The sequence below is a fragment of the Pantherophis guttatus genome, chromosome 15, assembly GCF_059756535.1.
Source record: "Pantherophis guttatus breed Tessera chromosome 15, ASM5975653v1, whole genome shotgun sequence".
In the NCBI taxonomy this organism is placed as follows: Eukaryota; Metazoa; Chordata; class Lepidosauria; order Squamata; family Colubridae; genus Pantherophis; species Pantherophis guttatus.
The window spans coordinates 16,899,885-17,021,780 of NC_142077.1; the positions used below are offsets into that span (position 1 = coordinate 16,899,885).

At 43.2% G+C, this 121,896-nt stretch overlaps 1 protein-coding gene and 3 long non-coding RNA genes across 5 annotated transcripts; 1 reads left to right on the forward strand and 3 right to left on the reverse strand.

The window, feature by feature from the left end:
- Positions 1-39,344: 39,344 nt before the first annotated feature.
- Positions 39,345-46,969, forward strand: LOC148112006 (uncharacterized). Its single transcript, XR_015730021.1, has 3 exons — positions 39,345-39,947; positions 41,915-42,028; positions 43,772-46,969. It is a non-coding gene; the product is annotated as an uncharacterized LOC148112006 (long non-coding RNA).
- Positions 41,814-44,859, reverse strand: LOC148112007 (uncharacterized). The gene is made up of 2 exons (XR_015730018.1): positions 44,734-44,859; positions 41,814-44,401 (listed from the first exon to the last, which is right to left on the reverse strand). It is a non-coding gene; the product is annotated as an uncharacterized LOC148112007 (long non-coding RNA).
- Positions 46,970-56,106: 9,137 nt separating the features above from the next.
- On the reverse strand, positions 56,107-70,608 carry LOC148112008 (uncharacterized). Its single transcript, XM_087879208.1, has 4 exons — positions 66,833-70,608; positions 66,121-66,397; positions 62,658-63,452; positions 56,107-56,881 (listed from the first exon to the last, which is right to left on the reverse strand). The coding sequence occupies exons 1-4, from the start codon at positions 67,054-67,056 to the stop codon at positions 56,597-56,599; spliced, it is 1,581 nt and encodes a 526-aa protein (XP_087735334.1). The 5' UTR covers positions 67,057-70,608; the 3' UTR covers positions 56,107-56,596.
- A 2,827-nt stretch (positions 70,609-73,435) lies between these two features.
- LOC148112009 (uncharacterized) lies at positions 73,436-121,607 on the reverse strand. 2 transcript variants are annotated; one of them, XR_015730019.1, is made up of 3 exons: positions 120,661-121,607; positions 79,357-80,009; positions 73,436-76,605 (listed from the first exon to the last, which is right to left on the reverse strand). It is a non-coding gene; the product is annotated as an uncharacterized LOC148112009 (long non-coding RNA). The 2 variants fall into 2 exon arrangements; XR_015730020.1 differs by lacking the exon at positions 120,661-121,607 and adding an exon at positions 87,146-88,991.
- Between the last annotated feature and the right edge of the window lie 289 nt (positions 121,608-121,896).

The window sequence follows — 121,896 nt, forward strand, 5'->3', positions numbered from 1 at the left end:
GCCACATAAAGGCATCATAGGAGCTTCTGTCAGACCACAGTCTGTGTCTGAGTGTCTCTTGTGGCTGGAAAGGTTTGTGGTTCCTTCCGTCCCAATTCTCAGCCGCCCTGGCCCTGCTGTGAGCGCAGCCGAGCGATGTCTGGAGGTATCCAGGAACTGATGGGGAATTTGTCTTTGAGGAGTGGGACCCTCTGTTGAAGAATGGAGACTGACCCGGAGGCTTGGTTCAAACTTCCTTTTTCCTGTTGTCTGAATGAATTCAGCTGATCCCAGGCAGGGAGGGAAGTGGATGATGGGGCTCAGGCGGACTCTGATTGGGGAAGGAATCTTTCCCAAAGAAACAGGGAAACCCGCTGTGTCCCAGGGCTGGGAGGGGGTCTGATGCCCCCAAAACTGCAAAAAAAGGGAGTGAGTAAAATTGGAAGAGATGATTTAAAAAAACCTCTTCCTCCTTGTGAGAAGAGAAATTCCTGTATCTGCACAAGGCTGTGACAGAATCCATGCAAACAGAAGCAGGAAAGCCGGTTTTTATTTTTGTTAGATTTTTCCTCAGTGTTTTATTATTTTTACAAATAACTAAAGGAGGTGACCATGTCCAACTCTTCTTCTTCCTCCTCTTTTCCCCACAACAATCACCCTGTGAGGTGGGCTTGTCTGAAAGAGAGTGTCTGTCCCGAGGTCACCCAGCTGGCTTTCAGGGCTAAGGCAGGACTTGAACTCAGGATCTCTTGCTTCCTAGCCTGCTGCCTTAACCATTGTCAATGTTAAGGCAGGGCAGATTTTGGGCAAAAGCAAAGCAGGAAGCCCCAAGTCCCCCCCTCTTCCCGGTCTTTCTGGGGTAGAGCAGCCCCATCCGAGAGCAAAGGAGAGAAACTCCTGGACACAGAGAGCCCCTCCCCCATCATAGCCCCTCCCTCTTGCCAGGGTTCAGTAAGACTCACTGCCTGTAGGGGGCAGCATAGAGTCTGGCCCTGAAGTCCTAGCTGGGCCCTGGGAATTGAAATCGGGGCCTCCTGGTGATTGGGTGAAAGCCAGTGGTGGGATTCAGTTGGTTCGCCCAAACCGGTAGCTAACCAAGCCCAGCCACTCCCCTTGTCCCTCCCAGCCACTCGCCTCGGATGAGGCTGATATGTCTGAGAATGGCTTTGCCATGTTGCCCCCAAGGTCAGCCTTTGGCCGAACGAGCAGGTCTAGAGCGGGTCTCCCTCCTGTGCATTTAATTTTGGAGCCACCCCCAACCCCACCCTGAGCGATGATCCCTGCCACCATGTGCAAGCCATCCAGCCAGCCCAGCCCAAACCCGCCATCCGCCCGGTCAGGTTTTGGGAGAGCCTGGCCTCCCAGCTATCCCCCCCCCCCCTCTGGAAGGGCAGCAGCAGCAGCAGCTCCGTCGTCCCAGCAACGCTGCGCAGCCTCTGCGGCCTCCTGTTGGGCTTCCCGGCTGCCTGGGGAGCGAGGGGGAAGGAAGGGGCCAGCCGGCTCTTCGGAAGCACCGCTGGCTCTGCCCTCCTGCCTCCGCTCTTGCACAGGGGGAGGCGGCGCCTTCTCTCCCGGTCAGCAGAGGCTCCTGGGGGGGAAAGGCGGCCGGGGCCGGTCCGAGCTTGGCTGGGAACCTCACGTAACGCCCGGAAGGAATCCTGGTGCTGCAGCCGCCACTCTGGGCGCTAGCCAGGCAGGAGACTGCGAGCTCCGGGGTCTTCCGAGGAGCCCGGCCGAAGGTTCCCCCGCGGAGGCTCCGGGACTCCCGATGACGGGACGGGTCCTTGGGGCCCCCAGGAGCTCCAGCCCAGCCTCCGCCGCAGCCAGTGGCGCAAGAAAGTCCGGCGGGGCTCCTGGAGAGGCAGAGGTGGCAGGAGGCCGATCCGGGGCTGCGTGTAGCACGAAGGTTCCTCCGGGGCTTTGAGGCTCCTGGCTGCAATGGGCAGCAAAGCTGATGCAGCAGCTGGGAAAGGGGGGGAGAGAGAAAGGGTCCCAAGGTACGTGCGGGTCGGAGGGGGAAGAAATGCAAACTTTGGGCTCCCGGTGCAGCACGGGGCTTTGGGCAAAGGCTGGAGGGAAGGGAGGAAGCCACGCTCCCCGGACAGCCGGACCAAAGGACGCAAAGAGCCCCCACCGGCTCCTCCGACAGCGGCCTCGCACAAGGCACCGGGGCTCCGCCTGCAGGCAAGCTGGACTGGGGAGGGGGGAGCCCGAGCGAGCCCTGCGGAGGGAAGGCAGGCAAAGGGCGAGCGGGGGCAGCCGCAGCATCCTGGAGCCCCTGCAATTCCCTCCGATCGGCTCCCCCGCCTCTCCTCTCCCCCCATCAGCCAGCCTGCCAGCCGGAGGTGAGTCGGGGGGCTTCACTGCGCTCCAGGCGTTTCCCACCCGAAGGGCAGGCCGCCTTTGCCATGGGGGGAGGGGTTTGGGGAAGGCGGGGGGGGAATGGGGGGGGCAGAGGAGCCGCTTTCAAGCCATTGGTTTTTGCGGGGTGGAGAGTCTCCCCCCAGGCAGAGGCACCCTGCCCATTTCGGTAGCCCCCCCCCCCCTTTCCTAGGGAAAATATTTTTTTAAAAAAAAAATCCCTGCAAATGGTTTGTAGAAAACGAGGAGCGTTGCCTCCGCTGGGCGGTAGAGCTGCATCTCTCCTGAGTGCGGAGAGGCTGAGGAGAAGGCTTGGCTGCCTGCCAGGAAGTCTCTCCGGGAGCCTCACCTGTGGCAGAGATGAGACCCTCACCTGGCTCCAGCCCCCGATTCCCCTTCAGCCTTGCCACATGAGGAGCAGCCCTGGCAGACTCTCCAAGCCTGAAGCAGAAGGGAAGGAGGGTGGGAGAGGGAGACCCAATCCAACCTCTCTCTGTGTGTGTGTGTGAGGGAGAGGGAGGGGGAGGGGGGGAGGGAGAGGGAGGGGGAGGGGGAGGGAGAGGGAGAGGGAGGGAGAAAGAGGGAGGGGGAGAGGGAGAGGGGGGGAGGGGGAGGGGGAGAAAGGGGGAGGGGGAGAGGGAGGGGGAGGGAGAGGGAGGGAGAAAGGGGGAGGGGGAGGGGGCTTCCTGGGGGTGCATTTTGGAGAAGCGTCAAGAGAAATGCCAAAAGGAGAATCAGTTTGGGATTAAAGTCCAAATGAAATGGGGTCTTCAGGGAAAGGAGACATGAAGAACTTTCAACTGCAGGATTCTAAAACTCTCCTTGAGAGGAACGTCTGGAGGCAGCTCTCGAACTCCTCAGTCCGGAGGGAGCAAAAGAGGGAGGGTCCCAGTGAGGGTCTCAGCCAGTGGTGGGTTCCAACCGCTATTACCACCGGTTCCCTTCGTCCATGCGCTTTGCCTGCCATCTCCCTGAACTGGGGAGAACCGGGAGCAACCCACCTCTGGTCTCAGCTATTTAGCTTAGGAATAAGAGAATAACAGAGCTTAAAGGGACTTTGGAGGCCTTGTAGTCCAGGGGCCCCCAAACTTGGCAGCTTTAAGACTTGTGGACTTCAACTCCCAGAATTCTCCAGCCAGCCATGCTTGAAGTCCACAAGTCTTAAAGCTGCCAGGAGAATTCTGGGAGTTGAATTCTTCTCTGTGGGGGCGGAGCCCAAATTGAAATGTCGCCCCTTGGATCTGGAATGAAAGGTCCAGAGAGTCCAGGTTTTCCTCTCCAGGCCCAGATGATGAAGGGGAGCTGAGAGGGAAACACCACAAAAGATTAAATATTATTCGTATCCAAAAGGCCTTGTGAAAATGTACCTAAAGGAACACAGGGGTCTTTGCCAGCTTTAGGTGTCCTCCTCGCTGCCTGCAGAGGCCAAGTATGGCTTAAAAGGCCAGAGTATAGGCTGCCCCCTACAGGCAGTGAGAGGGACCGCTAACTCATGGAAGGACCCGGTGGAGGAAGGACCCTGAGTGCTGACTGGAATTCTGGGAGTTGAAGTCCACACCTCTTCAGGTTGCTAAGGCTGAGAAAGACGCTCTAGTAAACCCTTCACTGGGCAGTTGGAGGGATGACCTCTGAGGTCTCTTTCGACTCCATTTGTCCATTATTCTAACTCCTCCCCTCTTTACGGAGGGCAAAAGAATCCTCTCCAAAAAGGGAAGTAGGTGACCAAATGGAGGATGCGGGGTCTTTTCCAGCTTTAGCTGTCCCTCTCACTGCCTGCGGAGGCCAGGTGTGGCTTAAAGGCCAGAGTATAGACTGCCCCCTACAGGCAGTGAGAGGGACAGCTAAAGCGCAGCCTCCTCCATTTTGTGGCGGGAACCTCTAGTAGAAAGAGGGAAAGGAGGAAACTGGATGTAGCTAGAATTCTCTTCGTGGCTTTTTTCATCCCTTTTCAAATTCTGTTCTGTGTGTGGAACTTAATCTCTTCTTTTGGCTGCTTGAATAAAGTCCACCTTGGTTGAAGCCCCGGAGTTTCCTCAGGGCCTCCCTGTCTCCCCCTCAGGCCGGCTGAGCCCCTGAGTCCCAAGGCCAGAGCTTCTCCCCTCGATCCCCTCCTGGCTCCCCAGAATTAGAATATTATGAATTACCCTCAGAGAAGCAAATAGCGCTGCTGTTTTCAGATGCACAAAAGGCGTTTGACAACGTGAATTATGGCAATTTATAATAAAACAGTTGAAAATGATGGATTTTGGAGACAGATTCATAAATAGGATCCAAACTATATAAAGAGACCAAGCGGGCAAAGGTGAAATGACAAAGAAAATAGATATCAGAAAAGGAACAAGACAAGGATCCCCTTTATCTCCGTTATTATTTATATTGACATTAGAGGTTTTAAATAGAAAAGTGGACAGGAAAAGGAAATAAAAGGAATGAGAATCAAAAAAAGAAGAATATAAACTACAAGCATTTGCGGATGATTTGGTGTTTATCATGGAAGCTCCAATAGAGACAGTGCCAAACCTATTAGACCAAATAGAAGAATATGGGAAAGTAGCAGGACTGAAAATCAACAAAGATAAGACAAAAATATTAGTTAAAAATATGAGAGAAAATCAAAAGAAGGAGATGACGGAGAAACTGGACATCCAAATTGTGAAGAAAGTGAAATATTTGGGCATCCATCTGACATCAAGATGTGCAACGCTCAAGGAAGACAATTATTATAAACTGAAAAAACAAATCAAAACAGGCCTGGAGAAATGGAGAAACTTGCAGTTATCACTAATGGGAAGAATAGCATTAATAAAAATGAATGTATTACCAAAAATATTATTTTTATTTCAAACTATACCAATAAAACTGGAGAAAAAAATACTTTGAAGAGCTGAAAAAAATAACGTGGAAATATGTGTGGCAAGGAAAGAGAGCAAGAATTAACTTAAAAATGCTACCAGAGTTGGCTTTGCTTGGTGGGCGTGGCAGGGGAAAGTTACTGCAAAAATCCCCATTTCCTCCCAATCAGCTGGGACTCCAGAGGGAGAGAATAAATGGAGGTGGCACCAGTCAGAGGTGCAATTTTCTGGTTCCCCAAACTACTCAAAATTTCCGCTACCGGTTCTCCAGAAATGGTCAGAACCTGCTGAAACCCACCTCTGTTCCAGTCCTGCCTTAGTACTTTTTGATTGGGGGTGTGAAACTTGGAAAAATATTCTCAGATTGATGTGGGATATCAGAATTGGGGATTCCTAGAATGTGAGATGGCTGAGTGTCCAATATTGTGTGGTGTGATGGAGGAAAGTGAAATTGTGGGAAAACGCCACTTCCATGTTGGGCAAAGCCAGAAGTCTCTCTGCCTTCTGCTTGTGAGAGAACCAGAGGAATTTGTGTGGTCACTGTGAATCTTAGACTGATCTTGGTCTGATCCATCAGAGCTTTTCTTATCTCCTTAGAATGGAATTTGCAAAGGGATCCTGTTTGCAATTAGGAGCCATTATAAGACATAAAAATTGATTCCCAATTGATCAGCAATTTGTGTGGTTGGAGAGCAGAACAGCTTCCATGGGTGCCTCTTCCTAGAAACCAGGAAGTCCCCCCCCCCTCTATTCATCCCCTTCTTGGACCTGGATGAATATTATGCAGCATTGAAGGTTTGTGACCTGGTCAATGATGCAGCTGCCTTTAGACAGGATCCCCTCAACCTCTTCCTGGGGAGAGTCTCAAGGTCCCCTTTCTCTGGACATCTTTTCCAGCCCTTCACAGACAAGACAATCTTGGAAGAGGAGCAGAGAAATTGCTTTAGGTAGAAATTATAATTTCTGCTAAAACTGCTATTTTGTTTGTTTGTTTGTTTGTTTGTTTTATTAGATTTTTTTTTATTGCAAAAGTTTTACAATTACATTTTCACCCCTTCCCCCCCCCCTCTACCCACCCCGAACTTCCCATCCTCCCTAACCCTCCCTAACCCTCCCCTCCCCCCGGACTTCCACACAATATACTTATATCAGGTAAAAAAAAACCCTTAATATAAAACTTATATAAAACTTGAACCCCTCCCTCCTCCTTATAATTTTTTCATCTTCATTACACTGAAATATTTCTTTCTTAAAATATCATTTTCAAATAAAAGCTATTTGGTACTTCCTAGTTTGATATTTGTTCTGAACATAATCTATCCACTTTTTCCATTCCCATTCATAAGTCTCTTGTGAACAGTCTTTTAAAAATGCTGAAATCTTCGCCATCTCTGCAAAACTGGCCATCTTCAAAGTTCATTCCTCAATCGTGGGCAAAACTTCATTCTTCCAATATTTACCTATCAATAATCTCGCAGCTGTTATCATATACAATATCAATTTTGTTTCACCCGTAGTAAAACCCTTAACTATACCCAATAAAAACAATTGTCTGCATGACCCACCAAATTTTTATCCAAAAAGCCTTAACTTTCCTACAAGTCCACCAAACATGATAATATGTAGCATCTAAACAGTCACATCTCCAACATTTTGGCTGAACATTAGGGTACATACATGACAATTTTTTGGGGTCTAAATGCCATCTATAAAACATTTTATAGAAATTTTCCCCCAGATTCTGCGACTGTGTAAATTTAACATTCTGAACCCAATTTTTTTCCCATGTTTCCAACATCACTGGCTCCTCAAAATTTTGTGCCCACTTAATCATACAATCTTTAACCAATTCAGTTTCTGAATCCCTTTCCAACAAAACATTATAAAGCCTTTTAATATGCATTGGACCTTTCTCTTTTATATGTCTAACCAATTCTTCCTCATGCAACATAATACCAGTTTTTTGGTCTTCTCTCCATCTCAATTGTAATTGATTATATTGTAACCAAGTTAAGTTAATCCCTTCGTCCAACAGTGTCTGTAGTGTCTTCAACTGCCATCTGCCCGCATCTGTAAAAAGAACCTCTTTGTATAACCCCCCCCCCCGAGTGACATTATATTTGTATTCCACATAATATGACCAAGATCATAGAAGCAAACCCAACAGAAGCAAACCCAACAGGATCAAGTTACACCTCAGCAAAACCAAATAGTTGATACACAATCTACAGAAAGGAGTTTAGGATGGAGATCCAACCCACAAGAAGTTAAGAAAAGAAGAAGTAGGTCTCACAAACATAAAAACTTTTAAACTAAACAACAGCGTAATGCCAGTTACTTATGAAAGGACTGAATATATGAAAAGATAATGGGCAAAGTATTGGCTTATTTTATCCTGAGGAGAGTGGCAGATCTCTGCAGTGCTGTATTATTGGATGTGAAAAAGGCCTTAAATCAAATGGTTGGAAATATCTTGTTTGTCTTTTGGAGTTCCGGATAAATATGTGTATGCTGAGCTATATGGCAAGAGACTTATTGGATTGGGGCACGCAGAAGATCTGGTTGTTACCCTATTACGATGGTTGGAACCAATTATCTGGATCAAAGACACCTCCATAAACATTATATGGAATATAATTACAAAGTCACTCGGGTGGTTGTCGGGGTTTTTTCTTTTCCAATATGAAGATATTTGTTGCTGATGGGGGCAGATGGTAACTGAAGATATTGAAAATACTGTTGGAATAAGGATGCGATGTTACCCTAATATGGGTGGAGTTCATCATCCAGTTGAAAGATATTACAGAAGATGCTATATGGATCTTAAGTTTAAAGTTTTTTTTTTTCTTTTAGGATCTTATTTACATAAGGGAATATTTTTCTAGGGGATTGGGTAGAAGAATAAAGATATTAAGAATAATTATGGTAATTTTGTAAGAAATTGGGTGGAGATAGGTTAGGTTATGGATTGTTTATTTTAAAGAAAAGGGATATTATGTTTAGATGTGATATTTGTAATGAAGGAGGGAACCGAAATGGCTAGTGGAACTGAATAAGTGTTAAATTAGGATTTTTTGAATACTTAGAATAGAAGTATGTTTTGAAATGTTATATTGTTTGGGGGGTAGCAAAAGGGTAGACTATGAGTAGAAATTGTTATAATGGGAGATATAATAATATTATTATTTTAAATGAGGAATTCTTAGACAATGTTATAATAGAATGCCACTTTGAAATGCTTATTATAGCATAGTATAAGGGGTGTATGATAATCTTATTAAAATGAAAGGGTCAGTATATGGAGATTGAGTATGTGGATAGTAAAGTATGATATAATCTGTTATGAACTAGGGTTTTACTATGAGGAAGTCAAGGGGAGGGGGGGTGGGGCGGGGGGGAGGAGGGGGGGAAAAAGGGGGAAAAATCTGTATTTGAAAAACTTTTTCAATAAAAAAAAAAAAAATATGACCAAGATCCAGCCATAGTGGTATTTTATAATCCCATTTGAGTCGGTGCTTCTTCCAAACTCTCATCAAAGAGTCTCTAAGTATATGGCTTTTAAATACTTTATCCACTTTGTTATCATAAAATAAGTAAGCATGCCATCCAAATTCAAGATCAAAACTTTCTATATTCAGTATTCCAGTCTTTTTCCTTCCAAACCAATCACTTGCTGAAGTCAAAGCTGCTGCTTCATAATATAACTGTAGGTTTGGAAGTTTAAGACCTCCCCTTTCTGGAACATCTTGCATAATTTTCAATATCACTCTCGGTTTTTTCTCGTTCCAGACAAACTTGTTCACTCCAGTTTGCCAGACTTTCAGTTGCTTATCACTTTTGAGCACCGGAATCATTTGAAACAAAAACAGAAATCTTGGCAAAATATTCATCTTAACTGCTGCTATTCTTCCAAGTAAAGACAGCTGCAGTTTTTTCCAAGTCTCCATATCTTTCTGCACCTCTCGCCACAAAACCTCATAATTATTTTGAAACAATTTCATGTTTGATTCTGCAACCTGAACTCCTAGATATTTTGTTTGTTTTATTAGATTTATATACCGCCCTACTCCTGAAGGACTCAGGACGGTGAACAGGCACAAAATAAAATACATAAATACAAAAGTTAAAAGACATAATTAAAACCAGATTAAATAATTTAGCCTGAGACAATTAAAAAATCCCAATAATTTAAAACGGATTAAAATTTCGATTTAAAAGAATTTTAAAAGGGGGGAGAAAATTAGGCCAGGCTGGCTTGCTGGGATAGGAGAATCTTAAGAGCACGGCGGAAAGTGCGTAGATCTGGGATCCTTCGTATCTCTGGGGGGAGCTCGTTCCAGATAGTGGGTGCCCCCAGAGAGAAGGCCCTCCCCCTGGGGGCCGCCAGTCGACATTGTTTAGCTATGAGAGCGTACCGGCCGGTGGGAGGCTGCTTGTGGTAGTAGGCGGTCCCGTAAATAACCAGGTCCTAAGCCATGGAGCGCTCTAAAGATGGTGACCAAAACCTTGAAGCGCACCTGGAAGACCACCGGGAGCCAGTGCAGCTGGTGCAGGAGAGGTGTCACACGGGAGCGCCATGTTGCTCCCATAACCACCTGCGCGGCCGCACTCTGCGCCAGTTGGAGCCTCCGGGTGCTCCTCAAGGGGAGCCCCATGTAGAGAGCATTGCAGTAGTCCAGGCGGGAAGTGACGAGGGCATGAGTGACTGTGTGTAGGGAGTCCCGATCCAGAAAGGGACGCAACTGGCGAATCAGGCGAACCTGATGAAAAATCCTCCCGGTCACGGCCGTCAAGTGCTCTTCTAAAGACAGTCGTGAATCCAGGAGGACACCCAAGTTGCGAGCCCTCTCCGTGGGGGCCAGCGATTCGCCCCCAATAGTCAGCGATGGCATCAACTGACTATATCGGGATGTCGGAAACCACAGCCACTCGGTCTTGGATGGGTTGAGCCTGAGCCTGTTCCTCCCCATCCAGATCCGCACGGCCTCCAGACACCGGGACATCACTTCAAGGGCATCGTTGGGGTGGTCCGGGGTGGAGATGTACAGCTGAGTGTCATCAGCGTACTGGTGGTACTTCACCCCGAAACCACGGATGATCTCGCCCAGCGGCTTTACATAATTCTACGGTTGATGAAAGAAAAAAAATACAGTAGCAATTTCTTAATACACTTCAATATTCATTTATTATTTTGGTGTGAAGCACATACAAAAAAAAAAAAAAAAAAAAAGCCCAAACCAATCCCAAACTGAAATCCCAGACAGCTGTTCTGCTGAACACTTTCTGAAAAGGAGGTTTTAATCAGCAAATCAACAAAGAATTATATAAGAGGGATGAAGATTTCCCTCCCCAGCTGAGAGCCGGTCAAACATGGCATTTCACATCATTCCGGCATTCTGACGGAGGTGATCAGGAAACCAGGCGGGTGCTTGGTTCCCGCAGCTTCCTCCTGGCCTCTTTTCCTGCTCTCTCTCTCACACACTTTTAGCTGTAGGAACAAGTGCCCTAATTATTTTTTATAAGGTGTCACATTCAGAAGCTGTTGCTGAACAGCAAATTTCGCTGAATGACTCTTACAGAGTTCTCTTTATTGAGCTGAAAGGGAAGAAAGCTAGAAGAATTCCAGTCATTCAACAATTTCCCATTTTGAAACATAGAGATATGATTTTCTTTTCCTGCATACTATCTAAATGGAAAGAATATCTCCTTTCAAATAAAAGAAACTTTAATAATTCTTCCAATATCACAATGGTGTTATATCTCATATTTTTACATTTGTTCTGCCTGTGAGCTGCTCCTTTGTGTTGAGGTCTGGCCTCAGAAGGATAATGTAGCACTTGGGGATGAAGATGCAGCCCAGCAGACCAGCACTGGAGGCCAGGATGGAGAAGACCTGCACAGCCACCATGGATTTCCCTTTGGTGCTCAGGTAGGTGGGCACAAAAGTCACCCAGACACTGCAGAAGACCAGCATGCTGAAGGTGATCAGCTTGGCTTCGTTGAAGGCCCCAGGCAGGTTCCTGGCCAGGAAAGCCACCGTGAAGCAGATGGCAGCCAGGAAGCCCATGTAGCTGAGGGTGACGTAGAACATGACAACGGCCCCTTCGTTGCATTGCAGGATGATCTCTCCAGGCTGGGAGTGGAGGTCAGAGTCAGGGAAGGGGGAAGAAACTCCCATCCAGGTGGAGCAGATGATAATTTGGACAGCAGAACAAGAAAGGATGATGGAGTTGGCCAAGCTCTTCCCCAACCATCTCTTCACTCGGTTTCCTGGTTTTGTGGCCAAGAAGGCCAGCACCACCGTGATGGTTTTGGCCAAGAGAGAAGAAACGGCAACTGAGAAGATGATGCTGAAAACCGTTTGTCGGAGAAGGCAGGTGGCTTTCCTTGGTTGACCAATAAAGAGAGAAGGAGACAAGAAGCAAAGCAGGAGGGAGACCAGGAGGATGTAGGAGAGGTCCCGGTTGTTGGCTTTGACAATGGGAGTTTCTTGATATCTAATAAAGATGATTAAAACAAGGCCTGTCGTTAGGAAGAAGAGTAGAGCAAAAGAGACCAGGATGATGCCCAGATGTTCTTCATAAGACAGGAAGGTTATAACTTTGAGGAAACACTGAACTCGGTCCTTATTTGGGTATTTATAATCTGGGCACTTGGTGCATTTTTCAGTATCTGAGAAAGCAAAAAAAGCAATATTTCTTTAATATTCTGTCCTTTTATCTTACAGAAAATACCTTCTTTGGATAACAGCTGATACCCCAGGCATTTTCCAAGAAGTATTTCTTAACGATTTCATTAAACAATCACTCCTTTGAAATGGCATAAGGTCTCCTGCTTGATCAGGGGGTAGGACCAAAAGACCTCCAAGCTCCTTTCCAGCTCTGTTCTGATTGATTGATCTACATGACTGGCAGACTATTTGTGTAATGAATTCCACCCAATAACTAACCACAGCACCAGATTATGGACCAGTGACACCTTCTCAGTGATCCTCAAGGGGAGGATCCAATATACAGTGGATTGAAAGGTCTTTCAGAAGGTGGACCTGAAACAATTCATCAAGTTTCAAAGAATTCAGATGTTCCTAAGTCCAAACTAAAAAGCAGGAGAGATATTTCATCTGCTATTAGTAAAGCTTGCCCAGTCTGCCACACCCTCCTCCCATCTCTTCGCAACCCCTCCAGAGTGGAGATGGTCCCCTCCAGACAAGGAACGCAGTCCTAGCAGCAAACCGACACAATGACAATTTTCCTCCATTTAGACTCAGGCAGGGACTAAACAGAAAAAAGGGAATGCCAAAGAAAAGATGTTAAGACTCTCCATCCATGGAAAATGGAGGTAGAAATGGATGGAGACAAGGGTTCCAAAAAGAAATGGGGTTCTTTTTTTGGCCTTTTTTTTTTTGGACAGATAACCAAACTTCCAAAACTATGGATGGATTTGAGAAGACTGTGCTTGTTTATTGTATAGTCTTTAAAATTTGTGAAGATCCAGACTCTCCCTTCAATGGGTCTTGGCAAACACCTAAGTGTTAAATGGAAAGGAAGAATTCTGGTCCAAGGGGAAACATGTTCTATGAGAAGAACAAAGACATTGACTTGTCTCCATTTAGAGATGGCATCCCTGAGGGGGGCTGTATGTTCAGATGGTGAAAATTGTTGTGATATATCAAGACAAATTCCATTCCTGTCAAGTACAGGAAGGAAAGTCCTCATGAAATTCTCTCCCTCTTCTGTGTCTGAAGCAAAGAGGCCAATCAAGGTCCATCTGAAATGGAGCAGTTGGACAATTGCTGGGTACTGGAATCCTTCTTTGGGACACATCTGATGGAAAAAGTGGAATTGTAACATCTGGAAGCAACCTGGAATTAAGGAGAAACTTCCTAGCAGTGAGAACAATTAACCAGTGGAACAGCTGGCCTCCAGAAGTTGTGGGGGCTTCAACATTGGAGGTTTTTAAGAAGAGACTGAATAGTCACTTGTCTGAAATGGTATAGGGTCTCCTGCTTGAGCAGGGGGTAGGACTAAGAGACCTTCAAGGTCCCTTCTAGCTCAATTCTGATTGATTGATTGATTGATTGATCTCCATCAGGGATGTCAAACTCAAGGCCACGCAGCCCTCCCAAGCTCTGTCTTCGCTGGCAGAGCACTCAGGCCACCACAGGCATCCTCGACACGAGTGATATCGAGTTAGCCCCCCCAGCCACACCCACCTTGGGCCCCCAAGGACAAACTTAATCCTGATGAGGCCCTCAATGAAATTGAGTTTGACACCCCTGATCTACATGACTGGCAGACTCTTTGTGTAATGAGTTTCCCCCATAACTATCCACAGCACCACATTATGGACCAGTGAGACCTTCTCAGTGATCCTCAAGGGGAGGCCAATATACAGATTACAGATTAACAGAGTTGGAGGGGACTTTATAGGTCATCTAGTCCACTCCTCCCTGCCTAAGCAGAGACCCTACATCATTTCCGACAAATGGCAGTCTTCTTGAAAGCCTCCAGTGATGAAGCTCCCACAACTTCTGAAGGCCTTTCAGAAGGTGGACATATAACAATTCATCAAGTTTCAAAGATGTTCCTAGAAAGATAAATTTAGCAGCACATATCCAAACTAAAAAGCAGAAGAGATATTTCCTCTGCTGTTAGTAAAGCTTGCCCAGTCTGCCACCCCCTCCTCCCATCTCTTTCCCAGCCCCTCCTTCCAAGTCTTTTTGATTTACTTCCATTTAGATAAGAAATTGTGCAGGTTAAAAATAAAAAACCCATGTGAGCTTCAATCTGTTTTTTAATTTGGATCCAGTTCCAAAAAGCCTCCCATTTTCCTCAGTGTGACCCACCTTCCTGAGTGGAGAAAGTCCCCTCCGGACAAGGAACGCAGTCATAGCAGCAAACTGGCTCTCCTTCTCGAGCCCTCTTGACAAATCCAGGATGACAACTTTCCACACATTTGGACTGAGGCAGAGACTGAGCAGAAAAACAAGGAATGCCAAAGAAAAGGTGTTAGGACTCAAATGGAGGGAGAAATGGATGGAGATAAGTAGCCTCTGGTTTTCATTGGGGTAAATTTAAAACCTCTGACTACTTCTAAACAGATGCAGGAGGTAAAACAACTGGCAGATTCTTCCTTTATTTCCTCCCTTTCGCTTCTGGCATTTAACACTGCAATAAAGGACTTATCTATTTAATGTAGTATAGAGGTATGGAAGTGAAAAAAGATTTATGTATGATTATATATTCATCTTAAAACTGAGAACAAAGTTTACTGTAAAAGATTTAGGAAACTTTTATTCCATTAGATTTTTTAATATGAAATTAAACTGTGATGAAGAAACCTCTGACCAGTAAGATCTTGAAAGGTTTCCATAAAACATGGCAAAGCCACTCCACTTAGGTCCCGTCTCTTGAAGAGCTTCCATGAGATGACACCACCTGGCATGGGAGGCCAACCACCCTGGAGACTCCAGGCTTTGCCCCAGTGGTGAAATGTAAAAATTGTTGTTACAGGTTCTGTGGGCGTGGCTTGGTGGGCGTGGCTTGGTGGGGTCATGTGACTTTGTGAGCTTGGCCAACTTTTTTTAAAAAACTTTTTTAAAGCATTTGTTTTACTACCGGTTTGGGCAAATAGGTAGTAAAAAAATGCTTTAAAAAGTAAAAAAAAAAAAAGGTTCCGATGATCACAGCTATGCTGTGCGATCGTTGGAACCTTTTTTTTTTACCTATTAGAAGTATTTTTTACTACCAGTTTGCCCAAACCAGAGTGAAACAGTAGCATTTCACCCCTGCTTTGCCCACTTAAAATGGGACCTCAGACTTTGGAAAACAGAAAAGACACCAAAATTTCTCCCACCTTATTGAGTAACTTTATCTGTGAAAGAACATCTTGGTTGATAGTAAATCTCTGTCTTTCAAAATACGCCAGAATCTCTCTCCTGACATCCCCCTTGGGGAAAACCAAGAAGCCGTGAATGCCCAGATCTGCTGTTATCTCTCCATTTTGGTCCAAGTACAGTTTCCTCTCAGAAATATTGAAAAATTCATTCTTCTTCAGAAAGGGATGAAACTAGATTGGGAACATCCAGGGATTTGAAAAGTAGAAAACTTTGTTTCTTATCCCACATTGAATCTTTCTTCTACAATTGTCTGATCTGCAAATATGCTTAATTAGGATACAAATATTATCATTATTTTTAAAAGTGAATGAAAAACTTGAGAAAAAAATTGTCCATCATATACTGACAAAGCATAGAGAAAATATAATTGATACAATTGATCAATTATAGGGAACATTCTAGAGCAGATGACAAATAAAATGAACAGAGAAAAAAAAATGATGATTCATAAACTTTGAAAACAAGAGGTTGATTCCCAGAAAGCATGGGTTGATCAAGAAGAAAGTTGTCAGACTAATCTTCTCCCTGGTCATCCTGATGGAAAACAAATCCAGATGGAGAGTGGCTGGCTCTGGAGAATCTGATCGCTGAAGAGGGAGCTGGGTTTAGAGAGGGGAGAGGCACTACCGATCAGTGCTTAGTTCTTCATCAACTGATGGAAAAATACATATCAAATAGACTTCCTTTATAGATCTCAAGGCAGCCTTTGATATGTTTCCCAGGACTAAGCTATGGGAGAAGCTGGAAGCTGCCTCAATTGACCACAGCTTCTTCATCTCTTACTCTTCATCTCTTACAGCCCTACATACTAAAACATCCCTCAAGGTGAGGTGTGATATGCAGGGGTCCCTCTCGAAGTCAGTTAGAACTCAAAAGGGGGTTAAACGGGGGCATTTTGGCCCCCCTGCTTTTCAACTTTTACATAACTGGCATGGTAAAATGGCTAAACAAACCAAATCACACACACCCACCCAAAAAATAGGTGACCGAAGCATCGCCCTCCTGCTCTATGCAGATGCCCCTGTGATCCTCTCCAGGACACCAGTAGGCCTTAAAAGAGCCTTGCGAGCCCTTCTCCAGTACCGTAATTACAATCAACTGGGCATAAATGATGAGAAAACAAAGATCAAAAAGGCCAAAACTTGATTCATGGTATCTAAATGGCCACAAAATAGAGCAGGGAAGCACCTTCAAATCCCTGGGGGTGGCCATTCAGGCCAAGGGTTCAAGAAACATGCAGCTGCCCCTGGGCTAAAGATCAGCAAGCACCATTCTTTTTTTTTTATTATTGAAAAAGTTTTTCAAATACAATTTTTTCCCCCTTTCCCGCCCCTCCTCCCTAACCCCCCTCCCCCTCCCCTCCCCCTGTGGTTTCTTCAAAATGAAACCCAAATTCATAACAGATTATATAATACTTTACCATCCCCTTACTCCATCCCCCCTATGCTGACCCTTTCTTTCTAATAATATTATTATATCCCCCTTATACTATACATTTCAAAATAACATTCTACTATAACATTATATAATAACTCCTAATTTAGCATAATAATATTATTATATCTCCCAGTTTAGCAATTTCTGCTCATAATCTTCCCTTTTTCTCCCCCCATACATATATCTCTTAAATCAAATCTTTTATGTATATTAATATAACATTTCAAAGCAACCTTCCACTATAAGACTATATAATAAATCCTAATTTAACATTTATTCAACTCATAGCCTGCCCATTTGCTCCACCCCCATAAATATATCTCTTAACTCAAATCTTTTACATACATTCATATCTAAACATAATGTCCCTTTTCTTAAACTAAACAATCAATAAGCTAACCTGTCTCCACCCACTTTCCTACAAGACTACCATACTTAATAATTCTTAGTATCTTTATTCTTCTGCCCACACCACTAAAAAATATTCCCTTATATAAATAAAATCCTCTTAAAAAGACTTTAAGCTTGTAATCCATATGATATCTTCTAGGATTTTTGCACAATATCATTTCTTATTTCTTTATCTGTAAAGTAAATCACCACATCTCTAGGCAATTGCCTTTGCTTTGCAATCCAAGAATTTATTCTACAGGCCTTGTCAATCTTACAAGATACCTCCTCAGGATGAACCTTTAAAATCCCGGCCAGAACTTGAGCAGATATTTTTCTTAAATCATCTCTATTATTTTCCTGTAACCCTCTCATTCTAACCGCAAATTCCGTGAGCCTGTATTGCATTATTGTAACTTCTTTTTCAATCCCTTGCTTTATATCTTCTGCATTGTAAGTCTCATGACCAGCTTCCTTTTTAGACTTTACTTCTAAACTATTGTCTTGAATATTTATCAAATCATTTTCAATTCTTTGTATTTTATTATCCAAATTATAAATCTTATCATCAACTTCCTCCATTTTAGACTCTAATAACTTGATACTTGTATCCATCTTTATAACTATTTCTGAAAAAGCATTAGTCACTGTTACAATCTTTCGTTGCAAATTATCATACTTTAGTTGTATCAATTCTTTAATTTCCTGCCTAAATTTTTCAAAATTCTGGTTCACAGTCTCGTAATATCTTGCCATTTCCTCCAGGACAAATTCTTTTAAATTAAAGCCATTCTGCTGAATCTGTAAGTTCGGAACTTGTTCACATAATTGTAAATGGGGGAACACCCCCCCCCGCTGCTTGTTTGTCAGGCTTTATTAGTTTTAACGCCATTCTGCCACACCAGCAAACTCTTTTAAAAGCAAGAAAACTTCTCCCCAAACAAGATCAATATCAAATCTCAAACAAAAACAAAAACAAAAAAACCTTAAAATCCACACAAAAGATTTTTTTTCCCTTTTTCCTTTTAAAGAAAAAGACTTCTCTCCAAACAGTATCAATAACAAATCTCTAAGAAGGAAGAAACATGAAATAAGAATTTTTTCTCTGCACTTCTAACCAGCACTTTTGCTAGATACTTTGTAGCTTTATAACTTTGTAACGTTATAAGCTATTCAAACGGAAGGACTTTCACTTTCAGCTTTTCTCAAGCCTCAGCCAGTCGCCATTTTAAACTCTCCTTTTTCCTCCTTTCACTCTTCATTAACTTTAAAATCAGTCTTGGGGTTAGAATACTTGCATTTTAGGATCCCCGATCCAAATTTCATCCTGCTTATTCAGATGATCTGTTAATTTCATTGATTGGTCCGGTCCCAGTGCCTGGCTCTGCAAAAAGGCAGAGTTCTCTCGAAGCCCGGAGCAGCGGCGAGCGGAAATAGGGAGCCACAACCTGCTCATCCCCAAGAGTAAAAAAAAGAACTCTGAGGACTTCGCAGAGGGCTCTACCTGCCCTCGCCGGCTCTGTCTCACATTTCCTTCAGGAAATGGAGTTTTTCGAGCCGCCTTTCAGATGTAAAGGCGGCTCTTTACAGGCAACGGGGCTGGCGGTCTCAGAGGACCGTCTGGCGGCGATGGAAGTCAGACCGGAAGATCAGCGAGCACCATTCTTAATTGTTTCCACAGAAAGGGAGGTTACTATGTCCCTGCTGCTATTAAGCTTTTTGTGCCCAAGTCGCTAGCACAGCTCCTTTATGGGACGTTGCTTGGACCGTCAGCTTCATGTTTTACATCATTAGAAGTAGTTCAATCCAAATTCACCAGATCAATTCTCCAGATGCCACGTTGTGTCTGAAATGCACTTCTGCACCTGGAGACAGGATTGAGAATTTCGGTCCAGAGCCGAGATGCCACAGTCGGGGAAATAGCGGGCTCTAATGAGCCCGCAAAAACCGCAACTGACAAACCGCTGTCCAACCGGTCTTTGGACCGACCCCCATCTTGTAGGGATGGGGGGTGAAGAGGAGCACCTCGATGGGCCAAGAGAAACAGGCAAGTTCCTCGGAGGCCAGAGGGAATCCTCAAAGTCGGAAGCGGGGGTAGGCAGCCATGGTGGCTGCCACAAAGCCGCGGCAGACCGGGATACAAGATCGTGCAGGAGGAAGAAGAAAGAGCAAGATTTTCGAAGCCGGGTGAGTGACACCAACCCAGGCAAAACAACGTGATTATTTGGATTTTTTTTTTTTTAATAAGACCCCAATCTTAAATAGCGGCTACAGATCCGTGGGGCTTGAAAATTAAAAAGGAAAAAAAAACGGAAATAAAGACCCAAGACAGACTTTGCATTAATTAATTTGGCTTAGAAGAATTGGCTTTTAATAATTTGGAAAATTGGACTTTTTCTTAGTTTTTCTTTTTGGAGTGGATTGAAGAAATGTTTCTTTAGGAATTTATACCTTTGAAAACTAACAAAGTTAATGAAGATAGACAGACGGATGGCTAATTAATAGCCATGAAGTCTGCGGTGACTAAGCAGGAGAGTGGATTGAAGAGATTTCCCTTTCCGTTTGGAAAAGAAACATTTTAAATGGCTTTCTACCTTGGATTACTTTGACTATTTTGGAATTAATATTAGATTTATGGACTTTGGAGATTCCTATTCCGTTCTGGGTGATTCTAAGAAGAAAGAAGGAAGACTTTTGGACTTTTTTACAATGGAAACTAACAAGCCTAGCAGAAAATAAGGTGTGGCACAGAAATGCAAGACAGGAAGTTGATACATCACACATGGAGCAGCCATTATAAAAGCAATAAAGTGACATACTGAACTTTTAATTTGAACAGATGAATTTTGAAGTGGAACATTTATGGACAGATAGGGAAAAGAAGAAATAAAATAGACAAAATTAAATGTAATTAAACTAAAATGTAATGTTTAAAAGCCTAAAGGTATAAAAGTTTTTTGGATTAAAACGGGAGGGTTTTTGGAATGAGACAGAAAACAAAAGATGGCAAATAAAACAGAGGATTGATGTATAGGTGGTTAAAAATTATAAAGAGGAGCATATATCAATGTGAGATAGTCTTATGAAAATTTACTGTTTGTTGTAATATGTTTTAACTGTAAGCTTTAAACAAAGGTTAGATTGGTGATTATGATTGATTAACATATTATTGAATGAAATTATGGAGTACACAGTCTAGGATGATAAATTGTGATTTAACTTAATAGATATTGGAAATGATGATTATTATGAGAATTAATTTTGATGAGTATGTTGAGAAACTGAAATCTAATAGATAATTATGTTGCAAGGGAAAATTAAAATACGAGGTGATGGACGCCAACTAGATAAGAGTTAGAGACTCAGAGGAAATAAGTGGGAAATTAATTAAAATGCTGGAAATCAGCCAAACAACTGTAGGAGAGTTGTGGGATGAGACAATGCTGAAAATAAGCCTAAAATAGTTGGTGTTCTGGAGGAGAATAAGCAATATGTTTTTGTGATAAAACTGTATAATATGAAATGTGTAATAGATGATAAATGGGATATTAAATTGGGAAAGCTTAAGATATTCTGATTTGATAAAAAGGGTCAAATAACTAAGATGTAGATAGAATTGTGTTTTATTGAATTTGAACTTAACAATTGTGGTGATAAAATTGTAAGGTATATAATTAGAATAGGAGATTAGAATATTGTTAATAATTACATTGACATTGTTGGTAAAAGATATAAATAAAGACAATATGGAGAAGAACTAGACATAGATACAACGATATAAGTATGAGCTAAATTTAATTTGAAGCTAAAATTGTATTGATATATTAGAATTGTCTAAATTAAGGTACTACAATTTATGTTTAAACTTGTTCTTTTCTGTGTTAAATTTTTATTTTTAAAAGATGTAATGGGAAAGTGGGAATGGAGCTTGTTAAAAGAATGTAAGCATGTTAACCATCTATGACCGGATCAAAACTCTGTTCTTGAAAGTTTTATTTTATGTTTATGTTTGAAAAAAAAAAAATTACAAAAAAAAAAAAGGATTGACAGAAGCCGAAGCAAGAATCCGTACAGCTGTTGTGGCCCACCAGTGGCCAGTGGAGCTGGCAGCAGATTCGGACAGTGAGGAGGTTGGGGAGGGACATGGGCCAGTCCTGGAGTCTGGGGGAGGCTCTGATGAGGGCTCTGTGGTAGTGCGCACACATTTGCAAACTGGTAGGGAAGGTAAGTGAATTTCACCCCTGGATTCTCCCCTCTTCTCTAATCCTTCCCTAGGCAGCCTCTCTTCCCCTCATCCCAAAAGTCATTCTCACCCATCCTGCCTCTCACCCTCTTATGCAGGCAGCAATCAAATAGGATGTGAGCCAGGTCTTCTGCCTCTGCCACTCTGCAAATGCAGAGACATCCATTATCAGGTCTAGAGTGGAATCTCCCATATCTGACCATTGTGTCCAGCTGTTTGAATCTCGCTCGCGTAAATCTCTCCCTAAGATGTTTTGGCAGTTGTAACTTTAAATATGTGAGAGACCTCACAAAGGTTGATGGTTTGTTGGGGCGCTTCCAAGAAAAAGGGCAGTACGCAGGGATGCAATCAGTTGAAGCCTAACTGTATGGTCTGAAGCCAGACTCCCTTTTCTGTCAGCCTTTGGAGGAGACGGAAGCAGCCGGTTTGACCGAGACACATGGTCATCCGGAGGCCTCCGTCCCTCACACGAAGCATCTCTGGAGAGGTTCCAGCTGCTTCTTTGTTGGCTGTTAGTTAATGCTGCCTATCTCCTATTTATATTTGATTCTCACTCTTTGCATCTCCTCAGTTTCTCCTTGTCCTTTTCTCCCAATGAAAGACCCAGATCCACCCCAGGCTCCCTTTCACTGGAGGAGAAGAGGGGGGTTTAGCTGCCTGTTGAGCTGCACACAGACCCACCTGCAGTGGGGACGGAACAAAGGGGAAATTCCACCATGCTCATCACAAACCCACAAATACAGGAATTCATTTAAAAAAAGAATACAGCATTTTCAACTGAGCACTGTGTAATATTAAAATGCCACGGTATCTACTCTTTGGAACCAGTATTCCCTGAGTAATTGAATTGGACAGATCTGTTGAGTTGGTTCCCTTCCTTCTCCTCTGGATTCCTCCTCCAAAGGATCTCAGATTAATGGATCCATATTGGGACCCCCATACCTGCCATGGCTGCAGCCTTGGAGACCCCAAAGTCTTTTCTCCCTCCTTCCTTCTCCTTGATCTGGAGGAATAAGCGGCATTCAAGGCCTGGGTCAGAGTCTGAATGAGACTGTAATATTGATACTCATTTGGGGCCCGGATCCTGTTCCTTTTCTTCTGGGTCTCCAGTGGGGCTTTCTGGGTGCATCTTCTGCGGCCTTTGACAGAAAATACATTCTTTGAAAGAGAACAGCGGAAATAATAATCTTGAAACTTTTCTTCCACAAAGAAATAGGGTTCAGAGGCAGAATCTTTTGGCCTTTTTTTTGGCAGATAACCAAAGTTCCAAATACTATGGATGTATTTGAGAAGTCTGCGCTTATTCATTAGATACGCTTCAAAATTTGTGAGGATCCAGACTTTCCCTTCAATGGGTCCTGGCAGACGCATAAATGTTAAATGGAAAGGAAGGATTCTCTCCCAAATGAACTCATATTCCATGAAGTGAACAAAAACGTTGACTTGTCTCCACTTAGAGAGGGAATCCCTGAGGGCTGTTGTGTATCCAGTTGTTGAGAACATTGTTGTGATATAACCACACAAATTCCACTCCTGACAAGCACAGGAGGAAAAATCCTCATGAAATTCTCTCCATTTTCTGTGTCTGAAGCAAAGAGGCCAATTAGGGTCCATCTGAAATGGAGGAGCAGCTGGACAATTGCTGGGTACTGGAATCCTTCTTTGGGGAACATCCGGTGGAAAAAGGGGAATTTCCTTTTATCACTCACAGCCTCTGAAACAATTGTATGACTGATCTGAAAAAGCAATGAAGAATGCTGTGTTATATTTGGGGTCAGATCAAGTCCAAAATATTAGATTTTAATAAATCCAACCTGGTTCTCATGAATGTATTAGAATAGTTTGTTAATCAGACATAGTTTAAAATATTAAAGACAGAATATTAGCAAGATTGTATCATAATAATGGAAAATAATAAGCAAATTAAAAAACAATAAAAATGTAAATCATATTACTGTATCACCCCTACAATTTACCACAATTAAATTAATGTGTGCAAATGCCAACTGGAGTATTCTATTCCAATAAAGGACCTATTATAATTTTCGAAGATTGCTGCACCTTTTTTTGCTTCTCTATCCCAGATTCTTTCTGGAGGAAATTTTCTAACTTCTTTCTCCAGTTGTACAAGAAACAGGCAGACCTCAAAGCCTATTAAGATTTGTCAGTTGCATAATCCAAGTTTGGTCTTTAATTGAAGTTTTGTCTGTTCCAACAGCCACAATTTTCAGAGTCTGTCAGTTTCCATAGATTGAATTTTATGATTTAGTGTGTTTCTGTAGTGTTTCACTCTAACTACATACAAAGCTGTATGTGGAATTTTGTGTGTGTAAAGTGTGAAAGTTGGTTTTTTTGGGCTTTTTGTGGCTGTGTGAGGTTCCTGCTTGTTGCAGGGGGCATTTTGGGTCTAGCACAGCTGCTTTTACATTGTGGGTGAGTCAGTTGTGTTGTGTTGTGTTGTGTTGTGTGTGTGTAAAGTGTGAAAGTTGCTTTTTTGAGCTTTTTGTGGCTGTGTGAGGTTCCTGCTTGTTGCAGGGGCCATTTTGGGTCTAGCTTTTATATTGTGGGTGAGCCAGTTGTGTTATATTGTGTCTTGTAGGTTAAAAAAGGGCAAAGAAGTGACATTGAGTTGGCCACGCCCACCTGACCAACAAGCCACGCCCTCCCAGTCACCTTACCACCAAGCCCTGCCCACTAAGTAAGCCCCGCCCACAGAACTGGTAGCAAAAAATTTTAGATTTCACCCCTGATCACATTATCTGTATAAATCAGTGTATTCCAATAGGAATTTAGCAGGCTAAACATGTGTACCTATAACAGAATAAAAGGGTTGGAAGGGACCTTGGAGGTCCTCTAGTCCACCCCCTGTTCAAGCAGTAAACCAGGCATAATAGCAGTAACTGTGAGAGAAATCCTGGAGTCTTAGTGGACAACCAATTAAATATGAGTCAATATGAAATATGATATTTCAGGACAAATTTGTTCCCAATATCAGATTATTAAATTGTGCATTATTTATTATAATATGTATATAGCATTTAATTCTGCCTAAAACCTTCTGCAAGGAATGCATTTTTCTCAAGTTTAACTAAGAGGATCATCGCATAAGTTTTAGCCACAATATCTGCTAGTCTATTTGGCCTATAATTGCTAGAGTAATTTTCATTCCACATTTTAGATGGATAAAATGCTATTATTGCCAACTTCAATCCGACTGGATAGGGCAGGCATTATCAGTGAAAATGAAGATGCCAATAGAGGCCCCAACAACCAGGGATATTTTTTGATCAGTTAAATAGTTGGTAGAATATTTTCTCCAGGGAATGTATTGCTTGCATTTCAGGCCTTTTATAATTAATCTCAACATGAACATAATGGGATAAAATATTGACATTTTTGATAATATGGAGAAAAGCAGCTCTTGGATTCCATGGAGAAGACATGATTGCATCTATTGCTCACCCACCACCCACCACCCCTCACTTTACCAGAGGGAGAAAAAAAGACACAAACCTGAGGGACTTTGTAGGTGCCTCCTAATGTGGACGCCTGGATGGAGATGTCCCTGTCAGCTCCATCAAGAAGAGCCAGGAGGTTCTCCTTCCTTCCACAGCCGTAGTTGGGGACATTGGCTTCTCCAGTGGAGAGCATGTCCAGCAAGGCATCTGAAGTGTGGAAAGTGCTCAAATAGTTGTTATGGATGTTGTAGCCAAGTGTGAGATTGTGCAAGAGATGGGAATTCTTGTTGACCAATTGAATGGTGAAAATGTATAGTAAGCAAAAATAAAAATCGTAAGAAGTCCTTGTCAGATGTAAATGCCTTATTCCCTAATGTGTAAATAATGTATATATGGGATATCAGGGGTTAACTTATTCTTTGTTTCTTAATGTATTCATAATTCACCACTCCCACTCTTGGCTCCACCCTTTGTATATATAAGGAGCCACCTTCGCCATTTTTCCTTGCTTCTATCTGTGAATATTCAGTGAATATAGAATGCCTACTATAATTAAAGAGAACTATATTTGAACCTCTAATTCTAATTATTATTATCGAGTCTGATCCTAAAAATATTGCAACACATACACACATAAAAACAAACTCTACATAAACAAACTGGTAGCAGAGGATGGTTAATTGACTCAATAAATAACTAAAAATGTCTAAGAAAGATAGGCCCAACACCAGGGCCTACAGCAAAGAAATAGAAACTGAACAAGAAATAATCAACGAATCCACAAACGCGATTTCGAGAGAATCCGAAGAATACACCACTGAAAAAGAAGAACTAATAAATGAAAATGATGGCCAGGAAAAAATCGAAATAGAAAATAACGAACTCAGGTCAGAGATACTAAAGATTTTGAAAAGCCAGATGAATGATGAAAGCCTCATCGCGAACCTCCAAGAAATGCTGAAGAACAGCGGAGCAGCGAGAGAGAAAAACATCGCTAAAGAGAAACCCAAAGAACAAAAAACTGTGAGTGATATGACTACAGAGAAAGTCGTTATGAAAAAGAAAAGATGTGATCCCGCGCGAAATTTTGAATGGCAGCCATCTTGGTTTCAACAAGCCTCCAAAGTGAGCGAAGCAGAGCCAATCAAAATGCTCAGTTCAAAATTTCTGGCGCGAAAAACGTTATCAGACAACGAAAGTGAAAAGGAGGATTCAAACTCTTCGGAAGAGCCAGAATCAGAAAATGAAAACGACTTAACGAAATCCCAAGTAAAGTCAGCAATGAAGACGCTTTTTGCTGCATTCGGGCCAAAATTAAAAATTTCTAAAGCGCCAACAAAGAAGCAAGCAAACAAGCCGATACTTCAAGACCTGCACGCTCCCATCCTGACTTCGAGAACAACGACACCCGAGCCCAGAGAGCCATGTCGATTCCGACCTACACCGCAGACCGAAGCAAGTGCCAACGCACCCAAAAGAAAGAGAAGAACAGCCGCCGCCATCAGAACTCCTAAGACCGAGCCAGAGACCGACTCGTCTGAAGAGGAACGGAGCGAGCGAGCTGCAACGGAGAGAACCTTCCACGACGAAGTCAAAGAAAAAATGAACAACGCGCATGTGCGAAACTACGTAGACGGTCCGGAAAGACTTGAACTGGCCAGAGAACCGCGCAGACTCGTTGCGAGCATTCCCATGCCGTTTTGCAATTTTCTACACTTGCGAGACCACGGACTGCCTCAGGTTGTAAGTAATGGACAAAATAATGTGGGTAACTTACCCAGTGACTTCCCAAAACTTAGAGTTGATGGCATTAATTTACAAGAATGGTATCAACAGCTCCAGGTTGTCTTTATGAAAGAAAATTTACTATTCTTTATCACTAGTCCCCCAAGAAGACCTTGGACTTTAAAAATAGATTGTTTACACCATAAGGCATTTTTCTTAATAATATCTAGCGTGTCTCCTGCAATGTATCATAGCATCAAACCAAATCTAACTGTCTCAGAAATAATTCAATGCATGTTTAATTTGTTTCACAGCGATAGTGTAGCTACCACCACAAGAATGTCTAAGGACTTCTTTTCTTCCAGAGTAAAACCAGGGGTTTCCATAAGTGAACATTTAATATCTTTAAACAAAATAAGAGCTGAACTGCATTTGAGGGGGGAAGTGATTTCAGATCAAACAATGAAAAGTGTCATTATTAACTCACTTGATTCATCATGGGATAGTTTTATGTCACACTTAGACACCATCAATCTAGGATATTTATCAGTAGAAAGTCTGTCTAACAAATTGATAGCAGAAGACAATTCAAGAAAAAATCGTTATAGCAATCACACAGAACACAAACCTTTTAGGAAGGTAGCTTTCCAAGAAAAATATAATGAAATCTTTAAATGCCACAATTGTGGGTCCAGAGAACACAATAGAAGAGATTGCCCCAAAATTTTAAAGGAAAGACATAGGTCAGAATATAGGAATAAATACAATTATAGACAGTCTTCCACAGATAGACATAAATATAGAAGCCCACCAAATTACAGAGAAAGTAGAGGGGGCAGAGAAAATTCAAAAGAGAGAAAATCTGGTTCATTGAATGGACTAAATAAACAAGATAGCACCAAAACGCAACCAAATGAGAACAATAATTGGCTTATTGATTCAGGAGCAACTAATCACACCACTAATAACAAAAATATATTATCTTCATTTACAGAAGATAAATTTGTAATAAAGGTTGCTAATCAAGAAAAAGTTCAAGTACTAGGCAGAGGGAATGTGACCTTGCCTGGTCTAGGAAAAATAGAGGGGGTATTGTTAATACCAGAAATACCTCATAACATACTAAGTGTCATAAAATTAAGCAGAGATTCTGACATCAATATAGTTTTCTCAAAGGGAAAAGCAACTTTAGAAAAGAATAAAACAAATGTAGGCACTGTGATGATTAAAGGAGGCCTACCCTATCTGATAACAAAAGAAAGATGGTTACACAACATTGATTCAAATATGGAAGATTGCATTGAGGCAGATGATGAAAATATTAGTAACAGTGACAATGATGAATGTAAAATATCTCATGATCACACAGATACACACAATGAGAAGAAACCAAAAATAGGTAAACCAATTCATGACGAGTGTGCTCATATCTTACATAGGAAGTTAGGACATGCAAGTTTTCCTGTAGTACAAAAAATGACTGAACACGCAGAAGGTGTCAAAATAAAAAATTGTGAAAATTATTTGGAATGTTCAGTATGTAAATCTACTAAATTAAAAACTAGTCCCAGACCAAAAAAATCCACCAGATCAACTAACAAAATTTTTGACTTAGTACACATGGACTTAGTGGGTCCATTAACTCCATCAATCACTTATAGAAAACGTTACTTCCTAACAATAGTAGACGATTACAGTCGCTATGGTTTTGTTTACACATTAAAACACAAGGATGAAACCTTTCAAAAATTTAAGGAATTTTACAAACGCATAGAAACACAACATAATATCAGAATAAAACAAATTATGACAGATAGGGGATGTGAATTCATGTCTAAGGAATTCTCCCAATGGTTAAAGGATAGAGGAATGTTACATTACACGTCTAGTCCATTTTCTGCGTTCCAAAACGGGATTGCAGAGAGAAAGAATTCCACATTACAAACCATGATTAGATGCACATTAGAGGATGCTGGTTTAGGCAAACAATTTTGGTCAGAAGCCCTACATTATTCAAATTACACTCAAAATAGAACCTGGTCCAGTATTGTGAATAAGACACCATATGAGGTGATGTATAATAGGAAACCAAAATTAGCACACATGCACATATTTGGGGTCACTGCAGACATACACATACCCAAACAATTGAGGAGAAAAGGAGAGAACGTATCCAGAAGATTAAGATTTATGGGATATGAAACTGGCACCAAAGGGTACAGATTCATTGATAATAATAATAAATTTATAGTTTCCAGAACAGCTGTGTTCCATGAACAGGCCAACTGGTCTAAATTACATCTTAATGAAATATTTCCAAATAAATGCAAGGATACCAAATCTCGTGAGGAAGGGACGATAGAAAATCAAAATATTAACAAAAGTAAAAGCAAAACCAAAACATGGACAAATAGCCAACACAAAATAAAGACAGACACATTAACAAAAAGGGAAGCAAGATATTTACATGACTACCATAGCAAACCAGAAAGAGCTATTAGAAACAACAGAAATCAAATACCAAATAAATACAAAGATTACATAATGCACATGGATGGTGAACAAATAACACCTAATACATATGAGGAAGTATTAAAACTACCTCGTGAAGAAAAAGAAAAATGGGAACTAGCTATGAAAAAAGAGATGGAGAGTTTGCAAGGATTAAATGTATTCACACCTGCGATTGCACCCAAAGATAAAACAATTATTGGTACCAGGTGGATTTATAAAATTAAGAATCTAGAAGGAGGCAATACCTTATACAAAGCTAGATTGGTTGCACAAGGTTATGCACAAAAATATCCGGAGGACTATACTGACACATACTCCCCCACAGTAAGGACAGAGAGCGTTAAAACAGCTCTAGTAGTAGCATCCACTCTCAATCTTGATGTATTTCAATATGACATACAGACTGCGTACCTACACGCAAAACTAGATAAGGAAATATACGTAAGAGCACCTCACAGTCAATACACTAATAAAAATGAAATTTGGCTATTGAACAAGAGTTTATACGGGTTAAAGCAATCTGGCAAAAGATGGTACGATTGCTTGGTAAAAGTACTTAAAACCATGGATTTCAACGCTACCACTGCTGATAACTGTTTCTTTGTCAAAAAGAGTGATGATCACGTTGAATTTGTATTGATTTACGTAGATGATATTTTATATATAGGAAAACACAGAGAGAGAAGAGAAATCTTTGTAAACAAGTTAAATGAACATTTCTCGTTAAAATCTCTAGGTAAAGTAAACAAATACCTTGGTGTACAAATTAACAAAACTAGAAGGGGTTTCAAACTTACTCAGAAAGATAAGATTATTGAACTTCTAAACAAATGCAATTTAAACAATGCCAAACCCTGTGACACTCCTATGCAAACTGATTTCCTCAGAAATACTGATGAATCTTCCCCTGAATTCAAGGATAATACATTCTATAGATCAGTCATAGGTTCACTTCTTTATATATCTAATTGGACCACGCCAGATATTGCATTACCACTCAATTTATTATCAAGGCACGTTAGTAAACCAACAATGTACCACTGGGAAGCTGTCAAAAGAATTTTAAGATACCTGAAAAATACATTAGACTTTTGTCTAGTATTAGAGCCTAGTGATAACAAAGAACCAAGACTTACATGTTACGCAGATGCGGATTGGGCTGGAGATACATCATGCAGAAAAAGTACTTCTGGTTATGTTTTTCTGTTAAATGACTGTCCAGTTTACTGGTACACTGGTAAACAAGAATTGGTAGCCACTTCAACTACAGAAGCGGAATATGTTTGTTTATCCAAAGCTGCAAATAACCTTGTATGGTTTAATGATTTAATTTCAGATGTTTGGAAAAAACCTGCTTTGCCTTTTGTTATGCATGAAGACAATAAAGCGGCCATTGAAATATCTAGATCCGATGCCATTGGACAAAGATCCAGGCATATAGATATAAAATTTAAGCATGTGAGACAATTGTCCCAAGATGGATTTATCAAAGCAGTACATTGCGATACCTCTGAACAATTGGCTGACATATTGACGAAGCCTTTACCTTCTAAACAGCACAAATACTTAACTTCCAAATTGTATGTCTTATATTGTCCTGAATCTGAATGTAATTGGTGTTGTATAGCGAACCGGCATTTAGAGGGGGATTTGTCAGATGTAAATGCCTTATTCCCTAATGTGTAAATAATGTATATATGGGATATCAGGGGTTAACTTATTCTTTGTTTCTTAATGTATTCATAATTCACCACTCCCACTCTTGGCTCCACCCTTTGTATATATAAGGAGCCACCTTCGCCATTTTTCCTTGCTTCTATCTGTGAATATTCAGTGAATATAGAATGCCTACTATAATTAAAGAGAACTATATTTGAACCTCTAATTCTAATTATTATTATCGAGTCTGATCCTAAAAATATTGCAACAGTCCTATTGAAAAAAAAGTTATTATAATCAACAGCCACAACAAATACTTGTTATATATAATATATATAATCCTCCAGAAGCCTACTGAGCCTTAAACCAACATTGATTCAAAAGCAAAGATCAGTTACACAAATATGGAAATGAGCTGAGGTACATCAACTACAACTAATTCCACCACTACTTAAAATAAAACTCATTATCCAAGTGTTAAATTAAGAATTGAACAGAGAGCGGAAAATAATCTGGAGTCCGTTCAGCTTTTTTTCAGACCCCTTTTTGAGTCTCTTTCACAAAATCAGACCAAAGAGGAAATTAAAATCATTCAGGAAATTAGACATATCCCCCAATATAGGAATAAATGAAAAATAAAAAGAGAAAAGAAGGGGAGTGTTAGAATGGAGGGAGTGCAACTCCATCACCCTGAATGACTTACGAATCATGGAAAACAAACTGAAGAGAAGGAGCCACGTTGAAAAGCAACTTTGTATGCAATCTTTCAATTCCACTGATGACTAAACCCATGAGATGGTCTCCTGGGCTGTAAAAGCTCTGTGGTTGTTTTCCATCCTCCTGTTTGAAACTCAGCAGGCATTTCATTCTCAGCTTCCCAGAGACTGAATGGGACAAAAGCAGCATCAGAAGCAGAAGCAGGAGGTCCATCATTCATGGGGTGAATCAATCAATCCTTTTCCTGTTTCTAAAGAAGAATTAAAAGAATTCAAAGGACTCTCACAAGGTGGAATATGATCCAGTTGCTTTCCTGATTCAAACACAGAGAAACACTCAGCTTCATCTGGAAAGGAGGGAGACATAGATTCAAGAGCACAGACTCTGCCTGTCCCAAAACTCCATATTTCTCTGTCCAAAGTCTCCCCTGGAGGATTCGGCCAAAGAGCAGAGCTGAAACTTTTACCATAATTCTACCTTTCAGGAGGGATCCCTGGATAATTCAACTAGTTCTTGCAGTCAAAGATTGTTGGGAAATTCTCTGGAGGGAAATGAAAGGGAAATAATCCCCATGTGATTCATAATAACAAGGGCAGAGATGGAATTAAATTGGTCATCTAGAATTGACAGGTTTGGGGGCTCCATGCATGAAAGTGGCCTCAGAGGGAATAGATGGCACCTGTGGCTGAAATAACAAATAAATCTGATATTTGTTTGCATAGTGTTGAAAGAGAAAATCCCAGAGGCCAGTTAATGCCAGAGGCTGACACAGTTCTGAAATAGCTACCAGCTGAGTTGAAGCCAAAATTTACTTTATTTTGAAAGCTAATGCTCAAGGGCATTGCACAAAAGAGCTGATGCAATAGAGTGGCTGGGTCTTCCAAGGGGGATCTGGGGTTGCCCAGGAGGAAAAGGGGGTCGGCCTCACCATAGAGGGTGAGGGATCCTCCATGATTCTGAGGAAGATGGGGGTCCCCCGTGGCTCCTCCAGACCTTCCAGAGCCCCCAGCTAAGGAGACCCTCTTCTGGAGAAGGGGCCTTTTCTGGAGAAGGGGCTTAAGCCCCCCTCCCTCTGCAATTCTGGGAGCTTTTGCCTCCTTCTCACCCCCCTCAAAGCTCTGAATTTTGCTCTTTATCTGACCCCCCCCCCTTTGGCTTGGCTTCTTCAGCCTCTTCTCCATCAGGCTGAGGGCAGGGAAGCTCCCAGGTAACCATCTCTTCCCCCTGTTTGATTGGCTACAGGGTTGTCATGATGAAGGGGGCGGGCCAGGAATAGAAGCAGCCAGTAGAGAGAAAGAGAGGTGGGACTTTTGTCTTCCCTGAAAACTGGAACATTTGGATGCAAAATCTGCTTTCTTTTACAAAACCATTTATATTATTGTGGAAAAGTAAAAAGTTGAGATTTGATTTTTATGCTTTATTTTACTGCAACAGGGGAAGTCTGAAGTCAGCACTTTTTTTCTTTTCTCCCACCTCCCACTTCTCTTTCCCCTCCCCCCATTTCTTCCTCTTTGTTTTTTTTTTAATTTTTGTATTTTATTCTATAATCTAATAAAACATTAAAAAAAAAAAAAAGAACTGGAGGATTTGAATGCGAAATCTGATTTCTTCTGTTCAGATGCAGCCCAGAATCAGAAGGAGGAAAGGGTCAGAGAAAATGAAGGAATATTTAAAAATATATTTTACAAAACAAAGGAAAACTTAGACTTTGACAGAAGAAAAATAAAAAGTGAACACCAAAAAAAAAAAAGATAAGTTATCTGTAGAAAAAATTGTTTAGCTCTCTAGAGTGAGATCCATGAGATATACAGCAATTAAAGCAAAGAATGATAAAAATCAGCCTTAAGCAAATCTATTGGAGATGCAGAGCAGAAAGTTCGGAAGATGAAGTGAAATTGGACGTTAAAGAAAATAGTGTTCTCAAACAGTTTATAGAAAATAGTTAAAATAGTTATAGTGTTAACATTACTTTCTGCACAGATTGAAAGGATGTAGAATTTAGAATTTTCCTTTATTTTGATAAAAAAGATGTGTAAGCTTTCCTATTTCTGAAATAAAAATCTCATCCCAGCCATTGAAGGGAGAGACAAAAAACCCCAAATCAAATTCAAGTTTCTAGTGTTTGTGAGTATGGAGTCTGGGTCAATCTGGTCTTTTGTGGTTTTTATATATATATATGGAAAAGAGCATCAGCTGTCGGAGGGAGAGAATTTGGTCCAGGGAGATCTCATCCCCTCCAGGCAACGGCCTCCCAAATACCCGGAGCTTCTCCTGGGCCATCCGAGATGGGAGAGGCTGAAGGGGAAGCTCTTCCAGGCCAGGAGACCATCTCAGGGGGAGAATCCTCAGCTGAACAAGAAGATTGCATATCTTGAGAAGAATAAACAGATCCCTGCAGTGCTGGTCTTCTTGGATGCTGAGAAGGCCTTTGATAGAGTGGATTGGAATTTTCTACTAAAGACTTTAAAAAAGATGGACTTTGGGGATCAATTTATACAGGCGATTTCAGCAATTTATCAAGAGCAAAAGGCACAGATTATTATTAATGGAAGTTTGACAACAGAGTTTAAAATTGAAAAAGGAACAAGACAGGGATGTCCGTTGTCCCCACTTTTATTTATTTTAACACTAGAAGTCTTGTTAAATACAATACGGGACTCTAATATCTTGAAAGGTATAATGATAAGGCAAGAGGATTACAGAATAAAGGCATTTGCAGATGATCTGGTTGTTACCTTAACACAGCCAATGGAATCAATAATCCTGATGAAGGACATTATATAAGACTATGGTAAAGTTTCAGGTTTTAGACTGAATAAAAAAAAAACTAAGATGATAGTTAAAAATATGACACAAGATCGTAAACACGAGCTTGAGAGGAGGGCAGGTTTTGAGATTGTACCAAAGGTAAAATATCTAGGAGTTCAGGTTGCAGAATCAAACATGAAATTGTTTCAAAATAATTATGAGGTGTTGTGGCGAGAGTTGCAAAAAGATATGGAGACATGGAAAAAACTGCAGCTGTCTCTACTTGGAAGAATAGCAGCAGTTAAGATGAACATTTTGCCAAGATTTCTTTTTTTGTTTCAAATGATTCCGATGCTTAGAAGTGATAAGCAATTGAAAGTGTGGCAAACTGGAGTGAGAAAGTTTGTCTGGAACGAGAAAAAACCGAGAGTGAAATTGAAAATTATGCAAGATGTTCCAGAAAGGGGAGGTCTTAAACTTCCAAACCTACAGTTATATTATGATGCAGCAGCTTTGACTTTAACAAGTGATTGGTTTGGAAGGATAAAGACTGGAATATTGAATATAGAAAGTTTTGATCTTGAATTTGGATGGCATGCTTACTTATTCTATGACAACAAAGTGGATAAAGTATTTAAAAGCCATATACTTAGAGACTCTTTGATGAGAGTTTGGAAGAAGCACCGATTCAAATGGGATTATAAAATACTGCTATGGCTGGATCTTGGTCATACTTTGTGGAATACAAATATAATGTCACTCGGGGGGGGGGTTATACAAAGAGGTTCTTTTTACAGATGCGGGCAGATGGCAGCTGAAGACACTACAGACACTGTTGGCTGAAGGGATTAACTTAACTTGGCTACAATATAATCAACTACAATTGAGATGGAAAGAGGACCAAAAAACTGGTATTATGTTGCATGAGGAAGAATTGGTTAGACATATAAAAGAGAAAGGTCCAATGCATATTAAAAGGCTTTATAATGTTTTGTTAGAAAGGGATTCAGAAACAGAGTTAGTTAAAGATTGTATGATTAAGTGGGCACAAAATTTTGAAGAACCAGTGATGTTGGAAGCATGGGAAAAAATTTGGGTTCAGAATGTAAAATTTACACAGTCGCAAAATCTGAGGGAAAATTTTTACAAAATGTTTTATAGATGGCACTTAGACCCCCAAAAATTGTCGTGTATGTACCCTAATGTTCAGCCAAAATGTTGGAGATGTGACTGTTTAGATGCTACATATTATCATGTTTGGTGGACCTGTAGGAAAGTTAAGGCTTTTTGGATAAAAATTTGGTGGGTCATGCAGAATGTTTTAAAGAAAAAAATTCAATTTTCTCCACAACTGTTTTTATTGGGTATAGTTAAGGGTTTTACATTGGGTGAAACAAAGTTGATATTGTATATGATAACAGCAGCAAGATTATTGATAGGTAAATACTGGAAAAATGAAGCTTTGCCCACTATCGAGGAATGGACTATGAAGATGGCCAGTTTTGCAGAGATGGCGAAGATTTCAGCATATCTAAAAGACTGTTTACAAGAGACTTATGAATGGGAATGGAAAAAGTGGATAGATTATGTTCAGAACAAATACCAAACTAGGAAGTATCAAATAGCTTTCATTTGAAAATGATATATTAAGATAGAAATATGTTAATGTAATGAAGATAAAAAAGAAAATTATAAGGGGGAGGGAGGGGTTCAAGTTTTATATAAGTTTTATACAAAGGGTTTTTTTTTTTTTACTTGATATGAGTATACTGTATGGAAGTCCGGGGGGAGGGGAGGGTTAGGGAGGGTTAGGGAAGTGGGGAAGGTTGGGGTGGGTTGAGGGCGGGGGGAAAGGGGTGAAAATGTAATTGTAAAACTTTTGCAATAAAAAAAATAATAAAAAAAATTAAAAAAAAGAAGATCGCATACAACAAGGACTTCCAACCAGGCTCCTCCTTGTCAGTTTCCTTCCTGAGTCATTCCCTGTGCTGGAGTTTCCTTTCCTCCCTTTGCATTCCTCACACTTTCCTTCTTTCCTTTTTCTTTCACTTACTCCTGTATTAACGGACCTGTCTAATTTCCTGAATGGTCTGGATTTCCAAAGCTTCTCTCTTTTCATCTTATTTTCTGGAAGTTGCTGGAATCCAAAGATGGGATGGAATAAAAACCGTAACAACTTCAGATTATTTTCCTTTCTCCATCCAAACTTGAGTTCATCACCTGAATGCTAACTTTTGTTTAAAGTAGTGATTAAAACAGTTTTAATGGCCCCTGCCCAGCCCAGTTCCATATTTTTATAACTGCTGATTGATACACAATTCCTGGTCCTTAGAAATAGAATAGAATTAGAATAGGATAGAATAGAGTAGAAACAGGAATGGAATGGAATGGAATGGAATGGAATAGAATAGAATAGAATAGAATAGAATAGAATAGAATAGAATAGAATAGAATAGAATAGAATAGAATAGAATAGAATAAGAAATATTCTAGAAAGAAAAATTTTCTTTTTTTATTCCACAGACTTTGCCTGAGACCTCCCAGGATCTCTACCTGGGCTTGCAACCCCTTCCTCCTGGGAGGCCCAGAGCTGCCCAAGGGGCACCCCTGGCCTCTCCCCACAGCTGGGCCAAAGATTGTGACATCGTAGCCCGTGTCATAGAAGGTCTCCTGGGCTGCTCTGGGTCACCCAAGGGGTTGAGTGCTGAAGGAAAGAGCATTTCCTCTCTGACAATGGCAGGCAATTTCCTACAACGGATGAGAATGAAGAGGAAATTCGCAAATAGAGGTAGGATGAAATTAAAAAGAGACTTATTATAACACTTGACTTTAGCAGTTAGAATAGTCATTACTCAACCCTGTAATGAAAAGGAAGGGAAAGTCTACAAATAGAGGTAGAATACAATTAAAAAACAACACTATCTCCTTAACTTGAGCAGGAAGGGTGAAGAGTTTAGATGCCAGAAGTATCAGCTGGCTCCTAATATTGGGGAATAAAGAACCCAGATCAAACTGTGGCTGAAAAAATGAATGTCTTTAATCACAGTCAATAAGTTTGTGTTTTTAAAGAAGTCTATTTTTTTCCCCAGTGGTACCAGAAGAGACACTGGATTTGGGCTTATGGAGGCACACGGAGGTATGTACTATATAGTTCCAACCCAACTATAGGACCGAGGGTGCCTCTGTAAAATGGGCTTGGGGGTCTCCCTCGTGTCCAGGCCCAACGTCCTCATGATCTCCAAGGCTTCTCAGCAGAAGGCTTCAGGTGCCAGCCAGCTGCCCCCCATCCAACAAGGGCCTCCTCCTCAGCGGTCCATCATCCCCCGCCCCCCTCAGGTAAGCAGTCTAAATCTTCTGGGGAATGGTCTAAGTGTCCGTTACTAAGGATGGCAAATTTTCACATTATCCTTTTATTATGTGAACGAATCAGGCTGAGACAGTGGTGAAATCCAAATTTTTTTACTACCAGTTCTGTGGGCGTGGCGTGGCTCGGTGGGCGTGGCTCGGTGGGCGTGGCAGGGGAAGGATACTGCAAAATCCCCAATCCCTCCTCACTCCAGGGGAAGGATACTGCAAAATCCCCATTTCCTCCTTACTCCTGGGGCCAGCTAGAGGTGATATTTGCTGGTTCTCCGAACTGGTCAAAATTTCCGCTAGTGGTTCTCCAGAACCTGTTAGATTTCACCCCTGGGCTGAGAGATCAATTCTCTCACATAGCAAATAACCTTGTGAAAACCCCATTTTTCTTTAACCAGGAGAGGTTATACCTGAGAAATTGTTCATGTCATAATAAGATGTGAGGGTTGGGATAGCGGAGGGTGAGTGAGCTGATTTATAAGTATATTCCACACCTGTTATTTATTTTAACTTTTCCAGGCTCCTACAACATCCGGGGGGGGGGAACCGATGAGGAGTGCGAGGGAGAAGAATGCCACGTAAGTCTACATTGCATCTCAAAAATATAAAATATAAAATTCTGGATCAGTGTGATCTGCTTCCACAGGTTGCAGAGTTATCTGTGCAGGGCTGAAAGGCAGGAGAACAGGGGCGAAATCTAAACATCTTCCCTACGGGTTCTGTGGGCGTGGCTTATTTTGTGGGCGTGTTTTCTGGGTCAGCGGCTGCTTCTTTCCCCTGCTGCTCTTGCTGGGAATGGGAAAGAGTCTTTCGCAGCACCGCGAAATTTAGCTTTGGGTCCGACTTCACTCCCAACAGGAAAGCTCTGCTGCCTGCAGTGTTTTCTGGACTGGGAGGACCCAAAGAGGCAACTCCTGGCTGTGCGCTTTCCCGGGGCCCTGAGGGCTGCCCTCCCGGAGCACCACTGCCACCGCTCTGGAGCTCTCCTTCCGCCACTGCTGCCGTGGGTGGAGCTCACCATCAGGATCAGGATCAGTAAGTCCTTGCTTTGCTCCCTGGGAAGGGCTTCATCATGGAGGGCGGTGTGCCCAGACCAGGCGCTTTCTCTCGGGCCTCCCACCTCGCATGTCTCGGGTGGGTCTCTCTTTCCTAGCCTTTGAAGAAGGAAGGAGGGAGGGAAGGGAGGGGAGAGAGAGAGAGAGATAAGAAAGAGAGAGAGAGACAAGAAAGAAAGAGAAAGAAAAAAAAGAGAGAAAGAAAGAAAGAAAGAAAGAAAGAAAGAAAGAGAAAGAGACAAAGAAAGAATAGGAAAGAAAGAAAGAAAAAGAGAGAAAGAAAGAGGAAGGAAGGGAGAGAGAGAGAGAAGAGGAAGGAAGGACCACAAACCCTGGCACTAGAAGTGGCTTCAGAAGATGCATTGAAACAGGACAGCAATCTAAGACTGGAAGGGACCTTAGAGGCCATCTAGTCCAACCCCCTGCTCCAGCAGGAAACTTTATATCGTCTGGATTATTTGGGTGCCTCTAACAGAGAGGAAAAGTGCCAGAAAGGAGAAGGAGTTTACTAGGACAAGGCTGCCATGCAGAGGAAGGCAGAGATAGTCCTTGACTTATGACCACAATTGAGCCCAAAATTTTGGTTGCTAAGCAAGAGCGTTGTTAAGTAGGTTTCACCCCATTTTACTCCCTCCATGACATCACCTGGCTCTAACAGTCAGGCTAGGGAAGAAGATCTGAAGGCGTCTGGAATGTATCTTCCTTCCTGAGAAGGAGGCTAAGTGACTGCAGCTCTTGTGTGGGACCCGGGAGAGGAGTAAGAAAGCAATGTGCCATGTGCCATGTGTGCTCTCAGCAGCCAGAGCAGCTCCTTATAGGCCGAGTGAGTGTCAGTTACAAAGCCCGGGAAACTCAGAGTCAACAGCTGCGCTCTGATTGGCTCATTCAAACGTTCAAACCAGAAACCAATCAAAGCCAATCAATAGGCACAGCAAACCATGAGAGAAGTTTTCCCTCACAACTTCAGTTTGTTTTTCGACTTGAATTGTACATCTTATATGTTATGTTAAAGGAGGAAGTACTCTGAGGGGATTTATCTTGGTCTGATTTTTTTCTTTTACATTTCCAAAACCTGGCCTTTTAATAGGGGTGTGTAGACTTTCTTTGCTAAATACTGAAGTAAAAACTTAAGTAATCCAACTCTTATAAACAACTCTTATCAACACATTAAACCTTAATATTTAAGTCACTAATCCAATCCCTTAAGACTACCCTGGAGGTGTATCTAAAGTCCCTCAAACTGTACCCATTGGCCATTTTTACGGAGCCTTTCTAAAAGACCCAATAAATGGTGAGAGGATTGTTGGTAGAAATAGCAAGACTGAATTTATACACCGAGACAAACATAAAGGTATTTTTAATATTTTTCAATGGAAGAAAATGTTCGATGAGTCAAGTAAAAAACTTAAGGGTCTAATTTCTCTCTGGTTTTCCTATTTACAGCAACCGAAAGCAGAAGTCGTTCTCCCTGACTGAGGAGCTCCTGAGTAAAAACGCCCAGCTTTCGGAGAAGAACGCAGAACTCTGCAGGGAGGTGGAGGAGAAACTGCGGAGGTGAGAAACCCTGACTTTCTCTTCCAGGATTTCCTCTTCAATTCTCCTTAGCTCCCTACCCCGGACACACATTACACAACGTTCTGCGTTGAATTACGTTGCCTGGATGGGTGGGAGACATCATGAATCTCTTGACAGGGACTTTTCCTGGCCAAATCCTCTGAATTTAGGAGGTCCCTGCTTTGATCTCCTCCTCTGCTGCTCACTGACCTCAGTTCTCGGCTCCCCCTCGGCTCTCCCCAGTTCAGTCTTCTCCCCCTTCTGTCCCCATTAGAAAGTTTGGAAATTGTTTTGAATTGGTTGGTGCCTTTTCTGGTATGAAAGCCAAAAAAGGGGGGGGAAAAGGTTTTAAGATCTGAAGATTCCTTTGTGGTACTTGTAGATTATGTAATGCTAAATACTGAAAGTAAACATTCATTCATTTGCACTTAAATAATGTTGTGAAGACTGAAGAAGCGAATCAAATCCCTTCAGAATATGGTGGCGATGTAGACAGGATCTACCGATTTGTCAGTTTTTCTGAGCATTTCTGAAGTGCCTAATAAATCATTGAAATCCTTCCTGCTTTGGTTCCTGTGAGAAGAACTTGGCACTGTAGCTGTGGCAACAGAAATGGCAAAACTCAAGTATTTATTTATTTATTTATTTGTTTATTTGTTTATTTGTTTATTTATTTATTTATTTATTTATTTATTTATTTATTTATTTATTTATTTATTTATTTATTTATTTATTTATTTATTTATTAAATTTATATACCGCCCTATTCCTGAGGGACTCAAGGCGGTGAACAGCGAACGATAAAAAATACATGTAATACAAATGTTAATTAAACAAAAACCAATTAAAATATACTAAACACTCTGGTCCTAGATAATTCAAGACATCCCAGTTTAAAATAAAATCAAAAAGCAATATAAAGGGAAAGTTAGGCCAGGCCGGCCTGCTGAAACAGGAATGTTTTGAGGGCATGGCGGAAAGTGCGCAGATCCGGAATCTTCTGTATCTCTGGGGGGAGCTCGTTCCAGATGGTGGGTGCCCCCACAGAAAAGGCTCTCCCCCTGGGGGCCGCCAGTCGACACTGTTTGGCTGACAGCACCCTGAGAAGCCCCTCTCTATGGGAGCGTACTGGGCGGTGAGAGGCTATTGGTGGCAGAAGGTGGTCTCGTAAGTACCCCGGTCCTAAGCCATGGAGCACTCTAAAGGTGGTAACTAAGACCTTGAAGCGCGCCCGGAAGACCACAGGGAGCCAGTGCAGCTCGCGCAGGAGGGGAGCCACATGGGAGCGCCATGCTGCTCCCATAACTATCCGCGCGGCCGCATTCTGGACCAGCTGGAGCCTCCGGGTGCTCCTCAAGGGGAGCCCCATGTAGAGAGCATTACAGTAGTCCAGGCGTGAAGTGACGAGGGCATGAGTGACCGTATTTAACGAGTCCCAATCCAGAAAGGAACGCAACTGGCGAATCAGGTGAACCTGATAAAAAGACCTCCCGGCCACAGCCATCAAGTGTTCTTTTAAAGACAGCCGTGAGTCCAAGAGGACGCCTAAGTTGCGAACCCTCTCCGTGGGGGCCAACGACTCATCCCCAATAGTCAGTGATGGCACCAACTGACTATATCGGGACGTCGGAAACCACAGCCACTCGGTCTTGGATGGGTTGAGCCTGAGTCTGTTCCTCCCCATCCAGATCCGTACAGCCTCCAGGCACTGGGACATCACTTTAAGGGCATCATTGGGGTGGTCCAGGGTGGAGATGTATAGCTGAGTATCATCTGCATACTGATGATACTTCACCCCAAAACCACGGATGATCTCACCCAGCGACTTTTTTTTTTAATTAAAAAGTAAGGCTGGGTAAAACAAAGGAAGTGCCAGGCATTTTAGTTAGTTTTCATTTTAAAAGGGTTTGATGATTCAAGGGAAGACCTGAGGGGGCTCATTTCCCTCTTGTCTTCCTATTTTACAGAATCCAGATGTTGGAGCAACAAAACCTCCATCTCCACTGCAGGGTTCTGAAGGAAGCTGGGAAGAGCCAGGAGCTCCTCAGGGAGAACCAAGAGTTGCGGGAACAACTGGACAGGTAAGAAATACCGTGTTTCCCAGAAAATACGACCTTCTCCAAAAATAAGTCCTAGCCTGATTTTTTTGGGGTGGGCCTAATATAAGTGAAGGGGAGGGCGTGGCCAGCACAGGAGGCAGCCCTTCCCTTCCCCGGTCACTTCATGGAGGCTCGGCCCCTTAATTGCAGCCCGTGAATCAGCTGAGCCAGCGAGGGCCGGGCAACTCGGCCCAGATCTCTGGAGCACCTCCCCAGCTGCCTGCCTGCCAGGGCCCCCTTCGCCAGCAGTCGCGCTGCCCTGCATGAGCTCCATGGCGGCCCTGCAGCAAAATGGAAGAGGGAGAGGGAGATCATCCCTTCTTCCTTTGCACCCCAAAACCCCATCTTCCCTGGCCACCAAGTCCCCTGCATGCCCCCCTCTCACTGGAGCAGGACGTGCAATCCAATACCGGTATTACCCATGGAGCCTCCCAAGTGCAACGTTCTGCTGTCGCTTCGGAGCAAACCTCCTCCTCCCCCCCCCACATTTTCCTACCAATCGTTCTTTCCTTGGCACCACAGGACGTCCCCAAAATGTTCCATCCGAAGGCTTCAGCTTTTGGGAGAGGCCTCTGTGCTGCGATCCCAAATAAAGGACAGTGTGTGTGTGTATGAGAGAGAGAGAGAGAGATTCAACCTCGGAGAGTTATCCAGGGCTGGCAGCAATGTGCTCTCTCTCTCCCTCTCTGTCACACGCACACACACACACACAAACACACACAAACACACACACACACACAAACAGAGGTCCCTCAGCCCCCCCCCACTCCCACCCCCAAGGCAGCCTCATCCCTTCACTAACCTGCTTTCCAGCTCCGTTCTCCGCTGCGCATGCAGGGAACGGACAGAAGTCTGGGACTCCAGTAAAAGAAATAGTTGAGACCTTCAAACTTTGCGAGATTTTTTTTTTCTTTTTGTATGAAAAGTTGGAAGGTCTCAATTATGGTGGGTTTTTTTACCAGAGTCCCACAGACTTCTTGCCCCACATGCTCAGCCGAGAACGGAGCTGGAAAGCAGGTTAGTGAAGGGATGTCGCTGCCATGGGGGGATGGGGGGGTGAGAGACCAGTGTGTGTGTGTGTGTGTGTGTGTGTGTGTGTGTGTGTGTGAGAGAGAGAGAGAGAGAGAGAGAGAACATCACCACCAGCCCTCCAAGGTTGGATCGGATCTCTCTCTCTCCCTCTCTCCTTCTCTCTTGCAGTGGCGGAGCTTCAGTGGCTGGCCGGTGGGGCGCTTCTCACTCACCCTGCCTGGGGCATGCCGCAGCCGAGATGTGCCCAGCAGTAGCTGGGTCAGTAGGCAGGGTGAGTGAGAAGCTCCAGGCCCTGATGCTGGGTGGCTGGGAGGCTTTCAGCTCATCTGGCAGTCCTGCAGTGACTGGTAAGGTGGAGGTAAGGGAGGGGCTTCACCTGGTAAGGGTGGGGCTCTCATGACTCCCCTGGCACACTGGGGGGCAAGTCAAGGGAAGGGAGGGGAAGAGCCTCTTTTCTTTCTCAAATGGGTAAAAGGCCCCCATTCCTCCATTCCAGCTATGGGGAGAGAGTGTCAGCAAAGTTCTGCCATGTGCTGGTCACTCAGGAGTGCCAACATCACTTCTGAAGAAGCCCACTTGGCTGGTGACCTCTCTGTGGAGACCTTCTCTGTCTTTCTCCAAACGCCTGTTCTGAAGCTCTGATTCTTGGATGGCCATTCTGACCTGGTTCACTCCTTCTCTCTTGTCCTCCAGAGTTTTCTGCTGGTCTTCCATTGTGGCCTGGTAAACAGAGGTCTGCTGCTGATGCCGATTGTTGAGTTGCTTCTTCTCATTTCCCCTCACATTCTGAAGACGGGTGACTTTCTGCCTCAGTTGGATGGAGTGGCTTTTCTCCACAAAGTGGAACCTTGGTCCATCTCAGCCAGTTCATGCTGCAGACTCTAGAGGTGCTTCTTAAGTTCTTAAGAAGGTTCCAGACCTCTTTGAGGAGTTTCTCAGAGGTTCTAAGGCAGCCTTCTCAAGTCTGAGGAAGGCCACTTGGCTAGTAACCTCAGACATTTCTTTCTGGAGTTCTTCAGTGTGTTTCACCAAAGATTTCTTTTCTAGCTCTAACTGGTGGATCATCGTGTTGGCATGGTCCAACCTTCCTTTGTTCTCCAGCAGAGTTTTCTGCAGGTCTTCTGTTGTGGTCTGAAGTTGATCCACAGTCTCCTTGAGACAACTGTGCTGCTCTTCCATCCGTTGTTTGTCTTTCTTGAATTCCTGGATCTGAAAGTCAAAGGAATCTCTCAGCTGGTTAATCTGGAGATGGAGGCCATCACTGCTCTCTGAGAGATTCCCCAAGGATCTTCCCTCAAGGACCTTTTCTTCCCTGGTGCTGACCTGTTTGAAAAATGGAGAGACACGGTCACTTCCTCTCTCAGTTCAGGGGACATTTTGCTAACCGGCCTTAAGTCCACAGATGCCTTCAAGGGTCCCAGTTTGAGAAACACTGAGACAATCCATCACAACTGGTCTCCCTTCAAACTGTCCCGACTTCCCATTTGATTCTGGCTCCAATTCGAGGCATCTCATCTATCGAAACTCTCCAAAGGAGTCAGAATCAGCGATCGATCAATTCGGCCATCTCTGGCACTGCTAGGGGGCTTCTGATCACAGGGAAAGGGGGAGGTGACCATTCGGATTAGGAAAGAGCCCCCCCTCCAAGTACTTACCAGCCCCATCCAAGGCACGAAAGCCTGGAGGGTCACCTTGGGCCAGTCCCTCCCTCTTAGCCGTAGCCTACCTCACAAGGTTCTTGTGAGGGCAAAGGCGTCTTCAGTACGTTCATGCCTTCAGCTATTTAGAGAAACAATAAAGGTGGATAAAAACCTGAGTAATAAAAAATGAAAATATATAAATAATTCAATCACCAGGCTGAGTCTGTTTGGGAAATAACTACATCTGGCCAATGGAATCCCTTTTTAGGTTAATTTCCCCAGGTCAGTTTCCAGCTTTGGGGTCTCAATGCCTCTCCAACTGGGACATCCCGAAGCCAATTTTTTCCCGAGTTGATATCGCTGCCCGCCAGCCGCCCGGCCCCAGCCCCTTTCCCGAGACAAGGACCTTCGAGATGGTGGATGAGGAGTTTGGTGACAGGTATGGAGGCTGCAGACACGGCAGGTATCAGCACGTCTGTCGTGTTTGGTTGAACCCCATTTCACTCATCTCTCCCCCCCTTAATTCTGCCTTAAAGGGGAGGGTCTCTCCCTCCTGAGGAGCCCAGGCGAGGGAGGCCCTGCGATGCCCCCAGTGCTGCCATCCAATCCAGCCACTTTCCAGGGATGCTGAGCAGAGCCTCCATGATGTGGTCCAGACTCCCCAAGGATGCTGGCGGTTGCCATGGTGAGCTCCAGCCAATGAGCTCAGGAGGAGCCTCTGACGTCACAAGCCAAGGCTCTGATTGGCCGGGACCTAAGATTTGAATAATAACCCCCAACCGGCTGCCTTCACCTGGGGGGCGGGGCTTATCCACTGAATCTTAAAGGGCTCTTACAAGGAAGCCCTGAATCCCGTCAATCAGAGCTCGTCCATCTGAACGGACAGCTGTCAGTTGTCTGGAGAGCTGGGAAGCCACAGGTTGTTCCCCTTGTTTGGGGGTGCAGTCCAAATTGAAACGTTGTCCCTTGTATCTGGAGTCCGGCATTAGAGAGCCAGGGAATCCAGGCTTTCCTCTCCAGGCCCGGCTGAAGAGGAGTTGGAAGAGAAATGGGAGGAAGGATCAGGGATCATTCAGCTGAAGAAGAGATGGTGAGAAGGTGGCTGAAGAAACGCAGGGATTCAATTTCACACCGTCCCTAATCAAGGACCCCGTAGTCGTCTTCTGCTTACAACCAGGAGAGTCCCAGGTTCTGATGGCCCTGAAAAAAGGGATCTATGACGGGTCCTCGCACGTATGACTGAAAGCAGCATCCCCATGGTCACACGCTCCTGACAACGGGCACGGAAATACGACAAGCAACATCAAAGGTCGAAACTGAACTTGCTTAATGACCACCTGATTCACAAAAAAGATGTGCTTAATAACCATGGCAGGAACATTGCAAAACTGAGAGCAACTCACTTAACGACCACCCAGCTTACCAATTGCAATACTGGTAGTAAGTCAAGGACTATCTTAAGGATGCAGCAGCGGACTGATCTGGAAAAGCTGAAGCAGGCTTGGATTTAAACAGGGTTGGGAGACCACCAGGAGATGCCAGGGTTCGGTTGAGAAGGGAGTCGGAAGCTTTTTCTCCCTTTTCCCTCCCCTGTTTTCCCTCCCATTTTCTCCTGCATTTCTGCATTTTATATTATCAACTGAGAAAAAAATAGAAAAGCAGAGAGAGAGAAAAAGGCAGAGGCCGACCTCTCCTGCTCTCAAGAAAACCGCCTGGACGCAGCCGTCCAATTCATGGGGCTGATCCCACCACACCAAGGGCAGGGGGGCTTTCATTCCTCTGGGACCCGCAGAGTGACCAGCCGATGTCGGAAATACTCACTTAATGACAATGACTATTGCAAGGACCCACCTCCAGAACCCGAGGGGTTGGGGGGGGTCTCTGTGTCCAGGAGTTTCTCCCCTTTGCTCTCGGATGGGGCTGCTCTACCCCAGAAAGACCCGGGGGGGGGGATTGTGGTTCTGCTGGAACATGAGGCAGCAGTGGGGACGAGCAGGGCCTTTGCCCAAAATCCACCCTGCCTTAACATTGCTAGGAAGCAAGAGATCCTGAGTTCAAGTCCTGCCTTAGGCCTGAAAGCCTGTTTGCTAACCTCGGGAAAGACCCTCTCTTTCAGACAAGCCCACCTCACAGGGTTATTGTTGTGGGAAAAAAAGGAAAAAAAGGAAGAGGAAGAGTTGGACATGTTCACCTCCTTTAGTTATTTGTAAAAATAATAAAACACTGGTGGAAAATCTAACAAATACAAAAACCAGCTTTCCTGCTTCTGTTTGCAGGGAATCTGTCACAGCCTTGTGCAGATACAGGAATTTCTCTTCTCACAAGGAGGAAGAGTTTTTTTTATCATGTCTTCCAATTTCACTCACTCCCTTTTTTTCAGCCTTTGGGGGCATTGGACCCCCTCCCAGCCCTGGGACACAGCAGGTTTCCCTGTTTCTTTGGGAAAGATTCCTTCCCCAATCAGAGTCCACCTGAGCCCCATCATCCACTTCCCTCCCTGCCTGGGATCAGCTGAATTCCTCCATTCAGACAACAGAAAAAAGGGAGTTTGCACAAAATCTCAGGGTCAGCCTCCATTCTTCCACACAGAGGGTCCCTCTCACTCTGCAAAGCCAAATTCCCCCTCAGTTCCTGGATACCTCCAGACATCGCTTGGCTGAGCTCACAGCAGGGCCAGGGTGGCTGAGAAATTGGGACGGAAGGGACCACAAACCTTTCCAGACACAAGAGACTCTTAGACACACAGACTGTGGTCTCACACACACTCCTCAATGGTGCCTTTATGTGGCAGTGGGAAGGGTTATGGGATCAATCTCACAACACTCACCCTATAGGGCTGCCCCATCTGTTGTCCCTGGTGGCAGATGGAAGATTGTGAATCCCACTCCTGACACCAGTTTCTCTGGAATGAAACACAGGACCTAAAAAACCCAATAATCCAGGCTCACTGCAGTTGTTATTTATTCAGTGTCCATTGGAGGAATTTCCCTCCAGAAAACAGTGGGAGGAAATATTTAGAGACAAAAGGATGCACTCATATTTATACATTCCAGGAAAGGAGGCGAAAAGGACAATCGTACATATGTATATTTCATTTAATAGATGATGTAAGCATGAATACTCAGAATTAGGGAGACTCAAGTTACCTCCCCAGCCTTGTATTGTTGCTACCCTCAAGAAAGAGTTATTGTGTAAACAAAAAGAAACGTCTCAGTTGCGTTGCCAGAGCAGTTTGGGTGAAATGTACTGAGAAATGAGGCCATCAACGTTGCTCCATACATTCCTTCTCTATTTCTGTCTTGCTAACATGCTCCCATTTCTCCAAGAAATTTGTCTCCTTACAATCTTCCACACACCCTTTATTTATTTCAAGAAAAATAGTTGGCCCACTCATGCATGCAGAACAGCGTGGACCATTTTCCATGTTTGGACTGTGAAAAACGTTAAAAGTTGAAATTCCTCAGTCTCACATTTCCACATTTCTTCTGGCTGAAAGTTGCTCCTTTGTGAAGAATTCAAAAATTCCCAAATTTTCGACTTCCTGTTTGCTGCTGGCCGCCGCCAGACGTTCCTTAGGGATCGTCAGCTTCCACTGCCTGTCAGAGCCGCCTTCACAACGGAACGGCGGCTCGAAAAAACTCCGTTCCCATGAGGAAACGGAGATAGAGCCGGCAGGGGTGGGTAGAACTCTCTGCAGAGTCCCAAAAGTTTTTCTTTTACTTTTGGGATGGAGCGGATGAGATGCCCCATATCCCCAGCCGCTGCTCCGGGCTTTGGGAGACCTCTGCTAATGCAGAGCCAGGCGTCAAAAGCAAGCCTGCGAATTTGACAGATTACTCAAAGAAAATGTGAGCTGGACCTGTAATACTGAAGCGCAAGTATTTTACTTATCTTTTAAAAATTACTTAAGAGAATAGAGGAAGAGAAAGAGGAAAAAAGTTTCTTTTTAAAATGGCGTCTGCCGCGGCTGGAGAAGAGTTTGAGAGGGAAAGTTCTTCCGTTTTTTATTATTACAATGTAGCGGAATAAATACCACTGGCTACATTTGTAGACAAAACTCCGCTCCTGTTTTTGTTTTTCTCTTTTTTCCCTGGAGGCTTGAGTGTTGCTGGCTGGAAGTCTTTTGTCTTGTTTTTTTTTTTTTTCTTCTTCTAACAAAGCCTGCTTAGGCGGAAACATGGCACTGAGGCTTGTGAAGTCAGACAAACAAATAGGTGGGGGGGATTCCCCCACTAAGAATTTAAAGGAACAAGTTTTAACTCTTCAGTCCCAGAAACCTGATTTTAATATAATAGAATTTCTCTTAGAGGAGATTGAAAGAAGGGATGAGATTGTGAATCAGCAACTTGAAAAATTTAAGCAGGAAACTAAGGAATTGGTGAAATCCAAGTTTGACTTTTTGCAGCAAAAAATTTTAAAATTGTCAGAATTCATGATTCGGTTGGATACAAATACTAATTTACTAGAGTCAAAAATGGATGAAATTCAAGATAAATTGGACAATAGAATTCAAAAAATTGAAAATGATTTGTTAAATATTCAGGATTATAGTTCAGAAGAAAAATCTAAAATGGATGCTGACCAAAAGTCTGGTAATGTAGAATATCTGGAACAGAGGATTCAAAAAGAGGTTCTAAAGATACAATATAATTTCACAGAATATGCAATAAGACTTAGAGGTTTGCAGGAAAATAACAGAGATGAATTAAGGAAAATATCTTCTGAATTTCTAGCTGGGATTTTAAAGATTCAACCTGAGGAAGTGTTTTGTAGGATTGACAGAGCTTATCGAATAAACTCCTGGACTGCCAAGCAAAGGCAATTGCCTAGAGATGTGGTAATCTATTTTTCAGATAAAGAAATTAGGAATAAAATTGTGCAAAATTCCTTCAATTCTAATTTGCAATTGTATGGAAGAAAGATTTGGATTTACAAGGAACTCCCACCTAAGATATTAATGGAAAGGAAGAAATTTGGCTTTCTGGTGTCTGAGTTAAAAAGGAGAAATATTCAATTCCGGTGGGACGTCCCAGTTGGTATTATATTGAGATATCAAGGAGAAAGATACCAGTTAAATACTGTTGAAAGAGCGGAAGAATTTTATCAAAATAGGTTGAAAATGAATTTAACGTCTTCAGATATAATACAGGATAAGCAGAAGGAGCTGGAACTAAAGACAGAGACTGTACCAGATAAATTGCCTTTGGATTTATCGGATACCCCAGCTGGATTATCTACAAATTTGAGAGAAGTGCCATCTGATTTTAATGTGATGACTTATCAAGGCAAGGACAAGCATGGAAACCAATTAGAGGATATACAAGGGATAAAAAAGAAATGCGAGACACAAAAAATTAGGATGGAGGTCAAACCCACAAAAAGAAAACAAAAAAAGAAATAGGTTGTACAAAAATAGAAATTTCTAACCCAAGCAACAGTGAAGCCAGTGATTTTAAAATATGAATGATTATGTGAAAACATAGAGGAGGCGACATATTGGTCAATATCATCCTGAGGATAGTGGCAGATCTCTGCATTGCCGTAATTTTGGGACATGGAAAGAGCCTCAAATTGATGGTTTTGAATTATCTACTTTGAAACTTCTTTTTGTGTTGATAAATATATTATAATTATCTTGAATTATAAGGCAAGAGAATCACATTGGGACATGCAGAAGATCGGGTTGTTACCCAATACGATGATGGAAATTAATAATTCTGATGAAACCCACAATTATTATTATATGGAATACAATTATAATGTCACTCGGGTGGTTGTTTTTACTTTTATATATATAAGAAGATGTTTACTACTGATGGGGGCAGATATGATTGGAGATCTTGAATAAACTGTTGCATCCGCAAGCTATGTCACCCTATTATGGATGTTGGTTTTAACAATCCAGTGGAAAGACTTCAAGAAGATATTATATGGACTATAAATTTAAAGTTATTGTCTTTTCTTTTTTTATTTAGATATAATGGAATATATATATATATATATTTTTAAGTAGTGTGGGCAGTGAATTAAAGATATCAAGAATTGTTGTGTATGGTAAATTTGTAAGACAGTGGGTGAATAAGCTAGCTACAGATTGATTAGTTTAAGAAAAGGGATTTTTAAGTGATACATTTAGGGGAGTGGAGGAAATGGATAGAGTGGAATAAATGTTAAATTAGATTTTATGGGGAGCCCGCTTTGAAATGTTATTAAAGTAGGACTTATTGTATAGTTTTAAAGTGGAAGGTGGTTTTGAATTGTTGCAATAATGCATAGATATAAAACACTATTATGCTAAATTAGAGTTATTTTATAATAGTTATAGTATAATGTGTTTTTTTTTTTTCTCTCTTCTTCTTTTCTGAAATGTATGGATAAAGGGGGATTTATAATACTTTTAGTAAGTAAAGGTCAGTATTTTGAGGAGGGAGTAAGTAATCTGTTATGAATTAGGGTTTTTTTTTGTTACGAAGAAGTCACAGGGGGGGAAGGGTGGGGAGGGGGGGTTAGGGAGGGGGGGGAGGGGGGGGAAAAAGGGGGAAAAATTTGTATTTGAAAACCTTTTCAATAAAAAAAAAAAAAAATTCCCAAATTTGAAACATATACACAGTGGTGGGATTCAATTTTTTTAACAACCGGATCTGTGGGCGTGGCTTAGTTGGGGCTGTGGCTTGGTGGTCATGTGACTGGGTGGATGTGGCTAGCTGGTCATGTGACTGGGTGGGTGTGGCTAGCTGGACATGTGACTGGGTGGGCGTGGCTATGTGCATAGGGACTACTCAGAGGGCTGAAAAAAGTCATTTCTGACCGGTCCTCACACTTTTGACCGGTTCTCGCACTTATGACCATCCTCACATTTATGCCCGTTGAGGCATTCTTAACAACTGTGTCAGTCATTTCACCACTACTTCTCTTCACCACGGTGACAAGATAGGGTGCAAAATGTAAAATGTGAGGACAGTCGTAAGTTCAAGGACTGGTCAAAAGTGCAAGGACCGGTCAAAAATAACTTTGCCTTTCTCTGCATGGCAGCCTTGTCCTAGTAAACTCCTTCTCCTTTCTGACAATTTTTCTCTCTGTTAGAGGCACCAAAATAATCCAGGAAGGTTTCCTGCTGGAGCAGGGGGCTGGACTAGATGGCCTCTAAGGTCCCTTCCAGCCCTAGATTGCTATCCTGTTTCAACGTATCTTCTGAAGCCACATCTAGTGCCAGGGTTTGTGGTCCTTCCTTCCTTTTCTCTCTCTTTCTCTCCCTCTTCCCCCTTCCTTCCTCTTTCTTTCTCTTCTTTCTTTTTCTCTTTCTCTCTCACCCTTCCTCTTTCTTTGTCTCTTTTTCTTAATCTCTCTTTTCTCTCTCTCTCTCTCCCTTTCTTTCTTTTTTCTTTCTTTTCTTTCTTTCTTTCCTTCTTTTTCTCTTTCTCTCTCTTTGTCTCTTTCTTTTCTTTCTCTCTCCCTCTTTCCTTCTTTCTCTTTCTTTCTTTGTCTCTTCCTTTGTCTCTTTTTCTATTTCTCTCTCTCCCTCCCTCCCTTTCCTCCTGAAATGCCAGCAAAACCCACCACTTTGCTCCTAAGGTGGTCTAGGGCAGGGGTCTCCAACCTTGGCAACATTTAGTCTTTGGACTTCAACTCCCAGAGTTCCTCAGCCAGCAAATCTGGCTCCCTCTCTCTCATGTTGCTTCTCGGCCTGAGCAACAAAGCCCCCCCCGCCCCCCGCCGGACCTTTGGTCTCCTCAGCCTGTCAGTAGAAGGAAGGACAGGCAGGAGGGCGCTGGGGGGAGGGGGGGCTGTCCGGCCAGGTCAAGTGCAGGACCAGGTATTAAAGGAGGAACCATCTGTGCTTGGAAGAGGATCCCACCCCACCCCACTTCCCTTTTACCTTTCTTTAACGTGTCCCGCTTCCCGCCCCAAACCTTGGGAGACGGCGTCCTCCGCGCCACAAACCCCTTGAGGTGGCTGCAGGAGGGGGAAAAGAAAAGAAAAGCCTTGGCCTCTGAAGCCTCTTGAAGGCTTTGAAGGTGTGTGTGTGTTTGGTGGCGCTGAAGTGAGCCACGCAATCGGCCCCTTGCCTTCCGCTGCCTCTTCCTTCTCTCTGCCAACAGAAGTCGGAGGGGGAAAGGCAGTTGCTTTGCTGAGTGTTTCTCCGCGTTTCCAGTGAGGGCGGCTGACTTGGGATGAAATGCAGAGAAACGCTTGGCGAAGCAACTGCCTTTTCCTCTCTGACTTCTGTTAGCAGAGAGAAGGAAGAGGCAGAGGTGGAGGCGGCAGCGGAAGGCAAGGGGCCAATCGCAGCTGGTGTGGTTATCCAGCGGGCTCCCTTCACGTGGCTTCCTTCAGTGCCGCCAAACACACACACACGTTCGAAGCCTTCAAGAGGCCAAGGTTTGTTTTTTTCTTTTCCCCCTTGAGGGCCTTGCTGCATGGAGGACGCCGTCTCCCAAGGTTTGGGAGAGAAGCGGGGCGCATTAAAGAAAGGTAAAATGGAAGCGGGTTGGGGTGGGTGGCAAGGTGGCCATGGGGACCCCAGGAAGGCAGCGTGGAAGGCAGGCAAGCATGGCAGGACTTCGGGGAAGGAAGGAAGCTGCTAGCTCTCTTCCCCACAGCCAGGTGGCCCTGACACAGTTGCCTGCCTTCCCGGCAGTCCCCGTGGCCAGGTCTGCTTGCCTGCCTTCGCAAGCTGGTCTTGGGGATGCTAGGAAGGCCGCGTGGAAGGCAGGGAAGCATGGCAGGGTTACGGGCTGAGGGGAAGGGAGTAGGGGAGGCAGGCTGGGGTGGTGGGGGCAGCTAGGTAGGCCATGACTCGCAGGTTTACCTGGCAGGCACAGTACTTCAGTATTTCAGCAAGGACTCACACAGTATAAGTGAGGAGTGACTGGGTGGAGGGGGGCGGGGCGAGCGAGCATACCGGTTTGGGGGCATGGCCAGCCAGCAATTACTAACGGTTCTCCGAACCAGCCCAAATTACTGCTACCAGTCCTTGTGAACCAGGGAGAACCAGTAGCAACCCACCACTACTGCAAGGCCAATAAATTACAAAAAAAACCACGAACCATTTGTTAAATCTAATAAAATGAAATGAAATTACTGGCTCGCCCGCCCCTCGCTCTGCCCCCACTATTTATTGGCAAGAGGCGGGGCGAGCCAGCAATTTAACAAACGGTTTGGCCAAACCGCCTAGAACCGGCAGAATCCCACCATTGCATATATGTTTGATTTTCTTTGACTCCTGCATATTATCTAAATGGAAAGAATATCTCTTTTCAAATAAAAGAAACTTTTAACAATTCTTCAATATCACATTTGTGATATACTGTAACTCAGGTTTTCACATTTGTTCTGCCTGTGAGCTGCTCCTTTGTGTTGAGGTCTGGCCTCAGAAGGATAATGTAGCACTTGGGGATGAAGATGCAGCCCAGCAGACCAGCACTGGAGGCCAGGATGGAGAAGACCTGCACAGCCACCATGTATTTCCCTTTGGTGCTCAGGTAGGTGGGCACAAAAGTCACCCAGACACTGCAGAAGACCAGCATGCTGAAGGTGATCAGCTTGGCTTCGTTGAAGGCCCCAGGCAGGTTCCTGGCCAGGAAAGCCACCGTGAAGCAGATGGCAGCCAGGAAGCCCATGTAGCTGAGGGTGACGTAGAACATGACAACGGCCCCTTCGTTGCATTGCAGGATGATCTCTCCAGGCTGGGAGTGGAGGTCAGAGTCAGGGAAGGGGGGAGAAACTCCCAGCCAGATGGAGCAGATGATAATTTGGACAGCAGAACAAGAAAGGATGATGGAGTTGGCCAAGCTCTTCCCCAACCATCTCTTCACTCGGTTTCCTGGTTTTGTGGCCAGGAAAGCCAGCACCACCGTGATGGTTTTGGCCAAGAGAGAAGAAACGGCAACTGAGAAGATGATGCTGAAAACTGTTTGTCGGAGAAGGCAGGTGGCTTTCCTTGGTTGACCAATGAAGAGAAGAGGAGACAAGAAGCAAAGCAGGAGGGAGACCAGGAGGATATAGGAGAGGTCCCGGTTGTTGGCTTTGACAAGGGGAGTTTCTCTGTATTTAATGAAGATGATTAAAACAAGATCTGTGGTTAGGAAAAAGAGTAGGGCAAAAGAGACCAGGATGATGCCCAGAAGTTCTTCATAAGACAGGAAAGTTATAGCTTTGAAGATACATTGGACTCTGGCCTCATTTGGATATTTATCATCCGGGCACTTGGTGCATTTTTGTGTATCTGAGAAAGACAAAAAGCAACATTTCTTTAATATTCTGTTTTTTTCTCTTCCAATAGAAACCTTCTTTGGAAAACAGCTGATACCACAGACATTTTCCAAGAAGAATTTCTTTACATTAGAAAGAGCATAAGAAGGATATTTTTTTTTCTTTAAAAATGTAGCTAGGTATATGAAGTTGAGGGAAGTCCTAGGATATTAATTATTTCCTGTGTAATGAGTAGAATCTTCATAGGAACCTACATTATTAGAGGTTAATAATGAATCATATAATCTTTTTAGGCAAACATCCTGAGTCCTGCCACATGGCAGTTAATATCCTGGACTTGGAGGATTCCTACAGTATCTTGTAACATCTGGAAGCAACCTGGAATTAAGGAGAAACTTCCTATCAGTGAGAACAATTAGCCAGTGGATCAGCTGGCCTCCAGAAGTTGTGGGTGCTTCAACATTGGAGGTTTTTAAGAAGAGACTGGACAGTCACTTGTCTGAAATGGTCTAGGGTCTCCTGCTTGAACAGGGGGCTGGACTAGAAGACCTCCAAGGTTCCTTCCAGCTCTTTTCTGATTGATTGATCTATATGATTGGAAGATTATTTGTGTAATGAGTTCCCCCCATAACTATCCACAGCACCAGATTATGGCCCAGTGACACCTTCTCAGTGATCCTCAAGGGAGACCAATAAAAAATACATTGCAAGGTCTTTCAGAAGGTGGACCTGACCAATTCATCTAGTTTCAAAGATCTCAGATGTTCCTAGAAAGGTGAACTTAGCAGCACATATCCAAACTAAAAAGCAGAAGAGATATTTCCTCTGCTGTTAGTAAAGCTTGCCCAGTCTGCCACCCCCTCCTCCCATCTCTCTCCAAGTCTTTTTGATTTACTTCTGTTTAGATAAGAAATTGTGCAGGTTAAAAATAAAAAACCCATGTGAGCTGCGATCTATCCTTTAACTTGCACTTTCATGAACTGGATGGATCCAGTTCCACAAAGCCTCCCATTTTCCTCAGTGTGACCCACCTTCCTGAGTGGAGAAGGTCCCCTCCGGACAAGGAACGCAGTCGTAGCAGCAAACTGGCTCTCCTTCTCGAGCCCTCTTGACAAATCCAGGATGGCAACTTTCCACACATTTGGACTGAGGCAGGGACTGAACAGAAAAACAAAGAATCCCAAAGAAAATATGTTAGGATTTCCATCCATGGAAAATGGGGGAAAATAAACATTAGACAAGTAGATTCTGGGCTTCATGAAGGTAAATATGAAATCTTTGACTCCTTCCAAACAGGTTTTGGAGATGAGACTCTGGCAGGTTCTTTCGTTAGTTCCTCCCTTTTGCTTCTGGCATTTAACACCGCAATATAGGACTTTTCTATTTAATGTAGTCTAGAGGGATGGAATTGAAAAAAGATTTAAATATGATGATATATTCTTATTAAAACTGATAATAAAATTTACAGTAAAAGATTTAGGAAATTTTATTCTATTAGGTTTTTTAATATGAAATTAAACTGTGATGAAGAAAGAAACCTCTGACCAGTAAGATCTTGAAAGGTTTCCATAGAACATGGCAAAGCCACTCCACTTAGGTCCCGTCTGTTGAAGAGCTTCCATGAGATGACACCACCTGGCATGGGAGGCCAACCACCCTGGAGACTCTAGACTTTGCCCACATGAAATGGGACCTCAGGCTTTGGAAAACAGAAAAAAGACACCAAAATTTCTCTCACCTTATTGAGCAACTTTAGCTGTGAAAAAGCATCTTGGTTGATAGAAAGTCTCTGTCTTTCAAAATATGCCAGAATCTCTTCCCTGATACCCCCCTTGGGGAGAACCAACAAGCTGTCAATGCTCAGATCTGCTGTTATCTCTCCATTTTGGTCCAAGTACAGTTTTCTTCGAGAAATATTCCAAAAATCATTCTTCTCCATAAAGGGATGAAACTAGAATGGGAACGTCCAGGAATTTGAAAAACAGAGAACTTTGTTTTTATCCCACATTGTATCTTTCTTCTACAATTGTCTAATCTCCAAATATGCTTAATTAGGATACAAATACTGCCATCGTCTTCATACGTGAACAAGAAAGTTTGAGAAAAATTTGTCAATTGATATACTGACAAAATATTTAAAAAGTATATAATTGATACAATTTGTTAGATCGTGGGTGCAAAGAAGGAGAGGACTCGTTGTATAGCTTACACATTTATTTAACTCTGTAGTTGCAATGGCGCTAGCAGCCGCAACAGCTCCTTTTATACGGGAGCTGTCCCCGGCTTCAGCCACTGATGCTTATTTAAAGTTCCCGCTCTCAGGATTGATTCCTGATAGGACTATTTGAATTGTCACTCGATACTTAACTCAGTGTCCGCCAATCCGGTGTCCGCTATGCAACATAGTCCCGCAAGTAGGCGGGTCACCGTGGGGCTCGACTGGATCTGCACAGATCCGTCGGTTGTGTGTCCTCGGAGTGAGAGGTCGAGTTCTGCTGCTCTCCTGGTGCTGTCTCTGGAACTCTCTCGAACTCTGGGGCTGGGTTGGATCTATTCTGTTCAATTTCTTTTCCTGCTCCCCTCGGCTGTCTTTGGCGTTCTTCTCCAGGATCCTGCTCTTCCTCTCGGCCTTCAGTTAAGTCTCCCGTGTTTCGATCTGGGTTTGAGTTTTCTCTTTGCCGTTGTGGTAGCGCCGCTTCTGCCGTTGTATTTTTTTCTTTCCAAATCTTTTGGCAGTCCTTTTCCGGCTCGCTCTCGTTTCTCGTGACTCATCCTCTGAGTTGGTCTATATGCCTCTTCCAGTGCTGTCCATCTTCCGTCTGGACTCTGTATGATAGTGGGCCCGTTACTTGTGTGTTATCTCTGCCGGTACCCAGAGGGGGCTTCCGTTCAGATTCTTGGCGTAGACTTTCTCTCCTTCCTGGAACTCCTGGACTCGGCTCGTAGAATCGGTTGGTTTTTCTGAGCTGTACTGGGGGTGTAGTCTATCTAGTGGGGATCTCAATTTCCTTCCCATCAGTAGTTTTGCTGGGCTCCAGTGGGTTGTGGCGCTTGGTGTGATGTGTTGTATTGCTAGTAGTTTGTCGATATTTGCTTGTATGTCCCCTGGTCCCAACCTTGTTAACGTTTCTTTTGTGGATCTGACCATTCGTTCAGCCAATCCGATCGTCGAAGGTTTTCCCAATGCTGACAATGCGTGTCGTATCCCTTGTTCTGCTAAGAACATCTCAAAAGAGTTCACTGTGAACTGGGGGCCGTTATCGGAGACTATGAGGTCGGGTAGGTTGAGAGTGGCGAATAGCCTTCTTAGCACTAGTATAATGGCTTCTGATGTCGTTGATTTCATAAGAGCCACCTCCAACCATTTCAAGAATGCGTCTACAATAATTAGGAATATGTTTCCTTTGCATGGCCCGGCGAAGTCGATATGCAGTCTAGACCATGGTGTTCCCGGGTTCTCCAAATCGTGGGTGGGCGCTGATTTCGAGGCTGCTTGGAATTCTTGGCAAGGCTCGCAGGTTGACACCCTTGCTTCAATTTCTTTGTTCATCCCGGGCCACCATACATAGCTCCTAGGTAGAGCCTTCATCGTCACGATACCTGGGTGTCCTTCATGTAGCAGCTTCAGTATTCCTTGTCTTAGTGTGTTTGGAATGACGACCCTGTCTCCCCATAGTACACAACCCCTCAGCCCCGAGAGTTCGTTTTCTCTCCTTTTGAATGGCAGGAATTCTGAGTCCACGCCTTCTTCTGGCCACCCTTTCCAGATCTAATTTAAAACTCGCGCCAATGTCCTGTCTCTGATGGTGGCTCTCGCGATGTCTGCTGCCAATATCCGGTTTTCCTCCAAGGTTTCGATGAGGAGTGTAGTTATTGTTGGGGCAGGATCTTCTCCCATTTCTGGAAGTGGGCATCTGCTTAGGGCATCCACATGGTCTATCGTTTTTCCTGGTTTGTGTTGGAGTGTATAGTTGTAGGCAGCCAAGAATTCTATCCACCTCAGCATTCGGGGTGACAGGATGGGGGGTGTGGGTCTGTCCCCTGCTATGATACCAAGTAGCGGTTTGTGGTCGGTTATGAGTTCAAATTTCCGACCGTAGAGGTATTCGTGAAACCGTTTTATTCCGGCTACTGCAACCAATGCTTCTTTGTCCAGTTGGCTGTAGTTTCTTTCTGGTTTTGACAGAGTCCGAGAGAAAAATGCAATGGGGGCTTCTTTTCCATTTGGCAAGGTGTGGCTCAATAACGCTCCAATGCCGAAGGGGGACGCATCAAACGTTAGTCTTATTGGCAATGTCCCGCTGTATTGCACAAGTACTCTGTCCAACGTCAATAGTTTTTTTTTTATGTCTTCAAATGCCTTCTTTTTGGTAGCCCCCCATCTCCATTCTACCATTCTGTCCAGTAGCCAGTGGAGCAGTTCAGCAGTAGTCGCCTTCTGTGGCAAGAATATATTATAAAAATTAAGCAACCCCAGAAATGCCTGCAGCTCCATCTTATTCTTGGGTGTAGGGGCCTCTTTGATGGCTCTCAGCTTTCCGGGTGTGGGCCTGATTCCCGACCCGTTGATTAGATACCCCAAGAATTCAACCTGTTTTTCTGCTAGGTGGCACTTCACCTAGCAGTCTCTCTTCACCTTAAGCCCTACTTTTTGAAATCTTGCCAGTACCTCCTGCAATCTTGGCTTCAATTGGGTTAGGTCTTTTGCTGATATGAGGACATCGTCGAAGTAAGGGACAACTCTGTCGATTCCTTGCAGAAGCCGCTCCATCAGGCTCTGGAATACCTGAGCGCTACGCTCACCCCAAATTGTAATCTTTTGCATTTAAATGCCCCCCTGTGAGTGACGATCATTTGGGCTTCAGCGGTGGCCTTGTCTACTGGGAGCTGTTGGTATGCTTGCGCCAAATCTAGCTTCGCAAAGATCTTTCCCCAGCCCAGCGAATGCAATAGGTGCTGCACTACAGGCATGGGGTATGCGTTTTGCTGAAGTGCCTTGTTAATGGTACTTTTGTAGTCCCCGCACAAATGTACTGACCCATCTGGCTTGATGGGTGTCACTATAGGGGTTTCCCACTTTGCGTGATCTGTAGGTTCTAAGACTCCCTGAGCAACCAGCTTGTCTAGTTGCTCATCTATCTTAGGCCTTAGAGCAAATGGGACCCTTCGGCGCTTTATCCGGACAGGGGCTACCTGTGGATCTAGGCTAAAGGTAATTGGGGATCCCTTATACTTGCCAAGCTCGCCGTTAAAAACTTCCGCAAACTCCTTCATTAGGACTTCCTTCCAGCCGTCATCTCAGATATTGTGGATGCCGGTAATTGCAAGTCCAAGCGGTTCGAACCACTCCATACCCAATAGGCTGGGCCTGTCTCTGTCCACTATGGTGAGAGGCAATTTGGCTTTGAAGTTCTTGTATGCGATGTTGAACGTGCCGGTGCCCACTACAGGAATTTGAGGCCCTGGTAGTCGATGAGTGTTAGCTGTTGTCGTTTTAGATCATGGCTGGTGATGTGCGGAATTAGCTTCTTTATCGTTGTCCATGATACCATTGATAGGCTGGACCCTGAGTTGACCTCCATCTTACAGGGCCTCCCTTCTATGAGGATGGTCAATGCCATCTTGTTTGCTTTTCCCGCGCTGGCATGGCCCACCACAATGGTATGGTGGGTCTCTCCCCGGTCTACTCTGTGGTTCTCGCTCCTCTGCCCTCATCCAAAAGGCTGCTTTTTTCCTCCGGATGGGAATCTCTTGTTACTGGGTGGTGAACGGGGTGGCCGGTTTCTTTTGGATGCTGGCTGTGATGCCCTGCAGGCTCTTGCTATGTGCCCTTTCCACTCACATCGCTGGCATATAACATTGCAGAATGTGCATTCAGATTGTGGATGATTTCCTTCGCATCCCGAGCACCAGATTTCTTTCCTTCCTTTTGCTTGTGGCTTTTCCCTACGTCCGGATTGTAGGTAGTGGACCTCGTCCTCCTCTTCTTCTTCCCCCGATTCTGTCTCTGCTTCCTCATAATGCACGGAGGCTTCATCCTTTACTGGTGGCCCGTTTTTCATTTTTTTCATAGCTGCCGCGGATTTCTGGGAAGCTTCGGTTGCTGATGCTTCTTCCAAAGCCTCCTTGAATGTGATTTGTGGTCTGGCCAGCAGCCTGCTCTATAGTGTTAGGTCTCTCAGTCCCAATACCAGATGGTCCCTCATGGTCTCTTCCAGATTCATGAAGTCGCATGCGGCGGATATTTCCCGTAAGGTTGCTACAAACTCGCTAATCATCTCCTCTTCTTTCTGGTCCCTCTGATAAAATTCATGCCTTTTTACCAGAGAGGACGCTTGAGGTGCGTAGTGTGCCTTTAGGATGTCTTGTAGAGTCGGCCAAATCATCGTTCTTAGGTCGGCCGGGGCAGCGAGCGCTTTGGCCTGAAAAGTTAGCCAGGATCCTTTCTGAGTTTCTTTCTCTCCCATTTTGCAGCTACAGGATTCTCCCCTCTTCTCTGATCCTTCCCTAGGCAGCCTCTCTTCCCCTCATCCCAAAAGTCATTCTCACGCATCATTACACTTCCTAAATAGATTATGGGAACTCTGGTGATATCACTGGATTTTAGCAAAGGACTCGCAAACAATTTTGTGATGTGATTAGAAACCTGAGGCCTGGATAATAAGTGGATAAAAACTGTCTTCAAAATGATACTGAAATAGTTTTTAACTCTTTTTAATCTTTCCTATGAAATTTGAAGGTGATGAATAACGGGGCTAACTGTTGCGTATATGGTGAGGAGAAACAAAGAGAAGAAGGAACAACGCATGTCAAGATTGGAGAAGCTGAAAAAATTAAAATTATCACTTCAGAAAGATCCCCAAAACAAGGAAGTCAGAAAGGAAATGGAGTTAATGAAACATAAAATTAATATACTAGAACAGGAAGAAATGATAAGGAATAGAAAATTGGCAAAACAAAACTATTTTGAATCGGCAAATAAACCAGGGAGATGGCTCACCCACAAATTGAAAAAAGAAAAAGCTAAAAAGTTGGTACAATATTTACGAGATGAGCAAGGAAATTTGCTCCATAGAATTGAGGGGGGGAAAATATTATTCAAAATTATTTTCAAATACTATATAGTCAAGAAAACATTAAAGAAGAAAATATTATAAATTACCTACAGGAGAGGAACTTGCCAAGTATAACAGATGAAGATAGGGAAATGTTGAATGGGGAAATTACATTAACAGAGTTAAGAGAAGCAATTAAAAAACAGAAAAATAACAAAACACCAGGGACAGATGGAATTCCGGTGGAAGTATATAAAAAATTTCAGACAACAATAACAACATGGCATTTATATTAGAGGACCCTTTGGAAACAGGAGAAAAACTCCTACTAGAAATAGAGAAATTTGGAATAGTAGCAGGCCTGAAAATAAATAAAAACAAAACAAAGATAATTACCAAGAATATCTATAGATATTATTACAGATGTCGGTATCGGAAAGCTGTAAAAATGTAACAAGGATGTTAAAGATATAAATGTTGAATAAAAAATTAATTTAAAAAAACAAAACAAAAAACAAACAAAAACAAAATGCCATGGTATCTACTCTTTGGAGCCATTATTCCCTGAGTAATTGAATTGGCCAGATCTGTTGAGGTAGTTCCCCTCCTTCTCCTCTGGATTCCTCCTCCAAAGGATCTCAGATTAATGGATCCATATCGGGACCCCCATACCTGCCACGGCTGCAGCCTTGAAGACCCCAAAATCTTTTCTCCCTCCTTCCTTCTCCTCCTTGATCTGGAGGAATAAGCGGCATTCAAAGCCTGGGCCAGAGTCTTCATCAGATTGTGACATTGATAGTCATTTCGGATCCTTCCTCTGTTCCTTTTCTTCTGGGTGTCCATTGGGGCTTTCTGGGTGCATCTTCTGCGGCCTTTGACAGAAAAGACGTTCTTTGAAAGAGAACAGCGGAAATAATAATCTTGTAACTGATATTCCACAAAGAAATGGGGTTCAAAGGCAGAATCCTTTGGCCTTTTTTTTCCCAGATAACCAAAGTTCAAAATACTATGGATGTATTTGAGAAGTCTACGATTGTTCATTTCATATCCTGCAAAATTTGTGAGGAACCAGACTTTCCCTTCAATGGGTCCTGGCAGACGCATAAATGTTTCATGGAAAGGAAGAATTCTGTCCCAAATGGAATCATATTCCATGAAGTGAACAAAGACGTTGACTTGTCTCCACTTAGAGAGGGAATCCCTCAGGGATGCTGTATATCCAGTTGTTGAGAATAGTTGTGATATAACAACATAAATTCCATTCCTGACAAGCACAGGAGGAAAAATCCTCATGAAATTCTCTCCCTCCTCTGTGTCTGAAGCAAAGAGGCCAATCAGGGTCCATCTGAAATGGAGGAGCAGGTGGACAATTGCTGGGTACTGGAATCCTTCTTTGGGAAGAATCTGGTGGAAAAAGGGGAATTTCCGTTTATCACTCAGAGCCTCTGAAACAATGTCATGACTGATCTGAAAAAACAAAGAAGAATGCTGTGTTATATTTGGGATCAGATCACGTCCAAAATATTAGATTTTAATAAATCCAACCTGATTCTCATGAATGTATTAGAATAGTTTGTTAATCAGACATTGTTTAAAATACTAAGACAGAACATTAGCAAGATTGTATCATAATAATGGAAAATAATAAGCAAATTAAAAAACAATGTAAATCATAGATTACATTAACAGAGGGATATAATCAAGATCAAGAGAGGGACTAATACCACCCTATAAAGCCCTAGAAAGACCACACCTAGAATCCTGCATCCAGTTTTGGTCACCACACTATAAAAAAGATGTTGAGACTCTAGAAAAAGTGCAGAGAAGAGCAACCAAGAGGATTAGGGGACTGGAGGCTAAAACATACAATGAACGGTTGCAGGAACTGGGCATGGCTGGTCTAGTGAAGAGAAGGACCAGGGGAGACATGATAGCAGTCTTCCAATATTTGAGGGGCTGCCACAGAGAGGAGGGGGTCAAACTGTTTTCCAAAGCACCCAAAGGGCAGACAAAGGGCGGACAAGGAATAATGGATGGAAACTGAACAAGGAGAGATTCAACCTGGAAATAAAGAGATAAAGTTGCCTTCAGAAGTTGTGGGAGCTTCATCACTGGAAGCTTTCAAGAAGAGACTGGACCGTCACCTGCCAGAAATGGTGTAGGGTCTGCTTGGACTAGATGACCTACAAGGTCCCTTCCAACTCTGTTAATCTGTATCTATCTATACTATTCCAGACAAGTGGCTGTCCAGTCTCTTCTTAAAAGCCTCCAGTGATGGACCAGCCACAATTTCTGAAGGGGAGACGTTCCATTCCTCACCATGAGGAAATTTCTCCTTAGTTCTAGGTTGTTTCTCTCCTTGATTAGTTTCCATCCATTGTTTCCTGTCTTGCCTTTAGTATTTTGGAAAATAGGAGGACCGTCTCTTCTTTGTGGCAGCCCCCCCAATATTGGTACATTGCTATGATTTCACCCCTCGTCCTTTTCACTAGACTAGACATACTGAATTCCTGCAACTGTTCCTCATATATTTTAGTCTCCAGGCCCTTAATCATCTTTTCTGCACTCTTTCCAGAGTCTCTACATCTTGTTTATAATATGGAGACTAAAACTGGATGTGGTCTTGACAAGGCATTATAAGGCAGTACCAATAATTCATGTGATCTTGATTTTATCCCTCTGTTAATGCAACCTAGGACTGAATTAGCTTTTTTAGCTGCTGCTTGCTCATATTTAAGTGATTGTCCACTAGGACTACAAGATCCCTCGCACGTTATACTTATTGAGCCAGGTTTCACATCATCTGTACGTGGACATTTGGTTTTTCTAGCCTAAGTATAAAACCTTACTTTTCTCTACAATGAATTACAGTTTGTTAGATAGGCCCAGGGTTCAAATCTACTTAGATCAATCTGGATCTTCAGCCTATCTTCTGGGGTGTTGGCTATTCCTGCCACTTTAGTGTTGTCTTCAAATTTGATGATTTCCCCATTTCTCCCCTCATCCAAATCATTCATGAAGACATTGAAGAGAACTGGGCCTAAAATGGAACCTTGGGGTCCCCCACTGCTTGTTTCCCTCCATGCAGACGTAGTTCCATTGAGGACCACAGGCTGACTCCATCTGGAGGTGATGCTGTCTCTCCCACATATTTTCAGCTTCCCTAGAAATAGCCTGTAGTTTACTTTGTCAAAGCCTTTCTAAAATCCAAGTACTGTATACTACGTGCACTGCATTTCACTGGTCCACTGATTTAGTCATTTTTGTCAAAGAATGAAATAACTTTTATTTATGATCTGTTTTTTGGCCTTGCATTAGTCCTAGTAAGTCATTCAAATCTATATTGAAGAACAAGGGTTCAAATATGCATCTTTCCCTTCCCCCTTGATAAGCATAGATCCTTCTTCTCATGGCTCCATTGAGCTCAAAACTCCCTCTCAAACAAGGGCTTGGATCAGGGCCAACAGGCTGAGCTCCATTTTGAGGGCAAAACATTTTCTCCATCATAATTTTCTGTTTATTGAGTCAAATGCTGCACTAACATCTAGAAAGCAGCAAACCTTGTTTTACCTCACTGATATAGATGAGATATTTCAAGACAAATTGGTTGCCAATATTAGATTATTAATTTATGCATTATTTCTTATAATATCTATATAGCATTTCATTCTACCTAAAACATTCTGCTTCTTCTGCAAGGAATGCATTTTTCTCAAATTTAACTAAGAGGATCATGGAATAAATTTTAGCCACAATATCTGCTAGTCTATTTGGTCTATAGTCCTTTTTATTCCACATTTTAGTTGGATAAAATGCTACTATTGCCAACTTCAATCCAACTGGATAGGGCAGGCATTATTTATCTGTGACAATGAAGATGCCAATAGAGGCCCCAACAACCAGGGATATTTTTTGATCAGTTAAATAGTTGGTAGAATGTCTTCTTCAGGGAATGTATTGCTTGCATTTCAGGCCTTTTCTGATTAATCTCAGATAATGGGGTAAAATATTGACATATTTGCTAATGTGGAGAAAAGCAGCTCTTTGATTCCACGGAGAAGACATGATTGAATCTATTGCTCACCCACCACCACCCACCCCTCACTTTACCAGATACAGAAAAACACACACAAACCTGTGGGATTTTGTAGGTGCCTCCTAATGTTGACATCTGGATGGAGTTCTCCCTTTTAGTTGCATCAATCAGAGCCAGAAGATTCTCCTTCCTTCCACAGCTGTAGTTGGGGACATTGGCTTCTCCAGTGGAGAGCATGTCCAGCAAGGCATCTGAAGTGCGTAAAGTGCTCAGATAGTTGCTATTGATGTTGTAGCCCAGTGTGAGATTGTGAAGGAGTTGGGAATTCTTGTTGACCATTTGAATGGCAAAAATGTACTGTGAGCCATATAAAGCACTATAAGAATTCCCATGGTAAAAAATTGTTATTATAATCAACAGCAGCAACAAATACTTTTGTTATATATAATAAATATAGTCCTTCACAAGCCTACTGATCTTAAGTCAACATTGATTCAAAACCAATGATCAGTTACACAAATATGGAAATGGGCTGAGATACGGCAACTACAACTGTTTCAATGATTTCTTTAAATAAAATTCATTATCCAAGTGATAAATTAAGGATCAAACAGGGATAATCTGCAACCCTTTCAGTTTTTTTTCAGACCCCTTGTGACAAAATCAGACAAAAGAGAGAAGCCATGGAAATAAAAATCATTCAGGAAATTAGACATATTCCCCAATATAGGAATAAATGAAAAATAAAAAGAGAAAAGAAGGAGAGTGTTTGAATGGAGGGAGTGCAACTCCATCACCCTGAATGACTTACATATCATGGAAAACAAACTGAAGAGAAGGAGCCACGTTGAAAAGCAACTTTATATGCAATGGTTTCATTCCACTGGTGATTATACTGATTAGATGGTCTCCTGGTCTGTAGTAGCTCCATGGTTTTCCATCCTGGTTCTCTGAACTCAGCGGGCATTTCATTCTCAGCTTCCCAGAGTCTGAATGGAACAAAAGCAGCATCAGAGGCAGAATCAGGAGGTCCATAATTCATGGCATGTACCAATGAATCCCTTTCCTGTTTCTGAAGAAGAATTAGAAGAATCAAAGGACTCTCACAAGGTTGAATATGAACCAGTTGCTTTTTCTCAACACAGAGAAACACTCAGCTTCATCTGGAAAGGAGAGAGACGTAGATTCAAGAGCACAGACTCTGCCTGTCCCAAACCTCCATATTTCTCTGCCCAAAGTCTCCCCTGGAGGATTCAGCCAAAGAGCAGAGCTGAGACTTTTAACATAATTCTCCCTCCCAGGAGGGATCCCTGGATAATTCAACTAGTTGTTGGACTTGGAGATTGTTGGGAAATTCTCTGGAGGGAAATGAAAGGGAAATAATCCTCATGTGATTCATAATAACTCCAAGCCCCCATCACAGCCAACGCAGCAAGGGGTTGACTAGAAGACCTCCAGGGTCCCTTCCAGCTCTATTCTGATTCAAAATAGACTCATAAAACCTTCTCTCTGCAGAGAGCTTTGAATATCTCACCCCAAACTATGGCATATCAAGGACATTTTAGATTTCTTGAAACCCATTAAATGGATTAGATGGAATTACATTCCTGAATAAAAAATCCAGAGGCTTTAGGTTTTCTATTCCACTTTTACTATTAGGTTTCCCATTGTGCTCAGGTCCAGTCTTAGTAAAACCCTGCAACATTTGGGGAGGAAGGTGCAGCCCAGCAGCCCTGCCCTGGAGGCCCAGAGGGAGAAGACCTTCCCCAGGTGACCTGCACTGGGCAACCGAAGGGCCCAAAAACCCCTGGCCCCCTTATTGCCTGCTTCAAAATTCAGGCCAATCCTCCCTCCTCCCCCAATTCTATTCACAGGCAGTCCTTGACTTACAACCACTGGAATTTCTGCCCTCAGTCGTGGCAGTCATGGAGTCGAAGCAGAGCCAATTTATGACCGTTTTCATGGAGGTCGTTATGCAAATCATGCGCTCATTCAGATCCGGTTCAGGCAGGAACAGGGAATCCTTACAAACAAAACTTACAAACATTTTAAAAACCATATAATAAGAAATTCACTAATTGACACGGCTGGAAATTAAATGTAAGCACTATATGACGTAAGTCCCAGGCTGGATATCTACATTAGAGGCAACAATGCACCCCAATACAATACACCTCAACGCACCAGCTACTCAAAAAATAATAAGATACAAAGAAATTCTGGATATTAATGGGAGACTCAAATCTCGCCAAGAGCTCAGGGACCAGGGCATAGAAATAGACTGGTGGCCGTATTTACTAATACAAACTAGATATAAAAAAGACAGTGAAGAAGGAGGAATTGATATAAAATCTAACCAATTAGATAAATTATTAGAAACTAAAGAGGGAAAATTAATTTCAAAGATCTATAAATACCTACTAGAGTTGGACCTGGCAGAAAACATAGTCAAAGGCCAAATGATAGCTTGGGCTAGGAACATTGGAAGAAATACACAATTAGAAGAGTGGGAAATGATATGGGAAAATAATTGTAGAATAACAAAGGCAACAACGTACAAAGAGAACCACTACAAGATGTGGTATAGGTGGTAGTTAGCCCCTGCTAGATTGGCAAAAATGTACCCAAATTGTAATCCGATGTGTTGGAAATGCAGACAGTCACCGGGAACCTTTTATCATCTTTGGTGGCTTTGCCCAAAAATTAAAAAAATTTGGATGAAAATTAGAATATGGATAACAGAAATAACAGAAGAAGAGATTGACCTAAAACCTGAATTTTTTTATTAGGCATACTTAAAAAAAATAGTAGAAAAGAAATAAAATACATCACATTACATATAATTACGGCGGCTAGATTAACCCTAGCCCAAACTTGGAAATTAGAACAGTTGCCAACAGAACAACAAATAATCCAAAAAATATTTATATGTGCAGAAATGGATATATTAACTTTAAAATTAAACAACAAGGAAGACTCACAGTATTACAAAATATGGGACAGATGGTATGAATGGATCAATCGATGGAAAAAAAACTAAAGTCAAACACAGTAAGAAATCAAGGGTAACAAATTTACATCGTCATTAAGAAATCAAGGTTAATGTATATATATATTTACATGTTCAAATATAGATAGATAATCCTGTTTGTTAGTTTTAGTATATATGTAATTTAGAATTGTACTTTCTTTTTTAGAGTTAAGAACGTTTTGTACAATCTTTTATCTTTTTATATTGAATAAAGTTTGTTTTTAAAATTGAAAAAAAAAAAAAAGAAAGAAAGAAACTTCCTCCTGGGGAACCAGGCAGCCATTCCCAGGGGGGCAGGTTTGAGGGGGGGATTCAACCTGGGGGCCTCACTGCCTCTCAAAGAATTAATGATATTCTGGGGAGTCCCACAACCTGATTTCTCCTTTTAGAGAGACATAGTACAGGAAGTCCTTGACTTTCAACCACAGTTGGGACAGAGAAACTCGTCATAAAGTGAGACCTCCCCTGACCGTGGCTTGCAACCTTCCCCATTGGCTTCTCCATTGACTTTGCCTGTTGGAAGCCATGAGAAGATGGCAAATGGCCACCACGTAACCCTGGGACCCTGCAACTATCGTCAATGTGAGCCAGTTGCCGAACGCCTGGATTGCGATCACGTGACTGCAGGGACACTGTAACAATCTGCTTCTAAGTTGTGATTCTCAGCTTTGTCGTAACTTTCAACCATTGCTAAATGAATGGTCATAAGTATTGCAGACATTCAGAGAATCCCAGAATGGAAGCTGTGAGAGGAGACCTTCATGGCCATCTAGTCCAACCCCATCCCCCGTGCAGGAACCCAATGCCACGAATACACAATTGACATAGACGGATCTCTCATTCTTGTATTTTAATGGGATTTTCTTTATTTTTATCAGGGAGTTGATGAGAATTATTCGGGGCCAAATCTGATGTCCTTGCAAGGAACTGAACGTGACCTGGAAGGAGAGTCGTATCCAGCTCCATTGGGGCCTCAAAGGCCTGAGGAGAAGCAGCCAAACAGCCAAGAGGAGGAGCCATTTCAGTGCTCGGTGGGTGGAAAACATGGCTAATTTTTCATAATTATTCAAAAATCCCTCCCAGTGTGTGTGTGTGTGTGTGTGTGTGTGTGTGTGTGTGTGTGTGCATAAGTTTAGTGTAAGAGTTTGAAAGAAAACAGTCCAGCTGCTTCAGTGGTGGTGTCAGCCACTTTCTGTTGTGCTAATTCTGTGTGTGTGTGTGTGTGTGTGTGTGTGTGTGTTTGTGATGTTGTTGTCTGCACTCGAGCTGATTTTCTCACAGAGCAGGGAGGGATGTGGGCTCTTAAGAAATGTGAAAAATAGAAAAAATCCCCTCCCCCCATGCTCCTCCACTCCCTCTGGAACCCCTCATCTGCTCCTTCACAGCCAAATGTGGCTCCTTCTCCAAAGGGGTCTTCGCCTGTCCTCCTTTTACGGCCAGAAGGCGTCTCACTGCCCCCTCCCCCACTCTCCTCTGGATCCCTCCAGGAGGCCCAAAGACTGGCCACCCCCATCTCTCCGGAAGTCGGACTGGCCAGCAGATCAAGGGGAGGATTGGAGGGCAGAGGGGATTTTTAACATCTCCATTTGCACCCAGAATGACCCCACAAATCTCAAGCCAAAAGGAGCCCCCCCCCGAGACCCCCCCCTCCACCCACTGTCTTTGAGCATTTCCCTGGGCACAGGATGACCGCTGAGCCTGATTCTGTCCACTGCTTCAGACATTCAGCCAGACACGGAGTTCCCCACCGGTGTTCCCAAAACCATCAGGAGCCCCTGTGGGTCCCACTGAGAGACCCCCAGAGTGGAGAAATCTCCCACTTGCTTTTCTCCCAGAGATTCTGACGTTTCCCCTTCAGATCATGATCTGTCTGATCTCGGTCCATGCCTGGAATTGGAGAGTGTTCCTGTCCAGCCTCCCCTTTTCTTTCCCTGCGCTGATTATTGGGGTCCTTGGATTCACATCTGGTTTCTCTTCCCACCTGGGTGGAAAGGTTTTTTTGTATGATCCCTTCCAATTTCAGAGCCTCCCTTTCATTTGAGGCCTATGGAAACACAAGTGAGGGCCCTGGACCTCCTCCCAGCCCTGGGACACAGCGGGTTTCTCTGTTTCTTTGGGAAAGATTCCTTCCCCAATCAGAGTCCGCCTGAGCCCCATCATCCACTTCCCTCCCTGCCTAGGATCAGCTGAATTCCTCCATTCAGACAACAGGAAAAAAGGGAGTTTGCACAGAGCCTCTGGGTCAGCCTCCATTCTTCCACACAGAGGGTCCCACTCACTCTGCAAAGCCAAATTCCCCCTCAGTTCCTGGATACCTCCAGACATCGCTCGGCTGAGCTCACAGCAGGGCCAGGGCGGCTGAGAAACTGGGACGGAAGGGACCACAAACACCCCACAAACCTTTCCAGCCACAAGAGACACTTGGACACAGACTGTGGTCTGACAGAAGCTCCTATGGTGGCCTTTATGTGGCAGTGGGAAGGGTTATGGGATCAATCTCACAACATTCACCCTATAGGGCTGCCCCATCTGTTGTCGCTGGTTGCAGATGGAAGATGGTGAATCCCACTCCTGACACCAGTTTCTCTGGAATGAAACACAGGACCTAAAAAACCCAATAATCCAGGCTCACTGCAGTTGTTATTTATTCAGTGTCCATTGGAGGAATTTCCCTCCAGAAAATAGTGGGAGGAAATCTTACAGACAAAAGGATGCACTCATATTTATACATTCCAGGAAAGGAGGAGAAAAGGACAATCGTACATATGCATATTTCATTTAATAGATGATGTGAGCATGAATATTCAGAATTAGCGAGATTTAAATTACCTCCCCAGCCTTGTATTGTAGCTACCCTCAAGAAAGAGTTATTGTGTAAAAAGAAACGTCTCAGTTGCGTTGCCACAGCAGTTTGGGTGAAATGTACTGAGAAATGAGGGCATCAACGTTGCTCCATACATTCCTTCTATATTTCTGTCTTGCTAACATGCTCCCATTTCTCCAAGAAATTTGTCTCCTCACAATCTTCCACACACCCTTTATTTATTTCAAGAAAAATAGTTGGCCCACTCATGCATGCAGAAGAGCTTGGATCATTTTCTATGTTTGGACTGTGGAAAATGTTAAAAGTTGAAATTCCTCAGTCTCACATTTACACATTTCTTCTGGCTGTAAGATGCTCCTTTGTGAAGAATTCAAAAATGTCCATATTTGAAACATATACATATGATTTTCTTTGACTCCTGCATACGATCTAAATGGAAAGAATATCTCCTTTCTAATAAGAGAACTGTTAACAAAGAAACTTTAATAATTCTTCCACTATCACATTTGTGTTATATCTCATGTTTTTACATTTGTTCTGCCCGTAAGATGCTCCTTTGTGTTGAGGTCTGGCCTCAGAAGGATAATGTAGCACTTGGGGATGAAGATGCAGCCCAGCAGACCAGCACTGGAGGCCAGGATGGAGAAGACCTGCACAGCCACCATGGATTTCCCTTTGGTGCTCAGGTAGGTGGGCACAAAAGTCACCCAGACACTGCAGAAGACCAGCATGCTGAAGGTGATCAGCTTGGCTTCGTTGAAGGCCCCAGGCAGGTTCCTGGCCAGGAAAGCCACCGTGAAGCAGATGGCAGCCAGGAAGCCCATGTAGCTGAGGGTGACGTAGAACATGACAACGGCCCCTTCGTTGCATTGCAGGATGATCTCTCCAGGCTGGGAGTGGAGGTCAGAGTCAGGGAAGGGGGGAGAAACTCCCAGCCAGGTGGAGGAGATGATAATTTGGACAACAGAAGAAGACAGGATGATGGAGTTGGCCAAGCTCTTCCCCAACCATCTCTTCACTCGGTTTCCTGGTTTTGTGGCCAGGAAGGCCAGCACCACCGTGATGGTTTTGGCCAAGAGAGAAGAAACGGCAACTGAGAAGGTGAGGCTGAAAATCGTTTGTCGGAGAAGGCAGGTGGTTTTTCTTGGTTGACCAATGAAGAGAGAAGGAGACAAGAAGCAAAGCAGGAGGGAGACCAGGAGGATGTAGGAGAGGTCCCGGTTATTGGCTTTGACAAGGGGAGTTTCTCGGTATTTAATAAAGATGATTAAAACAAGGCCTGTGGTTAGGAAGAAGAGTAGGGCAAAAGAGACCAGGATGATGCCCAGAAGTTCTTCATAAGACAGGAAAGTTACAACTTTGGGGATACATTGGATTCTGTCCTCATTTGGATATTTATCATCTGGACACTTGGTGCATTTTTGTGTATCTGAGAAAACCAAAAAGCAATATTTCTTTAATATACTGGTTTTTTTACATGTCAAAAAATACCTCTTTCCATGGGCATTTCCAAGAAGTATTTCTTAACTATTTCATTAAAAAGAGCATAAGAAGGATATTATTTTTAAAATGTAGCTAGGTATAGGAAGGTGAGGGAAAACATAGGATGTTAATTATTTCTGTATCTGAGAAAGCCAAAAAGCAATATTTCTTTAATATTCTGTTTTTTTACATTTCAAGAAATATCTTTTTTGGATAAAGCCCAATTCCAGGAATATTTTCCAAGATGTGTTGCTTAACCATTCCACAGAAAAAACAATAATATAATTTTCTGATACCTTTGTAGGAAATTAGCACCCATCTCTTTCCTGGAAGAATGAAATATTTTAGAAAAGATTAAAAAGGCAGAATATTATATTTCCCTGGATGAGAAATGGAGAAGCATGTTTTAAAGACGAAGCAGCTCGCATCTTCCTGCCCCCTTTATCAATTGGCTAGAGGCAGAAACTCAATCTTTGTCAATGGACCATCATCTGCAACACAATAGCACCCATCTAGCAACAGAAACTCACCACATGGCACATGGGAAGATTACATCAACCAGCAAGGCTAGCTAAGACCCCCAACCCCTGGGAGTCGGACAACCAATCAGGATACTCTTTCAGGGCCCCAGAAAGTTCAAAGCCAGAGAGCATAAAACCCAGGGACTCACTGTATCTCGCCCATTTTCTGTTCAGGAACTCAAACCATGTGATCCTGTCCACCATTAAACCACCATTAAACCATCTTTCCAAGCAGTCTCCATGTTTCCAGTGTCTTTTTCCCCACTTGGAGCTGAACCCAGAAGGATATTTCTTCCAACACCTTTATAGCTAAGATATATGAAATTGGAGGATTTCTTGTTTATTCATTTTGAATAAACAAAAAAAAGAGTTGAGTTTCAATGGATACTTTAATTTACACTTTCATCAAAATGCTCTGGATAAATCCATTTCCACCAGGCCTTCCTTTCCTCTGGTGTCACTCACCTTTCTGAGTGGAGAAGGTCCCCTCCGGACAAGGAACGCAGTCATAGCAGCAAACTGGCTCTCCTTCTCGAGCCCTCTTGACAAATCCAGGATGACAACTTTCCACACATTTGGACTGAGGCAGGGACTGAGCAGAAGAAAAGGAATGCCAACGGAAATGTGTTAGAATTCACCATCCATTGAAAATGGAGGTAGACAATGGTCTTTCAACTAACAACTAAATATTGTTAGTTCATTTCAGGCTACTTTGTTTTTATTCTATTCTAAGTTTCTATTATTGTTCATGTGGGGGTTTTTTGCTATTAAATAAATATTCTTCTATTGATCAATGAAAAAAAGAAAAGAAAATGGAGGTAGACATGGACGTTAAACAAGTAAATTCTTTACGGAGGTAAGTATGAAATCTCTGGCTCCTTCCAAACAGGTGTAGGAGATGTGACCCTGGCAGGTTCTTCCTTTAGTTCCTCCCTTTTGCTTCTGGCATTTAACATTGCAATAAAGGACGTTTCTCCTTAATAAACTCTGGAGGGATGGAATTGAGAAAAGATTTAAGCATTCAGTGACAATCAGTTCCTCCTCACGGCTGTATTAAAATGCATTCTTCATCTATGATCTACTCATATTAAATTTTTGAATACATTTGTTGTCAAAGAATTATTAAATTGTTCTATTGTTAGATTTATTTAAGTAGAGTAAAATGTGATTAAGAAGGAAACTTCTGATCAGTAAGATCTGAAAGATTTCTTGTGGACTACAGAAAGCCTTGCTGTCATGATTTATAGCTGACCAGCCCCTTTAAAACTGAGGATGAGTCGGCAGGATTATTGCCCTTTAAGAAGCTGTCTATATACAGGAGGCCATGAGAGGGCGTATCTCTCTCCTCGTGTATCTGCGTTGTAGTTCTCTGTGTAGAAGAATGATTGATTGCCTGGCTTTGCTTAGCACATCTATGTATATATACTGTATATAACAGTGATGGCTAACATTTTTGCCATCGTGTGCCAGGAGGCAGAGGGCAGGGAGGTTGTGCATGCATGCATGTGTATGAGATCCTCCCATTCCCCCCCCCCCATTCCTGGCACGTGATGACCCGGTAGGCCCATTTTTCTCTCTCACCTGGCTCCAGAGCCTCCCTATGAGTCTGGGGAGGGTGAAAATGGCCTTCCCCACACACACCCCCGGAGGCCCTCTGGTGGCCAGAAACTGCCCTTTTGCCAACTTCCGGTTGGACAGGAAGTGACATTTTTTGCTGTCCTAGACTCCTAGAGAGGCTCTGGAGCCAGGAAAGAGAGAAAAACTGGCCTCCCCTCCCCCCAGGCCCTCCAGAGGCAGGAAACAGCCTGTTTCCCTACTTCTGGTGGGCCCAGAATGCCCAAAAATCAGCTGGCCGGCACGCGCATGTGCGCAGGAGCTGGCCTCACATGCCCCCTGATATGGCTACACATGCCACCTGTGGCACACGTGCCATAGGTTCCCCATCATGGGTATATAACTTGTATATAAACCAGTGTTTGTAATGACAAAACTTGTGTCCTGTATTGTGCTCCAGGGGGGGGGGTGTTTCTCAAAATAGTAGTCACGCTGTAAACACTCTGACACTTGCAAAGCTGCTCCCCTTTGACACCAGTTCCAAACAGTCTCCCCGGTAAGAGACAAAGCAAAAATTCCTCATAAATTATAGCTGATGATGTTTCCTAATTTGAGTAATGAAACGCCTGCAAGGAAACAAGCAAGCTCAGAGAATATCAAGGAGCTCTCATGTCAACCCTGAGCTACCAATATTCTCCTTTATTAAGACTGAAGGTTTCTGCATAGTTCCTAGAACTAAATAAGCTAAAAATAACCTTCAGTATTACAGCAGCTGAAGAACAGCTTGGTCAATAGTACTGAAGGCTCCCAAGTGGCCTATAGAAAGAAAACTATAAGGTTTCTAGTCCCCATGTTCAATTCTCAGTGAAGGTCATGGACCCTGGAAACTAGGCTTAGTCCACATGAAATAGGTCCCAAATCTTTGGGAAAAACAGGAAAAACACCAAAATTTATCCCACCTTGTTGAGCAACTTTAGCTGTGAAAGAGCTCCTCGGTAGATCATAAGTCTCTGTCTTTCCAAAGCCCCCATTACCTCTTCAATGGGATCCTCCTTAGGGAGAAACAAACAGCTCAGGATTACCAGATCTGCTGCTACATCTCCATTTTGATCCAAGTAGAGTTTCCTCTCAGAAATATTGCAATACTCATTCTTCTCCAGGAAAGGATGCAACTAGAAGGGGAACATCCAGGAAGTTTAAAACCTGAAAGCTTTTTAAAAATCCCATTTAGCTTTTATGCATTTGAATCAGTGGTGGGATCAGGCGAACCTACCCGCCCGGACGCTTCTGCGCATGTGCGAGTGCAGCCATGAGCGAACCGGTAGCAACGGGATTTGAAACCTGCCCCTGATTTGAATCTTTCTTCTACAATTGTCTAACATGAAAATATGCTTATTTAGAAAAAATAGATGTTACTGCTATCTTCATCAATAAATTTAAAAAGTTCAGCAAATTGCTGAACCCTATATTGGCAAAACATATGTTAACAAAATATAATTCATGCAATTGGTAAGTTATAGGGGACATTCTAGAGCAGATGATAAGTATAATAAATCATAGGAAAAAAAGATTATTCATAAACACCTAGAAAACATCAGGTTGATTATGAGAAGCCATTCATTTAGTGATGGTTCAGAGTTACAACGCCACTGAAAAAAGTGACTTAGGATCGTTTTTCCCAGGATCCTGGCAGCATCCCCAGGGTCTCCAGGTGATCAACATCTGAATTCTTGGCATCCACTTATGATGGTTGCAGAGTTTTAGGGTCACCTGATCTCCTTTTGCGACTTCTGACAAGAAAAATCAAAAGGGAAGGCAGATTCACAACTGCAATGATTCACTTAACAAGAAAAGGCAGGAAAGATAATAAAATAGGGCAAAACATGGTTGTTAAGTGAATCTGCCTTCCCTTTTGCTTGTCAGAAGTCGCAAAAATAGATCAGGTGACCCTAAAACTCTGCAACCATCATAAGTGGATGCCAAGAATTCAGATGTTGATCACCTGGAGACCCTGGGGATGCTGCCATAAAGCAAGAAAGGCAATCTGGTACCCAAAAGGAGCAAAAGTTTATCAAAGCATCTGCAAATCCACCAGGTGGACTCGGATCAAAGCAAGCAAGAGGTTTTATGCCCTTCCTCCTGTCACTCAACCCGGTCCTGCTTCCTCATTGGCTGGGGACTAGCAAGCTGTCAACCTATCCGGAGAGCCTGTTCAACAATATGGCCTCATTTTCCCCAGCAACCCCCTGTCTCCATGGCCTAGAGTGATTGTCCATCACTAACTTTCTCTTGTTCTTTTGCGTAAATCGGTTATATTTTGAATGTGTCCATTAAACTCTTGCTCATAAACCCCCCCTTTCTTTCTACACTTTTCTGAATCACATTGTTCACTCTAAGAACAACTGTTTTCACTCGTTTTTCAAAAAAAATCCTTAACCTTGTAGTTCCTTATTTTCTTTATTGATTATGCAGAAGCAAAAGCTGTAATGAAACATTATTTTAGAAGCAATTCTTCATATTCCACAATATTCCACAAAATCTCACAATCTAAAATGGACACCCAACATCAAAAACATCATCAAAAAAGCTCAACAAAGAATGTTCTTTCTGCGCCAACTGAGAAAGCTCAAACCGCCCAAGGAGCTGCTGATCCAGTTCTACAGAGGAACTACTGAGTCTGTCATCTGCACCTCTATAACTGTCTGGTTTGGCTCTGCAACCCAACAAGACAGACACCGACTTCAGAGGAGAATTAGAACGGCAGAAAAAACCATGGCTACCAACCTGCCTTCCATTGAGGACCTGTATACTGCATGAGTCAAAAAGAGGGCTGGGAAAATATCGACAGACCCCTCGCATCCTGGACATAAACTGTTTGAACTCCTACCCTCAAAACCATGCTATAGAGCACACCAGAACAACTAGACACAAGAATAGTTTTTTCCCAAATGCCATCACTCTGCTAAACAAATAATTCCCTCAATACTATTCACTAACTCTGCACTACTATTAATCTTCTCATCGTTCCCACCACCCATCTCCTCCCACTTATGACTGTAACCCTGTTGCTGGTATCCTTATGATTTATATTGACTGTTTCCTAATATGATTTGATTGCTTATTTGTTCCTTATGACTATCATTAAGTGTTGTACCTTATGATTCTTGACAAATGTATCTTTTCTTTTATGTATACTGAGAGCATATGCACCAAGACCAGAGGTGAAATGCTCCCGGTTTGGACCGGATCACCTGCTCCGGTAGCGATGGCGGCAGGTGGTTCAGAGAACCAGTAGCAAAAATCCCTGCCCCCCCCCCCCCACATGCCCAGCCCTGCAATCATCAGAGGCTTCTTTTTTAAAAAAAGCATTTTTTCTACAACCTCTTCAGCCGAAAAAATGCTTTTAAAAGTAAAAAAAAAAGTCTCTGATGATCGCGCGGCTCAGCTGGAATCGTCAGAGGCCAAAGAGGTTGTAGAAAAAATGCTTTTAAAAGCCTCTGACGATCTCAGCTGAGTTGCCTGATCGTCAGAGGCTTTTAAAAGCATTTTTTTTACAACCTCTTTGGCTGAAGAGGTTGCAGAAAAAATGGTTTTAAAAGTTAAAAAAAAAAAAGTTGGCCACGCCCACCCAGTCACATTACCTCCCACCAAGCCACACCCCCAGAACCAGTAGTAACAAATTTTACATTTCATTACTGACCAAGACAAATTCCTTGTGTGTCCAATCACACTTGGCCAATAAAAATTCTATTCTATTCTATTCTATATCAGAACCCCATACCTGCCACGGCTGCAGCCTTGGAGCCCCCAACCTCCCTTCACCCTCCTTCCTTCCCCTCCTCCATCTGGAGGAATAGGCAGCATTCAAGGCCTGGACCAGAGTCTGCATGATACCGTATACATTTGGTTCATTTGGGATCCACCTTCTGTTCTCTTTCTCCTGGGTCTCCAGTGGGGCTTTCTGGGTGCATCTTCTGCGGCCTTTGACAGAAAAGACGGTCTTTGAAAGAGAACAGCGGAAATAATGATCTTGAAACTTTTCTTCCACAAAGAAATGGAGTTCAAAGGCATCATCCATTGGCCTTTCTTTTGCCACAAAAGAAAATGTCCAAATGCTATGGATGTATTTGAAAAGTCTGTGCTTTTTCAATGTTAATCCTCCCAAAGCCGTACTGATCCAGATTTTCCCTTCAATGGGTCCTGGGAGACGCATAAGTGTTAAATGGAAAGGAAGAATTCTGTCCAAAATGGACTCATATTCCATGAAGTGAACAAAGACGTTGACTTGTCTCCACTTAGAGAGGGCCTCCCTGAGGGCTGCTGTATATCCAATTCTTGAGAACAGTTGTGATATAACAACACAAATTCCACTCCTGACAAGCACAGGAGTAAAAGTCCTCATGAAATTCTCTCCATTCTCCATGTCTGAAGCAAAGAGGCCAATCAGGGTCCATCTGAAGAGGAGAAGCAGTCGGACAATTGCTGGGTAGTGGAACCCTTCTTTGGGGACCATCCGATGGAAAAAGGGGAATTTCCTTTTATCACTCAGAGCCTCTGAAACAATTTTAGCACTGATCTGAAAAAGCAATGAAGAAAGCTGTGTTATATTGGGAGTCAGATAAAGTCCAAAATATTATTTTTTTAATAAATTCAACTTGATATTGATGAACAAATTAAATAGATTATTGTTGATTAGCAATTATGCCATAGTGAGAAAGAGAATATTAAGCACAGAGCATTAACAACACTTCTTCAGTGTTGAAGCTTCTAAGAAGCTTCTTCAGCTCTGAATGAAAACCAAACATCTTCAAATAAAAACCAGAAAGTCCTGTTGCCTCTTGAAAAAGCAACTTTGGGACAATCAGTCCCACATATACAGATGTCAAGACTGTTTTGTTCCAGGGATTCGACCAGAAGCACCGCGGTGAGACAGTCGTGGATTAGCAGGCTCTGAGAAGCCCCGTGAAATCCCGGGCTGACGAACCGCTGCAGAGGGGTCTTCGGACCAGATCTGTCCTGTAGGGACAGAGAAGAAAGAGAGGCACCTTGGAAGACCAAGAGGAACAGGCAAGTTCCTCAGGGGTCAGAGGAAATTCTCTTTGACTCTGCAGCAGGGGGCGGCAGCCATTACGACTGCCAATAAGCTGGGGCAATGCAAGAGGACGACGACCCCAAGTAGACCAGCAAGTGGCTGAAAAAGAAAAGGATCCAGGCATTGCAATGACCCAGTCAGAGTCCAGACCCCACCCTGATTGAAATGCAGTGGTGGGGCCTTCAGAGAGCTGTGCGGAAACAAACCCCCACAAACCTCAATGAACTGAAGCCATTTTGAAAAAAAAGAGGGGGCCAAAATTCCTCTCACAATGATGTCAGAGGCTGATAAAATCATACAGAAAGGATGTATTGAGTAATTTTTAATATACAAAATTATTATAAAATGACTCAACAGTGGACAATAGAGGTGTATGAAGAAGTGTTATCAATGTTTAAAAGTTTATATGAAACTGTAACAAAGAATCATAAGGAGATAACGGGATTGTTCAAAGAGAAAGATGTGAGTGTAGAAGACCCTCAACAATTGGGGAAAAAGATGAATATAATATTCAGAAAATAGACGAGAAACCAGAAGGAGTGGTGGAGGCAATAAAACAAAATAAGCTGCAAAAAGAAAAAGACATTGAAGAGATAGGAATAATAAGTATGAATCAAATAGATAATTTTTTAAGAGTCTAGAATAGAGCAAGGGGAAAAAATAATGAAAAGATTATGGATGGGTGTTCAAATGATGTGGCAGAAGGAGACAAGGGGTAGGCCAGAGGAATATTTATTTGATATAAAATGGTTAGGAAGAGATATAAAATCCTTTAGCAAAAAAAGTATTGGATAAGGATAAAAAAGTGGTTAGAGGAAATGATAAAACAGCAAATAGATTTAAAACCAGAGCTATTTCTATTAGGCATATTGACAGGGAAATACAATAAAAAAAAAATCCAATATTTAATGCTACATGTAATAACAGTGGCTAGAATTGCATATGCTCAAAATTGGAAAAATGGAAATATACCCTCTGAGGAAATGATAATAAAGAAAATATTAGAATGTGCCAAGATGGATAGATTGACAATGGAAATTAAAGACAAAGGAGAAACAGAATACTATTTAATTTGGGACATATGGTACAATTGGTTGGAGAGAAGATGCAAAGATTAGAAAAGTAACAATGAAAGACGATCAACAGACTAGAAATTAGAAATAAATATATGTATAATGATAGACATAATATTTATTGTAAATGATAGTATGGTAGAAGCAGTAGTGGGTTTCAATTTCAGTCGCTACTGGTTCGCTCTCAGATGCATGTGCTCTCACATGTGCGCACAACACTTCTGCACATGTGCAGAGACGTCTGGGCAGGTGGGCGAAGCCTCCCATCACCGTCGCTACCAGTTCGTCTAATCCAGGGTGAACCGGTAGCAACCCACCACTGGATAGGAGATTATAAAAATGTAAAATGTAAAACAAAATATATGGAATGATAACTATATAGAGATTTGTGTTAGAAATACGGAAACAATAACTACAAATATGACACTGTACCAGTGGTGGGATTCAGCCAGTTCGCACCACTTTGGGAGAACCGGTTGTTAACTTTCTGAGCTATTTGGTGAACTGGTTGTTGAAAGTAATCATTAGGGCAGAGAACCGGTTGTTAAATTACTTGAATCCCATCACTGCACTGTACATTAGGAGATATAACAGAATATAATAATGTAAGGGGGAAAAATGTGGATATATACCGGTATATCGTTGTTGCGAAGTCTGAAATTGTGATGTAAAATGAAGAAAACTGCATAATAAAAATATTTTTTTTAAAGAAAGAGAGATATAAGGTTCCAAGAGAGAAAGATAAAAGAGGTAGTGGTCGGTTGCTACCAGTTCGCCCTGGTTCAGGAGAACCGGTAGCAGCAGCAGTGGGAGGCTCCGCCCACCCACCCAGACATCATCCAATACGATCCTGCGCATGCGCAGATGGGGTGCGGGCACAAACCGGTAGCGAAGGTAAGTGAAACTCACCCCTGAAAAGAGGGATCAAAAAGTCAGTAAATGATGAAGTCTCAAAAAGGGTATCAGATGATGGATAGAGATAAAATACCTCTCAATATGGTGAATGTATTAGAAATCAAAAGAAGTAGAAAATACAAACTGGATAAATAAAACACACACACACACATATATATATCTAGATAATAGAATTTACTATAACTATAAACAAATTAAGGTCAGAAGGTGGAAGTCTATGATGTGTTAACCGAATTGTATTATTACTATTAACAATGTGTAAAATATACTGAAATTTATAATCCTTAAAGACTAGAAACTTTGGGGACTTGGAGATATAATCCTGGGACTAATTAAATCTGGTTAATAATTGGTTTTATTGGTGTTTTTAGATAATTGGGATATTGGATTTATGGTGGTATATTGAATAATTTTTAAAATATTAAAATACTAGTGACTTAACAGGTGATAATAAATATATTGCATGAAGAAATGATATTGAAGTTCAAATGTACATATGAAAAAAGAGACAAAGAATTATAAAGAGAAAATAGTAAAAGAGATGAGTATAGATCAGGAAATGGTAGACATTATACACACGATTGTAAAAGAACTTATACGTAAAAATGTGTATGTTAGGGTCAGAAGTTGGAAGATTAGGATTCTGTATACTTAATTGTATTATTATTGTTAGCATTGTGTAAAATATATTGACCCAGTCAATACTGTCCACAAAATATGTATGGATGTTAAAGGAAAATTACAAATTACACAGACACACAAAAGAAAACAATTACTTCAAGTTGTGCTGCTAAAGGTGATTCTACAAGCTATTGTATCATAAAGTGAATTTAGTTTTTCAAACATGGCTTCTCCAGTTTGGCTTTCTTTTTTGTAAAATGAATTTGTAAAATAAATGAGGACATGGTGTAATATGTCATGTGTTCATCTGAGATTGTAGTTACCTACGTTTAAGAGCTGCTAAGGACCAGGTGATTTTTATTAGATATCCTGATATATAAAATCATAGAACTTTCCTTTTCACATGACTGTATTTCCACTGATTTTAGGCAAAGATGAAGTTGCATAAATTCACAATTCAGCTCTGAGTCAGCAGCTGAAGTCCAAAATATTCCTCAGGTGCTGTGATTGGGTTTGTTCTAGTAGAGGTTTATATTAAGCCCCGAACTTCAGTTCAATATAAGGGCTTGGGCATTATATTCTCTAATAATTGGGAGAGAAGCTGGATAGCTATGGATTTTTTTAAGTTTAAGCAGTAAATTCAATCCTGCAGTTGCTCTAAGTGAGCTCCTTTGGTTATGGCACATCCAAGATTCAGTCTCAGAAAAAAGTAACGTTGGGTAAGGAAAGGTGTTACTTGCTGTATTGGCTACATTTGTCTTCCAAAGACCACAACTTTTGGCTTTGATTTATCAATAAACAGACCATTCTTATATCAGTAGGAGCCAACCTTGAAATGAGGAAAAATTTCCTGACAGAACAATCAACCAATGGAACAGAAGTTGCCTTCAGAAGTTGTGGGAGCTTCATCACTGGAAGCTTTCAAGAAGAGACTGGACTGTCAGAAATGGGGTAGTAGGGTCTCCTGCTTGGGTAACGGTTGGATGAGATGACCTACAAGATCCCTTCCAACTTTGTTAATCTGAATACCTAACTTTTCTAACTCTGCAACCAAACAAGACAAACACAGACTTCAGAGGATAATTAGAACTGCAGAAAAAACAATGGCTACCAACCTGCCTTCCATGGAGGACCTGTATGCTGCACAAGTCAAAAAGAGGGCTGTGAAAGTATCTACAGATCCCTCGCATCCTGGACATAAACTGTTTCAACTCCTACACTCAAAAAGACACTGTAGAGCACTGCACACCAGAAAAAACTAGACACAAGGGCAGTTTTTCCCCCAAACGCCATCACTCTGCTTAACAATTAATTCCCACAACACTGTCAAATAATTTACTAAGACTGTATTACTATTATTCTTCTCTTCCTTACTAGTATCTATTTCTTCACAGTTGTTACTATAACCAAGGTGCTTGTATCTTTCAATTATATTGTTTTTGTTTCCTAGTACAATTTGATAGCTTATTAGTAACCTTGACTATTACTAAGTGTTTTATCTCTTTATTCTTGATGAATGTATTTGTGACACAAAGGCAACACAGCCAGAGAACCGATATGAGTCCCTTTATTATCACTAACTGTGCCCCCAATGTTCCTTTCAACTCTCCGGCCTGGAGAGAGCTCTTCCACCAACCTGTAATAGTCTTTGGCTGGTAATACTTCAGTCCCAAACGTTGTAAGCAGAAAACTTCTAACCAAAAATCCAAAGGCAAGGCAAGGTACAGTAATTAATCTGGCAGGGCAAGCAAAATAAGGAATTCCACAAGTAAAGTAGCATGGCAATAAATCAAACCAGTTGGGAGGATGCCAGGATTCCAAGAAACACCAGATAAACTTAGTGTTTGTTCCTGACGAACGTCCCTCCCATTTGCCTCTCCTTTTAAACTCCATCAGCCCCTGGGCCTTGTAAAGAGGATCGGATCTAAGCCACGCAACCCACGTTGCTCTCTTCTCCATTTCTCCCTGCGCTGCCTAGGATGAGGAGGGGGTGGGCCTTGGTCTTCATCTGAACCCTCTCTTCCCTGCTCTATCTCTCCCCTGCTCTGCCCAGCCTGACTTTGCTCTTCGCCAGTTTCTTCCACAGCCAATGGATCCACTCTCTGGCTCTCTGTCAGCCGTTATTCAGACTCCGACAGGGGCATGACAACCCTACTCTATTCTCAAGAGTCTACAGAATCTGACCCACAGGATAATAGTACTATATTATCAGTTTAAACCAATGTGTATTTAGCAAGTAAGAGACTCCGTGGCTTAAAGACTCTGGAGATGGTCTCTTTTCCGGCAGTTCGAGTTCTGTCACTGCATGGCGGGGTGAGCTCCTCAGCTTCTGCCCACCTAGCAGTTCAAAACCATGTGACAATGCTAGTAGATAAATAGGCACCACTTTGGTAGGAAATGTGGTGGTGTTTTGTGCAGATGGCTGGGCCCCTGCCAGTGCTGGACTTCCTCGGATGTGACACCCAACTACAAGGCAGCATCAGTGGCGAGAGAAGGCCCAGATGATGCCACAGGACACCTCTCGTCTTTCTGGTGTGGAGCTACTTCATCCCCTGTGGTGAACTCTGGAGAAGCTCATGGGCACAAACTGAATGGACTAGCACTCCTCGGCAGGGAAACAAATTCTATGTACTAACATTGTAGACTCCTGGCTAATTATGCTGTATGCTAAATAAATAAATAATTTAGTACTTTAGCCATGTACATGAGAATCCTTCCTTAGTCCTGGTAAGTCATTAATATCCAGACTGAAAAACAAGGGTTCAAATATTCATTCTTCTGCGTTACCCCTTGGTAAGTATCGATCCTTTTTCTCGTGGCTCCATTGAGCCCCAACCTCCCTCTCAAACAAGGGCTTGGATCAGGGCCAACAGGCTAGTTACATTTTGTGGGCAATCAATTTCCTCCATCATATTGATCTGCTCTTTGTGTCAAATGCTGCACTAACATCTATAAAAGCTAGAAAACTGTGGTTTACCCGACTGACATATTGTGTAATTAGATACTTCAAAACTAATGTGTTGACAATATTAGATTATTAATTGATTGATTACTATACAACTTTATGAAACTCTTTACTCTACTTAAACCTTTTTTTTAAAAAAAATTTTTTTATTTATTTTTAAGCATAAAACATAAAACACATCTTTTTAGAGCAAGGGTTTGATCCGGTATAACATAAGTATGTTCCAAACCATACCGGGAAATTTGGACATTGTAGACTCCTGGCTAATTATGCTGTATGCTAAATAAATAAATAATTTAGTACTTTAGCCATGTACATGAGAATCTTTCCTTACTTCTAGTAAATCATTAATATCTAGACTGAAGAACAAGGGTTCAAATATGCACCCTTCCCTTCCCACTTAGCTAAGTATTGATCCTTCTTCTCATGGCTCCATTGAGCCCAAACCTCCCTCTCAAACAAGGGCTTGGATCAGGGCCAACAGTGTGAGCTCCATTTTGAGGGCCATCCATTTTCTCCATCATATTTCTCTGCTCTCTGTGTCAAATGCTGCACTAACATCTATACAGCCAGAAAACAGTAGTTTACCTCACTAAAGGTATAGTGAGAAAAAATATAGATTGGATACTTCAACACAAATTTATTGCCATTAGTAGAGTATTAATTTACTGATTATTATACAACTATGTGAAACTTTTTCCTCTACTTAAAACCTTCTTATTCTTGTACTGCCAACTTGAATATAAATGGATACGGGAGGTGTTATTTCTATGTGAAAATGAACATGCCAATAGTTCACACACAACTAGGGATATTTTTTGAATAGCTGAATAGCCGGGAGAAAATCCTCTCCTGGGACCTTATTCATTTTCAGGCGTTTTATGAGGAATTTGAACATGAGCATAATAGAAAAAACATAATTGACATGTTTGCTAATATGGAGAAAAGCAACTCTTGAATTCTATGGAGAAGATATGGTTGCATCTGTTACTCACCCACCAACACCCACCACTCCCTTTACAAGGTAGAGAAAAACACACACAAACCTGTGGGACTTTGTAAAGTGCTGCTAATGTTGACGCCTGGATGGAGATGTCCCCATCAGCTATATCAAGAAGAACCACAAGGTTCTCCTTCCTTCCACAGCTGTAGTTGGGGACATTGGCTTCTCCAGTGGAGAGAATGTCCAGCAAGGCATCTGAAGTGCGTAAAGTGTTCAGATAGTTGTCATGGATGTTGGAGCCCAGTGTGAGGTTTTGCAGGAGCTGGGAATTCTTGTTTACCAGTTGAATGTTGAAAATGAATCGTAGGATGCTTATAAAACCATAAGAATGCTTACTGTAAAAAAAATGTTCCTGTTATTATTAGTAACAAGTAAATTTTAAAAGAATATATTCCTTTTTGCCTCCACAAGCCTACTGAGTCTTAAGCCAATATTGATCCAAAACCAATACTCAGTTATAGAAACATGGGAATGGGCCAGGCAGAGGCAACTACAACTGTTTCAATCCTTCCTTTAAACAAAATGAATTCAAGTGAAGAATTCAGGAGTGAACGGGGAGAGGAAAATAATCTGGATTTTCTTCAGGTTTTTTTAACCCCATCTTTGGATTTGAGTCTCTTCTACAAAATAAAAAAGGAAGCAAGTTATAGAAATCAAAATCATTCAGGAAATTAGACAAGTCCTGCAATATAGAAGTAAGTGAAATAAGAAGAAAAGAAGGAGAATGTTAGAACTGCAAACGGAGGGGATGCAACTCCATCACCCTGAATGACTTACAGATGAAAAGGTATAGAAGGAGCTCTGTTGAAAGGCAACATTATAGGCACCGCTAGTGTTTCAGTTAAAACTGCACCAATGAGATGGTCTCCTGGCCTGTAAAAGCTCCATGGATTCTTTCTATCCTGGTGCTCCAAACTCAGCAAGCATTTCATTCCAAGCTTCCCAGAGACTGGCTGGGACATCAGCAGTATCAAAGGCAGAAGCAGGAGGTCCATAATTCATGGAGCTTTATTAATCCTCTTCTTGTTTCTAACATGGAAAACAGGAACAGTTGGGAGAATTCAAAGCACTCTCAGAAAAAGGAAATGCCAGTGGCTTTCCTGATATAAACAGAGAAATACTCAGCTTCACTTGGAAAGGAGGGAAAGGTACCTTCAAGAGCACAGATCCTGCCTGTCCCAAAATATGTTCCCACAAATTTGTCCTTTTCTGACACAAGATCCTTTGCATATGGCTTCAATCCACTCTCTCTATCACAGGTATAGAGAATTCAAAGGCCCAGATGGTCTTAATAACAGGGAGAAGCACCTTCTCCTCTTGGGATCCTGAACTTCTTCTGGGCTCCATGTGTAGAGGAGAGGCTGGAGAAAAGCTTTGTGAAAAATTACCATTACACCCTTGGGGGCTCTGTTCTGTTGTGATTGTGATCTTTCCTGTCAGGACATGTCAGCACAGTGATGCAGGAGGACGAGATCTCAATAACAAGAGAATTGACTTCTGCTGTCCTTCAACAAGGTCTCTTGTCTCCAGGGATCACTGGGGAAGCTCACCCAGAAGTATGGAGTTTGGTGCCACTCTAGCTTGATGTCTAGATGGGCTTGCTGGTCACGTACCTGGCTCCCTGCCACGTGGCGGCGGTCCTGCCTGAATTGCTCGACGTGATAGCTGGGGTGGCGGTTGATACCCCCAGACTTATGGTTATGGGGGATTTCAACCTGCCATCCATCGGTGAAACATCTGAAGCGGCTCAGGAGTTCATGGCTTCCATGACAGCCATGGACCTGACTCAGTTAGTTCATGGCCCTACTCACATGGGGGGACACACTCTGGACTTGGTTTTCATCTCTGGCCAGTGGCTGAATGGTTTAGATATAGGGGATATAGTGATTAAACCCTTGTCATGGTCAGACCATTTGCTCCTTCAACTTGACCTTCAAACCGCTACACCCTGCTGCAGGGAGGCGGAACTGACCAGGTGGTTCCGTCCCAGGCACCTGATGGATCCTGATAGGTTCCAGATGGAGCTTGGGCCTTTCCCTGAGGTTCTGACTCACGACCCGGCTGAAGACCTGGTGGCCGCCTGGGATAGAGCGGCTGCTGGAGCTTTGGACCATGTCGTGCCTTTGCGGCCTCTGACCTGGCGCCAATCTCACTTAGCTCCCTGGTTCTCCGAGGAGCTGAGGGAGATGAAGCGCCAGAAAAGACGCCTGGAGAGCAGTTGGAGGGCTAGCCTTTCTGAATTCGACCGAATACTAGTAAGGTCTCATATTAAGACCTACCTAGTGGTGATAAAAACGGCAAATTAATTATTTTTCCATTCTTATCACATCTGCAGATAACCACCCTGTTTAGGGTGATCCTCTCCCTGCTCCATCCGGGAGCGTGGGAGGACCCCTTGGAGGGCAGGGCTGAGGATTTTGTGCAGTATCTGCACGACAAAGTCGCTCAAATTCGGGAAGGCTTGGATTCTGACTGGGTAGATGCAGGCGAGGTGATGGAGACAGGTCTTGAGAGTGTTATCTGGGAGGAGTTTGACCCAGTGACCCCTGAAGACGTGGACAGGGTTCTGGGTAGACTTAGCGCGGCCACATGTTTATTGGACTCGTGTCCCTCCTGGTTGGTGCTGGCTTACATGAGGTTACATGAGACTGGCTCCAATGGATTGTCAACGCTTCTTTGAGAGACTGTTACTTTCCTGCTGCCTTGAAAGAGGCGGTAGTGAGGCCCCTTCTCAAGAAGCCCTCCTTGGACCCGGCTGTTTTAGCGAATTATCGTCCAGTCTCCAACCTCCTCTTCGTGGCGAAGGTTGTTGAGAGTGTGGTGGCGTGACAGTTCCCCCAGTACCTGGATGAAGCGGTCTATCTCGATCCGTTCCAGTCGGGCTTCAGACCTAGGCACAGCATGGAAACGGCATTGGTCGCATTGGTTGATGATCTCTGGAGGGCTCGGGACAGGGACTGTTCCTCTGTTCTGGTCCTATTAGATCTCTCAGTGGCTTTTGATACCATCGACCATGGTATCATGCTGCGCCGGTTGGAGGGGTTAGGGGTGGGGGGCACCGTGCTACAGTGGTTCTCCTCCTTCCTCTCTGACCGGTCACAGTTTGTGTTGACGGGGGGGCAGAGGTCTACCCCGAGGTACCTTGTATGTGGGGTGCCCAGGGGTCGGTCCTCTCGCCTCTCCCAGGTGTTACATGGGAGCGTCATGGCGCTCCCATGTAACACCTCTCCTGTGTGAGCTGCACTGGCTCCCGGTGGTCCTCCGGGTGCGATTCAAGGTGTTGGTCTGGGCTGGCTCGTTTCCTTGGCCGGAGAGGAGAGGATTTCGGGGGGGGGGGCTTCTGACAGGAGGGCAGGAGATGCCATTCCTTTATTTGGTTCTGACCAAAGCCTGGCCTTGTGATTATAGTGAGAAAAGAGACAAGTGGTTAGAATGATGGGGAAATGGAGTCGGAAGGGACCTTAGAGGTCATCTGTCCGAGTGTCCAGTGCAGGGCCTCCCAGGGCAGGTGACTCAACCTCAGCAAAGATGTCTGGACTTCAACTCCCAGAATCCCCTGTCCAGCACTCGGGGTCCTCTTTCCATGATTTAGCTGTCCCTCACGCTGCCTGTAGGGGGCAGCCTACAGTCTGGCTTTTCAGCCCCAGCTGGCCCCCACAGGCAGCGAGCAGGACAGCTAAAGCAGGCAAAGACCCCACAGCCTCCTCCATTTTGTGGCCTCTTTTTTCCTGAGGCGATTCTCCCTCCCTCCATTTTGAGGGGAGAAAAAAGCTGCGGGGAGATTTTCTCTCCTCTCCAGCCAGGAGTCGGGAAGGTTCCCCAAAGGGGGGGAGGGAGGTTGGGGGGAGGGGAGATGGGCAGCCCCTCCCGGTTCTTTCGGGGGAGTCCCAGAGGATCCCAGGGCCGGAGGGGCCCCCAGAGGTCATCCAGCTGGACCCCCGGCCCAAGCAGGAGCCCCTCCGCCCTCCTGGAGGTTTCCCTCCGGGGCCTCTGAGCTGCCTGTGGGCCCTTTGAGGGCAGCCTGTGTGGGTGGGTGTGGATGAGGCCTGCAGAGCGGAGGACCAGGGGCCTCGTCCTGGGTCGGCCGTGGAGGCCCTGAAAACAGGGACTGAGATTCCGAAATAGGCTCCCTCCATTTCCCTCGTTCTGGTGGGGGGGAACCTTCCCCTCCCTCCCTCCCTGTGTGGCTGAGGCTGAGCCCCGTCCGGTTGCTGCCTTTGGGCCCTTTGAGGGCTCCTGTGGCCCCCACAGCCCTCCTCTCCCCTCCACCTGGACTCGGGGCCTCCTGTGGCCTCCCTGGGCCCCCCTCGGATCAGGCAGGGGATGATGGGCCTTTGCAGGCGGGACGGAGGGCTTCTTCCCACAGGATCCGCTTCTGGATCCAGGGCTCTGGGCACCACCTGCAGGGCTTGGAGGGAGCCGTGGCTGAGCGAAGGGGGGCTGGAGGGACGAGAGAACCGGATCAGAGTTTGGCCTCCAAGGAAAAGAGCTGGGATGGTGGGAGAGGGACGGAAACCAGGCTTTGTGGATGGATGGATGGATGGAGGTCAGGGATTCCCCACAATCTCTGGACAAAGCTTGATGGAGACTTCCAGAGATCTCTTCATGGGACTTCAGAGGATCCACCGGTGATTTTGATTCCCCTCCTCCCACTTGGAGCCCCAGAGATGGCTTTGGATGCTGGTTTCCAGTATTCCCAGTGAGGCCATGGCTCAGGATACTGGGGCTGCTTCCTTCCCCCTTGGAAGACCCAGCCCTGCATGGCTTCTCCCCCACAGGAGCCTCTCCTGGAAAGACACGGAGCCCAAGTGAGGCTGGAGAAACCCCGGGGGCTGCGTCCCCCCCCCAACATTCAACCCTGGGACCCATAAACCAGGTTAGCCTCTTCCCAGGAATGCCCCAGATCCCCTCCTCCTCCCTGGCCATCCTGGGCCTTCTCTGTGGGTCTGGGCTTTGCTTTCCCCCCTGAGTGCCCCATGCATGGAAAGAGGTGGCTGAGCAACATGGGATATGGTCTCCCCTGATTCCAGGACTCAAGATGGAACCTGGAGGGGGATTTTGCAGATCTGCTTCCCTTCCCCACCACAAGACTCCCCAGCTTCCTTCTCCCAAGAGGGGCTCCCCACTCAGCCGGGCAGAGTCTTGTCTGGCATCCCTGCAAGAGCCCCCTTGCCTGGCCTCTGCATGGGAAAGGGTGGCAGGGGAACATGGGACATGGGCTTCTGCATTCCCAGGTCTCTGGAGATGGAAATTGGATTTTGAAGATCAGCTTTCCATCTGCAACCCTCTCCTCTTCACATGGGGTGAGAGGCAGCCTTTCTTTCTTTTTCTTTCTTTCTTTCTTTCTTTCTTTCTTTCTTTCTTTCTTTCTTTCTTTCTTTCTTTCTTTCTTTCTTTCTTTTTCTTTCTCTTTCTTTCTTTCTTTCTTTTTCTTTCTTTCTTCTTTTTCTTCCTTCCTTCCTTCCTTCCTTCCTTCCTTCCTTCCTTCCTTCCTTTCTTTCTTTCTTTCTTGTATTTATATGCCGCTCTTCTCCAGAAGGACTCATCTCTTTTCTCCATCTCTTTTCACTTGGTTTTTTTCTAATGTCTCTCTTTCTGTGTTTGTATGTGGGTGTGATTTTTGTTTTAATTCTGCAAAGTTCTGGTAACTAGTTTTTCACTAAAGTTGATTTTGTTCTTAGAAACTGGCTGCACTATTGCATCCGCCCTTTTGTGGTGGTGCCCTTGAGCATTAACTTTGAAAATAAAGTAAATTTTGGCTTTGACTCGACAGGGAGCTATTTCAGATCTGTGACATTCTCTGGCATTAACTGGCCCCTGGGATTTTTCTCTTTAACCACAATGCCAACAAATGTCACATTTCTTTTTATTTTCAGCCACAAGTGCCATGTATTCCCTCTGGGGTCAGTTTCAAGGATAGAGATCCCAAACCTCTCAATTCTAGATGAGGAGTTTAATTCCATCTCTGCTCCTGTTATTTTGAATCACATGGGGATTATTTCCCTTTCATTTCCCTCCAGAGAATTTCCCAACAATCCTTGACTGCAAGAACTACCTGAATTGTTCAGGGATCCCTCCTGAGAGGGAGAATTATGATAAAAGTTTCAGCTCTGCTCTTTGGCCGAATCCTCCAGGGGAGACTTTGGGCAGAGAAATATGGAGTTTGGGGACAGGCAGAGTCTGTGCTCTTGAATGTACGTCTCTCTCCTTTCCAGATGAAGCTGAGTGTTTCTCTGTGTTTGAATCAGGAAAGCAACTGGATCATATTCCAACTTGTGAGAATCCTTTGAATTCTTCTAAATCTTCTTTAAAAACGGGAAGGAGATTGATTGATTCTCCCAATGAATGATGGACCTCCTGCTTCTGCTTCTGATGCTGCTTTTGTCCCATCCAGTCTCTGGGAAGCTGAGAATGAAATGCCCGCTGAGTTTGGAGAACCAGGATGGGAAAAATCCATGGAGCTACTACAGCCCAGGAGACCATCTCATTGGCATAGTCTTCAGTGGAGGTCAAAGATTGCGTGTAAAGTTGCTTTTCAACGTGGCTCCTTCCCTTCAGTTTGTTTTCCGTTATATGTAAGTCATTCAGGGTGATGGAGTTGCACTCCCTCCATTCTAACCCTCTCCTTTTTTCTGCTTTTTTTTTCATTTATTCCTATATTGGGGAATATGTCTAATTTCCTGAATGATTTTGATTTCCATGGCTTCTCTCTTTTCTCTGATTTTGTGAAAGAGACTCAAATCCAAAAATGGGTCTGAAAATGAACAGACTGCAGATTATTTTCCTCTCTCATTTCAATCCTTAATTTATCATTTGAATAATGAATTGTATTCAAAGTAGTTGTTAAACCAGTTGTAGTTGCCGTACCTCAGCCAATTTCCATATTTGTGTAATTGATCATTGGTTTTGGATCAATGTTGGTTTAAGGGTCAGTCAGCTTCTGAAGGATTATATATTAAAAACAGTATTTGCTGTTGCTGTTGATTATAATTTTTTTTTTTTTACAATAGGAATTTTTATAGTTTTACAAATGGCTTACTATTCATTTTGGCCATTCAAATAGTCAACAAGAATTCCCATCGCTTGCACAATCTCACACTTGGCTACAACATCCATGACAACTATCGGAGCACTTTCCACACTTTAGATGCCGTGCTGGACATGCTCTCCACTGGAGAAGCCAATGTCCCCAACTACGGCTGTGGAAGGAAGGAGAACCTCCTGGCTCTTCTTGATGCAGCTAAAAGGCCCATCTCCATCCATATGTCAACATTAGGAGGCACCTACAAAGTCCCACAGGTTTGTGTGTTTTTCTCTCTCTGGTAAAGTGAGGGGTGGGTGGTGGTGGGTGAGCAATAGATGCAATCATGTCTTCTCCATGGATTCCAAGAGCTGCTTTTCTCCATACTAGCAAAAATGTACCAATATTTTATCCCATTATGTTCATATTGAGATTAATCATAAAAGGCCTGAAATGCAAGCAATACATTCCCTGGAGAAGACTTTCTCCCAACTATTTAACTGATCAAAAAATATCCCTGGTTGTTGAGGCCTCTATTGACATCTTCATTTTCACAGATAAATAATTCCTGCCCTATCCAGTCGGATTGAGGTTGGCAATGGTAGCATTTTATCCATCTAAAAAGTGGAATAAAAAGGACTGTAGCCATTATAGGCCAATTAGACTAACAGATATTTTGGCTAAAATTTATGCCATGATCCTCTTCATTAAACTTGAGAAAAATGCATTCCTTGCAGAAGAACCAGAAGGTTTTAGGTAGAATGAAAAAAAAATATAGATTTTGTAAGCAATAATGCATGTTAATAATCTAATATTGACAACAAATTTGTCTTGAAATATCTCATCTATATCAGTGAGGTAAAACTAGATATTAGTGCAGCATTTGACTCAATAAACAGAGAAATATGATGGAGAAAATGGATGGCCCTCAAAATGGAGCTCAGCCTGTTGGCCCTGATCCAAGCCCTTGTTTGAGAGAGAGATTTGGGCTCAATGGAGCCATGAACAGAAGCATCTATGCTTACCAAGGAGGAAGGGAAAGATGCATATTTGAACCCTTATGTCAGCCTTGGAAGCCATATTAGGCCGGAAGCTTCAATGCTGCCACCTCCTCATGTATGGGAAAGTAGGAGGGGGGATTTAGGAGAGGGGAATTAGTAGACATAATAACATTCTTCCTTTCGGTCAAGGTTAGGGGCTGGGTCGAGGTGGAATGGATGTTGATTGGAGCATGTGATCAAAAGGGGAGAAGTGGGATGGTTTCGGGAGCTTTGACTTACTGAAGGAAAGCCCGGGCTTTTCAGATTCGGGATTTCCCAGATGTGCCAGTTTACCTATTCTGGTAAAGAGAACTTTGGATGCCTGCTTCTGCGTCTTTACTGGGAGTTGGGGGTTTTCTGGAACGCTGACACCTTGTTCTTCAGTCTAGATATGAATGACTTACTTCAACTAATGAGGGATCAAAAAACAGATCATAAATAAATGTTATTTCATTCTTTGACAAAAATGACTAAATTAGTGGACCAATGAAATGCTGTGCATGTAGTATACAGTACTTGGATTTCAGAAAGGCTTTGACAAAGTAAACCACAACCTATTTCTCGGGAAGCTAAAAATATGTGGGAGAGACAGCATCACCCCCAGATGGGCTCAGCCTGTGGTCCTCAATGGAACTATGTCTGCACGGAGGGAAACAAGCAGTGGGGGACCCCAAGGTTCCATTTTAGGCCCAGTTCTCTTCAACATCTTCATGAATGTACGAGTGTACCAATATTTGAGGGACTACCACAGAGAAGAGGGGGTCAACCTATTTTCCAAAGCACCAGAAAGCAAGACAAAAGACAATGGATGGAAACTAATCAAGGAGAGAAACAACCTAGAGCTAAGGAGAAATTTCCTAATGGAACATCTACCCTTCAGAAGTTGTGGGTGCTCCATCACTGGAGGCTTTTAAGAAGAGACTGGACAGCCACTTGTCTGGAATACTATAGGGTCTCCTGCTTGAGCAGGGGGTTGGACTAGAAGACCTCCAAGATCCCTTCCAACCCTTTTATTCTATTTTAAGTTCTGTTACAGGTACAAATGTTTAGCATGCTAAATACCTATTGGAACACACTGATTTATACTGATCATGTGATTTGTCATACTTAAACATTGGATTGTGTACCCTGTGAAGAAGACTTGAATTGTTTTCCCATAATAATTATCTGATAATTAATAAAGCAAATTCAAAAGTTCTGGTCTTTGTGAAATGACATCATAGCCATAGATGGTCAGCCAATAGGGCAAGTAACACCTTTTCTTACCTGGGGTTGTTTTCTCTGAGCCTGAATCTTGGCTCCCTCATCATCCAAGGAGCTCAGTTAGAGAAAGGGCAGGAGTGAAAGTGGTGCTTAAATGAAAACCTCTTAGCTCTCCAGCTTCCTCAGCCCCAATTATTAAAGTATACGAGGCCCAGTTTTCCCCCATGTTCTTACATCAATCTGATGTTTGGGGCTTCAGAGAGAAACCACCAGCAGAACCAACCCAATCTCAGCCTCTGAGGAGGATCTTGGGGTGGACAAAAGAGCTCCAGCTGCTGCCCTCAGAACTGATTTGGGAATTTACACAATTTCTCCTTTGTCTAAATTCAGAAAATATGGGCATTGGCATAAAATTTAATCTATGGAAACTGACAGACTCTGAAAATTGTGGCTGTTGGAACAGACAAAACTTCAATTAAAGACCAATCTTGGATTACACAACTGACAAATCATATTAGGAACTGAAGTCTCCCTGTTTCTTGTATAACTGGAGAAGAAGCTAAAAGGTTTTCTCCACAAAGAATCTGGAATATAGAAGCAAAAAAATAAATAAAAAAAAAATCAGCAATTCCCAAAAATTATTATAGGCCCTTTATTGGAATAGAATACTTCAGTTGACGTTTCCACGTGTTAATCTAATTGCGGTAAATTGTAGGGATGATACAGTAATATGGTTTACATTGTTTATTGTTTTTTAATTTGCTTATTATTTTCCACTTTTATTATACAATCTTGCTAATACTCTTGTGTTTAATATTTTAAACAACATCTGATCAACAAACTATTCTAATACATTCTGAGAACTAGGTTGGATTTATTAAAATCTAATATTTTGGATTTGATTTGACCCCAAATATAACACAGCTTTCTTCATTGCTTTTTCAGATCAATCTTGAAACTTCTTCAGAGGCTCTGAGTGACAAAAGGAAATTCCCCTTTTTTTACCGGATGCTCCCAAAAGAAGGGATCCAGAACCCAGCAATTGTTCATCTCCTCCTCCATTTCAGATGGACCCTGATTGGCCTTTTTACTTCAGACACAGAGGAGGGAGAGAATTTCATGAGGATTTTTCTTCCTGTGCTTGTCAGGAGTGGAATTTGTGTGGTTATATCACAATTGTTCTCAATATCTGAATATGCAGCAGCCCCCAGGGATTCCCTCTCTAAGTGGAGACAAGTCAACGTCTTTGTTCACTTCATGGAACTTGAGTCCATTTGGAAGAGAATTATTCCTTTCCATTTAACGTTTATGCGTCTGCCAGGACGCATTGAAGGGAAAGTCTGGATCCTCACAAATTTTGCAGCGTATCCAATGAACAATCGCAGACTTCTCAAATACATCCATAGTATTTGGAACTTTGTTTTTTTGGCAAAAGAAAGGCCAAAGGATGATGCCTTTCAATCCTATTACTTTGTGGAAGAAAAGTTTCAAGATCTTTATTTTCTCTGTTCTCTTTCAAAGAACGTCTTTTCTGTTAAAGGCCGGAGAAGTTGTACCCAGAAAGCCCCACTGGAGACCCAGGAGAAAGAGAAAAGAAGACAGATCCCAAATCAATATAAATATTACAGTATCATAAAGACTCTGGCCCAGGCCTTGAATGCCGCTTATTCCTCTAGATCGAGGAGGAGGAGAAGGAAGGAGGGAAAAAAGACTTTGGGGACTCCAAGGCTGCAGCCGTGGCAGGTATGGGGGTCCCGATATGGATCCATTAATCTTAGATCCTTTGGAGGAGGAATCCAGAGGAGAAGGAGGGGAACCAACTCAACAGATCTGGCCAATTCAATTTCTCAGGGAATAATGGTTCCAAAGAGTAGATACCATGGCATTTTGATATTACACACTCCTAATTTGAAAATGCTGTATTCTTTTTTAAAATGAATTCCTGTATTTGTGGGTTTGTGATGAGCATGGTGGAATTTCCCCTTTGTTCCGTCCCCACTGCAGGTGGGTCTGTGTGCAGCTCAACAGGCAGCTAAACCCCCCTCTTCCCCTCCAGTGAAAGGGAGCCTGGGGTGGATCTGGGTGTTTCATTGGGAGAAAAGGGCACGGAGAAACTGAGGAAATGCAAAGAGTGAGAATCAAATATAAATAGGAGATAGGCAGCATTAACTAACAGCCAACAAAGAAGCAGCTGGAACCTCTCCAGCGATGCTCCGTGTGAGGGACGGAGGCCTCCGGATTACCATGTGTCTCGGTCAAACCGGCTGCTTCCATCTCCTCCAAAGGCTGAGAGAAAAGGGAGTCTGGCTTCAGACCATACAGTTAGGCTTATCTATAGTTAGGTGGGGCTAAAGCAACAACAGCACAGTAGATACATGTTGTGACATGACAACCTTTATAAATTTGGAGGAGACCCTGAGACCATCTAGCCCAACCCCTCCTCTCAATCCCAGTTAAAGCTTCTCTGACTGATGGCTGCTCAGTCTTTGCATTCAGATAATCCATGAAGAGGAGACTGAACTTCTCTGCTTCACTGGCTAAGCTCTAAAACAGCCCAAACTTTTATCATATTTTTTTCGTTCCTTCAGCTAAAATCTCCTCTCTTGTAACTGAAATCATTTTTCTGTGTCTGACACTCTGGAATAATAGTGAGCAGATCTTACACTCGTGTGTAACCTGTGTCAGTGATTGGAAGAGGGCTGCATCCTCCCTTCTCCAACCCAGAGATTGTGTCAGTTGGAAAAGGGGCTCCCAGACTCCTCCTGATCTTCAGCTCTTCTCCTTGTTCTCTTTCCTCAAGGCTAAGAGCAGCTCCTTTGATCTCTTCCTTGGCTTCATTGTCCTTCCCTGAAGTTCACGTAGATTTTGTGCAAATTCTCCTTCAATTGCAAGGCAGGGGTGGGATTCAGCCGGTTTGGACCAGTTCGGGCAAACCGGTTGTTAAGATTTTGCGCAGTTTGGAGAATTGGCAAATTCCACCACTGGCTGGCCCTGCTCACCCCGCCCCACCCCACCCTGTATATTATCTTCCCTTCACCATGTGGCCCAGCTAATCTCCATGACTCGCCTACAGCCCTCGTCCGCTCTGTTCACCAAAGGTAAGCATGCCGGCCACTCACCCTTCACCTCAGGTTGGGACCAAGGGATATGCCATTTCCTGGCTCCAGCCTAGTCCTGGAGCCTCCGGCCGCTCACCCTTCGCCTTGGTCAGGTCGGGAAATGCACTATTCCCTGGCTCCGGCCTTGCCCTGGAGCTTCCACCCACTTGCCCTTTGCCTCGGCCAGGTTGGGGAATGTGCCAATCCCTGGCTCCCGTCTTGCCCCAGAGCCTCCACACGCATGTCGCTGCCCCCTTCTGGCCTCAAACTACGGTCTCTCAGGCTGAAGCACTGGACCTGGACAGTTCTTCTTACCTGTAAGCAGTCCCATCCGGAAAGTGCTGCAGCAGAGATCTTGCAGCCATCTCTTGCTGAGCCTTGGTTGCTGGCAGAGATGTTCCAAGTGCTCTCTGGATCGGCAGCTGCTTCTCTCCGCTGCTGCTCTTGCTGGGAGAGAGAGCATTTTGTGCAATTTAGCAGCTGTGAGCCGCCACTTTCCCCTAAGTCCCATCCGGAAAGTGCTGTGGCTGAGAGAAACAGCATTCAACATGGCTTCTGCTTGACTTCCAGTGATGTCGCTGTGAGATCGACTCAGGGGAGCGGGTCTCTGCACCCCCACGCTCAATTCTCTTTGTCGGAGGGCCCCCAAAGGGGCTAATATCAACCTGTAGGGGCTCAAAGGGGCACCCTACAGGTCATGGAAAGCGGCGGGTCTCCTGCTAGACCCAGAGTCTCTTCCCTCTCTGACGAACACAAGGCAGCCATCATGACCGTCATGAATCGGGGCAGCCAAAGAAACTATGATTGTGCTGGAGCAGTGAGAGTGGACAGTGATTTAGATCTGGGGGAGGTGAATTTTAATTTTTGCTTAGGAAAAGAAAATCAATCCGGGAAAAGAGGCTCTCTGAAATGTTTTTAAGGTGCGATTAAGGAGAGGCAGAGAGAAATTGCACCCTAACAGGAAATAAGCAAAAGCTATAAAATATGAAAAGACTCAATGTATAAATCTTACTGGCATGACTTTGATCAGGCATTTTAAAATGCTGAACATCTGACCGTTTATTGAATATTCTGTTTGAATCAACTTGAACTATATAACTGGCAGAATAGTTTTAAAGTGGATTTTTAACATTGATTTTTAAGTTGAAGATGCCATCTACTGGTGAATGGATATATACTATGTCATACTCCTAGAATAATAAAACAACCTTGGAAAATTTTGATAAGAGAAGAACAACACCTGGAGGTCTGCTGTATTATCTACTATTCTATACTTAGCTACTTTATGGTTACTAGAGAATACTGGAACTAACTAGCAACTAACTAGCAACAAGGGGCCTGGTGGCGTAGCTGATTAAGCACTGTTACAGTGCACCAGCTGCCTGCAATTACTGCAAGTTCAAATCTCACCAGGCTCAAGGTTGACTCAGCCTTCCATCCTTTCTAAGGTAGGTAAAATGAGGACCCAGTTTGTGGGGTCAATAAGCTGACTTTGTATAAATATACAAAAGAATGAAGGCTATTGCTTAACGCATTGTAAGCCGCCCTGAGTCTCTGGAGAAGGGTAGCATATAAATAAATAATAATAATAATAAAAAACCCTGCTCTAGAATGTTCCCTATAACTGACCAATTGTGTCAATTATATTTTCTCTATATTTTGTCAGTATATGATTGACAATTTTTTTCTCAAACTTTTTCATTCACTTATGAAGATAGTGACAGTATTTGTATCCTATTTAACCATATTTGGAGATTAGACAATTGTAGAAGAAAGATTCAATGTGGGATAAGAAACAACGTTTTCTGTTTTTCAAATTCCTGGATGTTCCCATTCTAGTTTCATCCCTTTCTGAAGAACAATGAATTTTGCAATATTTCTCAGAAAAAAATGTACTTGGACCAAAATGGAGAGATAACGGCAGATATGGGCATTTGGGGCTTATTGGTTCTCCCCAAGGATGTCAGGAGAGAACTTCTGGCGTATTTTAAAAGACAGAGATTTACTATCACCCAAGATGCTCTTTCACGGCTAAAGTTGCTCAATAAGGTGGGAGAAATTTTGGTGTCCTTTCTCTGTTTTCCAAACCCTGAGGTCCCATTTCAATTGGGCTAAACCTATCATCTCCAGGGTGGTTAAAAAATCAAATGGAATAAAAGTTTCCTAAAATTTTTACAGTAAACTTCATTCTCAATTTTAATATAAATATATCAACATCGGGTGGTTTCTACTTACTTTTACTACCAGTTCACTTCTGCGCCTGCGCAGATCGCTTCTGATGATGTAACGATCAGTGGGCGGAGCCTCCCGCTCATTTTACTACCGGTTCTATAGAACCAGTCCAAACCAGGGACAACCCACCACTGATCATCATACTTAAATCTTTTTTCATCTTTTTTCAATTCCATCCCTCAAGACTTTATGAAATAGATTTTTATTAAATAGAAAAGTAAAATAAAGCAAAGAAAGAAAGAAAAGTTTTTTATAAAGTAATGTTACTTTATTGTAATGTTAAATTCCAAAAGCAAAAGGGAAGAACTAAATGAAGAATCTGCCAGAGGTAAAACAACTGTAGTCAGAGGTTTCATATTTACCCCAATGAAGACCAGAGGCTACTTATCTCCATCCATTTCTGCCTCCATTTTCCATGGACGGAGAGTCCTAACACCTTTTCTTTGGCATTTCTTTTCTTCTGCTCAGTCCCTGCCTCAGTCCAAATGTGTGGAAAATTGTCATCCTGGATTTGTCAAGAGGGTGCGAGAAGGAGAACCAGTTTGCTGCTACGACTGCGTTCCTTGTCCGGAGGGGACCTTCTCCACTCAGGAAGGTGGGTCACACTGAGGAAAATGGGAGGCTTTGTGGAAGAGATGGGAGGAGCGGGTGGCAGACTGAGCAAATTTTATTAACAGCAGAGGAAATATCTCTCTTGCTTTTTGATTTGGATGTATGCTGCTAAATTTACCTTTCTAGGAACATCTGAGTTCTTTGAAATTTGATGAATTGTTTTAGGTCCACCTTCTGAAAGACCTTGCAATTCACTGTATATTGGATCCTCCCCTTGAGGATCACTGAGAAGGTCTCACTAGTCCATAATCTGGTGCTGTGGATAGTTATGGGGGAAATTCATTACACAAATATTCTACCAGTCATGTTGATCAATCAATCAATCAATCAATCAATCAATCAGAATAGAGCTGGAAGGAACCATAGAGGTCTTTTAGTCCTACCCCCTGCTCAAGCAGGAGACCTTATACCATTTCAAAGGAGTGACTGTTTAATTAAATCATTAAGAAATACTTCTTGGTAAATGCCTGGGGTATCACCTGTTATGCAAAGAAGGTATTTTCTGTAAGATAAAAGGACAGAATATTAAAGAAAGTTGCTTTTTGGTTTCTCAGATACGGAAAAATGCACCAAGTGTCCAGATGATAAATATCCAAATGAGGACCGAGTTCAGTGTATCCCCAAAGTTATAACCTTCCTGTCTTATGAAGAACATCTGGGCATCATCCTGGTCTCTTTTGCCCTATTCTTGTTTCTAACAACAAGCCTTGTTTTAATCATCTTCACTAAATACCGAGAAACTCCCCTTGTCAAAGCCAACAACCGGGACCTCTCCTACATCCTCCTGGTCTCCCTCCTGCTTTGCTTCTTGTCTCCTTCTCTCTTCATTGGTCAACCAAGGAAAGCCACCTGCCTTCTCCGACAGATGGTCTTCAGCATCATCTTCTCAGTTGCCGTTTCTTCTCTCTTGGCCAAAACCATCACAGTGGTGCTGGCCTTCCTGGCCACAAAACCAGGAAACCGAGTGAAGAGATGGTTGGGGAAGAGCTTGGCCAACTCCATCATCCTTTCTTCTTCTGCTGTCCAAATTATCATCTGCTCCATCTGGCTGGGAGTTTCTCCCCCCTTCCCTGAGTCTGACCTCCACTCCCAGCCTGGAGAGATCATCCTGCAATGCAACGAAGGGGCCGTTGTCATGTTCTACGTCACCCTCAGCTACATGGGCTTCCTGGCTGCCATCTGCTTCACGGTGGCTTTCCTGGCCAGGAATCTGCCTGGGGCCTTCAACGAAGCCAAGCTGATCACCTTCAGCATGCTGGTCTTCTGCAGTGTCTGGGTGACTTTTGTGCCCACCTACCTGAGCACCAAAGGGAAATCCATGGTGGCTGTGCAGGTCTTCTCCATCCTGGCCTCCAGTGCTGGTCTGCTGGGCTGCATCTTCATCCCCAAGTGCTACATTATCCTTCTGAGGCCAGACCTCAACACAAAGGAGCATCTTACAGGCAGAATAACTGTAAAAACATGAGATATAACACCCTAATATTTAAAGGGATTGTAAAATGTTCTTTTATTTGAAAGTACACATTATTTCCTCTTAAATAGTATTCAGGAGTCAAAAAAATAATATCTACATGTTTTCAAATGAGAAAGGACTGTAATTCTTGTATCTTTTCAGCTCAATAAATTTTGCTAAAGTGAACTGTGCAGAAGTCATTCAGAGAAATTTGGTGTTCAGCAACAGCTATTGAATGTGAGTGTGAGAGATCTCAAAAGATCGATGGTTCATTGAGGGCGCTTCCAAGAAAAAGGCAGCACGCAAGGATGCAATCAAGTTGAATCTTTATTAAGGAATAAAGTAGGTAAAATGAGTTCTCTGGCATCCATGCCTGGATTGAGCCCATGGGTCATTCCCGTAGGAAACTAGAACAAGAGCCAAAGAGCAGCCCCTGTGCAGGGGTTCTTATAGGGGCCCTTGGCCCCTCCCTTACCAATGGGTGTGAGGGGGCCAGAGGGCCATTAACTCTCCCCAATGGGGCTGCAGGGGCCGGAGCCCCTTGACCCACCAGGGGGATCAAAGGTGCCTCTTTCTTGCCAGCCAATGACAGGTACCAGTGAGTGTGTGAGGGGGTGAGCGGGTGTCATAGACATGCAGATGCAACATACACGTTTACAGGACCAAACATAAACACTGGCACAGAAGGTTGTGTCGGTCAATAGGCACAGGGTTTTTTTTTTTTATTGAAAAGTTTTAGTCTTTTACAAACAAATTTTCCGCCCCCTTCCTCCCCCCACCCATTCCCTTCTCCCTTCCCCCCTCGACTTCCCAGAGCAAAATACAGGGTATCGCATTCAGCAAACATAATCAAACATAAACTAACTATAAGCTCTTAACTCCCCCTCTCATTTTAACTCCCCCATATATACCAAAATATAGGAATATAAGAGTTCACCTAAATTCATTCATAAGCTATTTGCAACTTTTTAGTCCCATATTTGTTTTGTATATAATCAATCCATCTTCTCCATTCCAATATGTATCTTTCATTCGAACGATCTTTCAAATATGCAGAGATTTTAGCCATCTCCGCCAAATTAGCTATTTTTAAAGTCCATTCTTCAATAGTAGGTAAGTCTTCCTTCTTCCAATACTGCGCCACCAACAATCTGGTTGCAGTTATTAAGTTCAAAATCAGATTAGTCTCTATGACTGTACAGTCTGTAATTATACCCAGTAAAAACAACTGTGGAGTAAATTTTATCTTCTTTTTAAGAATATTTTGTATAATCCACCATATCTTAATCCAAAATGCCTTAATTTTTTTACATGTCCACCATATATGATAATACGTTGCATCATCGCATTTACATCTCCAACACATAGGTTGTAAACTTAGATACATACAAGCTAACTTTTTAGGATCTAAATGCCATCTATAAAACATTTTGTAAAAATTTTCTCTCAAATTTTGGGCTTGGGTAAATTTTACATTTCTGACCCATATTTTTTCCCATGTATCCATCATTATTGGTTCCTCAATATTTTGTGCCCATTTTATCATACAATCCTTCACTAACTCAGTTTCTGAATCTATTTCTATCAATGCATTATACAACCTTTTAATATGCATTGGGCTTTGATCCCTAATTTGTTTTATCAAATTTTCCTCATTTTGCACGATACCAATTTTCTGATCCTCTTTCCATCTATTGTACAACTGTCCATACTGAAACCAAGTTTGAATTATCCTTTCTTCTTTTAATACCTCTAAAGACTTTAACTGCAATGTACCTCTTTCCATAATAAGAAGCTCTTTGTAAGTAATCACATCTTGTTTCTGTTCTACACTTATATTCTCTATTGTATGTCTAGGTTTAGACAATATATGTCTATATGTCTATATTGCCCATATAGGTAATTTATTATTTAATTTATATTGATACTTTTTCCATACACGTAGTAATGCATTCCTCAATATATGACTTTTAAAATTCTTATCCACCTTTTTATTATATAATAAATATGCATGCCACCCATATAGCAAATCACACCCCTCAATATTCAATATTCTCTCTTCTGTTGAGTTAATCCAATCACTAATTGCTGAAAGAGCAGCTGCCTCATAATACAATCTTAAATTAGGCATTTTAAGACCTCCTCTTTCACGTATATCTTGCATTATTTTTTGTTTTATTCTCGGTCTCTTTCCTGCCCACGCAAAATTAGTAATGCCCTTCTGCCATTCATTCAAATTTCCATCTTTTTTCAATATTGGTATCATTTGAAAAAGGAATAAGAACTTTGGCAAGATATTCATTTTCACTGCAGCTATCCTTCCCAACAACGATAGTTGCAATTTTTCCAGTTTTAGATTTAGATTTAGATTTTATTGGATTTCTATACCGCCCTTCTCCCAGGGGACTCAGGGCAGTGTACAGCCACATTAAAACACATGAATTTATAAAATTTAAAACCAATTAAAACAAATATATACAATTTGGCCCTCAATTAAAACACACATACACCCACTTAAAATTCATATTAGGCCAGTCCGGCTTGGTGAAACAGGAAGGTCTTTAGGGCACGGCGAAAAGTACACAGGTTGGGGCTAAGACAAAGCTCTAGGGGCAGCTCATTCCAAAGGGGTGGTGCCCCCACAACGAAGGCTCTCCCCCTGGGTGTCACCAGTTGGCATTGTTTGGCCGACGGCACCCTGAGGAGCCCCTCTCTATGGGAGCATATTGGCCGGTGGGAGGCTATCGGTGGCAGAAGGCGGTCTCATATGTATCCCGGTCCTAAGCCATGGAGCGCTTTAAAGGTGGTGACCAACACCTTGAATCGCACTCGGAAGACCAACGGGAGCCAGTGCAGCTCGCGCAGGAGGGGTGTTACATGGGTGCGCCAAGTCGCACCCATAACCACCCGCGCGGCCGCATTCTGGACCAGCTGGAGCCTCCGAGTGCTCTTCAAGGGGAGCCCCATGTAGAGAGTGTTGCAGTAGTCCAGACGGGATGTGACGAGGGCATGAGTGACCGTGCGCAGGGCATCCCGGTCCAGAAAGGGACACAACTGGTGCATCAGGCGAACCCGATAGAAAGCTCCCCTGGCCATGGCTGCCATATGCTCTTCCAAAACAGCCGTGCATCCAGGAGAACACCCAAGTTGCGAACCCTCTCTGTGAGGGCCAAGATCTCACCCCCAATAGTCAGCGATGGCGCCAGCTGACTATACCGGGACGCCGGAAGCCACAGCCACTCAGTCTTGGAGGGATTGAGTTTGAGCCTGTTTCGCCCCATCCAGATCCGCACGGCCTCCAGGCACCGAGACATCATGTCAAGGGCATCATTGGGGTGGTTCAGAGTGGAGATGTACCGCTGAGTATCGTCAGTGTACTGATGGAATCTCACTCCGAAACCACAGATGATCTCACCCAGTGGCTTCACATAAATGTTGAACAGAAGAGGTGAGAGGACAGACCCTTGCGGCACTCCCATACACAAGGCACCTCGAGGTCGACCTCTGTCCCCCTGCCAACACAAACTGCATACGGTCGGAGAGGAAGGAGGAGAACCACCGCAAAACGGTGCCCCCCACTCCTAACCCCTCCAATCGTCGCAGTATCACAGTATGATACCATGGTTGATGGTATCAAAAGCCGCTGAGAGATCTAATAGGACAGAGGAACAATCCCTGTCCCGAGCCCTCCAAAGATCATCAACCAATGCGACCAATGCCATTTCCGTGCTGTGCCCTGGCCTGAAGCCCGACTGGAACTGGGGAAGCAGTGCAGGGTTGAGTGACGGGAGGAAGGGCATAAAACCTCTTGCATGCTTTGATCCGGGTCCACCTGGTGGATTTGAATAGAATAGAATTTTTTTATTGGCCAAGTGTGATACGACACACAAGGAATTTGTCTTTGGTGCATAGGCTCTCAGTGTACATAAAAGGAAAAGATACGTTCATCAAGAATCATAAGGTCGAACACTTAATGACTATAATTATAACCCTATGACTATAATTAAGTGTTGTGATATGGTAGAACCTAGAATTCTGAAGGTCTCTACTGTTGATTCTGTGTTGTCTAGTATTGTGAGAGGTGGAAGTATGGGAGGGATTCTCCTAAAGTCCCCCACCATTTCTACGTTTTGAGTGTCTTCAGTTCCAGATTGTTCCGGTCGCACCACGAGGCTAGTTGTTCAACCTCCCGTCTGTGTGCGGATTCATCATTGTCTCGAATGAGGCCGATCACTGTTGTGTCTCCTGCGAACTTCAGAAGTTTAACAGATGGATCCTTAGAGATGCAGTCATTGGTATACGGAGAGAAGAGAAGTGGGGAGAGCCTTGGGGGGGGGGCTGTGCTAATTTTTTTTAAAAAAAAATTGATTTATATGCCGCCCTTCTCCGGAGACTCAGGGCGGCTTACAATGCGTTAAGCAATAGCCTTCATACTTTTGTATATTTATACAAAGTCAGCTTATTGCCCCCACAAACTGGGTCCTCATTTCACCTACCTTAGAGAGGATGGAAGGCTGAGTCAACCTTGAGCCTGGTGAGATTCGAACTTACAGTAATTGCAGACAGCTGGTGTTAATCACAATGCTATCAGTCTGCTGAGCCACCAGGCCCTTGCTGATGCTTTGATAAACTTTTGCTCCTTTAGGGTACCAGATTGCCTTTCTTGCTTTCTTGCTGGTTTCCTATTTCTAACAATATGGATCTATCAATCTTAGATCCTTCAGAGAAGGAACCCAAAGGAGAAGGAGGGGAACCTTCTCAACCACATTGGGCTTCAGAAGATCAACGGTTGGGCCAATCTGATTGCTGGAGACATCATCTTCTAAGCACCAGGCCCCACGACAGATAGATTTTTGGTTTTAAACGCAGTTAATTTTCAAAGGATGTATGCATTTTTAAATACACTCATGTCTTTATGGGTTTGTGATTAGCATAGTTGAATTTTACCTTTATAACTTTGAAGGACACCCTGAGACCATCTAGCCCAACCCTTCCTCTCTGCAGGAGTCCCAGTCAAAGCTTCTCTGACTGACGGCTGCTCAGTCTTTGCTTCCTCAGTGAAGGGGAGGCTGAACTTCTCTGCTTTGAGGGCTCAGCTCTGAAATGGCTCCTCTTTTCAGGGTCTTTTTCCTCTCCTTCGGCCAGAATCTCCTCCCTTCTGACGGAGCTCATTGCCCCATCCACCCCCCACCCCCCATCTGGAGCAACATGGAGGAGATCTGGAGCTTCTGTGCAACTTGTTCCAGTTATTGGAAGAGGCAGAATGGGATTTACAACCACAGTTAAGCTCAGCATTTCTGTTGCTAAGCAAGACGGTCGTTAAGTAAGTTTTGCCCTATTTTATGGCTTTCTTGCCTTTTCTTCTTAAGTGAATCATCGCAGTTGTTAACATGGTTGTTAACTAAATCTGGCTTCCCTGTTGATTTTGCTTGTCAGAAGTCGCAAAAGGAGATCAGGCGACCCTAAAACGCTGCAACCATCATAAGTGGATGCCAAGAATTCAGATGTTGATCACCTGGAGACTCTGGGGATGCTGCCATGATCCTGGGAAAATGATCAGTGCCATTGTAACTTTGAAATGGTCACTAAATGAACCATTTTTCGTAATCAACCTGATGTTTTCCAGGCGTTTATAAATAATTTTTTTTCTATGATTCATTTTATTTATCATCTGCTCTAGAATGTCCCCTATAATTTACCAATTGCATCAATTATATTTTGTTAATATATATTTTGCCAATATAGGGTTGAGCAATTTGCTGGACATTTGTTTTATTTATGAAGGTAGTAACGCCTATTTTTCTAAATGTATATTTTGATGTTAGGCAGCTGTAGAAAAAAGATTCAAATGTGTAAACGCTAAATGGGATTTTTTTTTAAAAAGCTTTCAGATGTTAAACTTCCTGGATGTTCCCCTTCTAGTTCCATCCTTTCCTGCAGAAGAATGAGTATTGCAATATTTCCATGATGAAACTCTACTTGGATCAAAATGGAGATGTAGCAGCAGATCTGGCAATCCTGAGCCATTTGATTCGCCCCATGGAGAATCCCATCAAACTTCAAATGGGGACTTTGGAAAGACAGAGACTTACTATCAACCAGAATGCTCTTTCACAGCTAAAGTTCCTCAACCAGGTGGGAGAAATTTTGGTGTGATTCCTCTTTTTTCCAAAGATTTATGACCCATTTCATGTGGACTAAACCTAGTTTCCAGAGTCCATGACCTTCACTGAGAATTGAACATGGGGAGTAGAAACCTTATAGTTTTCTTTCTATAGGCCACTTGGGAGCCTTCAGTACTTTAGACCAAGCTGTTCTTCAGCTGCTGTAATACTGAAGACTCTTTGTAGCTGGTTCAGCCATGTCCAACCTGGGATGAGAAACCCTCAAGTGCTGGAGGTTGTGTTGTTAAGAGCCTCAGGTTCGCTTGTTCCTTGTCCTGAAAGAGCAAAGCTGAAGGGGATTCTGTTGAAGAGACCCTGAATTGAGGTTTGGACTGAATGAGATGAAATTGGATCATGGCTGGATGGAGCTCCTGGGGGTCCCATTGGGAGAGAAGCTTCCTCTTGTCCTGCTTAGGGAAATGGTTCCCTGAAAGGGCAGCTCCATGGTCTGTGATGTTTTTAAGTAGTCCAGACCTGGTCAAAGGTAGCCATATCTGTCTTTGGGGGGAGCAATTGGCCTTCTGCCCCTAGGAAGGAGGTCCAAGACTTTCAGGTCACATAAAATGAGAGTGACCAGTGAGAGAATCCCTTGTCCCAGAAACCTGAAACACAACTTTAGTTCAAAGAAAAGCTCTTTCCGATATCAGAAGTAAGGAGACAGATTGTGACAGGAAATGCTACTTAGATTTGGCCTTTGATAATTAAGAGGGCTCTTCATCTGAAACTGAGTGGCCTTGTTGATCGTGAGTGTTAGCTATCTTCAGTCCCTCTGCTTGAAAAGGAGTCTCCAAATTCAACTACTATTAAATGTGGGTCTGTCTTTCCATGCCAGTTGGAGTCTCCTAATTGAAGTTCTTCAACACAAAGGACTTTTTCTTGGATAACTGGATGGGCCTTAGAAATATCTCCTCCTGACCCAGGACTCACACTTATGTCCCCTCTGTTGCAGCCAAAGATTTGCGACTTAATCTTTTTCAGGGACACCTCATGATCTCCCCTCAATCTCACTACAGTTCTAGAAACTGTGCAGAAACCTTCAGTCTTTTTTTTTTTATTGCAAAAGTTTTACAATTACATTTTCACCCCTTTTTTCACCCCCCCACCTCCCTCCCCAAACTTCCCATCCTCCCTAACCCTCCCTAACCCTCCCCCCCCAGACTTCCCTATTATGTACTCATAACTAATAACACTGATATATAAGCTTGAACCCATCCCTCCCCGTGTAATTTTTCCTCTTTGTCTCTTTACATTGAAATATTTCTAATACATTATTTTCAAATAAAAGCTATTTGATACTTTCTAGTTTGGTATTTGTTCTGAACATATTCTATCCACCTTTTCCATTCCCGTTCATAAGTCTCTTGTGGACAGTCTTTTAAATATGCTGAAATCTTCGCCATCTCTGCAAAACTAGCCATCTTCAAAGTCCATTCTTCGATAGTGGGCAAAGCTTCATTCTTCCAATATTTACCTATCAACAATCTTGCTGCTGTTATCATATACAATATCAGTTTTATTTCACCCCGTGTAAAACCCTTAACTATACCCAATAAAAACAACTGTGGAGAAAATTGAATTTTTTTCTTCAAAACATTCTGCATGACCCACCAAATTTTTATCCAAAAAGCCCTAACTTTCCTACAGGTCCACCAAACATGATAATACGTAGCATCTAAACATTCACATCTCCAACATTTTGGCTGAACATTAGGGTACATACATGACAACTTTTTAGGATCTAAATGCCATCTATAAAACATTTTATAAAAATTTTCTCTCAGGTTTTGAGACTGTGTAAATTTAACATTCTGAACCCAAATTTTTTCCCAAGTTTCCAGCATCACTGGTTCTTCAAAATTCTGTGCCCACTTAATCATACAATCTTTAACTAATTCCGTTTCTGAATCTCTTTCTAACAAAACATTATAAAGCCTTTTAATATGCATTGGACCTTTCTCTCTTATATGTCTAACCAATTCTTCCTCATGCAACATAATACCAGTTTTTTGGTCCTCTTTCCATCTCAGTTGTAATTGATTATATTGTAACCAAGTTAAGTTAAACCCTTCATCCAACAGTGTCTGTAATGTCTTCAGCTGCCATCTGCCCGCATCTGTGAAAAGAACCTCTTTATATAAAAACTCCCCGAGTGACATTATATTTGTATTCCACAAAGTATGACCAAGATCCAGCCATAGCGGTATTTTATAATCCCATTTGAGTCGGTGCTTCTTCCAGACTCTCATCAAAGAGTCTCTAAGTATATGACTTTTAAATACTTTATCTACTTTGTCGTCATAAAATAAATAAGCATGCCATCCAAATTCAAGATCAAAACTTTCTGCATTCAATATTCCAGGCTTTTTACTTCCAAACCAATCACTTGTTAAAGTTAAAGCTGCTGCATCATAATATAACTGTAGGTTTGGGAGTTTAAGGCCTCCTCTTTCTGGAACATCTTGCATAATTTTCAATTTCACTCTCGGCTTCTTCTCGTTCCAGACAAACTTATTCACACCAGACTGCCAAACTTTCAGTTGTTTATCACTTTTAAGCACCGGAATCATTTGAAACAAAAACAGAAATCTTGGCAAAATGTTCATCTTAACTGCTGCTATTCTTCCAAGTAAAGACAGTTGCAGCTTTTTCCAAGTCTCCATGTCTTTCTGAACCTCTCGCCACAACACCTCATAATTATTTTGAAACAATTTCATGTTTGATTCTGCAACCTGAACTCCAAGATATTTTACCTTAGGTACAATTTCAAAACCTGCCCTCCTTTCAAGCTCATGTTTGCGATCTTGTGTCATATTTTTAACTATCATTTTAGTCTTTTTTAAATTCAGTCTAAAACCTGAAACTCTACCATAGTCTTGTATAATGTCCTTCATCAGGATTGTTGATTCCATTGGTTGTGATAGGGTAACAACCAGATCATCTGCAAATGCCTTTATTCTATAATCCTCTTGCCTTATCATTATGCCTTTCAAAATTTTAGAGTCCCGTATTGTATTTAGCAAGACTTCCAATGTTAAAATAAATAAAAGTGGGGACAACGGACATCCCTGTCTTGTTCCTTTTTCAATTTTAAACTCTGTCGTCAGACTTCCATTAATAATAATCTGTGCCTTTTGCTCTTGATAAATTGCTGAAATCGCCTGTATAAATTGGTCCCCAAAGTCCATCTTTTTTAAAGTCTTTAGTAGAAAATTCCAATCCACTCTATCAAAGGCCTTCTCTGCATCCAAAAAAACCAGCACTGCAGGAGTCTGTTTATTCCTATCAAGATATTCCAATAAATCTATTACTTGCCTTACATTGTCCTTCATATATCTGCCCTCAATAAATCCCGCTTGATCCTCATGAATCACCTTTTGAATTACTGGCATCAACCTGTTGGCTAATACTTTCGCATAGATTTTATAGTCTGTATTCAAAAGAGATATTGGTCTATAATTCTCTGGTTTTTTAGGACCAACTTGTTCTTTTGGTATCAAAGATATATAAGCAGTTGTCCATGATGGGGGTATTTTACCCCCTTGTTGAATATTGCAAAATAAATCTCTAAGTTGTCCCACCATTTCAGCTTGTAAAGTTTTGTAATACACTGCGGTCAAACCATCCGTGCCAGGAGCTTTGGCTGTTTTTAACTGTTTAATTGCTGCTATTATCTCCTCCTCTGTTATAGGATGATTCATTCTTTCCTTTTGTTGATCAGTAATTTTTGTAACTCTCTTATCATTTAAATATTTTTCTATAACTCCATTCTGCACCTCCTCTTTGGCATATAGTTTGGTATAATAATCCACAAAAGCTTCTTTAATTAATTTTTGTTGAAAAATTTCTTTCCCTCCAATATCAATACTATCAATAGTCCGTATACTTTGTTTTTTCCTCAATGTGTAAGCTAACCATCTGCCCGGTTTGTTAGCGTTGCAAAATGTATTATGCTTCGCATATTGTAAATTTGTTGCAACTTGTTCCGCCATAAGCATTTGAAATTGGTCTTTCAAAAGTTTTATAGCACTTCGTATTCTTTCATCTGTTGGGTTTTTAATAAGTAACTGTTCTTTATTCTTTATTTCCGTTTCCAATTCAGATCTTTTCTTTTGTCGGAACAGTCTATGTTTCGAGTTCATGTAGATAAGTACCCCTCTCATATAAGCTTTACTTGCGTCCCAAACAATTTCAATTGGGGTACCTTTATTCAAATTTGTTTCAAAAAATTCTTTCAAATGCTTTTTAAGTTCTATTGTATTTTTTTCATATCTAAACAAGTTCTCATTTAATCTCCAAGAACGTCTCTCAACCTTATCCATCTCAATTTCTATCCATACAGGGCTATGGTCAGTCAAAGTTCTTGGAAAAATCTTTGTTCTTTTTGTCTTAACAAGTAGATCATTTGACAACAGGATAAAATCAATCCTAGAAAAAGATCTATGTCTATCAGAAAAGAAAGTGTAATCCAATTCTTTTGGGTTATGTATTCTCCAAACATCTTTTAATTCCATATCTTCTTTCATATCAAAAAAAGTCTGTGGTAGTCTAATTCTAGACTTTGCCAAACTCTTTTTATCTAGTTTAGAATCAATTACTCCGTTCCAGTCTCCCATAATTAAAATAGATCTATAGTCCCATTGCAATATTTTAGTATGTAACATCTTATAAAAATAGTCCTGTTGTTGATTGGGAGCATAAATTCCAATCAAAAGAATTTGGCCATTTGCTGTAAACAATTCAATTGCTACAAACCTACCATCTTGATCTGCTTCTATAACTTTAGCTGTTAACTTTTTATTTACATAAATAACCACACCATTCTTTTTCTGCGAAGTTGAAGATATAAAATGTGTTCCTAGTTTTGAGTTTATCAAATATTTTTGATCTTGAGTTGTAATATGCGTTTCTTGTAGACATATTATATCATTATTAAATTGTTTCAAATATGTAAATAGTTTCTTCCTTTTCTGTGCTGAGTTTAACCCATTGACATTCCAAGATAAACACTTAAAGGTCATCAGCCTCTTTCTGGAGCACAGAGCAAAATGCTTGAAGATCATCCGAAAGCTTCGATCTCGCTCCTCCCATCGCTCCACTCTCTTGTACAGTACTCTTAACTGTCTTCTTGTCTTGTCTTTCCTGTTGTTGTTGTTGCTTTTGTTTAAGTAGTTTAGATTGAGCTCTAGTTATACGTTGATCTTTAACTTCAGTCAACTGAATCAAATCCAAAATTGGAGAAGAATCAAACAAGGGCTCACTCAGAAAACCTCCTTCTGCACCTTGCACTACTTCTAATTCCTGCTTAGACTGTTCTTGCAATTGCCTCTCTTCACTCTCTTTAATCTCCAAAACTGTGGATGTACGTGGAGATGGTGTTCTTTCCTTAAGAATAGTAGTGTAAAAGTGTTGTGCCTTCTCCACGGTATTCAACCGATATCCTTCTCCCTTATATCTAAAAATTATCCCAGCAGGAGCGTCCCACCGGAAGGGTATCTGTAAATTTCTCAATTCCTTAACAAGAAAACCAAATTCTTTTCTGGCTTTCAACATTTTAGGAGGTAGTTCTTTAAAGATTTCAAGTCGTGAACCCCCCACTTGTACAGAAGTATGAAAAGATTTTTGCAGGATATCATTTCTAATTCCTCTATCTGTAAAATATATGACCACATCTCTAGGCAGTTGTCTTTGTCTGGCCACCCAAGAGTTCACTCTATAGCTTTTATCTATTTTGTGAAATACCACATCAGGATTAACTTGTAAAATCTTGGCCAAGGCTTCAGAACAAACTTGTCTCAAATCCTGTCTCTCCCCCTCTCGAATTCCCCGAAGCCGTATGGCGAATTCCATCGCCCGGAATTGTATCATAACAATCTCATCTTCAATTCTCTGCATTTTATTGTCAACTTCATCAATTTTATAATCATTGTCTTTCATCTTGACATTAACTTCTGATTTAAATTCTTCAACTTTAAAATCAACTTTCCCAATAAATTCTGCCAGGCCAGACACCACTTCTGAAATTTTTTTGGTCACCTTATTTTGATTCTGTTTCACCATATCTTTAACTTCATTAATTTCCTGCATAAATTCCTGATGTGATTTTTGAAGTTTATCATCTATCTCCTGTTGACATTTTAAAAATTTATCATCCAGAGTTTTAGAAATAAATTGTTTTAAATCTCCCACATCAAATTCTTTTTTCTGGGTCTGTAACTGCTGTGCAGAGGGAGGCTGCGTTTCTTGTTTATGTGTGGGGGATCCCCCCCCCTGCTGCCTTCCCTTCCTGCTTCTTTGAAGCCATCTTGCCACGTAGTCTGGATTTTCTAAAAGGGGAAGTTCCTTTTCCTTTCCCTCCTACACAAAGACTTCTAAAAAAGTCCCCCAGATTTAATCAGTTAAAAGCTAAAGTAAAACAAAGTCCAGTATTAAAAAGGGAGAAATTTTCCACTTGCTTCTCTTCTCTTATAGCAAACAAAGTAACTTTGCAACAACTTGGAAACTTGTAACACAAAATAACTTCACCAATCCACATTCATTGGCTCGTTAACTTTAAGGCTAAGCGCCATGTTTTTTTTCAAAGCACTTTCACTCACTCAAATTTGTCTTGGTTTGAAAAGTCAACAAAGCGCTGATACTTGCGTTTCCAAGTTTCAGGGTTCAGATAGGTTCGCTGTTTGTTAAAGCTGATTCTTTTCAAATTACGTTTCCTGCAGCCGGCTTGTTTTGCGAAGGCAAAATCGTCCCACGTCGCCCGGAGTTTCCGCAGGGTGGAAGGGAGCCACACCCGTTCTCTCCCCAGAAACGATTCCCTGGGGGACAACGGGGGCTCAACCTGTGCCCTGCGATCTCTACTTCTTCAATCCTCAGGATTTTGAAGCTTTCAAGCCGCTTCTAAGTAACGAAGCGGCTCTACGGGCGACGGGGCTGGCGGAGCTCCGAAAGGCACCGCCGTCGCCGAAGGCAGAGAAACCGGAAGTCCTAGAAACCTTCAGTCTTAAGAAAGGAGAATATTGGTAGCTCAGGGTTGACATGAGGGCTCCTTGGTGCTCTCTGAGCTTGCTTGTTTTCTTCCAGGCATTTCATTACTCAACTAGCATCATCAGCTATAATTTATGAGGATTTTTTGCTTTGTCTCTTAACGGGGAGACTGTTTTGAACTAGTGTCAAAGGGGATCAGCTTTGCAAGGCTTTCTGTAGTCCAGAAGAAACCTTTCCAGACCCTACTGGTCAGAAGTTTCCTTTTTAATAACTTTTTACTCTACTTAAATAAATCTTTATTAAATAAAATAATTTAATAAATCTTTGACAATGACGGTATTTAAAAATTTAATATGATCATCATCAACATAGATAGATAGATGAAGAGTGGAGGAATGCATTTTAATACAGTCATGAGGGGGAACCTTTACGTTTGTCACAATGTTTAAATCTTTTCTCAATTCCATCCTTCCAGACTTTATTAAGTAGAAAAGCCTTTTATTATTCCAACGTGTTGTGCCAGAAGCAAAAGGGAGGACCTAAAGGAAGAACCTTCCAGGGTCACATCTCCTACACCTGTTTGGAAGGAGTCAGAGATTTCATATTTACCTCAGTGAAGCATTGAGGCTACTTGGCTAATGTCCATTTCTCCTCCCATTTTCCATAGACGGAGAGTCCTAACACCTTTTCTTTGGCATTCCTTGTTTTTCTGCTCAGTCCCTGCCTCAGTCCAAATGTGTGGAAAGTTGTCATCCTGGATTTGTCAAGAGGGCTCGAGAAGGAGAGCCAGTTTGCTGCTATGACTGCGTTCCTTGTCCGGAGGGGACCTTCTCCACTCAGGAAGGTGGGTGACATGAGAGGAAACGAAGGCCTGGTGGAAATGGATTTATCCGCAGCATTTTGATGAAAGTGCAAATTAAAACATGCCTTGAAGCTCAACTCTTTTTTTTGTTTATTTAAAATGCACTAGAAATCCTCTGATTTCATATTCCTTAGCTATAAAAGTATTAGAAAATTATATTATCATTTTTTTTTCCTGTGGAATGGTTAAACAACATATCTTGGAAAATATTCCTGGAATCGGGTTTTGTCCAAAAAAGTTATTTCTTGAAATGTAAAGGACAGAATATTGAGGAAATATTGCTTTTTCCTTTTCTCAGATACAGAAAAATGCACCAAGTGTCCAGATGATAAATATCCAAATGAGGACAGAGTCCAATGTATCCCCAAAGTTATAACTTTCCTGTCTTATGAAGAACTTCTGGGCATCATCCTGGTCTCTTTTGCCCTACTCTTCTTCCTAACCACAGGCCTTGTTTTAATCATCTTCATTAAATACTGAGAAACTCCCCTTGTCAAAGCCAACAACCGGGACCTCTCCTACATCCTCCTGGTCTCCCTCCTGTTTTGCTTCTTGTCTCCTCTTCTCTTCATTGGTCAACCAAGGAAAGCCACCTGCCTTCTCCGACAAACGGTCTTCAGCATCATCTTCTCAGTTGCTGTTTCTTCTCTCTTGGCCAAAACCATCACGGTGGTGCTGGCCTTCCTGGCCACAAAACCAGGAAACCGAGTGAAGAGATGGTTGGGGAAGAGCTTGGCCAACTCCATCATCCTTTCTTGTTCTGCTGTCCAAATTATCATCTGCTCCATCTGGTTGGGAGTTTCTCCCCCCTTCCCTGACTCTGACCTCCACTCCCAGCCTGGAGAGATCATCCTGCAATGCAACGAAGGGGCCGTTGTCATGTTCTACGTCACCCTCAGCTACATGGGCTTCCTGGCTGCCATCTGCTTCACGGTGGCTTTCCTGGCCAGGAATCTTCCTGGGGCCTTCAACGAAGCCAAGCTGATCACCTTCAGCATGCTGGTCTTCTGCAGTGTCTGGGTGACTTTTGTGCCCACCTACCTGAGCACCAAAGGGAAATACATGGTGGCTGTGCAGGTCTTCTCCATCCTGGCCTCCAGTGCTGGTCTGCTGGGCTGCATCTTCATCCCCAAGTGCTACATTATCCTTGGGAGGCCAGACCTCAACACAAAGGAGCAGCTCACAGCCAGAATCAATGTAAAAACATGAGACGTAATCTATTAGAATATTTAAAGAATGGTGAAAGTTCCTTTTATTTGAAAGAAGGCAGTAATTATTCCAATTTAAATAGTATATTTTGAAATGGGAAATGGTTGAATGACTGGAATTATTGCATTATTCATCCCAATAAATCTAACTAAGGAGAAATCTGTGAAAGTCATTCAGAGGAATTTAATATTTTGCAGCTCCCAAGAACAGCTTATAATTTGAGGAAAATTATTGGGCTCCTGGGGGGGGGCAAGGTGGGAGGGGCGGGGAGGGGGCTCCAGCCGAGAGGACGAGGGCCCCGAAAGCGAAAGTGACAAAAGAAAGAGAAGTAGGAAGGAGAGAAAAAGGAGGGGGAGGGGAGGAGCAGCCCCCTCTTCTTAACTGGCTTCCAGAGGCCCGCCAAGCAAGGCTGCTGGGGGGGGGGGAATTGGGGCCTTTGCTAGGCACGGGGTTCCCTCTGAAGCACAACCAATGCCAAAGTAGCCCAGAAAAGCTGTGACCTCCCTGGTCTTCCCCTGAGGGGATGGGGCCTTCTTGCAGGGGCTGTGGAAATGCCCCTCCCTCCTTTCTTGCCCCTGGGCTGCACTCCCTTGGCTGCCCTCCACAGTTCCCTCTGGAGTGAGTCGGTCTTCAACGTCGGCTCTCCTGGGCCCCATCTTCCCCCACGGGGAGTCCAGGCCGTCTCTGCCACTCAAGGCGTTTCCGTCTGATTCTTCTGCGCTGCGTTGAAGGCAGTCAGGTCCGACTCGGTGGTTGCTCCTGGGCGCTTCCCTACCCGGACAGAGCCAGACCTCCTGGGAAGCCATGCCTGGAGCTTGGGGGGGCTGCTCACTCTCCCTGCATGGAGGCTGCCTGAGGTGGCCTAGTGGTCCAAGGAGCAGCCTAGGAACGGAGAGATTCTGGGTTCAAATCCCACCAGCTGGGGGGCTCTGGGCCAATCGCTGATCCCAGTCAGCCTTTGCCCCCCTGCGATCAAGACACAACCCTCCCCACTAATGGAGTAGCAAGAGTAATGGGTGAATCCTCTTGGACACCCCAGAGTCAGCGATCAACACAACAACAATGGTGTGGCGGTAGACCGGGGACCATCCAGAGGAGACACCCTGCAGCACCCCAACAAGGTCACCCAGTGTCACCCCAGGGGCAGAGACCAACACAACAACAGCGAGACGGTAGACCGGGGACATGCCACTGAGGGAACCCCTCAACATTCCGGCAAGGGCAGCCAACGCCACCCCGGTGAGGGAGACCTCCACCAACCCAGCACAGCAGACCCACGGCACCCCAACAACAACAAACAACAACCTGACGAGGAAGGCCGAAACCACCCCTGCGAGGAGGGCCTCCACCACCCCTGCGAAGAGAGCCTCCACCACCCCGGCGAGGGAGGCCTGCACCACCCCGGCGAGGGAGGCTAACAGCATCTTTGTACCCACATGCAGCAACGACTCACCAGGCAACGCCATCCCAGGAGAGAGGGACTCTGCCACCCGTGTGAGGGAGGCCTGCACCACCCCGGCGAGGTCAGACAAGTGACACCGCGACCTGGCAGTCACCAAGGGAAGTTATTGGCCTCAACCGAGGGACACCCATACCAGAGCCAGCCAAGACAGAGGGACCCGAGACCCCGATCGGATCCCACCACCACCGACCTGGTAAAGATCAAGGGGAATACCAGGGACTTACCGGGTTTCAGCAGTTCCCCACCGGTCAGCGACGACGGTCGGCGACAGGAAGTTGATCACCCAGGCCAGGAGGAAGACCAGCATCGCCAACAGACAGAGGTCCGAGACCCGGCCGGAGGTGCAGGGGCAGAGCCTGCACACTCGATGGCCGAATCCTGTCTGGTTCCAGGGAGGGAGCCGGTGGACACAGGAGCCCCACCTGTCCAGGATGACAGCGAAGCTCAACTGGGACTGTGCAGGTCATCTAGGACTGTTCGGCGTCCTGCGTACCTGCGCGACTACGTACTAGATGGACTTGATGGACAGACTAAGAACTAGGGGGGGGAGGAGTGTTATGTCCTTTTAAGGACATCCGCTGGGGATTGGCCAAATCCACTGGCGGGAAATTCAAATAGTTGTCAGGGGGCGGTGCGACTGCCAGAGCGAATATAAGGAGAGCTCCGGCAGCACAGCGCCAGTCTGTTCTTATTGAATAAAAGGTACTGAATGGACCTGAGCTCGTCGCGTCTTCTTTTCCTGCACCTGATCTAACACTCTGTTCATGGGGAAGTTGCGGAGGTGATGGGGAAGGTCAGCCCTTCTTCGATCCCCACTACAGGCGGCAACATCTGGGCCAGGTGAGGCTTCATCAGCATTGCGGGAGAGAAGAGAGATGGCAACCCTCCCGCCCGTTATTCAGAGACCGGAGCCCTGATCGGAGGAGTTTGTGGATTGATGAGCGGTTAAAAGGAAGCCTGGTGTTCTAGACGTCAAGGGGGAGGAGAGAGAAAATTGGGGGTGGGAGTCGGTTGATTGGTGGTGCAGTGATGCGTCCTCCACGGGTGGGAGGTTGAAGGGGCGACCGCAGGCAAAGGCTCCTCTCCAAAGAGCGGGGAGGGGTTCGGGGAGCGCAGCGCAAAGACTTCAAAGTCAGTGGAGCTTTTGTGTGGCTGCTGGGCCCTGTTCCGACTTCGCCCGGGTGCAAAGGGAGGGGGACAGGCAAGGGACGGGCGTCACGGCTATATGTTTGGGCAAGGCGAGAGGGGGGCAGGGAGGTGCCTTACTGTCCATCCATCCATCTGGGTGTGTCTGAAACTAGGTTGAGTCTCCAACTCTCCGCTAAATCAATAGAGGGAAGGTGGGATTTCTCTTTCATCTCCTGTCCAACGAGCTCATCCGGGCCATCCTGGAGAACGAGGGATTCGCATGAAGTCTATGGGAACTGACGGGAAGGGGAAGACGGATTGAAAGGGGGGGA

Coding starts and splice junctions, on each gene's coding strand:
- LOC148112008 (XM_087879208.1), bottom strand. CDS start 67,056: ATGGACCTCCTGATTCTGCCTCTGATGCTGCTTTTGTTCCATTCAGAC. Junction 66,398..66,832: donor CAGTTTGTTTTCCATGATAT/GTAAGTCATTCA, acceptor GAATTCTTATAG/TGCTTTATATGGCTCACAGT. Junction 56,882..62,657: donor CAAGGCTGCAGCCGTGGCAG/GTATGGGGGTCC, acceptor TTCCCATTCTAG/TTTCATCCCTTTATGGAGAA.